This window comes from Rhincodon typus, chromosome 20, assembly GCF_021869965.1.
Source record: "Rhincodon typus isolate 14 chromosome 20, sRhiTyp1.1, whole genome shotgun sequence".
NCBI lineage: Eukaryota > Metazoa > Chordata > Chondrichthyes > Orectolobiformes > Rhincodontidae > Rhincodon > Rhincodon typus.
The window spans coordinates 27,717,619-27,861,797 of record NC_063351.1 but is presented as its reverse complement, the minus strand read 5'-3'; positions in this window follow the sequence as shown (position 1 = coordinate 27,861,797).

Sequence of the window (144,179 nt, the reverse complement as noted above, 5' to 3'; positions counted from 1 at the left end):
TCCCCACACAGAGAATTCACGTTTTTTTCAGCCCATAAGGAAGCCAATGTATTCTGAAGGCTGATAAACCAAGTCAGATCGGGTATATCAGCCTCTGAAGGGTGGATATGGGTCTAACAATAGAAGGGAGGGGAGAGGAGGGGTGTAAAGGCCTATAAAATTTGTTAAAGGACTATTAGCCCTTTATACAGAGGTCTGAGTGAGGGACAGAGCCAAGTGATGGGATTTCCAGTAGTATAGGGCAAAAGGGTGCCTGATTTTGCCAGTGGTGCCGAAGTCACCTGCCAGCCCCATGAAGCTGACCTGTTCTCCTCTTAATCCTGCCAACTCATTTGTACATTTCCAAGACCATCGAGTTCCTTTGTGCTTTACATTGCTCAGTATCCATTTTGAATCACCAATAATTGCAAAACTTCTTCTTGCTACAGTAAGCTTTTAAACATTTGTGTACATATGTTAAAAATAGTGATGCAAACATTATGTAAAATCTATTAGTCCTTCTACAACTAGTCTTTTCTTATGTCTTCCAATTTTTGTGATCTCTTTCAGGAGGCTCGAGGAAGTAGTGATAAATGCTTACGTTCTTTTCCAATACAAAATTGTTGCACCAAATCTAAAGCAATAAACGGAAGCTAAAAATTGAGATATTGTATAATGCCTTCAATTATGTTTATGCAGAGTATTTTCATCCCTCCAGAAAACATTCTCTACTGGTTTTCTTTGGAATTGGCATTTGCACATTATAAATATTGAAGGATTACAGTGAACTGAAACTGGGAATGGAATGATTACATTAATAACAGTGTTAAACTGATGCATTAATTGATATAGAAAAGGTAATGCCAAATACCTGCAATTAATTCATAGTGCAAAATGCATTTCAGCATTTGCACGAGAACAGCTGAATTACATTTTAAATCGATAAGACAATTTTCTGCTGAGTGCTAATAACAGAAGACAGTGGCATGATTGTGAAAAGGATCATTTCATTTGCATTATTAAGACTGCGAAGGAAAACCTTTAAGAAACAGTGACTAAGTATCTTGTTCACCTAAAATAATGTTCCCTCTAAAATACATAAGCTGATGGATCGTTCTAATTCATTTTCTACTTTCTCTGGATCTTTCAATCATCAACAGTTTAATATGCCTGGTGTTTTTAATTACCAAAAAACACCCTTCCTGTACAATTTACTTATCCAGAAAATTCTGCAATTGCTGTTAACTTAGAAGTAGTGTTGGCAAAAACACCTTATAAGTATAATAACAATAATTAATAAATTACAGTTAGGGGTATTGTGTTTCTGTAGTGTTTCCAGATTTGCATACATTGATCTATGGTTGACTCCATTTCCTTTAGATAGAACACAGGCAGTAGACAAAACTTCTTTGCAGATTTTCAGATTCTGTGACAAACTTTCCTCTTTTCAAGAAATCTAGGAAACATGATTGAGAAATAGCACAAGTGTTTAGAAATTTTATAAAGGTGCATAACAAATCCAAATATGTACAGGTTTGTGTATAACAGCTACTGGTATTGAGGTAATAGCCATAAATTAGTATCTGATTCATTTGATATTTATTAAGCAATCATCTACATTTCTAAGCTTTATGGTGAAAATGAATCCCTTAAATAGCTTTTACTATTGAAATTCTCCAACCAAATATTATTCAATATTTAATATAGGTATTCTACTGTAATATTAACAATTGAATCTTTGAGTAGTTCAACAGATCAAGCTGAATCCTGCCATATTTGTGCACGTGAATTGTGTGCTGTGTCCCTTTTTCTGCTGGTTATTTAAGTGAATTTTCATTTTGGGAATTAAGTTTTAAGATATTGCAATCTGACAAAAGCAAGCCACATGATGCACGATTCTACTTGGATAAATATAGGGTGTAACTGGGAAAATCATGCTTTTTTTCAGCACCTTGCATGCACCATTTTGGTGTTTCTGTTACTTCTACCTCTTCAATCTTAGAACAGTATCAGTACTCTGTTAATCATTGCCTAAACAATAAGAACTATTGTAACTGTCAGTGCGAAAAATATTTTAATTTAGGTTCAGCAAAATTTAAAAATGTGCAAAGCCATCAATTGATGTTTTAGTTGAAAAATTTCCATTAAAATAGTAAGACGAATATAAATAAAAATAAAATTTCATCAAAATAAATACACTAATTATGCTAATCGATAGTATCTCTTTCAACAGAAAGAAAAAGTATGTTATTAAATAACCTACCATTTCAGGATTGACAATTCTGAGTTCTTTTTAATTATTAGCATTTGAATGAATTACACACACCTTAAACTATTTGGACTCATAATTCTATATGGGATAATCAATGAGAACAGTAGAGGCAAATACATTTTGCTGCTTAATAATGAACCTCACTTTATGTGAATAAAGAACTCAGTTAAACAAAAATTGCATGCATTAATTATTTACCAAGTGATACAAAAATAATTGCAAAATTAGGGACAAGTGGCACACACTTCCTTACACAATACATTAGTGAAAGTGCACTTAACATGACGTCATTTGCATGATATCCTATGTACCAAAATAGGCTCCTTATTCTAAAAATCTATAAAATGCAAGTACTTGAAGAATACATTACAAAAGAACAATGAGTGATAATGGCCTGTTAATGACTGCTGACCATGAAATCTACTATTTCAAAATCAATGACTAGCAACTAATGAAAAACCTATGTCTTTCACATTCATTCACATTCTGTCAATTCATAGAGGTGGATCAAAGAATTTTTGATTTAATCAGTATGCTAGTCTAATAATGCAATGTTATATAAGTGGTGGATAGCACACAGCCAGTGGTATGTTTTTCGTATGAGAAGATCTGATAATATAGGTTAAGAGTAAAGAAAAGTCGAATAAAATATGCCTCATGAGGAGTAAGAACCATCTCAAACCTTTCAGCGTAGTAAGTATATTTTGTGAACTGGAGGCTAATGATACCCTGTTCAATAATTGCATGATGATAAACAAAATAGTCGAGTGAGCAAAGTGGTGAGTCTTATTCTTTTGTTTCGAAAGCCGAAACAATCATATTTAAACAGTGTATAATACAAATTACAGGATGAATTTTCCAAAAGCCATAATTAATACTGCTGCTAGATTTCATGCTTGACAGAATTTAAAAAAAAATGTGTAACAAGTAGTTCTCTTTGTATGTACTTCTGCTGAGGTAGTATGTGTTTGTCCTTTTGAGTTTGAGCTTATAAAGTGTACAAGCAGCATACTAATGAACATCTTTTAAATCTAATATTTCTGAATACCTGCTGGTGCCAAGGATCCTTTCCTATTGCTGGTCATATCAAAAATTCAGGAACTTACTGAACTTTGGTGTATTGAAAACCTAGCATCAGCCTGTCTCATTTGGTAACACATTCATCGACAAGTTGAGGATTTTTGGTTCAAGTTCTGCACCAGGATTTGAGCACAAAATGTGATTGACAATTTAAGCACTGAGTCAAGGGTGCATTTTGTATGGTGCAGTCTTTTGGATGCAAATTTCAGGTGACATTCACCTGCCAGTTGAGGTATAAGTTCCCATTCCACTTCCTGACAAAAAGGCAATGATTTTTTTCAGCATCCTAGATAATATTCCTCTCTGAACTAACACCATCAAATCATTCATTGCGTTCCCTGTTTGTGGGATCATGTTGGCTCCAATTTGCCTCGTGATATAACATTAAGTATACCTTGGGAGATGCTAAGGATTTACAGACTTGAAGTTGTAATGCAGCACAATGTAAATGTATACTTGTTCCACAGCGGACCCAGCTATTTTTGGTTACCTTTATTACGCTGAAAGAATTGCTTGAAGTCACAATTTAAAAGATCGAAAGAACAGTACTTTTCAAGACTTTGGAAATTTATGATTTGCGATCTTGGTTTTCTACAAAACGTCTGATTCTCATGTTTTTTTGTATCAATAAGGAATAAATAGTTATGTAAAAAGTCATGTAGAAAAATAAACATTTTGTTATCAACATCACAGAGAAACAATAGACTGAAATTTTCTAGCCACTGAACAACATGGACATTGGCGAGTTAGTTAAGAAAATATGGTGAGATTTTAAAAATTAGATTCTCAACATCAAGATGAAAAGTTCTGATTTTCCATCAAAATTTTGAATGATGTGATGAGAATCCTGTTTGTGAGTAGGTACAGGCCTATTTGCATGCATTTATCTCTCATTAGTACCTTACTTATATGTAATTTCCTAGTCTTCCTTGCAGTGGAAAGAAACAAACCAACGATAATTCTGGGCATGCACATCAGAGTGCGTATCCAGCCATTTCAGCTCATGACTTCCTTCTCTGGACCTCCACCTTAGATATCTCAGAATATCTCCGACATCTCAGAATGTGCTTGATGTGCAGTGACTGCTTGCAGCCCCTGTCCATGGAGATTGGCATGGGACATGCACGATCTCAACATATCAGCACAACACATCCCCGATTCACTTAGAACATAGTTCTCCACTTTAATGTGGCATACTGGAGTGCACCAATACCTTTCATTTTTTTCTACTGCCAGGCCGCTCAGGAACAGGCACCTAATTCATGCATTGGAGCAGTTACTCCATCTTATTCAGAACCTACAAGCTCTCGGTACTTCCGTCTTGCCTTGCCTTACTGTTTAGCACAGACACAAAGCCAAACAACTCATTATGATGGTCAGTAGTGATCAGCTGAGGGGTTGGACATGTTGCTGTATGGCAACATCCTATGTCAATGCCACACCTGAATATGTGCCAGCAGCTTACATACCAAACATGGCATGTGCTTCAGCCCAATGGCTATGTTTCATTTGACATACTCTAAGAAAACTGCTGAGATGACACTCAGCATTTTCTATGTATTTGGGCCCAGTATGCTTGCCATAAAGAGTTGTATGCCAAATCCTTCATGATTTACTGCTGGTATTTGCAAAGCCTTGAAACAAATTTACCACTAGTCAAGTAGCTCCATACTGTGACAGGGGACATATTCATGCTGCAACTTACATTTTCTATCCTAAGCACTTTTTAAAAAGCCTTCAAGATGTCTGTCTTTGTTCAATAGTAATTGTTGTGACAGTGCTAAATATGGACCATAACATTTTAACTTTCATTGAGTCATAGAGTCCTACAGCTGTACTAAATGGAAACAGATCCTTTGGTTCAACTAGTCCATGCCAACAGATATCCTCAATTAATCTAGATCCATTTGCCAGCATTTGGCCCATATCCCTCTAAACCCTTCTTATTCACATACCCATCCAATTAGATGTTGTAATTGTACCAGCCTCCACCACTTCCTCTGGCAGCTCATTCACAACATGCACCACCCTCTGCATAAAAAAGATCCCCCTTAGATCCCTTTTAAATCTTTCCCCTCTCACCTTAAACCTACGCCCTCTAGTTTTGAACTCTCCCACCCCGGAGAAAAGACCTTGTCTATTCACCCTATCCAGCTCCTCATGATGTTATAAACCTCAATAAGGTCACCCCTCAGCCTCCAACGCTCCAAGGAAAATAGCTCCACCCTATTCAGTCTCTCCATTTAGCTCAAACCCTCCAACAATGGAAACATCCTTGTAAATCTTTTCTGAATCCTTTCAAAATTCACAACATCTTTCCTGGTGCACAGTATTCCAAAAGTGGCCTAACTAATGTCTTGTATAGCTGCAACATGACCTCCCAACTCCTATACTCAACGCACTGACCAATAAAGGCAGGCATACCAAATAGATTCTTCACTATCCTATCTATCTTCGAGTCCACTTTCAAGGAACTATGAACCTGCATTCCAAGGTCTCTTTGTTCAGCAAACTCCCCAGGACCTTACCATTAAGTGTATAAGTCCTGCCCTGATTTGCCTTTCCAAAATGCAGCACCTCATATTTATCTAAATTAAACTCCATCTGCCACTCCTTGGCCCATTGGCCCATCTGATCAAGACCCTATTGTACTCTGAGGTAACCTTCTTTGCTGTCCACCACACCACCAATATTGCAAATTTACTAACCATACCTGTTATGTTCTTATCCAAATCATTTATATAGATGAAAAGCAGTGGACCCAGCACTGATTCTTGTGGTACACTGCTGGCCACAGGCCTCCAGTCTGAAAAGCAACCCTCCACCACCACCCTCTGTCCTTCTACCTTCAAGCCAATTATGTATCCAAATGCAGCAGGTCAAGCAGCATCATAGGAGCAGAAAGGCTGATGTTTCAGGCCTAGACCCTTCATCAGAAATGGGGGAGGGGAAGGGGGTTCTGAAATAAATAGGGAGAGAGGGGGAGGCGGATAGAAGATGGATAGAGGAGAAGATAGGTGGAGAGGAAACAGACAGGTCGAAGAGGCGGGGATGGAGCCAGTAAAGTTGAGTGTAGGTGGGGAGTTAGGGAGGGGATAGGTCAGTCCAGGGAGGATGGACAGGTCAAGGGGGCGGGATGAGGTTAGTAGGTAGGAGATGGGGGTGCGGCTTGAGGTGGGAGTGGGGATAGGTGGGAGGAAGAACAGGTTAGGGAGGTGGGGACGAGCTGGGCTGGTTTTGGGATGCGGTAGGGGGAGGGGAGATTTTGAAGCTTGTGAAATCCACCGCCAACGCAACTCCACCCACCACTGACGCAACTCCGCCCACAGCCTCAACAGTCAGCAGCTCCAGGGGGAACAATAGCACCCAGCCCTGCTGAATCTTCACCATTCCCCCAGACCTCCCCCTTACTGAGTATGAACGGTCAGTCCTCAGTAAAGGGCTCACCTTTGTCCCCCTCCACCCACACATCTACGAATACCGATCACGTTTGGACATAGAGCAGTTTTTCTGCCGCCTCCGCCTCCACGCTTACTTCTTCAACCGTGAACCTAACCCTCCCTCGACTGACCCCTTCTCCCGCCTCCAACACACCCCATCCTCCTGGACACCACCCCAAGGCCTCCTACCCTCCCTTGACCTCTTCATCTCCAACTGCCGTCGAGACATCAATCGCCTCAATCTCTCCACCCCTCTCACTCACTCCAACCTCTCCCCCGCAGAACGTGCAGCCCTCCACTCCCTCCGCTCCAACCCCAACCTCACCATAAAACCCGTGGACAAGGGAGGCGCAGTTGTAGTATGGCACACTGACCTCTACATCACCGAGGCCAGACGCCAACTCTCCGACACCTTCTCCTACCGCCCTCTTGATCATGACCCCACCCCAGAGCACCAAACCATCATCTCCCAAACCATCCACAACCTCATCACCTCAGGTGACCTCCCACCCATGGCCTCCAACCTCATCGTTCCCCAACCCCGCACCGTTCGCTTCTATCTCCTTCCCAAAATCCACAAACCTGAATGCCCTGGTGGACCCATTGTCTCTGCCTGCTCCTGCCCCACTGAACTTATCTCCAACTATCTGGACTCCATATTCTCCCCCTTGGTCCAGGAACTCCCTACCTACGTCCGTGACATCACCCACGCCATCCACCTCCTCCAGAACTTCCAATTCCCCGGTCCCCAACACCTCATCTTTACCATGGATGTCCAGTCCCTATATACCTGCATTCCCCATACAGATGGCCTAAAGGCCCTCCGCTTCTTCCTGTCCCGCAGGCCCGACCAGTCCCCCTCCACTGACACCCTCATCCGCTTAGCCGAACTTGTCCTCACCCTCAACAACTTCTCTTTCAATTCCTCCCAATTCCTACAGACAAAGGGGGTGGCCATGGGTACCCGCATGGGCCCAAGCTACGCCTGCCTCTTTGTAGGTTATGTGGAACAATCCCTCTTCCGTACCTACACTGACCCTAAACCCCACCTCTTCCTCCGTTACATTGATGACTGTATCAGCGCCGCCTCGTGCTCCCACGAGGAGCTCGAACAGTTCATCCACTTCACCAACACCTTCCACCCCAACCTTAAGTTCACCTGGACCATCTCTAATACCTCTCTCCCCTTCCTGGACCTCTCTGTCTCCATCTCGGGCAACCACCTAGAAACCGATATCCATTTCAAGCCCACCGACTCCCACAGCTACCTAGAATACTCCTCCTCCCACCCACCTTCCTGCAAAAATGCCATCCCCTATTCCCAATTCCTTCGCCTCCGCCACATCTGCTCCCAGGATGAGGCATTCCGCTCCCGTACATCTCAGATGTCCTCGTTTTTCGAGGACCGCAACTTCCCCCACTCAGTGGTCGAGAACGCCCTCAACTGTGTCTCCCACATTTCCCGCAAGTCATCCCTCACACCCCGTCCCCGTCACACTTCCGCCATCTGCAATCCGACCCCACCACCAAAGACTTCTTTCCCTCCCCACCCTTGTCTGCTTTCCAGAGGGACCACTCTCTCCGTGACTCCCTTGTTGGCTCTACACTCCCCTCCAGCCCCACCACACCCGGCACTTTTCCCTGCAACTGCAGGAAGTGCTACACCTGCCCCCATACCTCCTCCCTCACCCCCATCCCAGGCCCCAAGAAGACTTTCCACATCAAGCAGATGTTCACCTGCACTTCTGCCAATGTGGTATACTGCATCCGCTGTACCCGTTGTGGCCTCCTCTACATCGGGGAAACAAAGCTGAGGCTCGGGGACCGCTTTGCAGAACATCTACGCTCGGTTCGCAATAAACAACTGCACCTCCCAGTCGCGAACCATTTCAACTCCCCCTCCCATTCCTCAGATGACATGTCCATCCTGGGCCTCCTGCAGTGCCACAACGACGCCACCCAAAGGTTGCAGGAACAGCAACTCATATTCCGCTTGGGAACCCTGCAGCCCAATGATATCAATGTGGATTTCACAAGCTTCAAAATCTCCCCGCCCCCTACTGCATCCCAAAACCAGCCCAGCTCGTCCCCGCCTCCCTAACCTGTTCTTCCTCCCACCTATTCCCTCCTCCCACTTCAAGCCGCACCCCCATCTCCTACCTACTAACCTCATCCCGCCCCCTTGACCTGTCCGTCCTCCCTGGACTGACCTATCCCCTCCCTAACTCCCCACCTACACTCACCTTTACTGGCTCCATCCCTGCCTCTTCGACCTGTCTGTTTCCTCTCCACCTATCTTCTCCTCTATCCATCATCTATCCGCCTCTCCCTCTCTCCCTATTTATTTCAGAACCCCCTTCCCCTCCCCCATTTCTGATGAAGGGTCCCGGCCCAAAACGTCAGCCTTTCTGCTCCTATGATGCTGCTTGGCCTGCTGTGTTCATCCAGCCCTGCACCTTGTTGTCTCGGATTCTCCAGCATCTGCAGTTCCTGCTATCTATGTATCCAAATGGCAAGTTCTCCCTGTATTCCATGTGATCTAACCTTGCTAACCAGTCTACCATGATGAACCTTGTTGAACACCATATAAATCATGCCCTCATCAATCCTCTTCGCTACTTCTTCAAAAAACTCAATCCAGTTAATAAGACAAGATTTCCCACGCACAAAGCCATGTTGACTATCCCTAATCATTCCTTGCCCTTCCAAATACATGCAAATCCTGTCCCTCAGGATTCCTTCCAACAACTTGCTCAGCACTGACATCAGGTTCACTGGTCTTTAGTTACTTGGCTTTTCCTCACCACCGTTCTTGAATAACGTTAGCCAATCTCCAGGCTTCTGGCAACTCATCTGTGGTTATTGTTGATACAAATATCTCAGCAAATGGCCCAGCAATCACTTCCCTAGCTTCCCACAGAGTTCTAGGGAACATCCGATAAAGTCCTGGGGATTTATCCACCATTATGCATTTTAAGACATCCAGCGCCTCCTCCTCTGTAGTGTAGACATCATTCGATTGTTATACTGAAGACATTTTATGGCTTAAGATAATTTTAAAATTGGGACAAATGGTGACCTAAAATGTATAATGAATCATCTGACCACAGGTTGAGGCAAATCCAGCAGAGCAATATAGAATAAATGAAACTTTCTGCAATGAAATTACCATTTTATCTAAAAAAATTGAAATCAGGTAACTGAATCAATATGAATTTGCATATCTTGTTTCAATTCACTTTTGGATATAATCATTTCACATATTGGGAAATAAAAGGTTTACCTGCAGTTAATCAGCTTGGTGAAATAATGAAACCATACTTTGAACATACAAACAAGCCATATTTCACTACCTGTTTGGCAGAGCAGAGCAGAGAGTAGGAAATATGAATTTCTCATACAAGACCTGAAAGTCTCTCTCCCTCGCCCTATTTCTTTCATTATTTCTGAAGATCATTCACTGAGAACTCAAAGATATCTACAAACTTGGTCACTGTTGAGAATATGAGTCAACAGTTAAACAGGGCTGCACGGTGGCTGTGTGGTTGGCACTGCTGCCTCACAATGCCAGGGACCCAGGTTTGATCCCACCCTTAGGTGACTGTGTTGAGTTTGCAGATTCTCCCTGTGTCTACGCGAGTTTCTGCCAGGTGCTCTGGTTTTCTCCCACAGGCCAAAGATGTGCAGGTTAGGTGGATTGGTCACGTTAAATTGCCCATAGTGTTCAGGGATGTGTACGTTAGGTGCATTAGCCATGGGATATGCAGGGTTACAGGGATAGGGTAAAGAGATGGGTCTGAATGGGATGGTCTTCAAAGGGTTAGTGTGGGCTTGTTGGTCTTTTGGAATTCACTGCCACAGAAGGCTGTGGAGGCCAGGTCATTGAGTACATTTAAGACGGAGATAGATGGGTTCTTGATTGTAAAGGGGATCAAGGGTTACAGGGAGATTGGGGTTGAGAAACTTATCAGTCATGATTGAATGGCAGAGCAGACTCGATGGGCTGAATGGCCTAATTTCTGCTCCAATTTCTTATGGTCTTATGGTGTTATGGGCCAAATGGCCTGTTTCCATTCTGTAGGGACTCTAAGGAAACTGTAGTTTCAGGTTAACAATGAACATCTTAAGGTTTCCAGGAGTTTTAAACTATGTAATCTTTATTGTTATTGTCTAAACCAGACTCACTGTGCTTTTAAACTTATTACCTGTGATTGCGTGTTTGTGTTTAATGTTGTATTTTATAAGTTTTCTTAAGGTAGTTGGTAATAAAATTTGTCTTTCTTGAATTCAAAAAGACCTTGTAATTGCCATTAATGTTGACTGGTAATACCTTTCGATTGAAGTGTGAAAGCTGCATACTAAACACAAATAAAAACAAAATTTCTGATGAAGGGTCTAGGCCCGAAACGTCAGCCTTCCTGCTCCTCTGATGCTGCTTGGACTGCTGTGTTCATCCAGCTCTGCACCTTGTTGTCTGTAAAAACAAAATTTGTTGCATCTCATTAAGTGATAGTTAAATGTCTGAGAGTCAAATCACCCTCTCTCAACTAGTCGTGAGAGTAATACCTTACCTCTGAATCAATCCAGGATTACACTGCAGTGCGACACTAAAATAGTTTTCCCTTAATGAAAATTATGGGGTGTGAGGTTGGAGAGGAGGCACATGATTGCTAGAATGATGTGTACTTTGAAAAATGCAACACGGCAGTGATATGGCTCAACCATGTTATGTTTCTATTGCTGCTCAAATGGAAAGAACATTTCTGGTAATGGTAATCTATACATGATGCTATGCTATGAGTAGACAGCATAATGGCTTATACCACTGACTGTCTCTAGGAGGAAGCAGCAAAGGAACTAAAGAAAGAGATGACTCTGAATTCTAAAGATACTTCCATTTCAATGGTGTGGATTGCCTGCTGGGTCTGTGCAGCTGACTTCACAGATTGTCAGATGGCTCAGTACTGATCCAGAGCAAGTTCTCTGGGAGAGATTTTCCAGGAGTTGAACATTTAAATTAACAGAATAGCAGTGTAGTGCGAAATGATGATGAGATTGGAAAATGTTGATGTACGAAGGGACAAGGGTGTCTTTATATGAAGGTCACTGAAATTGAATATGTAGCTGTTAGGAAGATAGATGAAGCTAATTCAGTTCAATTCAATTCAATGGTATGTTGGCCTGCATTGCAGGACAGCTTGATTACAGGATCAAGGAAATATTGCAGTCGTATAGAGCCTTGGTGAGACCACAGCAAGACTATTGTTTACAGTTTTGGTCTCCTTACCTAGGAAATGATAGACTTCTCATTGAAGAGTACAGTGAAGATTCACTAGACTGATTCCTGGGTCAACTGGACCTGTATTCACTTGAGTTTATTACAAATCTCATTGAAACATTTTTGAAAGGACCGGGCAGACTGGATGCAGGTATATTGCCTCTTGTCAGGGTTGGTCCAGAACAAGAGATCACAGACTCAAGATATATGGTAGGCCATTTTGGAATCAGATGAGGAAACATTTCTTCACTGAAGAGAGTGGTGAACCTGTGGTGTTTCTTACCACAGAAGGCTTTGGAGGCCAACTCACTGAATATATTTAAGAAAGAAACAGTGAATTTCTCGAGGCTGAAGGTGTCAAATGCTATTAGAAGAAACTGTTGCATATTGGTAAAGAATCAGACTTCATTACGTTGAATGGCAGAGTTGGGGGGGATGGGCTGAATGGCCCACTCCAAATCCTATTTTCTATGTTTTTCTAGAGCTAATCATATAGTGCAAGTGCAGTCTGAATTCAGTGTCAGAATTTAATCTAATGTTGAAGCAAAGTGGAATGATATTCCCCGAAAGATGGAGTTTTACACTGCTTCGCTTTAGAAGCGGTTCAGGCCTCCACATTTGACATACAATAAGCAAGTTTGTTGTTTGTACAAAGTGATTGTAATGTGAATGTATCATAAATGAAGCCATGATTTACTTATGGTAGAGTACATCAGGCTATAATTAATAGATTGCTCTTTGTGTTAACATGTCAGAGGTTTGATGATATTATAGTTTGAGGAAGAGTCAGAGATCTGAAGTGTTAATTCCAATTTCCTTCTTCATAGACATTAGCAGATCTGTTGAATATATCCAGAGCATTTCTGTCTTTGTCTCTTAGTTTTGACTCTGAATTCTGATGTTACATGCTGTACCTTATGTAATTCCAATAGTGATGTCTTCAAACAGCTGGCCTTGTGTGATAATGCAAGATTGACTTTTATTAAATTTGTTGTCAGTATAGACAGGCCTTTCCTGGTGCGTTGGAATTGGGACAAACATACAAGGAGATACCAGCAGCCACTGATGGGCCTGCCTGCTGGTCATTCTGCACCCAAAAGGTTCTTACTGGGTGATGCCCCTCCTCAGCAGAACACCAAACACTGGAAACAGATGCCTCATCTCTATTTGGTTTGTTATATAAGAGAAAACAGACCATTTTCAGCCAACAGAAGTGTGCAAAGACATAATAGTTGTAAGAACAGTTCAAAGGAAAATTTTAAAAATATCTACTATTTACAGTATACTCTGGGACCAAACACTTCATGATGTTAGCAAGATTTAAGTTTCTGGGGGGAAAAGACAAATGGGGTCTTCAATCATTTTATAAAAGCAGACAATTCCTTTTATGCATTAATTCTCTGATTTATAACTCTATTGTATATTATTTGCAATCTTGACCTTTCCACGCTCTGCCTGAATAGATACTGTAATGCAACCAAGAAATGTATCTTTAACTAACCACCCGTATAATAAGAGCCAGGTCCATCACTTCAATCATTCACACAACACTCTTTAAGCTGTCTGAATGAATTGTGTTCCTGGGCATTGCAAAGCAAATGAGTTACTTTAAATGCATTCAAAAACATTCACTATCTTCAAACATTTTACGGAGACAATTTTTTTTTCATGTTGTTTTAACCTTGCATACTATTTTAATGATATTGCTCACTTTTTATTTTCCTGTTTTGTTGGGCCACAGTTGTATTATTCTTGTTCTGATTTATGATTTCTCATTTGGTAATAAAGTACATGTAGCCCTAGTCCTGTGTACTTGTTAGTGGTGCCTCACGTTGGAGAGAATTTAATACTTCATAAATACACCAGCAACTGTTAATGCCAAAAGAAGGAAGGAATGCCTTGCCGCACATTCCCCATGACCCACACAGACAATTTTCAGTAAAATGTCATTTTTAAGTTGTCACTTCCGTCAAGGAGAATCCCACACCACCAATTGTTTTGGCTGGCTATATGCTACTAATTGGCAACTTTCACAATCAGCTCCAAAATTTACACAATACTCAATATTAATGCTAAATTGACATTGAACCTGTGTAGAAGCAAATTCTTATGGACTGATTGTAACTAGTAGAGGTAGCAGTAAGTACAGCTTAGGCTAATGGATGCAGATGTCTTAGGTATGTTTGTCACTGGAAGCTTTGAGGAAGCCACTATGTCACCAGAAAGTGGAATAAGCAGAACGTAGGAATGGGAGTAGGTCATTTAGCTCTTCAATCCAGTTCTGTAATAACTAAGAGATGCACCAGATGCACTATCCCCATTGAGGCTTCTGAGATGATTGTTTGCAAGGATAATATAATGGGAATGTGAAGTGGCCGCATAACAGATTTTCATAATTGAAGCTGACCCAAATGGGGATGTTTTACACAAGATAAGTTGTTAATTTGTCAAAGCAAAGAAATATCAACTAACTTTATTATAACATTTAAAAAACATTTGGACAGGTGCATGGATAGGAAGAATTTTAAAGGGATATAGGCCAAATGCAGGCAAATGGGACTAGCTTAATTTAGGAAACCTGGTCGCCATGAACAAAGGCTGAAAGGCCTGGTTCCGTGCTGTGTGATACGATGACCTGCTTTGTGTAGGACAGTTTACAACAGCTGAGTTCTACAAGAATAACAGCATTTGGTGGGAGTTGAGGTAACCAATGTACCGAGAATAGACTCAGTAACAGCCAACCATTGTAGAACAAATTGTTGCAATTGTTTAATGGCTGAAGCTTCTTCCAGTTTATTTAATTCAGTCTTCAAGAAACAGGGAGAAAAATAATTTAATTAGTTAGTCTAGTTTAGGAAAATTTAGGAGGTATGGTAAATTTGCAGATGATACCAAGATTGGTGGTACAGTGGACAGTGAAAAAGGTTATCTGGGAATGTAGCAAGATCTTGATCAACCGGGTCGGTGGGCTAAGGAATGGCAGATGGAGTTTAATTTAGATAAATGGAAGGTGTTGCACTTTAGTGAGGCAAAGTAAGGCAGGACTTACACAGTCAATGGTAGGATCCCGGGGAGTGTGATAGAACAAAGATATCCAGGGTACAGGTTCATAGCTCCTTGAAAACAGTGTCACAGGTAGACAGGGCAGGGAAGAAGGCTTTCAGCATGCTAGCTTTCATCAGTTAGAGCATTGAGTATAGCAGATGGAACATCTTGTTGCAGCTGTACAAGATGTTAATGAGGCCTCATTGGAGCCCTGCATGCAGTTCTGATGACCCTACTATAGAAAAGATATTATTAAACTAGAAAGAGTGCAGAAAAGATTTATTAGGATGCTATCTGGACTAGAAGGTTTGAGTTATGAGGAGAGGTTGGATAAACTGGGACCTTTTTTCCCTGGAGCATAGGAGACTGAGGGGTGACCTTATAGAAGTCTATAAAAAACATGAGAGGCAGGGATAAGGTAGATAGCTGAAAGCTTTCCCCCATGGTAGGGGAATCTAAAACTAGAGAGCATAGGTTTATGGTGAGAGGGAAGAGATACAAAAGGGTCCAGAGGGGCAATTGTTTCATAATTAGAGTGGTGAGTGTCTGAAATGGGCTGCCAGAGGTATTGGTGGAGGAGAGTACAATTTTGTCATTCAAGAAATATTTAGACAGGTACATGGATGGGATAGGTATGTAGGCAAATGGGACTAGTTTAAATTGTGAAAACTGGGCAAGTTGGGCCAGGGGCCTGTTTCCATGTTGTAGACTTCTTTGTCTCTATGACTCTATTTCCTCAAAGTGCAAGCCATTTTTGACTACCACATTCTGTCACTCACATAGCTTTTCATAATCCAAAGCTACAGATTTCTACTCCAAGTGCAGACAGTTTGGAAAGAGCAATTCAGAATCATGTATGCCACTTTACTGTCTCATTCATTCAAAAACTATCACAGCTAATCTTGAAAGTACATAGCAGGTCATCTGCAAAATGTTTAGAGTAAAGCTCTTCCTCAGAATTTGCACATTTTGTTCATTGTGAGGCCATCCAAACTGATTGAGCTATTTGAAGGCAAGAGACACAAAGCAGATTGGCAATGGAATAGAATAGCATGCTGATGATCTCCCTGATGGATCTGTACTCTTATCCATGACCAACATCTACGATGTGCCACCCAGAATAAGCATGTTCATAAGTCAAGTGCTTAATAACTTGTATATGTCAAATACTTGTATAGATCTTATACTGTGATAGCCTCGGAAACAAATCAATGGAATTGTTTTGTGATTTACTCCCTTCATTTCCATTAGTATACAGATTTAATCAAGGATGATCAAAGTAACATGAGATGTACATATCACAGTTGGAATGTTATGAGCTGTGCAGGACTGAACAGGGATATAAATGTTGGAAAATGGGGAGTGATGGAGGATGAGGTGGGTGCCATCAAAGCCTGTTCCAACCACTGATAAAATTTTAAAAGCGGCTAATGGCACAGCTGGAGACTGAAGCTCCACCAGCCCTCCAATTAGTTAGCAGCATTTGAAGGCAGGATCCCATACCTTAAAGAGATCGAGGCCAAAGGCAACACGTTAACTGCTCAATTAGCTGGAGCTCACTCAAATGGCCAACGCAAGGTTACCTCCATAGTGCCTCCCAATCCCCACAGCCTTTCTTGCCTTTCATTGGATCTGGGTCGCCCCACCAAAGGCCTGGCCATCAATTCCATTGATGGTCATAATCTGACTTTCATGATTATATGGCTTGTACAGTACAATTTCTTGGGGGTTATCCCTAAATTGTGTTTCTTCTGCTTCATGTTATATCACTTCTTCTGGGTTCTGAGCCATTGCTCCTGTACTCACAAGTTCATATCCTAACAGCCTGGGCTCAAACTTAGTCTGTGATTTATCTCTAGATCTAACACGTTTCTCTTGCTTGTCCTTCTCACTGTGAAGAAAGATAGTGTGCTTTTAGTCAAGTATAAATTTGTCAGCTCCAATTCTCTATGCATTGTGATTTCCTCATTGCACAGCTGTATTTACAGCCTGTTTAAAAGTGCTGGTGATTAATCAGCTTGTTAACTGCTTGATGAATGAGAAACTATCAATACAAGTAAGCTACAATTGGCTGATTTGCAAGAAGACATGGTCAAAAGTACAGGTACTCTCCTCTCTGAGTTCAAAGGTAGCATGTTCAGGACACAAATAAGCAAACTACATTGACGCTCTTGTGAAAAAACAAGGAGTGCTGTATTGTGGCAGGTGCTATGGATGATATACTAAACTGATGTCTTATTTTATTAGTCTTATAGTTCAGCACAAATGAAAGATTTCATAGGCATTGTTGTGCCCTGCCATCAGTCATGCTTGAACCAACATCAAGGTGTTTGTGGGATCTTGCTGTGTCAGTGACAGTGATGTTGGCCAATGCAATACATTATTCAAAGTAATTTACTGTACTGAAAGATGTTTCGGGGAGGTGCGATGTAAATACAAGTTCTTTTTTTTCTTTTCAGGAAAATCAATAAAAGTGCTGGCATGCATCTATGCAAAATATAAGACACAAATTAAACAAACATTTGGATGCACATGAACAGGCTGTGAACGTGCACAAGGTTTTTTAATGCAATAAAAAATTGTAAGTTAAAATACCAGATACATTACAGAAATTTAAACTAAATTGGGAATCAATATAAAATAATATAAATGCATAATGAATTAATAAATCTTGCAGCATCAGATTTTACCTGTTGAATTCAAAGAAAATCATTTTTACTTTGCAAATAAGAAGCTAACAGCTTGCAAGATATTTCAAACCAGTCATAAAATTAATAAAGGAAGCTGTGTATATTACAAATGAATATTTGCCAAGAGGCTTATTACTAGGAATTAAGGTCAGATGAGATTCACTGATAGGCTTTCTTAGAAACAAATTAATAAAGATTCATGATAAAAAGCGTCGATAAAGGATACTGATATCCTAGAATAAATCACAACGAAGGAATTCAGAGAGAAGGAGATTTAGCTAACTAGGTATTTGGAAGGAAGAGGCAATAGTGAAAGAAATGAGAAATATCATTCTAAAACTGGAGCAACTGATTCTAACATTGGGGTGCTGACCAGCAAATTGTACTGGTTTCCTAATCAGTAGGTCCTGCTGCACTTATTGCCAGGATCTCATTTGACTTTTATATTTCACTCCGTTTCTCAGTGGTTAGCTGACCAGTGAGCAGGGAGCTTGCAGTCATTGAAGAGAGAGTAGAGAAGGAGCAATTGGAGCTGGGCAGAGGGGATGATGGTGCCATGGATGTAGATGGTAGATGGAGTTGGGTAAGGATCATTCTGATCACAGGGGGTCTCAAAGGTCACAGAAAGGTAATGGTGGGAAGCACAGCTTCAGATTGATGGGATCATCGTCACTTTCTTGGATCAGCTTATTTATGGTTAGTTGTTTGTTTGGAATCAATCTTACTCCTCTGGCCCACAAACATGCTGGAAAAATACTTGCCTGCTAGATCCGATACTTCTTGCCAGTTGTTGAGTTTTCTGAGTCCAATGGAACTTAGCATACAGAACTATTAATGTAGCTAAGTTACTAACCTCCTGCTCTGCATCCCACAAACCCCTGTAGTGCAGTTTACCCATGTTGCTTGCAAGCTGTTTCAATTAAAATGCAAGTGGCCTGTTAATTTTTGTTGTGGTCAGTTCAGATCTTTCAGAATTTAACGCACCCCCTCGCATGGCTCTCTTCTGCCTATTAAAATGATTAAATAATTCTCCAGAATTTGTTACCAGTGGAACCTATATTGAATAAAAAGTTATATTTGGACTGTGGACTGTCCAGTAGACCAATGACGGGCAGATATAGAACAGGTGTTACATAAAACTTGTAACATGAAGGTGTTAAAAGCTGAATTTAGGCTGGTCTCTCCAATTGAGTTTTAAAACTCCAGTTCCAAAAATGATGGTGTATATGAATGTCTTTTACAATTTTAGTAATGAGGCCACAACAGTAGTGATCAGCTAGAATACTGTCTTCAAACTGTAGTTTATCATGCAAATTACCTAATTGCCACAATAAACTAAGAATGGGAATTAAAAGGCTGATGGTGTTTCTCTAGTGTTGGGGACGTGATGTAACGGTAGTGGAACACACTAAAAATCGTTAGCAATGCATTGTGAAATTTTATTTCTCATAAATGGATGAACCAATACAGGTGAGTAAAAGTGCTTTTTTCTTTTTTTTGTTCTTGAATGATGAACTCATAGAACATAGGTTCTGCAACTGAAGAGAGAATATTTCTAGCCTGTGCCTAAAGGATTGGAAATATTACTGCAGAAGTTAAAAATAGTATGGAAAAGCGTTTTTGCAAGAAACTATAGCTGTGATGCCAATGAATCACGAATTATAGTGGAACAAAGGGGGAATGGACAGGTTGGGCCATAAAAGAAACAAGATATGTAGCTGGTATGAATTGCTGAAAGAAAGTCAACAAACGGACTTGACAAAGAAGCAGCGCATAATGAACATGGGCTTGTCGGGTTAGTTGTATGATTGCGAGGAGTTGCAAGGAGAGTCAAGCATCTACAATGCACCACTCGTGATGGAGAAAGCTCCACTGACCTTAACCATTTTATCTCACGGTGCTTCCAGCTACTCAGAATGACATCTGAGATACCAGGTAGCTGAATTTATGGAAGTCTTGTCTGCATTTTTAATGAAAGGAGCAGGATGTGTCTCACACAAGCATAAAATATACACTTGTTGGGCTTTTGGAAATAGTGCTGAGGTTAGTAAGTCCCAATGTTTGCCTTTCCAAAGAACTTAACCTGAAGTTTGGGAGTTATAAATTTATTAAAGAGACTTAAATGCTCTTAAATGGAGAATAAGGTTTGTATAAATGTCATAATTTGAAAATATTTCAATCCTAAGACCTTTCCAAATTAAATAAAACTAGGCTGTAGTCATACACTGCTCAAGTCCACTCATTGTTAGGCCATTTAGTGTAGCTTTGGAAAAAAAAACATCTAATCCTACAGTTAAAATAGATTTCATTGTTGACATGTCTGAAGGGATGTTGCTAAAGCTAAATCTATTATGAAACAAAAACAGAAAACCTGGAAAATATCAGCAGGTCTAGCAGCACCTATGGAGAGAAATCAGAGTTAATGTTTTGGGTCCAGTGACCCTTCTTCAGATAAGTCTTATGAATGCTTGGCTGAGTTTCAAAAGATTCAAGACTACTTATCTCAACACAGGGCTGAATTCAAATTATGATTGACAGTTTCAAAAGTCTATTAAATAATTAGCTGTCTTCAATGTTAATAGTGGATGTACAATTGTTTTAATAATAGATTGAATATTTGAGGCGATTTAAATCTTTAAATGGGTTTCCTGACAGAGATCATTTTTCTGTGGCAAGTGTGCACAACTAAAAGCAGTATTAGATTCTTAAAAGTTTCATTTATTTTTCACCTCTTCCCACGTGGCTCCTGAGGCCTGCCTATTGTGGATACTGGGTGAGTGGCTTTGGAGATAGTAGGGTGATGTGAAGTTGCCTTGAGGGAGCATTGGTGTAGGTGTAGGGTGAGAGCAAGACAGCCTAGCAGCATTTAATAAAACTGTAATGATGTCTCAGAGAATCAAGCAAGTGAAGTTTGACGCTGGAACAGAAACTAAATTGCATATCTGGAGTGATACCTCACTTCAAGTAACACTTACAGACAGGAGAATTCGTCACTGCTGAAGTGAAATACTGTAGACTGGACTGCAAAAAATAATCTATCTGGTAACAGCTTTTAACAACTGAAAGGAGCCTGTAAAAATGCTTTATTCACTGTTTCACTTTGCCGTTGAAGCAGTCACTTCCATTTTGCACTTTAAAAAAAAAATCACTTTTATGGATAGATCTTCAGAGTTGAAACCAGGACAAAGAAGAAAGAACTCAACTGTGTCACAGTTGCTGTCAAATAGCAGCTGTTTAGACCAGCTAAGGCCACAGCCACTAAAGGTAATGCAGCGCAAAGTCAATTTAACTCAAGAACAATTGGAAGAAGCATGAGTAAATGTTGAAAAACTTTTGTGTACCATTAAAAATCCTGAAAATAGTTGCAAAAAGACCACAAAATTTCCAACATTCAAATGGAAGGCATCGAATCTCCACCTTAATTTACTTTGTTCTGAAAACCTGTTGCATTTTGCTTTCTAGACCTTGACATTCCAACTGAGGCAAACCAGCCATCAAAAAAATTGTTATAGGGAATAAAGATCTCCATAGGCTGAACCTATCAGGTTTGTCTGATGATCGTCTGAAACATCCAGATAAAAGATGGTTAATACTCAAAAATCAATTATGAGCTAAGCTTCCGAATACAGAATTCTGGAACTCTGGTCCACCTTACAACAACAGTCAGAGACCATTCATCAACTCATAGGTAGAAGCACAGACGAACATCATGATGGCAACTTCATAGTGGCAAAGCTAGCTAACAGAATAATTGAGCACATGGCTGCTTTTACTCTAATGCAAGCGCTTCAAAAAGACCTCTCGGACTAATCCAAAGCTTACACTACTACAAGTACAGAGCTGTACTGAGCCTCCAGACTTTCTGTAATTTGTTGACCATTGGCATGCTAATCAATGCAAGAAACCCTAAGCATTGCAGCTTCATACATGCACCAAGAAAATGTTTAACTTTTTAATGCCATATGCAAGGTATGAGACACCAAACAACATTGGAAGTGCCAATGCAGAAAGCAAAGGCTGAAAGATGGAGTTAGATGTTACGAGAAGACACAACCTGGGATCAGACAGGTTCGACATCCAATCCACCAAGACCATATACAAAACATTGTAGAGTCATAATCTTTTAAAAAACTAGCTTTATGGCCAAATGATGAGAATGACTAGACCACAGCCATTCTAAAAGAGCTAACATTTGGTGTGACGAACATCAAAGAATGTACTGCCATAGCAGTATAACCAGGTGCCTTTGCTACTATTCAGATTACATGCTCACAAATTAAGGACCAGCGTGATATACATGCAAAGCTGAGTAAAGGTGCAGATACAAATGTCCTTCCAGTTTGCACGCTGAAATATATGTACTCACAGAAGTGGCAAACAATGATTCAACAAATCAGTGTGAAATTCATCACATACGAAGACTTGGAGATGTCATCCTGGGATGTATTACATTCAAGTGTTGTTACAAAATCTCACCCAAGTAAACCCAGACATTTTGTTCTGGACGTCAGAGTGGTTACTAATCCATCAGGGTGTAGGGACCTGACATTGGTCATTATTGATGGCATCATCTATTAATGGCTGGTTAATTTGTTTTAATGTCCTTTTTTAAGGTCAGGAAGAAACAGGTGGGCTGTTAATTGTTTGAGTACATATAGGGAGCACCAGTAACACTGGGTGTGGATGAGATGAGTAAGATTGAGGAAGTCAATAAATTATCACTGCAAAAGGCAAGCTATATATGCCTTTGTTTGAGCCACACCACCCCTTAACTAGTTATTAATGGTAGTAAAGGATATTGCTTAATGGTGGACTCTAAGATTTCTTTCTGATGAAGGTTTGAATTGGAATTCCTTTGGAGAAGAATAACCGAAACTAAGTGTAAAAAGTGACAGGATATCATATTCCACCAATGTTCTGTGAATGCAATGAGACCATGAAATATTGTATTACAAGAATATGGATAACAATTATTTTGTTTAAGATCTTTGTAGTTATCTCTGTGATTTTTAAATCCATGTGTAGTGTGGGATCTGTAATAATTGCTTGTATTATAGTGCGCAATATTGAAGGAAAAATGTATTTTTTTTCTTCAATTAGTTTTGGGAAGTTTGTTATCATAAGTTTGGATTTAAAGAAACATGGGTGATCTATTAATCATGTTGTTAAGTTTGTCACTGCCTTTATTTAAAGTTAATAAGAAGCAGGTGGTGGCTATTAAATGTCTGTGCACATATATATAGGGAGCTTTTGCATATGTGGTGAAAGTGGTAAGATTGAAGAAGATAGTAAATGCTGTCTTATGAAAAGAAAAGATAAGATGTATGTCTTGCTGTCAGCGTTGGATTCTATTGACATTGTTAAGACAACGGCAAGGACCACAGACCACAAGGAGTACCATTGGATACCCTTTGGTCACACCCAGAGGAAAATATATAACTCTACAATGCAGATCTTTGCCACCAGGCTGCACAGCAGCATTTGGGCATCATTTGTCACTATTCCCAGAATATGTGATGCATTGATCAATGAACAGGTTAAGAAGCAAGATTCCCATGGCTAGCACACAGGCTTGAATTACCCCAACTTAATATTGGATAGAAAATTGGAGTACAACATGCAACTGATGGCACCTGGAATTGAGCATAAATTAGCACCAAATATCCAGAACCATGGTTGTATCAAGAATGAACACCAAATGGGATGACATGCGATGATATAGATGGTAAATTGCCCCAATGCCACAACCTGAAACACTAAAAAAATGTATTGAGCATAGAACATAGCCTAACATGCAACAATAACAAAGCAAACATAACCAGCATTCTGAAAATGTACAGCCACAATGATTAATGTTGTGTAGTTGTTCGATTTGTTCAAGGTAAACTCTTAATTTAGGAAAAGAAGGGACTGCTGTAAAATGAACATATACTTTTAAGAAGGCATATCATAAACTACAGTCAGTCACCACATTCTTTGTCAGGATATGATGTATTTGTCCCATAACTTGTTAGGCAGCTTGAAGTAGCAGAGATAGGAGTCAAATGCATTGCACACAGCTCCCAATGATCTTTACCTGTAAATAGCCTTATTTTAAAAAAACAACACATATTATTTTATCACTCATCCTTGTGTGTGATTGGAATTTTTATGTTGAAAAGAAGAATGTATGACCCATTCCTAATTGCTCTTGAGAAGGTGGTGAGCTGTCTTCTTGAACCAATGTAGTCCATTATTTCATTAATTGACTTTAAGTCTACAATATGATTATGGAGTTTTGAACTCAGGAAATTTTGAAGCAGTTCAGTTGACCAGGGTCTTTCTTGGGCTGGCAAGGTGCCTACCTGAATCTAGCAGAAACCTCACTGATCAATGCAAACTAGAGTAGTATGAAATACATAAGATCCAAGTGCCCACTGTGAAGAGTAAACCAACAAATGTGGTAGTATAGCACAGGTGTCAGAAAAGGCCAGGGTTTGCATTACCAGTGAGAAACGTATGTCCCAGTAATAACCTAGGTTGTTTCTCAAAATGTTTCTGTGGTCTTGGCACTAACTTGATTAAAACTGCAGTATATTATCTCCTTTACAGTTATCGCTGTGGTTTGCTGTTGCACTTGTCAAAGAAGACTGTAAGCACTGATATCACGTGGAAGTCTCCATGGCATAACATTCTAACTCGGTAGGGTATCAAAACAGGGGCATAAACAGAAATTGCTTGAAAATCTCAGCAGGTTTGGAAGCATCTGTGGAGAGAAATCAGAGGTAACCTTTTGCGTCCAGTGACCTTTCTTCAGAATACGATCAAAACAGGAAGGTAGTGGTTCAACTCATAGCTTTATGCTGTGCCACAAGCTGAATCTTATAGGACTCCTGTACTTTTTTAAATTGGCAACAAATATTATTGTCCACACTGACATCCAGGAAGTACCCTGCAGCTGATGGATAACATAGCTTTTACTTAAAGATAGATTTGTGATGCAACTTAATCTAAGATTTTTAAATTGTACTTTGATAGCTTATGAGAAAGTATTGTGGTAGAATTATTTTCCGATGCTAAAGCCAAATTATAAAAGTTTTATTAGCTTAATATATATCTTTATGTGTACATCTATATAAAATGATTTGATGATGTGCTTACTGACCAATGAATGCATTCTAGTTTAAATTAATTCTGAGTCTACATAACTCGTACTTCTAATTATATTGCTGGTAGTGATTTTAAAATTAAATATACTTATTTTAATTGAATTTTTTTTATGCATGTGATGACAGTTGAGCCAATATTATTGTAAATGTGTTGAAAAGTGACAGTGTTACACATACACACAGGCCAATTGGGTTCTAAGTGAAGAAAGATACATTGTATTTACTGGAACATAAGATCTACTTTTTTATGAATAAAGATCACCCAAAATTGTAATGTCTGTTATGGTCAGAATATCTTGCCGTGGCACAAATCATGTGTGGCAGTTGTCTTGGAATTACGTACGTGTATCGCATCCAAAGGAAATACAATAAAAAAGATCTTCTTACACTGTAGGATTTAAACTGAAAGTGGCAAATTATGCCCAAACACAGAGAAATAGATTGGCTGAAAGACATCTCAGTCCTCCTCCAACTCAGAAAATGGAAGAAACAAGAGGAAGAACCAGTGAAAGTTGAAAAGTTCCCTCAACTTTTGATGCACCTGAGAACAAGTCTGTGGATATTAAAATGTGCTAAAATAATACCAATAAAAACACCTGACCACCAGAAGACCCGTTACAGTCATTTTAACAGGTTGTTCAGATGGTTAAAAACTGCCACCATTAACGACAGTTATGAGAAAATAGGTTAAAATTCCACATAGAGGACACTACTTTTCATTTTCAGAGTAAGTGTGGGGTGGACATATTAGATGTTGTCTCTAATTAGTAGAGACATTGCCATAGAACATGCAGCAGTTAGATGATAACTGACAGTTAACTGTCAAGCTTTGCTCAGATCTTGAAGCAGGCCAGTAAATTCCGATTGGTCAAGGCATTGCTGTGAGAAATGAGCCAGAGAAAGCATTCACTTTTTAAAAAAAATTGAAACAAGTATTATGTGTGTACATGTTCTTTTTATCTGCAAAGAACTGGGCCATCTGAATTAATATATGTAGCTTCTAGAACATGCAAATTACATATATATTACAAGCCCAATTGATCATCCTAAATTGGTTGTTAGTGCAATGCTTTTCATGCTGAAGATTATTTTGCAATACTATCCAGTCACAGAATCACATCTAATGCTGAACACTGTATTTTGAGTTTTGGAAACAGAGGCTGATTGGTACAGTAACAGCCATTTTCTGGTTCATTTCTCCGGAGAATACTTTGACCAATAAGAGTCAACTTGTCTGGTTTAAGTTATAAACAGACCTTGGCCATTAATTGTCAGTCATCATCAAACTGGTTGATTCTCTATAGCAATGTCTCTGATATCTGAGCCCACTAGCCAATCAATCAGCCTCATACAATATAAATGTTGTTTCCCTTACAATAATACTTCTTACAGATTGTCGCGATGACAGCAAGATGAAAAGCTTCAAGAAAATGCGACTTTTTTTCAGCGATTGTTGGTTTTGTTCTGTAGTGGTAAATGTTAATTGTTACAATTCATACCCTATTACTGTTTTGTTTTGTGATAGTATATGCTAACATTACATTCTAAATGCAATGAAACATTTTACTCCGGCTTTTGTTTTTAAAATCCCAGTATGTCATATGGTTCAGTGTATTTTAATGTCCAGAAAATATGGCATTAACATTTTGGATACCAAGAAATTCAAAAAAAAGGGTTACCTTCAGGAATGATCAATCTGCTGTGCATTTCACCTTTTTTTTTGCATTGACTTTATGTATTCCCAATGCCCATAATATCTAAGTACCTTTGTGGAATTCAAAACTATATCATCAACTCATTCTTTTTATTAATCATACAGATTTTAAAAATCTTTTTATTTTTCTGTATTTTTGAATGTGGACTGAAATGGAAACAAAAAAGACTGTTTTAAAAAACAAAGACCATGAAAAGGATCAAAATGCAAGTTATCTGATACTCATTGTAAATACTGTTTACACTGCTGCTTGCTCAAGCAGCGGGGAAGTCTAGTCCAATTGATCTGGAATCAAGGGTTGTGTACAAATGGAGATTCAGCCAACGACAAGTAGCTGATTGATCTGAGGAATGGTGACCATTATTGATGGCAGACATAAGGCCCTTGCCAACAACTATAGCAACAAGCAGGTTGCTGAACAGCTTGAGAGTGTGAACTATGTAGTCAGAAGGCATCAAACCTCCAGAAAAGAAGGGGCTATCTTTCTTTCTTCAGTAAAAACAACTCAAACCTGAAGAAAGTTAGGTCATTTCCCCTCATCAGTATCTATAATCTGTGGCTTTTAACCAATGTATCAGAAAAATTATGAGTGAACCAGTTATAGTGTGCATCCTGCAAGCAAGTGAAAGTACCTGAAGAAGGAAGATCGAGGTGTAGCAAGTCTTGACAAGTAAAAAGAATGATCCCATCAAACCCTTTGGACACAGACCATTGAACTGCCTTCCTAGCCTTTTCCTCCATCTGTACACCCATAAATTTCTTTTCTCTGTTTGCATGTGCTGGTCGGGGTGTTTTATAGAGGATTAGAGTTTTAACTAGTGTTGGTATATATTGGTAGTCCCTAACTATTTACCTGTAGCTAGAATCTATTTCTATTTAATAAATTGTTGTCATGGTTAAGTGCAGAAATCTTGTCCGTATATTCTGTCAATCTTGTCTAAAAGACAGGTAAGTTGGGGTTAAAGCTTAAAGTCTATTTGCAAAACTTGCATTCTTTTGTAACATAGATGTCTGTTTCCATTTGCGAAATGATTTAATGATTTCACTGTTCCTAGGTGATTCTATTTATAATGACAGATTAGAGAACTAAAATAAAATATTCACTGCATTTAAATGGCTGATGACAGTCCTGGCTATTTTTGACTGAGCTTGTCACATTATTAATTTTATATTTGAGTGAGTATCTTGCTGGGTAGATCCAATTGTGTGGCATATTTGCAGAATCACAATATGGTACAATTTCTTGAGTACAGCTGACCCTGAACTACATTTGCACAGGATAATGTAAAATTGTGAAGAATTCCCAGTGGCTCAGTGGACCAATACACAATGAAGTGTTGCAGTAGTTACACAGATCAACAAAATTCCAAATTCAATTAATCTGTGTAGAGTCTATAAAATCATCCTGGGTAGACTCCCAATTGTGTCACATAGGTTCAATGAAGATGTTATCAATATCAAATGTCACATGACAAGTAGAAAGGATTTTAATTGGGAATTTTTTTCTGTAATTGTACATCAGGTCTCAATGATATTTAAAAGATGTCTTGTTCTTTCTTAATTTCTGGAAATTGAACCTTCTTCATCAGACTAAAGAGTATTTAATTATGGTGCTTTTACACCAATTTCCATTCATCTTGATTTGATGATGGTTCACAATAATCATGAATGAATATCTAATAAATTTATCAGGCTGGTAGAGCAACAACCCATACCAATATCAGAATTTGCACAGCTTTGAATGCCTGAACATCTTTACTACAAGAAATCACGCAAAAATGCAGATACTTCTTTAGTTATCATGAAGTTCCTCCCAGTGATGGCCTAAATATGGAAGAAGCCATCATCCCTAAGCAAGTTAGAGCAAAATCACAAATGCATTTGCAGGAAGTACAGTTTAAGATTTTACTATATGTGGTACAGAAAGTTCTTCTCTCAGTATTTCCAGATCACAATGCTCAAATTGTTTCACATCTTCTACATTGGAAATGATTTTGCCATTGTGACATTACGCATCCATTGTTATGGCGTGTTAGTTATTTCAGTGAAACAAAAGGGATATTTCCTCCTGTCGTTTATTTTTTGGGAATTCATTAATGCAAACATATTCCTTTAAAATCATCCATGCTCTGACTGAGTGTTTTCCAGCAGGTTGGATTTAAATGTTAATGAGTACATGTCATAAGTGTTATTCACAAGAGTCAAGTAAAACATAAAGTTGCTATAGTCCATCTGGATCATAGGGCTACTCTCACATCAGAGCTAGATGACTGGTGGTGGTTTAACCTGAAAATCAACACATCTCAGGTATGGGGAGCAATTGAGAAGGAGAGTCCTTTAATCTACCCTTAGCCTGTGCAAAAATTGAACCCATGCTGATGGTATTACTCTACTTTACATGACAGACATCCAAGCCATCTGAGCTAACTGACCCCCAGAGTCAAGTACAATACAGTCTTCCAATGAAGGCATGTGAGTGGGAGATCCAATAATAATTTGCATTTATACTGTGTAGTAAAACATAGTAGGGTTCTTCATAGCAATGTTATCAAACAAAATTTGCCAAAAGGCAAATAAAGAAATGCAAAGAGAGAACCAAAAGCTTGGATGCAGAGAAAGATTAAGCTAGAAAGAGACAGAGAGATGGAGAGATTTAAGGAGGGAGTCCTGCAGCTTAGCTCTAAGGCATTTTTGTGCTGTATGAAATGCACATTCTGCCCAGAATTTTGGCTTTTCGCTCAGGAGTTGGGTTTGAAATGTATTTTGTGAGCCGTAACAGAGCTCTTGAGGAGCGTGCGTGCAGAGGATGGCTCGTTAGAAGGCCTGGCCTGATTCTCCAAAATGGCAGCCCAGTTCACAAAGTCATTTAATGTTTTACAAAATGTCACTTACCACTCCCATCCCCGAGTCACCCAAGATTCCTTGGTTGACACATAACAGCCCTATACATCCTCAGATTATTAATGCCACCTAGATGGCTGATGCCATGGCCATAACTTGTTGAATACCCATACTACTCATCCCCAAGTGCATTATGTTCAGTCTTTTGTCATTCAGTTTTTGGACAACACCTAAGAATTTGGGTTCAAGATAGCCTGGTTGAGGAACAGGCAAAGTCAAGAACAGTCTTCCAGCTCAGGCTTCTTGTAGAACTCTATGGTGTATTAACACTATATACAATCATACATGTAACCTGAGAGATAGCAGGTTTACAGATTTATGTTACATTTTTAAGAGTGTTTTCTGCATGTGCTTGCTTCTCTGTTCACTCTATTCTAGCTGCTATTTATGCTCTGTGGAAAGCAGGTCCATGACATCATGAAGGTTACTCCAGAATCCTAAAGAACGATTACAACAGTCCTCCCCAAGCTTTTCTCCCCCAGTCATAGATTATCCTTTTTGCACATCTCAAAGGAATTACTTAGGTTACTTCTTGCAACATTTACTGTCCATTTTATCCTTCTCTCCCACCTCTCTCTAAGTATTGGTTGAAATATGTTACATTGATGTAGCTGCATGAATATACGAGGAAGTTGGATTGTATCTCCTTCTCCAGTAATAGCATCTAGATCAGGTGATGGTGTTTTTTTTTCTCATATATTCGATGTTTGAGTGTCAGTATTGTATGCAACATCCCTTTACCTGTTGGTATGGTATCTCAGGCTGCACAGAATTTGAATTAGGTGCTAACATGTGAGCCTTGTCTAATCATGGTGTATTATCTGACATATCCACAGAATCCAGCTTATATTTGGTTGGGTAATTTTTTTATGTAGATTGCTTCTAACAAATCTACATCATATGTCTGTTTAACTTCTCTTAGGGAATGTTATATTGGTTTTGGTTGTTGCAGATATGAACAAACCTATCCGATTGTTCTTTATATTTCATGTCCAAAGCATAAACACCACATCAGCTTGGAAATGATTTGGTTTGAATCTTGGAATGTTCTTTAGAGATCTTGGAGAAGTCGCCCTTTTTCCTACAATGAACACATCATTGGAGTAATGCTGAACAATTTTGTTTTTGCTGATGTGAAGTTTTGCCACCAAACCTGTGACAAGATTGAATTGTTTAGGATTTTGCACTGATGTTCTCATTTATGATATGTTTTCAAAGGAGAGGTCTGTTTCCTCTGATTGAATGCTATATTGTGCTTTATGCGTCAAAAAATTCTATAGAATGTTCTGTATTCAATGAAAATTTTTCTGTGTAATGCTTCTTGAGTAATTTTCCAGACTTTGCATTCACTGTTCAGATTGTCCATGCAGGTTACAAATGAAGCTACCTGCACACTGTCCTGGAAGATCGTAACTGCCATGATATCAGCAGTGTTTTAATTGTTTTTGAAGTGAAATATTGATCAAAACCTGTTTTGAGGCTATTGAATGCAATTTGTTTCTCATTCATCTGCTGTTGATCTAAGACATAATCTGATGTTCTTCCAATTTAGCAAAGAAGTGGGCTAAACTGTGCTGCATTTGATTTGGTATCACATCCTGATGATGTTCAAAATGTTCAAATTAGGGGCATTGTATATTCTATATTTACCAATTTGCTGATCAATGAATTGGATCTGAAAGCATTATTGCATTAACTGATTGTTGGTAGATACTTGAACTTGTCGCTCAAATTCTTCATTTGGATGATGGTTGTTAGGATTTTGATCTTCTTGTACTATATTCATGTTATTACCTTGTTGTATTCTTTGTTGATTTAAAGTTGTAAATTTTTGTTGTTGTAAAAATTGTTGTTTAGCATTAAAACAAATCTATTGAAACTTTTGTTATTTTAAATGCTGTTTTCAATATAAAGTTTGGTTCTCCTTTAGCAATATGGAGTTTTCATAGAGACAAATGAAAATATTGATTTTCCAAGATGGCTGAAGGATTTCCAAAAAGATGTGTGGGTAAAAACGTTCTCAAAATGGCTTTAATCAATAAAATTTAAAGGCTTTTTGATAATCTGAAAGATGGCTGTTGTGATGTAATCTGTGCTGATTTTCTTGCGTCAGAGGTATTTTCACGCTGCATTCAACACCACATGGTCAGATTCATGCTCCTTGTCTTTGTCTCTGATGGTGTGTTTTAATATCTAAACTTGATAAAATTTCATAGTTACTAGATTAAAAACTACACTTCTTGCTCAATGTTTCAAAATATTAAAGTTTTAGCTAGCTTCACCATTAGAGAACTGAAACTTAAAATTGCAAAAAGTTTTTATTTCTGATTTTCTTTACAGTCAATGTACCTTAAGCCTGTTATTTCAAGAATTTCTTAACTAGTTTGTTGATAAATTTTCCTTTGAGTGCATAGTTTATAGCTGCTAAATGATGACCACAAATCTTGCTCTGAAAGAACTCAGCTACCCAGCTTAGCATTTCAGTTTTCCTCTGAGGGTTTGACTCTGCTCTGGGTGTTCAGTAATCTACCTCTTTTTGGGAGAGCTTAATCTGGATTTATCACCTTGGCTGCTAATGGGATTTTATTGCTCTTGCTGCTTTTTATTTTCCCTTAAAAGTTTGTTTCCCTTATTACTGCGTGTAAAAATCTTACATTGATTTACATTTATCCTGGTGATTTCCCTGCAGGAGTTTTCTGTCCAGAGATTCTGCATTCACAGCAGGAGTTCACCTCTGTGACCCGTCTGGCTGCTCGCTGGTCCAAAATGTATATTGACAATTGTTTGGAAAAGTGATTTTTCGAGTTCTCTTCAGATAATTTCATGTCTGTTTCTTGATCTTCACCACTGCCACAATTTTATAGACAGTTTATTCCATTCCTGCCCCCATCTTTTATCATATGATTTTAGGGCCACATATGGGAGTTTGGATTCAAGACAGACTGATCAAGGAGAAGGCAAGGTCAAGAACTGTCTTCAAGCTTAGGTATTTCTGTAGAACTATATTTATTTCATGTTAACACTGTAAACAAGTATAAATGGTGATCTGAAAGATACCAGGTTGACACTTTATTGTTGATTTGTTAACAGACTGTTGTCTACATGTGCTTCTATTTTTATTTTAATAACTTTGCCCATACGGTGCTATTTATGCCCTGTAAGAGACAACACCGTGACATCATTGCAAGGTTGCTCCAGAGTGCTAAAGCCATTATATAATATTCCAGAGCCATGCAAAATAATTGGGAAAAAAAGCAACCGTTTAACAATTATAAGGACCACGTCATTAATTTTGTGTTTTAAAAACCATGAACCTAAATGAGAAAGAGCTGTTTTAAAAAGCAGTGTCTGAAAGAGTGGCTACAGTTTGAAAAGCAGGTATCCTGACACTCATGGCAAGCATCGTAAACAACTATTTGAACAAGCAGTAATTGAAGCTTAAGTTCCAGATGACAAAGTGACTTTGGGATTGTTCTTAGCTCTTCAACGCTGAAGTCTATATCTGACACAGAAACAAAGAATCACTAATTTACACTGATCATAAATCTCTAGCCTTCATTGAAAAGTTTAATTGGAATGCAAGACTATTCAGTTGGAGCCTTCTTTTCCAACCATTTCATGAAAAAAAGATTTAAATTAATGGAAAGGATAATGTAATTGTGGAAGCATTGTTCTAAACGTAAAATGTTGGAATAAGTAAAAGGCTTAAGAAGGTTGTATAAGGGGAAAGGGGAGGAAGAATGAATGGGTGTAAGCCCTATTTTATTGTGTATCACAGGTTTTGTAATAGACTTTTGAAATGAGGTTTCATTTTCTTAAGGATGGAGGCATATATGGTGAGCCTGACATTGTTGGTGGGCAAGTTGTTAGAGGGATTCCTGAGGGACGGGACTTACATGTATTTGGCAAGGCAGAACTGATCAAGCATAGTCAACATGGCTTTGTGCATGGGAAATTGTGTCTCACTAACTTGCTTGAGTTTTTTGAAGAACTAACGAAGAGGATTGATAAGGGCAGAGCATTGGACATGATCAATATGAACTTCAGTAAGGTGTTTGACAAGATTCCTCATGGTAGTTCACATGGAATACAGGGAGAACTAGCCATTTGGATACAGAAATGCAGCTTTCGTTGGAAACAAGAAGTTGATGGTCTATGGATTAGTGACAAGTTGCCAATGACAGAGACCTTTTTTGCCTGCCAGCAACAGTGTGATTAAGAGCTCAGGTAACTGAACAGCTTGGAAACAGGTTACAGAGAGAGGGATGTCTTTAGTTCTGCCCCTGTTTGGGACCTAAAGTCATCTTTTCTTTGAGACATAACCATGTTATCTGTAGGAAACAGCAATGATTATTTGCTTTTATATAATGTTTCAAAACATTCTCAAGTCCTTCACAGAGACATAAGACAATAATAGATCCAACTAAGATGTTTGGAAAGATTACCAAATGTTTGGCTGAAGAAATCTGTTTTAAGGAGTGTGTTAAAGGAGAAGGAGATAGAGGAATTTAATAAAGAATATTAAACTGTGGGCCAGATTGAATGAATGGAAGGCCGACTTTGTTGGAGCACAGAGAAGAGGCTTGCACAAAAGGCCAGAGATACAGGAATGGACAGTTCGGGATGAGTGTTTAAAAAGCTGGTGTGGATTACAGAAACAGGGATAGGTTATGAAATGGATGTAATCATTGTGATGGAACCAGTATATAGTCAGGAGCTCAGCTGGTAACTAGTTGGTAACAGAGAAAAAACAAACTTATTCCTGCTCTGCAAGAGAGTCCTAAATAAAACATCTGTTTTGTTGGAGGAGAGTAGGCTAAATAGCACTACCATTTGTGTACCAGATACATGTCTGTGTCCCATAGGACATAGTGCTGTGGCTGAGAGATTAACAAGGATGGCAGCGAGTAAGGGATGCATTGATTACAATGGCAATAAATGCATTAATTGAAGGGTCGAATATCCCCAAAAATGGAAAGATTGGACTCAAAACTCTGCACAGAAGCAATTATCTTAAATTAAATGGTATTTTGGATACCAATGTTTTAACATACAAGCTTAATGCCTCAATAGGATTGTCACAAGCAAGTTGCTGCTGAAATCTGAAGTTAATATTCACCAATACACATAAACCTTGATTAAGGTAGAAAACTTACAAATGCTGCCAATATCAAAACCCTTTATTTTTAAGTTTATCTGCTGGAGTAGCCTATTCTAAACCTTTTATCTTTCATCCTGTATAAAACACATGCATTTCCAAATGCCTGCAAAACCTTACTAAGATAATTCTTTTTCTCTAGCTTCACCTGCACTATATCCCAGAAACTCACTATCTAGTAAGGTCACTGATGCTTGGGTTTCATACCCTAGTGCAGTCTGGACCTTTGGAAGAGGTTCGTACTTGTACTCGTGTAGTAACCAGCAGTACAGCATTAGGGCTGGGAGACCTGCAGTGAGGGGCTATGCTTGTGGCCACTAGACTGATTTAGTGTATTAAAAACTGTGGACTGAAATGAGAAACATCTGTTTTGAAAGCTAATGTTTGAAAGAGTGGCCAACTTTTGAAAATCAGGTTACCTGACTCCCATGGCAAGTGTTGTAAACAACTATTTGAACAAGCAGTAAATGAAGTTTGAGTTGCAGACAATTTGGAGCTGGGGCGGTGTACAGATGCAGCTTTCACTGGCAACAAGAAGTATATGGTCAATGGAGTAGTGACTAGTTACTAAGGATAGAGATCTTTTTTGCCTGCCACAACCTTGTGTCTTATGGGACACAGACATGTATCTAACACACAAGTGTTAATGCTATTTGGCCGACTCTCCTCCAACAAAACAGCTGTTTAATTAATGAGAGATAGTAGGAACTGCAGATGCTGGAGAATCTGACACAACAAGGTGCAGAGCTGGATGAACACAGCATCATAGGAGCAGAAAGGCTGACGTTTCGGGCCTAGACCCTTCATCAGAAATGGGGGAGGGGAAGGGGGTTCTGAAATAAATAGGGAGAGAGCGGGAGGCGGATAGAAGATAGATAGAGGAGAGGATAGGTGGAGAGGAAACAAACAGGTCGAAGAGGCGGGGATGGGGCCAGTAAAGGTGAGTGTAGGTGGGGAGTTAGGGAGGGGATAGGTCAGTCCAGTCCTCACGTACCACCCCACCAACCACCGGATCAATCATCCTCCGACACTTCCGCCATCTGCAATCCGACCCCACCACCAAAGACTTCTTTCCCTCTCTATCCTTATCTGCTTTCCAGAGGGACCACTCTCTCCGTGACTCCCTTGTCCGCTCCACACTTCCCTCCAGCCCCACCACACCCGGCACTTTTCCCTGCAACCGCAGGAAGTGCTACACCTGCCCCCATACCTCCTCCCTCACCCCCATCCCAGGCCCCAAGAAGACTTTCCACATCAAGCAGATGTTCACCTGCACATCTGCCAATGTGGTATATTGCATGCGCTGTACCCGTTGTGGCCTCCTCTACATCGGGGAAACCAAGCGGAGGCTCGGGGACCGCACTGCAGAACACCTACGCTCGGTTCGCAATAAACAACTGCACCTCCCAGTCGCGAGCCATTTCAACTCCCCCTCCCATTCCTCAGATGACATGTCCATCCTGGGCCTCCTGCAGTGCCACAACGATGCCACCCGAAGGTTGCAGGAACAGCAACTCATATTCCGCTTGGGAACCCTGCAGCCCAATGGTATCAATGTGGATTTCACAAGCTTCAAAATCTCCCCTCCCCCTACCGCATCCCAAAACAGTCCAGCTCGTCCCCGCCTCCCTAACCTGTTCTTCCTCCCACCTATCCCCTCCTCCCACCTCAAGCCGCACCCCCATCTCCTACCTACTAACCTCATCCCGCCCCTTGACCTGTCCGTCCTCCCTGGACTGACCTATCCCCTCCCTAACTCCCCACCTACACTCACCTTTACTGGCTCCATCCCCGCCTCTTCGACCTGTTTGTTTCCTCTCCACCTATCCTCTCCTCTATCCATCTTCTATCCGCCTCCCCCTCTCTCCCTATTTATTTCAGAACCCCCTTCCCCTCCCCCATTTCTGATGAAGGGTCTAGGCCCGAAACGTCAGCCTTTCTGCTCCTATGATGCTGCTTAGCCTGCTGTGTTCATCCAGCTCTGCACCTTGTTGTCTCTGTTTAATTAATGACTCTTCTGGGCTGCTGTTCTCAAACAGCAATCAGAATATCCTGAGGCACCAAAATTTTCCACAAGAACAAGATAATCTTGCTTGCTGCTAATTTCTTCTTACACTTTCTTTGTCCTTTTATGTGATGCTGGTGTCAAAGGCAAGGTTTTCTTTTGTTACCAAGCCATAATTGCCCTTGAATAGACTGACTTGCTAGACGAGACGAATAACCATAATGCAGCGGAGACATGTGTAAGCCAATCAAGGTCAGGAACATAGATATCCTTCCCAAAAGGGCATTAGTGAAACAGATTTTTTTCAATGATAATTGATGATAGTTTCACGGTCATCATTCTGAAACTGGCGTTCAATTGCAGATGTATTAATTTAAATTAACTTAAATTCACCAGCTGGTATGATAGAACATGACAGCATGTCCCCACAGCACTAGATTCTGCTTCTGGATTATTAGTCCAATGAGGCTACTACTACACAATTGTCTCACCAAAGTGAGGATGTACCTGATCTACACTTAACACTGCAACTATTCTTAGGCTACAGGCCCTAAGTCCCATTGCTAACTCCTTAGGTGACCTAAAGAGAAGTAAGTCTGCAGCCAGACTTCCAGAAAAGTGTCATGGGAGGGTCAATTATGTCATCCCTACTATATTTCAATACCAATAGTCTGTTGTTTATCCATGTCCCAGTCATCCATTTAGAAAACCCATGGAAATCCTCCCTGTTCCTCTTTCATACACTTCAGATTTGAACTTGTGTTACATTGAAGAAAATCAGGCCTATTCAGTTCTAAAATGAAAGTACCAAATGGAACAATTTGATTTCAAATGCACTAATAGAAAGAATTATGGTTACGTTTTACATTTTGAAAGGATAAGATTCATTAACTCTTAAAAAAACATTATATTCAACACATAGTACACTTCTCATATTTAATAAGGATCAATGGTATGTTGCCTCCAGAGTAAGCAGAAACAAATAAACAGAGCAGAAATGATTTCTTGTGGCACTATAACTAACTTCAGTGCTAATTAAAGCTTCTTAAATTTAAGTACCTGACATGCAGATCTATTTATAAATCAGAGCATCAACTTGCATCTCTTTTGCATGACCTTCCTAGTACTAACAATGAAAACTTGTCCTCTAGTTATTATCAGAGCGTTTGTACACTCAAGTTGGAACACACAGTACACTCTTCCATACCTAAATGTTTTGCATTGTTTCAGCCAGCTAGTCTATCAATGTGAATTTTCTATTTTTTTTTCATGCCCACTGACCTATGGCTAATGAGATTTGCGTTTTGATTACTTGAAGAACACAAATTAACTGATCAATGAAAAATTGTTGTATATTATTGCAATAACATGGCACAGCTGCCACAGCCTGTTTAAAAGTGAAATCAATTTCATATGCTCAGGATGATTCTGTCGATGTTGTTGGCTGGGATCTTTGCATCTGTATCCTCTCCACAGACCCTGAATGCGATGTGGGTGTTATATGGAATAACCACTGTGCTAGAGACAGGCCTCCATAACCAGCCACGACCTCCTCGCTTGTACATCTTGACAGTCACCTTCAGAAGAGAGCACAAAACTCATGGTTACTTAGTTTAGGCAACAGCTTGGGGGCAGGGGGCAGCTAGGGATTGACCATGGACATCATTAGACTTTTCTCTAGCCTCCCCTTTCACCTGAAAGGGCAATGGGCCAAAGCAGAGGTCGGCAAGCTGTGAAAGTGATGCTTGTTATGCATGTGAAAACTTAGCAAATATCAATGTCCCTGGGTCAAAGAGCTTAGGGGCCAAGTTTGAAAGGGAAACTTTATCTTTGTGTGGCTGAATTTTTTGCAGCTGTAGGTACAGTCAGCACCATATAGAGGAGAAATAGACATTTCTATGGCATGGCACTCTCGGCAGCTGGGCCTTTGTGTGATGAGTTATGTTATTGACAAACCAGCAGAAAATTAAATGTTCCCCAAAGAACTTCCAGATGTGTTTTTTACTAATGACTTCATTACAAGGAACATTAAAAAGACAGAGTAAATGGAACACTAAAATTCAAATTACAGCAAAACCTCATCCCATAGCTTTGAGGGTTCTTTTAAGGGACTGCAATTACAATAAATTTTAATCATTTATTTGTGATATGATGATGAGGAAATGAATAGTACAGTAGACTGGCTGCTCAAAATGTTATCGAAACTATTCAAACTGTCACCGGGGAACAAACCAGACCTGCATTTTTTCAAAGGCTTAATATACCACAGATCACAGTACACAGCAACAGAATTGTGTTTCTTTTTGTTATTTTGTAAATTACAAAATTTGCAGCATTGATCATTTTTAGTTGCTCTTTAAATAATTTTCTCAGAAAAAAGGTTAAAATAAATTAATGTCATACAAGTTGACATTTAAAGATATGAAAGTAGATTTGGTGGTACAGCAGGCTGTTTATAACAATACACTATACCACAGAATTGCAGCATAGGGATTTACTCTATTTCCTCCAAATGGTAACCTCCTGATTTTGGATTGTACTATCATAATGACATAGATTTTGTGCAGGCTGCTTGTTCTTTACAGATAGGAGAAAATAACAAGGCATGTTATCGACAGTCACTCCTATTGCGGGGTCAGAGAACAAAACTTGGATGAACCTCAAACCAATTTACTTTCTATTATATTTTATGAAATTATCAAGTAAATATATAGAACAGTGAACAAAAGTCAACTTACTTACATAGTTTTACAATGGTGCAACCATGAATGCCAAGGCTGGAATGAAGGTTGCAATTGACTATGAAAGGCTGTCTGTTCATTGCCCTTGTAGTTTTCTAATTAACGTGGAAATGAAGTACAGAGAAGAGAGGCAATTGTTGATTACTTGGAGAAGATAAGAGTTTTGTAAAGGCTAGTGTCTCCTTTAGCATTCATTTCAACTCAGTGCTGTATAACCGGCAGCTGCTCAATTACTACCGACATCATGAGGGTTACCACTGATCAGAAACTTAACTGCAACAGTCATATAAGGCTATGGTTTCTAAGATTTTAGAGTAGGGTTTTCCATTTTCAGTCAATGTTATTTTAAGGGAGTTTCATGGTGGATGTCCCGTCTTGACTCACAGGGACTTTTCTCATGTTATTTTCCACTCCTCACCTTATTAATTCTGCAGCTGGCCTCTTTGGTATCCTACTCATGCAATCTTATGGAAGGAGAGGTGGAATTCCTGCCACGGCTGGCACCTTCTGATGTACAAACTACTGGCACCATATTTAAAGCCCAGCTGCACACTCCTCCAAATGCTGCAAGCCAGGAGTTACCTCGCACATTATCCTCTTAGAAAACTGAAATTTCCAGCTAGGAACCTGGAGGTCCTGGTGGATGGGGTGGTTGAAAGGAGGACCATTATCTACCCAGCTTTGTGCCAATTGTTCCTAATCATTATGGAAGCTGTATCAATGTTAGCAGCTTCTCAGCAGCACTATGGCTCTGAGCTAGTATGATTCATCGAGTCCACTTTCTTTATGCCCACAACACATGCACCAACAACTGAGAAAAGTGTCAGGAAAAAAAATGGAAGCATTAACCCTGATAATGGAATTGAAGCAGATATGTTGCATTATTCATGATTTGAGGATATAAATTAAGTTAGCACTCTTGTGCATTATGAAGAAAGCCTTCATTGTCAAAAGTTCCTGCTTTTAAATTCAGTTCCCATTTGGTACCAATTCCTTTGGTACAACTCAAAGATGAGTGAGGAGTTCATTGTCAATATTTCTCTCTGAGTAGATACCAATAAGAAACAGATGCACCAGAAGAACATGTCATTGCTGTTTGTGTTATAGCAGCATTGCATAACACCTGTGGTGTTTAAAACACTTAGGCAGAGCAAAAGTTATTTGCTTTGCAAAGTACCTTCAGAGAGTTCAATAACATGATAAAGCATTTTATAAATGCAAAATTTTGAAAAGTCCCTCATCATTTACAAAGAACTTCTATTCTCCACAGGTCCATTGCCACCAGTCTGCACTTTTAAAACAAGAAGCAAACAAAAGGAAAGCAGATAAAGAAGTTTTGGAAATTTCATCCCTGACAGCAAGCACAGAATTAATCATTGTCCTGGAGCATACTGCATTACACCCACAAGCATAGATTGGAGTAACAAAGTTAAGCTCACTCTTTTAATATCTATTTTTGCTGTAAGACTTTACACTTCAACTATTATATGTGTTTCTGTTACCATGTCACTTTGTCGTTCATATATGGTGTACTGCTAGGACCTAGCTGACAGAAGGTTTATCCAAGAATCAAACAAGCTTTTATCTCTATGCTCTTCCAACCCCAAAAAATGTGTATATTTTCAGGAACTGAAATTTGTTCTCGATAGATAAAGAAAAGTCACACCATGATCTCACAGTCTGACCACTTATTAATAGGAGATTTCTTTCAACATTGGTAAAGCCATAATCAGGTGTAGAGACAGAAAAACTGCAGATGCTGGAATCCAAAGTAGACGAACAGGAGGCTGGAAGAACACAGCAGGCCAGGCAGCATCTGGAGGAAAGGAGCAGTCAATGTTTCGGGTATTACCCTTCTTGAGGACTCCTGAAGGACAGTTCAGGACTTCTTCAGGAGTCCTAAAGAGGGGCAATACTCGAAACATTAACTGCTCCTTTCCTCCAGATGCTGCCTGGCTTGCTGCGTTCTTCCAGCCTCCTGTTTGTCAACATAATCAGGTGTAATGGATTAAATAGATGTATACATTATGTGCTAATGTTACTTAAGTAACAGCTTTCTCTCCAATTAATTGGCATTCATTGCTAATTTAGCGTATATACACATGACTGCAAACCAATGTTTCTCTTCTAAGATGTTTCTTGTTGCATTTTAACAGTAAAATATAATGTAATCTGGTTTTAGATTTTCAACATTTCCCTTTGACGCTTCACATGTCATCTGAGAAGGTTGTCGTTCGAAGAACTAGAGCAGAACCTTCTGCAAAGTAGGCGAATAGTAGACTTGTGCTTTTTTCAAAACCAAAAGAACTGCGGATGCTGTAAATCAGGAACAAAAACAGAAGTTGCTGGAAAAGCTCAGCAGGTCTGGCAGCATCTGTGAAGAAAAATCAGAGTTAACATTTCGGGTTCGATGACCATTCTGTACTGTTCTTGTACTTTTTTCAGTCTACTGTATTGTATTCACTGTTCACTGTGGTGGTCTCCTTTGCATTGGTAAACCAGAGTCTGGGCAACTCCTCTACAGAACACCTCTGCTTTGTGCATAGGAATGATACTCACCTTGCCATTTCAATAAACCACCTTGCTCTTGTGCTAACATTTCCATCCTTGGCCTGCTACAGTGTTCCAACATAACTCAGTGCAGGGAATAACAGCTCAAGTTCCACTTAGGCACTTTAAAGCCTCAATATTGAGTTCCATAACTTCAGAGTATGACCTCAGTCCTCCATTTTTCTTACATTCCCCATCCTCCCTGGCCATGTCTTGTTTGTGTCTTGTTGGCTTTGTTCTCAGCAAAGCTGACCCAGATTTCCTTTCACAGTGGAGACTTACACCTATTTTACATATCTATCTCTCCTCTACTACCATTATAACTGCATTTGTCTTTTGCTCTGGCTAAACTCATCAGCTGTTCCATTTGCCTCCCCTGTCAGTAGCATAAAAAAACTATAAATTTCCAGCTCCTTTCACTCCCAAAGGCGTTAACTCTATTTCTCCATCTACAGATGCTGCCAGACCTGCAAGTTTCCCCAGCACTTCCTGTTTTTATTGTAGACTAACAGTGGAGGTTGATAGCTACAGAGCCAGACAGCAGCAGGGTAAGGCTGCCTTATAAAATTACAAGTATTTGCGTTACTCCCCACACAAATGTGGCACCATATGTAATCTGGCAGACTTTCCAAATCAGCCTCTGGTACATCAGTTCTCTCACTTTTCTCTCTCAATAGATTTGGCCTTTGAGTCACCAGCAGCAAGAGCTCCACTCCCTCTGAGTTCACTGGAGATAGTCATCATCCAAACAGCACATTCCTGCAGAGATAGTAGGACCTGCCAATGCTGGAGTCTGTGATAACAAGGTGTAGAGCTGGATGAACACAGCAGGCCAGGCAGCATTTCTGGAGAAGGGTCCAGACCCGAAACGTCAGCTTTCCTGCTCCTCTGATGCTGCCTGGCCTGCTGTGTCCATCCAGCTCTACACTCCTGCAGAGCCTACTTAGCTACCCTTATAACAATCTTGATGGCATTGATTCACCAGAGACCTGCTTAGATGACTCTTCTAATAAATCTCATCATACTTTATGATCAACTCTAGCAAAACTGAAGCTTTGCATTAGAATTGTACAATTCATAATCCCGGCCTTAAACCTGTTTTTGGCTTTCTGTCTCTTTAAATTGTATTATGCACACAGTTTCTTGTAAATGTGCCCTCTCTGTTCTTTACCTGCTGCAGCTTCTTTGCCTTTGGCCACATGGCATTTATATTTTAATGCCTTTCCTATTGTTACTATTTTCAGATCAAGAGGCATAGTGTCATAGGGACCAATATTTCTTATTAGCCTCAAAATACAATTGATCCCTTTACAAGTGTTCAAACACTCTCAAGTACTTTTCAAACTTTCTTAAAACAGTTAAAGATTCCACAGACTTTGTAAAGAAATTAAAAATGTTTCTTCTGGGTCAAAGGTTGTCACAAAATAAAGCAAGGATAGCCCATTAAAAAAGATTCATCAGCCAAAGAAACAGACTCGTGGCAACTCTGTTCTAAGTAGAATCCTTTACTTTGACATTTGCATTTTGAGTTCCCAAATTACACATTCTTGCAACTTCAATTACACCTGCTTTGCTTTTGGATATGAGTTGAGAAACAGATCAAATACAATTGACTTACAATCCTTATAGTCTTCAGATTTAAATGTTTAAACATCTGTCTGGGCTAAATTGGAACCAACATTTTAGAAACACCTTCATCCAGTGTCAGTCAGCCTACTGTATTGATATTCCTTTAAATAAATCTTCTTGGAAATTCCTTATACTATTTTTGTTTCCATTTAGTAATGAAACAAGTGTTTATTATCTGAATTAATTTAGATGATAAACTACAATGGCATACATTCAAGTGCAACATATTTTGAATCGCACATGCAAATAAGCATGTGGAAGAAAAATCATCCAGTATTCACTCTACATGCTGTATTCTTGCTGTCTGAGGGTCGTTGATCATAGCTCATAGCTAGAATTTAGAATTAACCTGTGCTGCTGGTGATACTCTGTACCATTGTTTAGCCAAGAAGACAGCTAATGAACTCTCAGCCCTCAAGAATTACTAACTTTTGCCACTGATGAGTATTGAGAAATTTAAGTTAACAACCTACTGTGAAAGTAACTGCTTCATTGATGACAGGAGGGTGTCACTCCCGCCCCATCCCAAAGTGGAAGTTTCTTTTGATAGTGTCATTTTGAACTTTCTGCAACGGTGCTGGATATAAAGAGAACATTATATTAACCAGTCTCGCAACTTAGCATTTGCACAAAATGTACAAAATTTAGCTACAATATTGAAAAATATTTATCACTATATAAATGCAAGTTGTTGCATTCCTTTTGGTTTCTACAAATAATGTGAACTGCCTAACATATGCATATACCAACAAATGCCTAAGCAGTCTACGAAAGGTCCATGAATCATTAACTGAGTAACCCCTACCTTCTGTTCACTCAACCGTATTAATATTATTTGAAGTTGAAATAATTTGTAAGGAATTTAAATGACAAGTTTCACCCTGCCAAAATATACTCAAATAAAGAATTAACTTGTTTCTATCCCAAAGAATATCTTGAAAGGGGTTGAATTTTTGGCAATATTCAGGTCCAGCTGATGATATTTGAGTGACACATTACTTTTGGGGATACACAGATATAAAATTGCACACAATACATGAATCCATCTGCAAGACTGGGTCAATATTGATAACTTGGGCCTGTGGTAATTGCAAAGTAGATGTAACTTGCACAGAAAGGCCTCTCCAGAGACAAAGGAACAACATATGTTGGCAAGCACACATATTGATGTTAGTAAACTCTGAAGAAGGCTTTTTGTGTTTTGTTGGAATACACAGTATGGCAGCCATGGTGTATAGAAACTGAATAAATAAAACAATGCATTTATTAATGTTACAAAGTTACAGCACATTGCATCACCAAGCAAACAGCCTGCACAAGCTAATAAGACATTATTATAGCTTCACTGCGTTGCTGCAATAGACTCAGTTAAGTATTTCAATAATTGGAGTAGAAGGCAGAAGCGGTTTCTTCAAAGGATTTTCTCCACTTATAATTCCAAATAAGAATCTTAACTCATAGTGAACCTGCCCACTTGACAATCCTTTCCCCACTATTTAGCAAGGACATTAATCCATTTAAACAATGCTAACATTAGTGAATGGAAGAATGCTGTTTTTAACATTCATCTGCTAAATCTGTCAACAGCACTTCTGGGCTACAATAAGATAACATACCTTAGATCATGGAGTATATAAATTGACCTGGTGCATATGACAAAATGTATGTTTAAGCCTATGCTCAGTGTAAAAGACAACTCCCTCCAAATTTTCAACTAATAAATGCATGTTTAGGGCTATATTTGTTTTAGGAGTTGGCCTCAATTTTTCAGTTCAGAAATACACAGTCATGGTTGCCTTACAAGCTGATGTATGGAATCAAATGGATGATACAGGCCATGTTATGAAGAAGATGCACAGGAAATTTAAGACACGCCCACAATGAGCAGACCATGCTAGACAATGGATGGATAGAAATTACATCTCTTGCAAAAAGACTGAAGTATGTAACTGGTTTCATGGCCAGAGTTGTAATATTTACAAGTTTGTTAAATAACTGCACTGCAACAAATAAATTCATCGTTGGTAAAAAAACTGGACCAAGAATGGAAGAAGGAATTTGCCTTGAAGAAGATACCGAATCCCCAACTGCCTTCAGAATAATCACTAGCTGCAGGCCTGATCTTAAGAAGTATGTTTCAGCATAAGGACTCATAAATCATCAAAATGGTTGCATAGGGTAGAATCTTAGGCTTAGAGTGATGTGAGCCATGGCGAGATTTGTGACACAATTGTGTGAGAAGTCTGGTGAGGCTTATTTTGATGTTTATAGCAAATCATTGCAACTTGATGCATTTACTGAGCAGTGAGGTGTGTTTCTTCCTAGACAGCGACGGGTTGGCAATTAAGAAGGATTATAGCTGTTTAAATTCAGCCCGCCACTTGCTCCAAAGAATCTCCCTGTTGGTCACCAGGTTCCACGCCTCAGGGCAAACTCCATGGCCATGAGCCATAAGTACCCCATGTCCACTGACATTGGCATCTGACATGAGCCAGCTTCTAAGAACCTCCATTGTACATGTCCTATCCACTTACAGTATGTTTGTGCACTTTAATGCTGCACCTCAGGTTGCACTGGCAACTGTTATTGCAATGGTGCTGCCAGGGAAATGTGCACTCAGGGGCATTCATCCAGCTCCTGAAGTGGACCACAGTGCATCTCCAGCATGTTCATTTGCTATCATGGTGCTCACTCACTCTGACCATACCTGGATGCTCACAGCATCCCTGGGTTATTTTGCTTTGCTTTGCCTTTTTGCACTTTGCCCCTGCAGTCAGAGATACCAGGCTCTTATCGGGAGATAGTAAAGACAGCAGGTGCTGGAAGTCAGAGTTGATAAAATGTGGAGCTGGAGAAGCAAAGCAGGTCAGTCAGCATCGGAGCAGCAGGAAAGCCAACGTTTGGGGTCTGGACCCTCCATCAGGACTGGGGAGGGGGAAGGGAGCTCAGAAATAAATAGAGGGAGGGGGGTGGAGCTGGGGGAAAGGCAGTTGGGATGGTGATAGGTGGATGAAGGTAGGGGGTTGTAAAGATTGGTTAGTGGGAAGGGTGGGGCAAATAGGTGAGAAGGAAGATGGACAGCTGTGTCAGGTCAAGGAGGTGGGGATAACAGGGAGGGCTGGACATGGGATGGGGATGGGGGTGAGGAGACTTTGAAGCCGGTGAACTCTATGTTGAGGCCATTGGGTTGTAAGCTCCCGAGGTGGAATATAAGGTGTTGTTCCTCCAATTTATGTATAGCCTCATTTTGACAGTGGAAGAGGCCCAGGATGGACATGTTGCCAAGGGAGTGGGACGGGGAGTTGAAATGGCTGGCAACCAGAAGGTGGTGTTGATTGGTGCATACAGAGCACAAATGCTCCACGAATCGGTCACTGAGTCTGTGCTTGGTCTGTACAATGTAGAGGAGCCCACATCGGGTGCAACGGATGCAATAGACCAGGTTAGAAGATGTACAGGTGAATCTCTGCCGAATTTGGAATGATTGTTTGGGGCCTTGGACGGAAGTAAGAGGGGAGGTGTAGTGGCACTTCCTGCAGTTGTAGGGAAAGGTGTCGGGTGCGGTGGAAAGTTTGATGTGGAGTGTGGAGCGGATGAGGGAGTTGCTGAGTTGCTGGTCCCTATGGAAAGCAGATAGGGGTGAGGAAGGAAATATCTTTTTGGTGCTGGGGTCTGATTGCAAGTGGCGAAAATGGCAGAGAATGATGTGTTGGATTTGGAGATTGGTGGGGTGGTATGTGAGGACCAGGGGAATTCTATCCTTATTGTTGTTGCAGGGAGGGGGTTTGAGGGCAGAAGTGTGGGAAATGCAGGAGATGTTGTTGAGGGCATTATGAATCACGGGAGAGGGGAAATTATAGTCTTTGATGTAGGAAGACATCTGAGATGTCTGGGAATGGAACGCTCTGTCCTGGGAGCAGATGTGGCAGAGGTGGAGGAATTGGGAGTATAGGATCACACTTTTGCAGGAGGGTGTGTTAGAGGAGATGTAATTGAGGTAGCTGTGGGAGTCAGTAGATTTGAAATGGATGTCGGTGCTAAGTCGGTTGCCGGAGATGGAGACGGAGAGGCCTAGGTAGGGAAGGGAGGTGTCAGAGGTGGTCCAGGTGAATTTGAGGTTGGGGTGAAAGGTGTTGGTGAAGGGTATGAACTATTCGACCCCCTCATGGGAATACAAGGCAGCACCAATATAGTCATTAATGTAGCTGAGGCAGAGGTGAGGGATGGTGCTGGTGTAGCTGCGGAAGAGGGAATGTTTCACATACCTTAAAAAGAGGCAGACATAGCTTGGACTAATGCTGGTACCCATAGCCATCCCTTTGGTTTGTAGGAAGTGGGAGTAATCAAAGGAAAAATTGTTGGGGGTGAGGACTAGTTCTGCCAAGCAAATGAGAAACGTTGACTTTCCTGCTTCTCCAATGATGTCTGACCTGCTATGCTTCTCCAGCTCCACATTTTATCAACCCAGGCTCATATTACTTCTGTCTGGTCTTGTTGTTTAGCACAGAACCATAAGCAGGAAGCTTGTCATAATTGACAGCAGGCTCAGTCAAGCATTCGTTCAGGGGATTCTGGCACAGTAAGTCAAGGGCAGCGTCTGTTACCAGTCAAGGGCTTGGATGTGGTCAGAGTCTAGATCCTGTCCTCATAAGGGGTGAGCAGCTGAATGTTTGTCAATCCATCACCTGTCTTGACTCTTTCTATCTGATTTTCCTCCTAGAATGACAGAGAGAGGTAGACATTATGAGAGATGAAAATGGGTAGCTGTTACTTTTGGTGCAAGTGGAGAGGTGTTCCAAGTGACAGAGTAGGCAGCACAGAGTTAGTGCTGTCAAGGGTTGGGGTGGGTGAGAGCGAGTGAGGGAAGATGTTGCTGGCACTAGTGCAGTGTACGGCAAAAGCCATGGTGGGTACAACAGCAGAGACAGAGTATAAGGTATCGGAGAGAAGATGGGTGTCCCTTTCAATGGCAGAATGGAGAAGGTCATTGACCTTCTTCCTACATTGCTATGCATCCCTCCAGTTGACGGAGACATTGCTAACAGATCACACTGGCATGGTCACGTCTCATGACCATCACTGGTCCTGATGGAAGACAATGCCCACCTGTGCACTTTCATGTCCAGCAGGACCTCTAGGTCCGTGCCTGCAAAGAAAGGTGCCAATTTCCCCTTGTCAGTCACGTCCAGGGTAAATGTCAGGAACCGTGCAGGACAGCTCCAGACTGACAGTGCTTGTCTGGTTGCACAATAGACTTTTAAAGATATTGCCAGATGCCCATCAATTCTGGGATATCCACTCAATGGTGTGTTCCTGGAACATTGAGTGGTAAAATGGGTCTACAATTGAATGAGAGGGATGCCATGGCAGGGAGAGGGGTAGTAGGAAGTTAATGAGGCGGGTTTTGTAAATATGGCTAGAGACCACACTAGGTCTTGTGGTGAAAATCCCTCCAAAATATCCAATGCAATTCATACTTAAGCAAAAAAAAAGTACAATTCAGCCTTATATCATCAGAAATGTAATGTGAATAAATTTAAGTGGGCTAGACAAAACTGCAAGTTCAGCAAAGATTTTAAAGTAACTGCAGCCTCTTTTGGAACAAAAGTTTGCAGAAGACCAAAATTTCAGATTACCATCGTCAGGCAGAGGCTAAAACATGAGTACCTACTAAGTCACATTAGCAACATGGATGAAATAACAATGAGTTTTGGTACGCCCAGCAATCAAATGTTCAGTTCATTTAAAATTACAGAAGCAACTCAATGGACGGAATGGAAGGTGATTTGTTGTGAAGTGATAATTATAAAACTGAAAGCACCATATGTGATGCACAGTGGGATCCTTATGGTCACACCATAGACAAAGTGACTCGTGATAAACAAAATTAAGTCACTGCACCAGATGCTGAGGATTTGATGAATGTGAGAACCTTTAAAATTTGATTGCGGCTCAATAAATATGTAGAATTGCTTAATTAGATAAAATGTCACATATTTACTTAATTTGAATTACTGCTGGTATATTTTTATCCACATTACAAAATGATAACCACTCACGTTAACACCCACTCTCCTTTGCAAACTTTCTTCCAACATTTACTCATAGGAAGTGGGCATCCACAAGCTGGGCCAACATTAAAATTAAAACTTTCACCAAGCTTCAATGATTTTGAAATAAACAATTTATTATAATACAAAACCCACTCTTAAAGACAAGTGGAAAACACTTGTTAACATCTAAACTATAATCTTAGAATTATGTCCCCCTTCCCTAAAACAAACAGCTTCACCTAACACAAAGGTAAACAAGTGGCTGCAGAGACGATGCTTTAAAACAAAAGGGGAAAGAAAATAAAACTTCTGTGCTTAAGGGTTTGAAAGGAAGGGATAGAATTTGATGAATCCTCACAGTCCACTGGGTTTCTTGTTGAAGAAAATCGAATGACAGCTATAGAATGATGGACGATCTTCAGTTTCGACTGAAACCAAGCTGGACCCGGTTCTTTTAAAAGTGGTCACGGTTTGGGTTTTAAGGGTTTATAAGGTAGTAAGAAGTATTAAAATTTAGAAATTATCAGATTTTTCAAAAGCTTCTCCTGATAGATGAAGAGAAACACGCAACTTCTGGGGAATCTTCATTATGACTACTTAAGTCTGTGAAATCGACCATCAGCACTGAAGCCCTTATGGTCTTTCCAATGGCAGGTTTTCCAGCAATTGACTGTTATTGACCCCATCTCTTATCTCCATAAAAGTTTTGTTTGTCTTTTACTCCAAAGTCATATGAATTTCTGTAAACAGCCGGTAAATCACAACACATATTAAACTATTGACCTTATTTTCCAAGAAACTACTTAATAAAAACCCATATCAATCCAGAAAGTATCAAAACAATTCCAATTCTTGAACATTCTGTAATTATCGATGAACATCCCCACTTCAGGCCTTAGGGTGGAAGGAAGGACATCAATAAAGCAGCTGAAAATTGTTGGGCCTAGACACTACTATCAGGTACACCTACAGTGATGTCCTTGACAGAGATGATTGGCCTCCAAAACTTGCAACCTTCTTTGTGCTAGGTATGACTCCAACCACTGGTGGATATTCTGCCTGATTCCCACTGACTTCAGCTTTGCTAGTGTTCCTTGAAGTCATACTTGGTTAAATGCTGCCTCAAGGTTGAGGGTAGTCAGTCTCACTTCACCTCTGGAGTTCAGCTCTTTTGTCTAAGTTTGGACTAAAGTTGTAGTGAGGTCAGGAACTGAGTGGCCCTGGTAGAACCAGATCAAGCATCAATGAACACGTTATTATGGATCAAGTGCTGCTTGGTAGTACTGTTGATGAAAATTACTATCATTTTGTTCATACTCTAGAGAAGACTGATTGGGCAGTAATTAGTTGAGTTAAGTCTGAGCTGCTTTTTGTGAAGAGAACTTACATCGGTAATTTTCTATGTTGCTGGTTCGAGGCCAATGTTGTGGCTGTACTGGAACACCTTGGCTAGCGGTACAGCTGATGGCCAGAATGTTGTCAAGGCCCAATGGCTTTGCAGCTTCCTGTGCCTTCAACTATTTCTTCATCATGTTATGAGATGCTTCATGTTTAATATTTCTTGTTTTGAGATTTTTGATGGATTCTAGAAAAATTGATTTGTTCAAGTTTTGTGAAAATGTGTAGAATGATTTCTTCAATCATTCTAGTTGATTGATCTTTCTAATAAAAACTTGATATCCATAAGGTACTTAATTGGCCATCTCTGTAACTGGAAAACCTATTTTTCTTTTATGTTGTGATTTGTGCAACAGTCGGACTAGAGTGATAGTGCCTTGGTCATAAAATATAACAGGAAGTCGACCAAATTAGTTGAAAACTGGGAACAATAACAGCGGGAACCTCTGAATGAGGATAAGATGGATCCTCCACCTATCACCTTTGGTGAAAGATAATTGTAAGTGCTTCAGCCATGTCTTTTGCACAGATCCCCATGATGAGGATGCAAATATTTGTGTGGACCCCTCCTCCTGTTTGTGGTTTAATCCATCGCCATTCACAGCTGAAAATGACAGAATTGTGTCGTATAAGGCAGTTGGTATCTGGAAGGGTTAAGTGTCATCATGAGAGAGTCTTTGCCCATCAAAATATAAAGGACTGTTCCTGGCAGTAGCTAACCAGAATTCCTAAGAACTCACCAGTGCTATACTTGGCAGTTCTGTATTTGTTACCGATGCTATGTGAGACTGTTTCAGTGGTATAATGTAAACTTAGTCCTAAATTGAGACTAATATCTCACAAGAGAGCCATATTTTTTCAGATGAAATGTAACTAGCTATTAAGTAATATGTTATAAACCTAGTTGCTGTTCATCAAGATTGAACCTATTTTCTGTGAAAGACTTCTAGTGGGCATCCTATCCCATATGGTATCAGTAGCTCAGCTGAATAACAGCAAGGAGAATTAGTGAGTCTACCAAAAATATCCTGGATAGTGCAGAAGGCTGATAACAACAAATGTAGGAGACTACAGAGTTTTGAACTGATCTATTGGTTGTGGATGTGCTGAGGTCTGCCTATTACATGCTCCATACACAATTTGTTATGCAAGTAGTCCTGGATTACAGCTTCACCCCCAGTTTGACATCTCATTTTTAGCATGTTCCTAGCGTGTTCCCCTGCACTTTACATTGAACCAAATTTAATCCACTAATTTAATACTAATGGTAGAATTAGGGGATAAAAATAATCTTGAGGGGGGATATGCTGGGCCATCAAGTTACAAATTGTGTTGAATGTAATTCTGCTGTTTCTGATGGCCCACAGCATCTCATTGATGCCCAGTTTTAAGTTGCTAGATCTGTTCATTTAGCCACACAACACAAAGGAGGATATATTCATATGGAGATGGGACTTGGTCTCAATGTGAGATGATCATTCCTACTGATATGGCAATAGCCAGATGCATCTACACAGGAAGTCTGGTGAGGACAAGGTCAAGTAGGTTTTTCCCTCTTGTTGGTTCTCTCAGCACCTGCTGCATACTTAGTTCAGCAGCTATCTATTTTATGGCTTGACAAGCTTGGTGTTCAGTGGAGCTGCGCAGTCACTTTTGTTGATGGACGTTGAATTCTCTGCACTCAGAGTACATTCTGTGTCTTTGCCACCCGCAGTGCTTTCTCCAATGGCTGTTCAAAATAGAGAAGTACTCATTCATCAGGTGGCAATCAGCAGGAAATTTCCTTGTTCATGTTTGAACTGATGCCATGAGATGTCTTAAAATCAGTTGTTGTTGAGGACTCCTGGGTAAACTCCTTCCCAACTGTGCCACCACCACTAGTGGGTCTGTCCTGCTAAAAGGACATTGGCTGTACTGGATATATGCAGATTTGGAGTTACTGATGTCAACGACATCATACAGTATGATTCAGTGTGTATAACGATGTTAGGCTGGTGCTTGCTAATCTGTAGGTCAGTTCTCCTAATATTAGCATAAATCCCCATATGTTACAGGGTCAACAAGGCTTATGGGCTGTTGACATTTTTGGTACCCAGGTAAGTACTAGGTGCTCTGTGATTTTTGCTTTCTTTCCTTACAACTTATAACCGTTTGCTAAGACATTTCAGAAGGCTTTTAAGAGTCATTGCTCTGGGTCTGCAGTCACGTATAGACGAAATTGGTTAAGGGAAGCAGGTTTCCTTCCCTAAAGAACATTAATGAACCAGATAGATTTTTAAGACAATCAATGATGGATTCATGGTCAACATTAGAGCAGCTTTCAATTCCAGACTTATTAAATGAATTTAAATTCTATCAGCTGCTAGATGCATGACAGCTGAATAATCCCAGCTTGTTGAAGAGGACATTTTATTGCAAAATATAGTTACTGCAATGCATTTAAAAGCAGACTTTTTTCATTGACATCAGTATCTTCTTTTGATATCTAACACAATTTTTAATTCTTTAACGTTGAATTACTGTCTCTAAATCTCTGATTCTTTCGCAACTTGTTCTATCTAACCAGTGCTACATGAAAAGTTTTAGTTATATCAATGACAATGATGAAAATAATTAAAAAGTTATGATCAACAACATTTCTTTCTATTGAAGTCTTATTCTTAAAATCTATTATGATTTTTCATCCCTCATGAGTCAATTGTTAGACTTGAAAGGATGACATAACATTTGAGAACATAGATTTGCACCCTTAATTCCTTCTTCCTTTAGAGCCTTCTTCATCTACTTTTACAAATCTTCTTTAACAATTTGTGGCAGGCTGCTGTCTCCTTTCTCAGTCTTTTTTAGCGGGTGGGCAAGGTTGAAGGAATATAGGGGAAAGGATATATTTTAAAAATGAGAAAAAGTTTGAAGGTCAGCTCAATTCCCCTCACTCAGTTCATCAGTCAAGGCGTGACATGGTTATGAGGCATTGAGATCTGGCTGGCCCAAGGCCCTGATTTGTACTGAGAAAACCACTCTTAAGTAGAACTTTAACAGAGTTCAAGTGGCTTTGGCATGGCTTAGCTGTAACATGTTGCTCTTGATGACTATCCAAAATCTCCTCCTCCAAACTGTGTATAGAATACATGAGCTAAGAGCAGAACTGGGCTCAGTTATGGTCGCTCATCTAATGGTCCTACAACACATTAACAAAAGGCTGACATACCAGCAGCTGACCACTACCATGGAAAAAAAAACTCAGTTTCATTCACGGTCTTCAGAAGGAGAGCAGAGGGACAATGCTGGAAGGAATATAATTATTAAAGTCATTGGTTGTCCAATATTCTTATTTGCAGTATATTCAAGCTATCAAAGTTACAGTTCAAAGTTTCTGCAGACACATTTTAATATATGAACAGCTAAGACAGAATTTTTTAACGGCCATTTTTAAGAGGGGTTTCCTGGATCTTAAGAAGGATTCAGAGTCAAGTGCTTAACCACTGAAACTACCAGGCTGCCTGCCCTTTAAATGTTGTCGTGTTCTTTTCAATTTCTTGCAGAAGAAAAATCAATATTTCATTACTTCAAAATGTTTCATTGCTATTAGTAGAGTCTGCCAGCTCAATGACGTATCTGCAACACAAGGCACAACAAACACCTAACATGCATATAAACTGGATGAAGGAAATACGACTTCTATCTCTAGAGGACTGAACTATGTATCAGAACTGTGAGAAAAATATAACATTCACTGTAAGGATGCAGCACATTTACACATTTTAAATAGATCATTTTCTGGAATGAAATATGAAACTCCAATGATACAAACCTCAATGATTATATGAATAAAGAAAAGCCTTAGATGTACTTGAGTTTCATTAAATAGGTTTTCCGGTTTGATTTTCCCTTCATATTACTTCCATGATGTAATCTCAATGAAGATATTCCTCTCTTCGTCCTTGCCTAAATTTGTGCACTTTCAGTAAAGAATTATAAACTTGTTGACCACGTGAAGCAGATTACATTCATCTTTCTGCTTCCAGTTTTATCAATCTGAATCTATTATTTACATGAATTTAACGTTTGTCCATGTTTTCTCATCTCAAATGAGACTACTTATGCATTTTTTTCCTTTGGTTCTTTTGTTTATTTTCCCCAAAAATGATTAGTTAACTAGATTATAGCTTTTAGTCATGCGACTAGATCAATTTCAAAGGAAGATTTAACAGCATTTCATGGTTGTTTTTGTGCATTTAATAAGATTTAGGTATTACAATACCCTTTACTGCTCTATTTTATTCATTTTTGAACAGTCAATTTTTGTATTATATTCTCCTGCTTTCATCTCATCTTCAATAAATTGTTTAGTGGTTTCTATTGATAGTTTTTACAGATTGCGTTCCATATTGTAACTCTAATGCATTGTTTTGGGCATTTTTAGTAGAGGTAATGGTGATGTTCAAGACAAAACATCAAAACAGCATGTAAGAGGTGGGAAAGAATTGCTCAGTGTGGATTCTTTTCCTCTTTCAAATTCACCAGTGATCATTGTAATAGCAAATATACATCCAATGTGGTACACTGAACAAAGACGTCAATTGGTATTTTCAGACATGACATTACTGAAATTGTCTTGCTGTTAGTCACTTTCAAGTCAATGGATATTTAAAATTCAAAAGCAACTGACAATTACTTCAAACAATGTAACCAAGCAGACTAACAACTTCCATGTTTTACAGTTGTTCTGCTGACGATCAGGTTTATTTACAGGTGTCCTATGTGTCCAGTCCTAATCTCATGGGTATCATGACATATACTTCTGCTTTAAGGAAAGTTACTAACACTTCATCTACATCTGATTAAATAGAGGAAACTAATTGGGTCTTTGAAAGGCTCAGATAGAATGCAGTATTAAACAACTGATAAATCATGGATAACCTCAACAATTCTTATATTATTATCTTGGAAAGTGAACATTCATTTTCTGCAGAATGTAGAGGAAATTTTAAGGAAATTAGTGATTTCAGGTATTGAACTGATGGAATAGGTTAAAAACACTGAAACTGAATATGATTCTGTGGTCAGATGACCTATACATATCAGCACATTAGAAAATAGCCAAACAAAATTGACATAGTCTTATAGGAATATGTAGGGAATCATTACAATTAGGATTTGCTTCGATGCATTATAAAGAAGAAAATGGAACATCTATACTTTTACAAACGGCAATGTAGTGTCCTAGAAGTTAAAGGCTGACCTTTTAGGTACAAAGAATTGGCGGTCACCCTTAAAGTTGCTTCTCATCTTTATATTGGCTCTTGGCAATATTGTCCAAAAATGCAACAGGTTCCGTATGCACACAGAAGGCACTCAATTCTTCCTCACCGTCATCTCTTCAACCCCTTCACTGTCTCTAAATTGTCAGCCTGCTGAACAAAATGTTCATCAAACTATGAGCCATTGTCTTTAGCCCGCAAGACAATCTCTATTCCCTAATGAACACAGTGTGGAGCTGGAGGAACACAGCAGGTCAGGCAGCATCAGAGGAGCAGGAAAGTCGATGTTTTGGGTCGGGACACTTCATCAGAACCCCTGAAGGGGACGAAGGGACCCGAAACATCGACTTTCCTGTTCCTCTGATGCTGCCTGACCTGTTGAGTTCCTCCAGCTCCACACTGTGTTGACTCTGACTCCAGAATCTGCAGTTCTTGCTATCTCTGAATCCCTATTCCCTAGCAACCAACTGCATTCCTCGCCCTGGCAATACCTTAGGCTGAACTAGACCATTTGCAACTTGGTGACATATCTGACCTTGACGTGAGCTTCCGATCACATATTTGTGCCATTATTAAAACTGCCTACTTTTACATCAGTGGCATCGCATGACATTATTCTGTCTACCTCAGCTGACTTTATTGCTCTTAAACATATGACCATCTTCCAGCCTCTATAAACTTAAACTCATTCAAAAACTGCATTGTCTGAATCCTAACTGGTACCAAATTTGTTGAACTCCCTCGACACCTGGTTGAGCAACATCTTGTTTTTAAAATTCTTATCACTGCTTTCAATCTTTTTTCTTTCATTGGGTGTGGGCATTATTGGCAAGGCCATTAAGTGCAAATCCCAAGTGCTCTTGAACTGCATGTTTTGCCAGGTTACTTCAAAGGGCAGTTAAGAGTTAATCATATTGTTGTGGATCTGCATTCACAAATAGAACAAAGATTTCCTTCTTTAAAGGACACTAATGAATCATATTTTTGTTTACTACAATTGATTATAGTCTCATGGCCACCATTATTGAGGCTTTTTATTCTAGTGGTAGGATTTCAAAACATGTTCCCATGGTTCGCAGTCCACAACCCTCTAAGATATCTCAGTGTCTCCAATTTTAATCTCTTGGGTATCCTCATTTGTACTAAATTCATCATTCAGCCCTAATCTCAGGAATATTTTCCTTAAATGTTACCAAATCTCTACCACTCTTTTCTCTCAAAGCCTATCTTTTTGCTGAGATTTTAATCATCTACTCTCATATGCTCTAATGTGGTTCAGTGAAAAAGTTTGTCTGACAACTCCTTGTGAAGCTTCTATGGATATTTGACTACATTAAAGGAGATGCATAAATATAAGTTGTCATTGTTCAGAAAGGTATTCTAAGACATTTGGAGAAATCATTGCACAAGTCAGCATGGCTTTCAAGCAGAAAAGTCATTTGACTCATCTTGCAGAAAGACATTCAATGAAATTACTTATCTAAATTTTAACAAGGCTTTTGGCACATAGAGAAGAAAAACATGAAATAGGCCAACAGTTATTTAAGTGGATTAACTACTGGTTGCATTAAAGAAGACAGACTGTGGTTGTGTATGGAGCATTAGTGAATTGACAGGAAATCGCTAGTAGCAAGTATGAAGAGTTTATTCAGTCTTTTGGTATTTACTTTGTGTATTAGTGGTTTGGAAGGTAGGAGCAAAATTCTCAAAATCTGCTGATGACACCAAGGTTGGGTAGATTGGAGGGGTCATATACAGTCAAGAGTAGATTATTCAAGTGCTGAGATTAAATAGACTGAAATGTTTGGCTGAGAATGCCAAATGATATTTAATGTCAATGGGCACAAAATGATGAAAGGTTGGAAGAATTATAAACACAACATGGTGTTCATTTACAGGATACTGCACAGGCAAAGAAGTTGAGAGTGTTGGTGGTCAGATTGTTAAAATTATCTACATAGAAATAGTGGTAAATAAGGCAAGTAGAATCGCGGGCTGTCTGTTACAAGGAGTACAGCCCAAATTTCAGAACAATGCTGAGCCGATGCAGGACATTAGTTTGTTTCCACCCTTAGGTCCAACTAGTCTGCACCGACCAGACATCCCAATTTGACCTAGCCCCATTTGCCAGCATTTGGCCTATATCCCTCTTAACCCTTCCTATTCAAGTACCCATCCAGATGCCTTTTCAATGTTGCAATTGTACCCGCCTCCACCACTTCGTCTGGCAGCTCGTCCCATAATCAAATATTTTTCCAGTGCAGCTGTGTGATTTTTAATGTAGGGGACTGGGGAAAAGGGGAGATATTAAAGAATTATTCCTCTGCCTTCTATCCATGCACCATAATTCTACAAAAATATTGAAACTGAAAAGTTAAATGTTAGACAGCAATGGTAAGCAAAAGTGGTTTGGAAATGACAGGTAATAAGCAATTACATGATGGGTAATATATTCTAATAGCTTAGTCAAAAGCACTTTTGTTGACAGGGAAAAACTACATTAAAAAGGTAATTTCACACGTTACTCAAGTTTTAAGAAGGTTTCATTGCTAGATCTTTTCATTCTACAAACTATTACCTGATTGCCAACATTCTATTTTAATTCAGAAGTAGCTTATTTAAAAGTTGTTGCCAAAAACAGGACACAATTTTCATTTTGTAAAATGTCTGTATTGCCTCGTGAAGTTCAATAAATCAAAACATCAAGGTTCCATTTTTAATAAAAACCAAAAGAACTGCGGATGCTGTAAATCAGGAACAAAAACATAGTTGCTGGAAAAGCTCAGCAGGTCTGGCAGCATCTGTAGAGGAGAAAACAGAGTCTTTCGGGTCCGGTGACTGAGGAAGGGTCACCGGACCCTAAATGTTAACTCTGTTTTCTGTTCCACAGATGCTGCCAGACCAGCTGAGCTTTTCCAGCAACTTTGTTTTTGTTCAATTTTTAATGCTTCTGTCCTCAAACCCTCTCCCCCCAACAACAATAAGAGTCCCCTTAGTCCTCACGTATCACCCCCACCAACCTCTGAATACAATGCATCATCCTCCAACATTTCCGCCACTTACAACCAGATCCCACCACCAAAAAGATATTTCCTTCTTCACCCCTGTCTGCTTTCTGCAGGGACTGCTCACTCCGCGACTCCCTCATCAGCTCTACACTCCCCACCAACCTCTCCACCACACCCGGTACCTTCCCCTACAACCGTAGGAAGTGCTACACCTGCCCCTACACCTTCCCTCTCACCTCCATCCCAGGCCCAAAACAATCCTTCTAGATCCGGCAGAGATTCACCTGTACTTCATCTAACCTCATCTACTGTATCTGTTTCTCCCGATGTGGTCTCCTCTATATCGGGGAGACCACACACAGACTTGGGGACTGGTTTGCGAAGCACCTGTACTCTGCACGCACCAACCAACCTGATCTTCCAGTTGCCATCCAGTTTAACTCCCCCTCCCACTCCCCTCGTGACATTTCCATCCTTGGCCTCCTCCACTGCCAGAGTGAGGCCAAACGTAAACTGGAGGAACAGCGCCTGATATTTTGCCTTGGGAGCTTACAGCCTAACGTCCTGAATATTGACTTCACCAACTTCAAAATCTCTTCACCCCCAACCTGCCCATCTTCTGACTCACCTATCTGCTCCACTCTTCCCACTGACCAACCACACTACTTGCATCCACCTAGCTCCACCCCACCTACTCCCACCCTCCAGCACTCTCCCATTTATTTCTGAGCTCCCTGCCCCCTCCCCCGTCTCGATGAAGGGTTTTGGCCCGAAACGGTGACTTGCCTGCTCCTCGGATGCTATCTGACCTGCTGTGCTTTTCCAGCTCCACATTTATTGACATAAGTTTGCTTCCATCTGGAGAAGCAACTGTTAATTCACCACACTATAGGAAATACATTATGCTGCCCGTCATAACTTTTGTAATGTCCTTCTCAAATATATATTGTATACAGGAAAATGTGCATGTAATAGTATGAACGAGAGCTTGCATTATACGGTACATGTTTTATGTGCTGAGTGGTCTAATAAGGAATACAGTGGAGTGTATACTCATTTTGTTCCAGGCATGTGTTGGATGTAATATTGACATTAGTTCAGGCTGTATACTTGAAACAAGTTTTGGAACTACTGCCTAGTGTTGTAGTCAGTTTTATTACCCAGGTAGCCAAACCAATGGTTCTTAAAGGGACCAGGCTGCTGCACAAATAACTACAGGCAAAGATCTATTTATCTACTAGAATATGGAACTAGGCAGAGCAATAAGAAAAAAAGAAAATTGGACAGGTATAAAATTAGGACTGTTACTGCCAATTTTGTATTATTGCCAAAGTCGATTTATAGTTCCAATCACTTGAAAATGTTTCTATGCTGAGGATAGATATATATGGGTAAGATGATGAGTGAAGCAATTGGGTTTCTGGTACTAGCCACAAATGATCAGAATTACTAAATTGATTTCACAACTTATTAATAACTTACTACTAGATAAGCTGAATGGGAACTGACTTATCTCCATTTTTGTTGAAGAATTATATTGGCTGGAATCTTTTCAGCTCCTGTATGATGTGGGAAATGGTGAGTCAGTTGGTAAAGCATTGCAAGAATGGAAAAATGAGATTCCCAATTCGAAGAAAGAAAATGGATTTTCCACTTAAGGTTTTAGTGGTTAGATGAGAATCTTGCTAATAAGCAGTGAGAGGCCTATTTGCATGCACTAACTCCTCATTTTAATCTAATCTCTCTTTATTTAGATATTAGTGTGCTATTTTCTCAGGTAGTGGAGAATCTAGATAGCAAGAATTCCCAACATGAATGTCTGAGTGGGTACCTGTTGATTGCAGGTCGCCAACATTTTCTCTGGGTCTCCAGATCATTGAGAATTCCCAGCATCTCAGGGGACCTTCTATGGCAATGACAATCCGCATCCTTTGGCCAGAGACACTGGCATCAGATAAGTACTAGTCTCACCATATGATCATAGCGCATCTTTGACTCACTTAGAACAGTGAACTTGTTCGATACTGAAATTTGGGGCTCTTAACACCATACATTGCAATGCAGCTGCCAGGTTACTTCCTGCATAGGGAGAGAAACCTATCTCCTGATTGGATCAGGGCGCATCTCCCGTCTCTTAGTTTGCTCTCTTAGCAGTCACCCCACTTTATGTCTTCTTGGATGCTCACAGCATCTGTGCCTTGCATTGCACTTTTTAGCAATTGCACCTTATTTAGATGTACATCTTCACAGTACTTCTATTTCATTTTACCTTTCCACGTAGATATAAAACCAGGCAGCTTCTCACGTTTGTCAGCAATGATTAATCAAGGGGGTGGACACGTTGCTGTACAGCATTGTGTTATGTCAATGTCACACCTGTAGCATGATCCAGCAACTTACATGGCAGTCACTCTGCATTTGGTTCAACCAAATAACATGCCTCAGAGTTATCCTCAAGGAGGGAATAATCTTCAGCCCAGTCCAGGGGTTGTCTGTCAGAAGCTACTGGCATAGTCAGTCAGGGGGATTGTCTGATGTCAGTCCAAGAACTTTGAGACAGTCAGTTGGGCACTTGAGTCAGCGAGGCCAGGGTTTTTTTTATCCTCACCAGGCATGGAATGGGCCATGGTCAGTCCTAGGGTTCAATGCAACCAGTCAAGGGAATGGCAGTAAGTCCATGGGGAGCTGTACAGATATCAGTCAGGGATCTGGTCACTCATCAATCAGGTTGAGTGCAAGAGAACACAAACATGAAGCCATAGAGACATGGTGCATTCGTAATAAGGTGAACAGTGGGGAGTAGTGTGAGATAACATACTAGAGTTCATGGAGATGAACCCTCCATGAAATTCTCCAGAATTGGCACCTGCCTGATTTTTGGTAAAATCCAGCCCATTGTGACCATACCATAGGTACAATAGATTTCTTCCATTCCAATAAAATAAAACCACAATATTTATGATGAATGGTCCAATTTAAATTGCTAATCCGAGCAGTAAAGCCTTTTGTCTTAATGGTGTATTTTTGTTAGATAAATCACTCTATAATATCAATAATGATAGTTATGACCAGATGTTGTGGGATGAATAGGCTCTCGTCTTCTTAACCTCATCTCAATCAATTGCAACAAATATTTTTATTCCTTTTTAGCATCAAGCTTCAATTAAAACAGAGTACTAGTCAAAATTAAAGAAACCAATTACAGCATTTTCTTAAGAAACAGGAATTTCACATATGGTTTCTCTCCATGAGCTTTAACAAGCTTTCTCACACAACACTCTGCAGCTCATCACATTATCTATCCTCCCTGCCTCTACGGCAGCCCACTTGTACTATCGGGTTAAAATTGTTTCAGAGATAGTAGCAACTGAAGATGCTGGAGAATCTGAAATAACAAGGCTGAAGTACTCACCACTGCTCAGTCCTTGAGGGATTCCAGGCACCAATGCCACATTTAAATCCCAGCAATGCCTCAGTTCAAGTGCAGCCAGCCCAGAGGTGCCCTTCACTGAGCACATAGTGGGAGGAGGGCAAAAACGAAAACTGACTGATTGCAAATAGGTGACATTTTGGTGACACTGCAAATAGAATCTCACATTTGTAGATGTATCAGTCTTTTTGCATCATCACTTGTCTGATCTGCTGTTATTGTAACTGCAGCTACTAGAAGCAAGCTACACAGATTAACTGTCGTTAGTGCCATACCATGTTTGCAGTTGGATCTGGAAGGACTGTGTCGGGTCTTGGATGAAGGTGAGAAGGGAGGTGTGGGGTCAGGTGTTGCACCTCCTGCGGCTGCAGGGAAAGGTACCAGATGTGGTGCATCTCATCACAGCAATGGCCCTGATAACCCCCATTGACTTGCATTGAGCAGACTCCCCAAGATTAACCATGGTCCACCTCCGAACCAACTTCTATGGATAGCGTCAAGTGATGAGTGATTGACACCTGACTGATCTCCCTACAGCTTCCAGGATGACTTACTGTGATTCCGCAGACTGGTTACACTGGAGCTGCAAGACTGACTGTAACCCATTCCCAGACTGCAGTGATATGGAACCTCTGGCCTTGGCTGGTCCAAGAAGCTGATTGAACATGTCCAAGTCCCTAGACTGAGTTTGGATTATGTCTTTCACTAACTGTGGCAGGATTCCTGATTGACAAGAGTCCCTCTTTACTTGACTGACGATGACTCCCCTTAGACAAAGAGACAAACCATTTGGTTGAAGCACATTCAGTATGCTGTCACGTAAGCAGCTGACACATGTTGTAGATGTGACACTGACGTAGTAAAGTGCTATACAACAAAATGCTCACCCCGTTGACTTATCACTGTAGACAATTATGACAAGGCTTTGTCTGGCTTTGTATCTGTGTTAAACAACGAGGGAAGGCAGAAGTACTGTAAAGCTTTTTGAATGAGGTGGCAAGGCACAAGATGGCAAGACAGGACAGATGCTGTGAGCATCCAAGCAGGTCTCTAAGGTTTTGGAGTAGATTTGTAGCTGGGGTTGTGGATGTTGTGATCGGTTGGTTCACTGAGCCAAAGTGAGTGAGTGCTAAGAAAGCAAGTAAACAGCCCTGAGGTGCAACCTGGTCCAATCCATGAGGTGTCAGCAACATTATAATAAAAGGTGCCAGCACAGTCCAAAATGCAGCATTGAAGTGGAGAACTGTATTCTAAGTGAGTCTGTGATGTACCATCATGATATGGTGAGGCTGCTGCATGTCTGGTGTTTACAGATGAGGGATCTAGCTTGCTGCTGCCCAAGGAGCACGTCCTGAGATTCTGTGATTGCTATCCAAGATTGAGGCCCAGAGGAGCAAGAGTAAGCTGGAGACATGAGGTACCCTATTTGACTTCCAAGTCGGAATAGTCACCATCTATTTTCTGTCTAGTCAATGGGAGAGCAGGAAACTGCATATCAATAAAGCAAGATTAGTTACTAACGACATGAAAATGCATGCAACAAAGGCTCTCGCTGCTCACAGCAAGATTTTTGTCTTGGTATTCAAAACATAGTTGAAGAATTAGACATTTTTTCTTGAAGTTAGGAATCTCCTTTCTCTGCTTACATAATACTTTCCCAATTGACTCTCCATTGCCCATGTCATTCAGGGGCTGGGATATTTCTACTCATTATTGTGGAAAACAAGTTTCTGTTGCAAGTCATCAATGAAATTCTTGATGAAATGATTTGCTTCCATGGATTTGATCATGGTTTGAAGTAATCAAAATTTGCTGGCGATCCTCTCCACTTCGTCTGCACTAATATGATTCAGACATTTGTTGTTATCTAAATTTTTATTAACTTATTTAACTGCTTGTCATTGTCAACTTCAAAGGACATAAGAAATAGAGTGGGAATAGATCATACATAAAGTTCCAAAGAGTCATGGTTCTCTGGAATGGTTATCAGATCTAACACAATTACTTCTATTGTTGCACCAATTCATTTATCTTGTTACAATGCTGTGTGCATACAGATAAAGATCCTTTTGTTTTTTCCCATTTTCCCCCATCTGATCCTACTTGCATTCTCATGTTGATATGCTCTGTCTATTTCTGTCATATTCTGCCTATCAGTAGTGATATTGATACCTGGTACTGTTGCCTTGGCCTTTTTATTACTTATTTAAATTTTCCTTCACCTCTATTCTACCCCTCCATAGCTATTTAGTTTAAAAACGTATGCACAGCCCTAGTTCTCTGATTCACCATCACACTAGTCCCAGCATGGATCGAGCAAAGAAAGCCTGTCCCAAAGGAGCAGGTTTCTCTTCCCCAGTGCTGGTCCTATGTCATTTAAATGGAGACCTATTTTCCCCAATCCTTGAGCCAAGCATTCAACTCTCTAATCTTATTGATCCTATATCAATTAGCTCTTGGCTCAGGTAATAATTCAAAGATTATATTATTGTGCTTCTTTTCTTAATTTATCCCTTATCAAGCAAAACCACTTATCTGCATCTCACTGAATTCTCACACTCCGCAAAATCCTTTGTACTCAGGTGAAGCTATTTCTGCTAATAATTATAATATTAATTAACTGATGTTTTTACATGCCTTGATTGAAATTTCTAATTTTCTGGCTCTTGGAGAAAAAAAATGGGAAACATTTATTTTTATTAATTCATGGGAAGTGGGCATAGCTGGTGGGGAAAGTATTTATCCATTCCTAGTTGTCCTTGACGTAAGTAGACCCACAATACCATTACAGATGGTGTTCAGATTTTGATCCACCAACACTGAAGAAATGGTGATATAATTCTAAGTCAAGATGATGAATGGATTAGAGAGGAACTTGCAGGTGGTGAGGTTCCCAGGTAGCTTTTGCTCATGTCCCTCAAAACGGGAGTAGTTGTGGGTTTGGAAGGTCTAAGGAATCTTGGTCATTTCTGCAGTGCAGCTTGTAGATAGTATAAACTGCTGTTACTGTCAATGGTGGATAGCTTGAATCCTCGGCTGCTGAACTTTATACCTAACTTCTCTGATCTCACTCGGCTGCTACATTTCCTCTGCCTATATTTTTGCAACACATCTCCTAAGTGAATATTTTAGCAACAATCTCTTGAAAATCAATGCATGTGCCTACTGCATACTTTTCTTTATATAATCAGTCATTTCTTAAAAATAAATTGTCAAAACTGACTTGCCTTTAACATATCTGTGTTAATTTTCCTTGAAAACCTACTGTGTCTAAATGTCTACGAATTTTATCTTCAATTATGAGGATCACAAAGCTTGCCCACAGCTGGTGTCAGATAACTGGTGGACTATTATTGAGGAAGTTTGAAATATTGTGATCAGGTTTCATTGCCATTTGTAAAACCTGATTAGAATGTTTAGATACTTCTCCAGGAAGATTTTTCCTTTCTGTTCCTCAGGTTCCCTCATCTCTCTTTAAATATCCTCATATCAGGATTAAAACAATATCCTTACATGTGTTTCCTTTCACATTATTTATATTTTGTATTACCTTTTTGGCTCCTCTAATCTCCATTTTTACCTACCCACTATGTCTCTCAACTCCTTGGAATTTTCTTTTTAATGCAGTTAGTCTCATATTGATCCATGCAAGTCACTTCTTTACTTATATTCATCTTACATTCTACCAATATGATTTACTATGGTTCACCAATTTTGAGTCATTATCAGATCACATGCGGCCTTTAGCATCTCTCTTGTTTACTACCTTCACATGCTTTACGTTTGTACCAATATTAGGGATACTTTAATTCTAATTTAAATGGCTTTTGATGAAGAAGCAATCAATAATGACAAGTCAAAAGAAAACATTTTTCTTCCAATTTATTTCCACCATTCACTTAACCTGTTTTTGTTTCCCTGAACAGAATCACATTCATGCAAATTATGTCTTCCTCCTGCAGGCGTCACAAGCAGACTTCAACAGACTATGGTCACTACGTTGTTCAAAACAGACACAGGTTCGAGCTTAAAAAAGTCCAGGAGTTCTCATAGTCCACGAATGCAAACACTTTTTTGTACTGAAGAGAGTACTCTACATGAGGCATGGTGATTTTTCATATTTTAAATTGGATTCATTTTGGAATCCTATAACATTCACTTAGAAGTCTAACATTTTTTTCTTCACAGCCTCAAGTACTATATTCCAAGAGCTTTTAATTCCCTTTAGGAGCATACAAAAAAGGTAAACATTTATTAGTAAAAGGCAGACCAGCCTGAGGGGTCTGTCAATACAGCCTAAAATATAAAACTGTTTGTTGGATATATATGTATTTTTTCGTTCTCTGCTTTTCATGTAATAAGTATATAACATTTATGATTTATGACTGAGAAAACTCCAGACCTTATCAGCATTGATTTTTTAAAAATTTGATTGTCAGCAAGAGAAATATAAATAAATAGTAGGTTATAAATACTATAAAACTTTAAATAATTCAAGAAAATCACAAAGATACAATGGCTCAATGGTTAGCACTGCTGCCTCGCAGTGCCAGAGACTCAGGTTTGATTCCACCCTTGACAATTTTCTGTGTGGAATTTGTACATTCACCCCGTGTCCTTGTGGGTTTCCTCTGGGTGCCCTGGTTTCCTTCCATAGTTCAAGACGTGCAGGTTAGGTGGATAGGCCGTACTAAATTGCCCATTATTTGTCCAGGGATTTGTAGGCTAGGTAGATTAGTGATGGGGAAATGCAGAGTTACAGGAATAGGTTTGCTCTGGGTAGAATGCTCTTTGCAGTGTTGATGTGGACTCAATGGGCTGAATGGCTTGCTTTCACACTGTGAAGACTGATTTCCCAGTTTACAAGGAACCAACAGCAGCAGGTCTTTGTGCTTACCATCTTTTCTCTTACGGAATTGTTCAAGTCCACTCTAGGCAGAGGGGTTGAACATTACTCACTCTGCAGATGTATGGATCATAACTGCAACTAACCTATTATATTACACTCATGTCAATTTCTGAGGGAAATAGAACAGGCAATAAAAATGATTCTGGTTATTGGGCATTTCCCAAGCAGTGAAGAAAAGTTAAGGAACTAATGCATGTTTCTTTGATAAAGAAGACTTTGAAATGAACTCACCAAGGCTTTCAAGATTATAAAGGCAATTTGCAATTAATCTAGTACAATTATTGACTATGGTAAAGTCTTTAAGTACCCAGTCGAAGAAGTAAACATATTAATTTAGGAGATACTATTCTGTCCATAAGCTGATAATAGATTTGCTGAATCAGGAAGGAGAACCATTGAAATAGGCAGAAAAATAAGTTTTGACATAAGTGAATGCGTTTCTGAAGAAAGAATGAATTGATCCTTATGACGAGAAGATTGTAGAGGCAACTTCCGATGTAAAAAATAAGCATAATCATCACCATCAGTGCACAAAACTCTTACTTTAACCTCTGCCTTCCACACAGCATGTTTATTCTGCTGTGGTAATATCCTGCAAAATATCTTCCCACTCTTCATAAGGTATCACTAGAGAATATCTGGAATACTATACATCTCAGATTGTCTCTGCTTCATTTCTGTGGTGGCTCACAAAACATAACTTTCCATTGTGTTTGGTTTAAATGAACTGCATAGACTTACAATCCCAAATCATTCAGCCCATTTTTTAAAAAAAATGTTAAAGGTATACTTGTACCTAACTTGGGAGCCTGATGAAATGCAATTTGGAATAAAACAAAAATAGTAGAACCAGGTGAGAGGGGCCCAGGTTTTCCTCAGGCCAAATCCTGCTTTGCCAATGAAACTTTGCTGAAAGATTGGAGAGACTGCTCCACTTTCCAAAATATTACAACAGTGGAACAAGAAAGGATGTGAAGAAGTTTCAAGAAATTTCTACAAGTTTAATTATGGAACATCATTGATGGTTGAGAACAGAAGCTGGTCAAAATAGAGTGACTTGAGTTAGCTGAAGTACAAAACCAAGTCTGATTCGCTGGGAAAAGATGCAGGAAGTCTTAAATTTCCAATGCTCACTTTAATTCTTTAAGAAAGGTAATTGGATACTGAAAGATACTTATCCTATCCAAGGATTTATGATCCAAGTTACAACACAGGAGGGATTATGTATTTCTTCTAAATTTAACATATAGGTAAGGCACTTGATGTTTCTCTTGGAGAAAATTAGAGGTGCGGGTGGGGAGGTGGGGAAGTGGTAGGATCCCTGAAGGAAAGCCTGCACCAAAGTTATAACATGCTGCCATCTAAAATCTTGTAAGAAAAAATGGGCTGCCCACTCCTGGCTGCCTGCCCATGCCAATGATGTTATGGCATGGACTGAGTAATATTAGTCTCAATTGAGCTTTTGACAAATTCAGTTGACCCTTAATCAATAATTTGAATATGGTTGTTTGACTATTGATTTTGGCACTGCCCAGCCTCTGCATTATGGGGGTGAAATCAGGATTGAGTGGGTAAGTGGTGGTCTGAGCACCCTCCCTATTTTATGTGCTAGCTATCTCTCCACTGAAAATGTACCCAGCAAGGGCATGTAATATCCAGTGCTTGGACTTTTTTTTTTATCTGAGCGCTAATGTTCAGTAAAGGATGTGTTTTAAAGTCAAGATAAAAACTGCAAATAATAAAGTCAGTAATTAACTGAATAGCATCAAAGATGATTCATTTGTGCAGATAGTTTTGAAATGGTAGGAACAAGTAGTAACAAGTGTAGTTTACAAACTATTTCAGATCATTTAAGTGTTAGAAAAACATTGGATATAAAGTGTCACATGGGCGTCTACATATACACGATATAAATTTAATGGACTTCTCCCTAGCAGGTACATTTCTTCCTCTTTTACACCCATTTGTGCCAATGCACTGAACCAGAAACAACGAAGTCAAGAAACATAAACACCATCAACACAATTATGCAAACATTTCCACAGATGATGATGAATTTCTTTCTGAAGGGGGAGACATTTCTTATATGAAAAGGCCTTTGGGGCATTCAGTTTCATTTCCTGATTCCATCCCAAGTTTTACATCCACATTAGAATTATTTTCTGCCCTAAAGCTAAAGCAAATCATATTGGATGGTCATTTATCATATGTTTGTGCCCAGTACTGGGTACCAAAATAAATAAAATTACTGCTATAACCTAAGAGGATTCAATTCTATTTAAAATGATATCAAAAAAGTTTTTAAAAATGATATTATGGATTGCTTCTCTGTCACCTCTTCACATCTTCTAGGTTCAGCCAGTACAAAAACAGGATAACTTATCACCTTTTGCCTCAGCTAACTACATTGCTCTTGCTACTTACTACACTTCCTTCTTAGTCACTGTCACAGGTAGAACCTTGGTGTTTCAAACTATCCTTTAAGCATCACATGCAATGTCAAGCCATCTTGTTTCCACCTCTGTAACATTGCCCGGTCTATTACTTTTCTTTCATTACTGCCTATTGCACCTATAAAATGGCTATGTGACATAATTTCTGTGGTTCAACACCCCATGGATTGATTGCCAGTTTAGTTGGCATCAAATTCAAATCTTCAAAATACATTCCTGAAAGTCAGGAATGTCATTATCAACAAAATCACAATCTAAGAGTATATATTTGGAAATAATTCATAACCAGAGCGGTTTGTCCTGGATCCAATCTCATTTTGATACAAATGGTAAAACTATTGGAGAAAAGGACACCTTTGCTCAGCCATTTTAAAAATCCTCAATTGAAAATCTTTCAAAGTATTGCGGTTTAACATCACTGAGCAGCTGATGTGGATAAAAAGCTGGTCATCATAGGTCTTAGTCCCTGTGAGGATATTGGAGATGAATCATCATAATTGGGAATCAGAAATAAGAAGACGGTTAGCAACATTCTAATCTCAGGGTCATTTTCAGATTTGCCGGAACAATGGAAGCAATGAACCTAATCTTGTGTTGTGCAGTTTTACGTCCACATCGATGAGCTGGCATTCGAGGCAGGCTGGTCAAGGAGAAGGACGGCCAAGAACAGACCTCAGACATGAGTTCTCTTAAAATACCTTTGGTTACATATTAAAACTAAATACTACAATACATGGTGTTCAGAGATACACGAGGCATTTGATCATACTGTAAGATTATTGAGATTCATGAGCTCTACAGTCTAATGCTAATTGACCTATTTCACAACCTTTCTGTACATTTTTATCTTTTCTTTCTATATATCTTTGCCTATATTGTACTACTAATGGACAGTAAACATGAGCTCCGTGACATCACAAGGTTGCTCCCAGGTCTGAAAGCCCTTGTACAACTGCTAACATGCAAACTAAATATATGGTTACATTAAGCAGCTGGTCTTATTATGGTCTTAATTTCCCCAAAACTTGCTTTGAATTGAAAGGCTGGAAGCTACAGATTAAGTTCAGCTGTCAGTTAACTAAACAGGATAACCAATGTAAAAACCGAAAGAACTGAGGATGCTGTGAATCAGGAACAAACACAGGAGTTGCTGGAAAAGCTGAGCAGGTCTGGCAGCACCTGTGAAGGAAAAAACAGAGTTAATGTTTCGGGTCCAGTGACCCTTCCTCAGAACTGATGGTGGCTGGGAAAACGTCAGTTTATATGCAGAAAATAGGAAGGGGGTGGGGTAGGAAGTAAACGATAGGATCGAGAAACGAGTTTTAGTAAGTACTTGGTCAAATACCAGGAGTGACAGTGAAATTAACATCAGTGGGCAAGAAGAAAGATTGGAACGGAAATCCCGTCGGAGAGAGGAGCAGAACTTCTTCAAGGTGGGCATGCCTACACTGATGCTGCCAGACCCGCTGAGCTTTTCCAGCAACTTTGTTTTTGTTCCTGATTCACAGCATCCGCAGTTCTTTCGGTTTTTATTTAGTATTTAACTCACTGCCACATCTCTTTTAGGCATGCCCACCTTGAAAAAGTTCTGCTCCTCTCTCCGACGGGATTTCCGTTCCAATCTTTCTTCTTGCCCACTGACTTTAATTTCACTGTCACTCCTGGTGTTTGATCAAGTATTTGCTAAAACCCGTTTCTCTATTATATTGTTTACTCCCTACCCCATCTCCCTCTCTTTCTTCTGCATATAAACTGACGTTTTCCCAGCCACCATCAGTTCTGAGGAAGGGTCACTGGACCCGAAACCTTAACTCTGTTTTTTTCTTCACAGATGCTGCCAGATGTGCTGAGCTTTTCCAGCAGCTTTGTTTTTGTTGTTGAGGATGACCAATGTTTTTGCTGAACAGAGATCCCAACTACAACTGTGATTGTTTAGAAGATGTAATAGATACAAGTGAATCTCCAGGGTACAAGAATGCAATCTGCACAATCCTGTTCCTCTTGGTTTAAAAATACAGTAAATATTCCTTTAACATTATAGGGTCAAAATTTGAAGCTGATGGAATGTGGAGTCCAGGCAAGAAAGGAAGGTGTAATGTGGCAAGCACCTAGCTAGTAGGACATCATAACTTAGCCTGGAATAGGAGTGGATATTGTCAAATTTTGCCCTATTCAGTTAACTACCAATAACTTTCCATTTTCATTGTTGATACTTACCAGTATAAATGTTTTCGGTATCAGTCTCAAACAATCCAGCCTTCATTTCGCAAACTAAGAAAGCTTAAAGTATAGTGACAGATTAAAATACTTACCAAAATCTCAACAAATATTGTCAAAATGATCCACTCAAAATTTTCAAAATTTGTACAAATTCCAATTTATTGATCACAATCTACTTTTCAAGCTAAAGTGACATAATGGCTCAGTGGTTGGCACTGCTGCCTCACGGTGCCAAGGACCCGGGTTCGATTCCACCCTCAGGCAACTGTCTGTGTGGAGTTTGCATGTTCTCCCTGTGTCTGCGTGGATTTCCTCCATATGCTCCGATTTCCTCCTACAGTCCAAAGAGGTGCATGTTAGCAGGACTGGCCATGCTAAATTGCCCAAAGGTTCCAGGCTAGGTGGATTAACCATGGTAATGCAGGGTTACAGGGATAGAGTCGGGGGTCAGTCTGAATGGGATAGTCTCCGGAGGGTCAGTGTGGACTCAATAGGCCAAATGGCCTGCTTCCACACTGTAGGAATTCTATGATTCTAAAATATAATCTCAAATTTAACTTTAAAATTCAAATTATGGATATTGGGGTAGCTTGACCCAAATTGGTACTTATGGCACTCACAGGAGTAGCCTCAGTGATAGGTAGAATGTAATGTCTCTTCCATTTCTGTAAATACTAATTATCAACCCAAACACAAACCAAAGTTTTTCTTGTGTGGTAATACAGAAGTGAATAAGTAAGCACATAGGGCTCATACCACTGAGTAAAAGTGGGCTTTTCTTCTTTTATGCACTTCTGCCTGACAAATACAGCATTTTAAACAAGTAAACACAGGGCAAGCGTTGTGGCGCATCTATAATTTTTCCACTTTAAGGTAAGTGTACAGTCTTCTAATTTTTGATGAATTTGCTTAAATCTCAATATTCCACGAGCTTGTTAGGGGCTGCAGGCAATTACAGTTAATTTATTTAAAACTGATTAATCTAGCTCCCACTGGAGCTAAATAAGTCAACAGCACCAAAGTATGCCCATAATTTGTTACTGATATGGAGGACAGCATATCGTGAAAATAAACCTTCCACCTATCCACATAATTTATTCCTCCTTCAGTGTGTGGATAGTAAAAATCAATTAAGCAACGTAATTACGATTTCTAACACTCAAATGATAGAAAAAGCAATTCCAGATAAAGGCCAACTTTTCTTCCAAACACAGTGTACAGAGATACATTTCAGATGCGCTTGTTCACACTTTTTGTCAGCATATTTCATACTTTGGTTCCAGTGTAATAATATGCCACACAGAGACAAAGAAAATTCATGAATTTTACATTATGATAGAAAACTGAAGTAAAAAAAATATACGGCATACATAACATCCTCAAAGTGGATATATTTATTTATGTCTCAATGGTGCAGTGTGTAAATGCATCAACTGATATTGCACTGATCTGTGCAGATCAAATGGGTCACCAGTTAGGTTCCTGATTTAGCTGAAATCAGTCAATGGGAGGAGAAAAATCAAATTCCTACTCTTGTTTGCCATCAATAGCACCTGCTGAAAAGTTTGATTTTGTCAATATTGTGTGCACAGAGGAACAGGGCTAGTTCTCACATCTCACTTGATCAAATAGTCTGTAATACTTGGGATAAATTGATATATTGGCACAAACCAGCTTCATTGGAGAGCGTCCAGAGGAGGTTTACAAGAATGATCCCAGGGATTAAGGGTTTGTCATATGAGGAGCAGTTGAGGACTCTAGGTCTATATTCAATGGAGTTTAGCAGAATAAGGGGGAATCTGATTGAAATCTATAGGATACTGAGAGGCCTGGATAGAGTGAACATGGAGATGTTTCCATCGGTAGGAGAGACTAGGACTCAGGGCACAGCCTCAGAGTGAAGGGACAACAGTTTAGAATTGAGATGGAAAGGAATTTCTTCAGCCAGTTTCAGAAGAAAAGGGAAGAAAAATATTTTGGAAGATATTAGAAATGAGCAGATTTAGAGATGAAACATGTTCATCGCTAAGGTTTTTCAGCTGAAATGTAACTCTGTTCTTCTCTCCACACTGCTGCCTAACTTGCTGAGTATTTTCAGCATCTGGAAGAGGAAAAAGGAGCAAGCACACCATCAGAAGCTGAGAATAGCTTGAACTGGTTCCTACACTGGCTCACTTAAGGGACAGTACAAAGGATAACTGTGGGAGGGTTCACTTGTTGAAAGTTAAATAGGGATACTTTTCTATAGGTTAATGTGTAACTTGCCTACTGAAATAGTGTATGGTCAATGTCATTTTTAACTTGTTACAGTTAAAACTTGAAATATTGTCATGTGATTTCTTCAATTGATCACTGAAATTCAATTACCATTGTAAATTATCAGTCTCTATGGATATCACAACAATCAGTATCCTTTGGTTCTAGAAGCTTCTTCCAATGGGAACAGTGTTGCCCTATCTACTGTTCCTAGAATCCTCTGCACCCTGTCAGAAGTGTTCACATCACTCTTAGGAGCAATGCATAAAGTTGAGCACAATACTCTAGATGATGCTGAACCAGTGTTTAATGAAGAGTCATTGTAACTTCCTTGCTTTTGTACTCGTTGCTTGTATTTGTAAAGCTTGGGATCCCATACGCATTTGTAATCACTTTCTCAAACAGTCTTGCCATTTGTAATGTATTATGAACATATATTCCCAGTTTTCTCTGTTCTTGTACTTCCTTTAGGATTGCAGAATTCATTTTGTATTGTGTGTCCTCATTCTTGCCCCCAAAATGCAGCAACTCACACCTACAGTCATATAGCACGGAAACAGACCCTTCAGTCCAAGCAGTCCATGCCAAACATAATTCCAACCTAAACTAGTCCCACCTGTCTGCTCCTGTCCCATATCCCTCCAAATCTTTCCTATTCATGTATTTATCCAAATTTCTTTTCAACATTATAATTGTCCTCACGTCCACTACTTCCTCAGGAAGTTAATTCCACATGCGAACCACTCTCTGTGTAAAAAAAAAATACCCCTCATGTCTTTTTAAAATCTTTATCCTTTCTCTCTTCCCCCATCTTAGGGAAAAGATAACTACCATTAACTCTATCTATAGCGCTTATTATTTTATAACCTTCTATAAGATCTCTTCTCAACATCCTACACACCAGTGAAAAAATCTCTTCATTAAATTTTATCTGTCATACGTCCACCCATATCACCAGCCATGTCCTTGAAGCCTGTTGTGCCACCATCGTCCTCACAATACACAATACTTTTAAGTTTTGTGTCATCTGAATATTTTGGAAAGATGCACCCAAGTTTAGATCATTAAGATTTATCAAGAAAAACAGTGGTTCTAGTACCAACACCGGTGGAATCCACCAAATATCTTTCTCCGGTTGAAAGATAACTGTTTACCACATCTGTTTGTCTACTGTAACTCAGCCAGCTTTGTATCTATGTGTCCACCATCCCTTATCTTCCTTGGGCTTCACTTTGCTGCCGTACCTGTGAGGGGCATTTTATTAAATGTCCTTTAGAAATCCATGAACATCATATCAAGCACATTACCTCCTTGACCTTCTCTATTATATTAAAAATTCAGAAAAGGTAGTGAAACATGTTTTCCCCTTAACGAATCTGTGCTGGCTATCCTTCATTAATACAGAGGACCATCTAGGTCTGCAATCTGAACAAACTTTCAGTTTCTGCTGAGTCTTGTTAGGGTTGCTTCACTTCAGCCATTAAAGGTCACGTACTGAAGGAATAGTTAACTTGTAAACAGATCTCCTGGACTTCTGCTGCCTTTCTTCCCCCTTTCAGATAAATGCCTAAGATGTCTTGCTAGTATGCAATATGCCTGAAATGGCTTGCTGACTTGACAGTTGCAGGCATGTTCAGGAGTAGAGACACATGGTAGGCAGATTTTGACACTTCACCTGGAACCAGCAATTTGTAGGAACTCAGGGCCAGTGCTGCCACACTGCACCTTGGCATTCTGTATGGAGAAAGAACAACGGCGATAATAGACAATTATAAACATTGAGAACATATAGTTGTACTTTCTCGACATAGTCCAGTGTAACTTGAGTACCACCAGCCGATCAGTACCACCAGTATCATCAGTGACAAATAGTGTCTAAAATGGGTGCATCTTTACAGTTTCTTTTTCTTAAGCCTGCAATCTTGGAACAAGAAGTAAAAGTAATCAGCAGAGAAAGTCCAGTTAAAACTCACTAGGGGGACACTTGTAATATAGAGATGGAGTTGAGAGAGTGGACAAACATATATTATATTCCATGGAAATTGGAGAATAAACATAAGAACTTGTTGTATTTACATTTCTTTTCATGGGTATTGATGAGGACAGATGGGAAATTATTTTTCTTAAGGGGAAAATGCTGTAATAAGAAGACAAAACCTATGAGTTTGATTGGTTGAAACTGAATTCAAATATTTCTAAATTACTGTACTACTATAAAAGCTGAATTGTTGACATTGAGCTGAAGAAGATTCTTCTAAATAATCTTATGGGTATGCAGAACAGCCTGCACAAATATTTGAATGTACGCTACCATTTCATATTCAGCTAGCCAGTTTTTTTTTATTTCACCTCCTGGAGTAGCAATATATAGGGATGGCTTTTCATTATTCTACTCAAAAGGATTAGGCTGACACATTCATCAATCACCTTGGCCCTTCCATTACTCCAGCCATGTTTCCTGGATTGGTGATTAAGTTGGTGGATTCTGAACAAACAGTTCATTATAATATTGGAGCCAGGCAGTTAACAACACCAAAGAAAAACTTGGCATAATGTTTGATCAGAAAGTGAAATCACTTGGCAGTACGTTCAAATAGTAACCACTCACGGCACAAAAAAGCTTTTCCTGACATCAGCTCTGTTTCGTTTGTTAATTACCTGAAATCTGTACCCTCTGGTTACTGACCTACAGCTACTGGAAGCGACTGTTTACCTCAATGATCCAGCTCTAAACTGAATCTATAAATTATGTTTTCTTTTCGTGCTTGGAAGCAATAAGTAGCACTGAACTTGAGTGTGCTGTTTACTCTTACTTCCTGTTCCAAGATTGCAGGCTTGAGATCAAAACCTTTAAAGACGCATCCATTTTAGACGCTATTTGTCACTGAGTACCGCTGGTGGTACTCAAGTTACACTGGATTATGTGTAGAAAGTACAACTATATGTTCTTGATGTTTGCATTTGTCTATTATTGCTGTTCTTCCTTCTCCAACATATCAAGCATAGATCTGAGGCATCATGTGTTGTGTAGAATTCATTGGAAGTCTGACACATCAATGTTAGTCTTATCAGAAAGAAATTATCGCAATGCAAAGTTAAATAAATCTTTCGTAAATTTGTATGTTTCATGTTAACTGCTACTTAATGAATGATTAACAAGAAATAAAATAATTAAATAAAATCCGTTTAAAAATTGTCCTTGAAAGCAGATATCAGTGCAGGGCAAAATGCACTTAATGCACCAATTTGTTATTTTTGCATAAATTACCATACAAAGAGCACATGGAATCCCCAGTAAATGAAGAATAAAATCCCAAGTTTACAAATCCACCAAAAGCTCCTTATGGGATGATTGTTAGTCAGTAAATACAATAAAGTCTGTATTGCTTGCGATGCTTATAAAGGTAAATGTAAAGTTCCCTTAGTTTTATCAGATTATCGAGTTTTACCAGATTATTGAGCTGCTGTTTCATAAGAGAGATGGAAGAGATGACTGATGGCGGTTTAACCTGAGGGTTACCATGCCTCAGACATGAAGAGGTTGAGAAAGTGAGTCCTTCCTGGTAACCTCAGCCAGTGTGGGTATTGAAACCACACCATTGGCTTCTCTCTGCATCGCAAACCAGTTCTCCAGCCAATCGAGCCAACCAAACCCCATTTTGCCATGTTTATGGTAGGTTTGGAAGCACTGACTAAATAAATTAAAAATGGTGGAGCAAATTTACTGTCTTACTGACCAATTGAATCTCTGAAAAGACTTGGATTCTTCGGTCATTCAAAGATTCCAGTTACATGATAAGCTTATATCAGCAAGAAGGAGAAAACACAGGGTGGAACATTCCCAGCTCCTGAATGCTGTGAGCAATGACATGAAAGTTGGGAAAATACTACAAGATCAACAGTAATGGAATTCTAGATGACAAGAACTAAATATCCGATTCTCCAACCAGTGTTGAACTGTAAGAAGTGAATCTCGCTAGTCAGCAGAAAGTGGCTTATTTGCAACCATTTGCATGGATTAGCATCTCAGTACTCACACCTCTTTTATATACAATTTCCCACGTTTCTGCCCAGCAGATAGAAACTAGATGACACCAATTCCCAACATGAAAGTCAGAGTGTTACTTTGGTAACTCCAGCTTGCCACTTGCTCCTCCAGTCCTCCATCTTGGACAGCAGTCACCAAAAATTCAGATCATGCTCCATGGGCAATAACTGCATGCAACTCCCATTTATGGATGTTGTCATGCATTAACCAGCCTCACTGAACATTCATGGCACATCTGTGATCCATTTACAATACAGTTCTGCACCTCAATGCTCCACCATGGAATGTACCAGCACCTTTCATTGGAATGCTCCTGCCAGAACAGTTTGCACACAAGGACAAAACCCGATTTATGGACTGGACCAGGCTGTGCCTCAGGGATCCTTGCTTGCTCTCTTACTGCTCACTCACTTTGTGCTTGCTTGAATGCTAAGAGAATCTCTGTCTTTCTTGTCTTGCCTTTTTTTGCGTTTTCTCCCCTTCAGCCAAAGTTTAATGGCTCCCGGTACTTCTATCATGACTTGCCTTTTAGCATAGGCACACAATGTCTGGCAGCTTGTCATGTTTGTCAACAGTGATGAGTCAGGGGAGTGGACATTTTACTGTATGTCACTGTGCTATATTAATCTCACACTCCCCCTATATGCTAGCAGCAAATGCGCTTCAAGTGCTTCAACTGAATGACCATGACTCAAAGTCTAAAGGACTAACTCAAGGTCCTCAGCTATGGGAGACAGCATTCAGATATGGAGTTCTGGCAAAGTGAGTCAAGGGCAGCATTGGTCTCAGTCCAGGGGTTAGATTCAGTCAGTTAGCTACTTGGGACAGTCAGGGTCAGGAGGTCAGTACCTTTCATGTCTGGGGAGTGCACCACAGTTAGCCCTGTAGGTCCAGTGCAAACTGTCTGGGAGTTGTGAGAAGTCAGTCAGGGAATGCTGCACAGAAATCAATCATGGCTGTCCATTCAATTTGGTCAATGAATGGAGCCATAGCCTGTCGTGAGGAGTTTGTCCACTAAAAGACAAAGAGAATTATCTGGGGTCAGTGCTGTGGGAGGCAAGCTGGGAACTTCCTTATGGGGATTGGTGGTAGTGCACTGGGTTACAGAAGCAATAACAACTTTGAAGCATGGCAACACAATGTAAGTTTGGGGGGTGGTGAGGAGAGATGATAGAGCATGGGTGAGAAAGGGTAACACGGGAGGGGGTGTTAATGACAGTCAGTACCATCCTGGATTTGATGAAGAGGACAATGCACTCCTAGGTTTGGCATGATGACATGATGTACTCATGTCAAGGGCTCAAGGGGTAAGGTTTGGAGATGAACTGTTAAATAAATGGTTTGGTGCAAACGTGGGGAAAATCAAGGCTGATGGGAAGGCAAGAAGCGAATCTGTAGATTTGGGTGGGGAGCGTAGGGATCACCTCAACCTTCGGCCATAAAACACCATGTAGTGCTAAGGATGGCTAGACTCTGTATCTTCAATCTTGTAGTTGCAGCTATAATGACAGTTGCTCGCATAGCTGATCATGAAAAGTGAACAAATATTTATAGGGATGATAATGTATTGACAATGAAATTTCACCTGTGCTATGCATGTGCCTTCAGAGAGTCTTCATCTTCCCTTCCCTCTCACTATGTTTTACTGCAGTCTTGGGCTCCACAGCTCGGGTGATGGGAATCTGACCAACAATGGAACCTTTTGGCCTTTGAGTTTTGGTTGGGCAACCCCAGGGGCATTTGTGGTGAAAGGTTTCAGACATGCTCAGTCTGTGCTGCCCAGAGGCAGGTGCACTCTCCTCAGCCTGAACTTCCCCAGGGCTGATGGTGGCAGGCAGGGTGGAGGTGGAAGGCCCAGGCACCTCTGGAGTGTCCTGAGAGGAAAAGATTTCTGGGCACCTGTATGTGGTTTCTTCTCCAGGTAGGTGCCTACTGACACTGCCCTGTTTCCTTGTGAGGAAGGGGACCTGAAGTGACATCAAGAATGACCAACGAACTTTTACCTTGCCATCGGTGCTGAGCTTCAGTGGCTGGAGTGAAGGAGTGCAGATCTGTAAGTAGCAGACATGGATTTCCATGGCAACCACCATGGAGTCAACCAGATGTTCACATGCCACAGCAACCTGGCACAAACAATGTTGGCAGAGTCCTCCAACCTTCGAAAACCAGGTCAGTGCCTCTGAAAAAACCTGCTGCAGCTCCTATATCTGCTTGTGCATTTCTATTGAGTTGATAGTTGCTGACAGCATGGGATTCTTTCATGCCTGCAACTGAGCAGGTGCCTGGTCTTCATCAGTTCTCCAACTGCCAACAACTTGGAATGTTGTTTCTTTGGCCAGCTACAAAGACCTGGCAGTGATGTGCTTACCACTATATGCTCACGACTTTAATCTGATTCAAATATGCTTGAGCTGTCAGTATATGAGCTAGTTGAGGGTGCAGGAGGCAGTCTTGTCTTTTGCAGCTTCTGACGGATCTATGACCTATTCCTCAGAGATGGAAAAGGTGATATCTTACAGGGACACTTACTTGATGGCATAGACCACGCAGATTCTACTGGTGCCTATAGGAAACAAAAGATAGAACATGCATTGTGAGAGAGAGGTAGATTTTTGGCCATGTTGAGAGCATTTTCACAGTGGCAGTAATGGGAGAGCAGCACAGCAGTGGGCAATGATTCTTACTTTGTTGCTTATTTTGGCATCATCATTGTTGTGGTCCTCACTGGCCAGGGTCAGAATCCTCTCTTTGTAGGGGGTGACAAGATGACAACACACCTGTGTTGGCTCTTTCCACCTTGTTGTGGACCATTTCTTCTTGGAATGAGATAGATGGAGGGATTGAGTGAGCTGAAAGTGGTCGTTAGTGTGGATGCAGATGGGAGAGAGTGGGGAGGTGTTCCCAACTGCGTGAATAGGTGGTGCAGGGGGCAGGCAAGGTTAGTAATTTTGGGAGACTGGGTGGGTATGAGTGAGTGAGGGAAGCTGCTGCATGCAATAGTGAGAGTGTTAGAGCATGAACCTTAAATGAGGCGGATTCAGTTTGAGTGAGTGTGTGGTCGCAGGGAAGAGATGGTGGTACTTAGCCCTTGTGGAATACAGAAGATCATTTCATCTTCATGCAGAATTATGTGCACTCCTCCAGATCATGGAAGCAGCATTGACCTGGGTGAGAACCTCAAACCAAGCTTGTAGATCCCATGGCATGGCCTCCTCTGCTGGTCCTGAGGTAAGAGGACAGTCTTCCTCTGCACCAAAGGACTTTCCAGATCCTGTTGGCAAAGTGGAGTGCCATGTCCAGGGCAGGGCAACTTGGGACAGATAGCGCCTGACCTTGTGTTTTAAATAGGGCACTCACAATCCAGGGAGATCCCAGTAGTGGCAAGTCTTCCATTCAACATGATGAGTAGGGTACCATTTAGGTATGGTGCATAGTAATGAAGTGTGTTTTGGAAAGTAGTGTGAGAAATTTTGCTAGGGCTCATGGAGGGAAAATCGCCGAGAAACCTGCGAAAATTGACACTTGGCTATTTTCTGGCAAAATTCAGCTCACAGTGTATAATTGTAGAGCATGGTATTGAAAATCTGAACATTTCTGCATAACTGAAATGAGAATCGGCTGGAAATGGCTTGTCTCAGCCTTAGTGGGATTGCATTTTGGTGAGTGGGCTTCCACACAATCCAATAATAATAGCAACGTCCGTGTTGTCTTATGGGTAAGAAGCTTCAATCATAGAGTAATTTCTGAATTAGGCTGGATATGACAGCTGACTAGGAAATAAGCTGAAGTCTGAACACCACAAGAAAATTTGTTTTCAATACAATCCCTTGCAAAATGGCCAGACATGTTTGTGCCTGGGTGGGAGACCCTGGCACTTAATTCCCAGTCAGGAATTCCCAGCTGCCCTGGATACATTTGTAGTGATACGAGTGTCTGTCATCAACAGACTCATTACAGAAATAGCCCAGCCGTTGTGCCAGGTTGCGCACAATTGCAGATTTCCAGGGCCTTTTTGAGGAAGCAATACTGCATTAACAAGCGCTTGAGCTCTGCAGCAATAATCAATGTTAACAGAGAAATCATCTGAACAAAAAAATTGAAAAAAAGTGAACAAAGAAAAAGCACTTTCACCTCACCAATTTAGATTCCAACTGAATCTACAGCTGAGAGATTAATGCTAATGTGTGAGCCGACTACACTGTTCACTCACCTGTTATTTTCCACTTTATGACAATTTCTACATTTCAAGTTTTCCTTAATTTTAGCACATGCTACTTTGTTTTAAAATGGTGACATACCAATTCCATTATAGACGACATCATGTAGAATGCTAAATAAAAATCGAAAGAACTGTGGAAGCTGTAAATCAGGAACAACAATAAAGTTGCTGGAAAAGCTCAGCAGGTCTGGCAGCATCTGTGATGACAAAATCAGAGTTAACATTTCGGGTCTGGTAACCCTGCCTCAGAAGTTCTGAGGCAGGGTTACCACACCCGAAACGTTAACTCTGATTTTTTCTTGTGTACCTTTCCTTTAAGAATGTTCACCTTTAAGCATTCCAAGTGCTGTATACATAGGATGTCATGACTCTTTCTGGTAGTTAGTTTTCCTGTGGGTCTGCAAGTTGCACAAATAGAAATCCACTGGTCTGCTGTAAGTTCATAATTTATAGTGTGCTTTACTGTTTTGAATAAACAAACCCACAGTTAAAGAATCTCCAATGAGCAATTGATTATTAGATAATTACCAACTACAATATAATTGGCAACCTCAAAATTTTTGATTTGTACATCCTTTGCTTACTATGATCTGCCTGCACTGTGCATAAACAAAGCTTTTCACTATATTCTGGTACACATGACAATCAATCAATCAATCAATCAATCTTTGTCCTGTGACTTCACTGGAGATAGGGACCCAGAGTTTGATAACTTCCATCTTTCGTGTATCAGTTCCTCATCATGCCAAAAAAGCCTCTTCCACTTAGGCCCGAAACGTCAGCTTTCCTGCTCCTCTGATGCTGCTTGGCCTGCTGTATTCATCCAGCTCTACACCTTGTTATCTCTTCCACTTATTCCTGGATCACTTAAAGATGCTCAGATTGTGAAAAAGATCCCATTAAAATTAATTTTTGAATATTTGCTGCCTGAGGAATGCAATCTATATTAATAAAAGCAAATTATATTGCATGATATAACTTCTAAGATATGTTCAGTACAAATATCAAATGAATAATTAGCTCCACAAAACTAAAGATTGTTTCAGATTATTACATTTATTGTAAAGCTTTGTGCCAGTGACTAGAATGGCACGTGAGCTTGCACAAGTACTTTACAATCAAGGAAATGTGTTCATATAAATACATCACAATGACTCAAGGTAACTGGTGAAGTCGACTGATGTTAGCCAATAATATTAAAAAAGCCTTCGTCTTAGAGTTTAAGGAAAAAAATGCCATAACTTTTGTGAATCATAGACATTTCCTTATGATCTTCTGTACAAGTATAGTGGCAATTAATGCAGAATTCTGAACTTACACTTTTATTTATCGTCAAAACTTAAAAAATGCAGATGTTGTAACTCAGAAACAAAAACAGAAATTGCTGGAAAAAATCAGCAGGCCTGGCAGCATCTGTGGAGAGAAATCAGAGTTAACGTTTTGGGTTGAATGACCCTTCCTCAGAAGTTCTGATTTCTCTCCACAGATGCTGCCTTGATTTGTGGTCAAATGAGTTCTGTCAATGAGAGGGAGTTATTTTCATTTTCTTGATTTACTGTTTGAAGTTGGGCCAAAAGCTTCCCTGTTTACGCTTGGACAGCAGGCTTTTTATCAGCCTCCAAGAAAAACATTTTTTTCTTGACTGTTCTCTACTAGAAGACTGTAACAACAATAGACCCTGTCAGTGGAACATCTAAAATTAGCCAAATGAATTTTCAGCACAACAGTTTGTCAGTCAGCATCAGAGATGAGGTAGCAGTGCAACGCAGGTGCCGGAAGTTGACAAATTTATGACATGAAAATGGAGCAAACGTATGACCCTTTTTTTTAGTAGTTCCTCTGCTCTGAGAAGAATCCGACTCTGGCTCAGTAGAAATCTCCTCTCAATTATGTCCTCCTGTTCTATAATTACCACTAATTGCCACATTAACAGAAGTCACATTGTGTAGGCTTTACTACACTCAATAGCCTTGAGCTCAGTATGTCAAACTTTTTATGGCTTCCATGACCACTGGTGTCAGTTTGATGACTGCTCCACCCCAATTTGCATAATGCACTTGGTAAGCACAGGCTCTGGCTTGTTTTAATGCAACGGACTGGATCGGTGACAGAGAGAAAACTACACAAACTAATTTTGATTCCTTGCTCTTCTGACACTAACAAGTCACCTTTATTATTGTAGTGGCATTTTATAAAGTGGTCATGCCCAAGAAGAAAATTGAAGACAGGATCTATTTTCAATCTATTGCCACCTTTCTGCACTTACATAAACTCCAGGTGTTTCCACTGCTTTGCAATCTGTCTCAGATATTTAGCTGCAAGCTAGTCTCAATCTGAAAGCTTTTACTTAGCCATACAAATGGTTTCAGTGATTAAAAGCTCCCACTGAAATCAGTCTAACTCACAGCTCATTGACTTGATGGTCACACCCACTCAGATAACTTTGTTGTGCCTGTTGGGAGTTATAGTAAGATAAATGGAAGGTGAAGGTTTAAGGTGGTCAGCAGTCAAGATATTTAAACACTGATATCCTTGAATTGGTATAACATTTATTTTCCTTTCACTTTTGTAGGAGATAAAGTTCTAATCCGTGATAAATAAGAGCTCATCAAATAAATGCTAATATATTCTTCTTCTTTCCTTAACCAACTCAAAAAAATTTCTGAATTTATGCTGTGAACACAAGTCTTTCGCATCCACCATTTAGAAACACTGGATACCTAATCAGACTGTTCCAAAACTTCCATAAAAATACCATCATGTCAATGACATAACCTACTGATACATATGTACCATTCAGTTTTTTCAGGCTCTAGATATTTAATGCGTCAAGGATGTTCCACTCTCCATTCCTTAGCTTCTGCATCATACTATAAACTCTTTGAAAGGTGTCAGCCCATGCTGCAATATATTTATACAGGTTTTACCAACTTATCAACACCTCAGCCAAGCAACTACCTTCAAATTTTAACACAGATATTGGTACTGGATGGTTATTCATAAAATGTTTGTCATCAAGTGGTACTGGATAATGAAAAGGAGTGGGAAAATGGCTGATTTATGTCCATCATGGCCAGAAGGATTAAGATTAATTCATTTTCTGGGTTGACTGAAAACTGATGAAACTTGTCAAAACTTCACTCAGTGAAACCTTGCATCAGGTAGCCCCCGACTCCCCTCATAACTGATACATTATTTGTACGGCTTATAGCTGCTTCTAATTAGAGTTTTATAAAATTTCAGTTCAGTATAGCACAGCTACGGAAAATTAATTCCATGCTTCCTGCAACAGAATGAACTTTTTCATTTTACTAAGCCACTAAAATTTACTGCAACATCTCATGAATGGTTTCATACTCTGTTAACAGCATTACTATATGTACTACGGATAAGTACACAACTAGGGGGAGTGAATTTGGGAATGGACGGTACGTATGTGCACCGTGCTTTTTCCATGGCAAACCTCAGAGCGAATTAACACTATTAAATGCATATTGTAGCTCTTTTTCATTAGGGATGGGTAATAAATGCCGGCCTAGCCAACAATGTGCTCATCTTGTGAATGAATAAAAAAGTCCATTGTTTTTCTTTGATACACTGATTAAATTAACAATGATATGGAGCTTGCACCTGTAATTCAAAGCATACAACTCTAGTTGTACTGAATAAATTTTATAAATGCGAGTATAAGTTATATTACATTGATCAAACATTCTGAATATTGATATTGTGTTGATGGCAACTTCTAGATTATTAGTCAACTCAAATGTTCGTCACAGAAAGGAATTAAAAAACAGTAAAGACATGAGGAGATAATGAAGAAGTGTTTTGTTGCATCATATTACTTTTGACAGCAGGTTGCAGAAAAACAAGTCACTTAGTTTGGAGAGTGAAAATTGATCTGTACAACATTAACTTTCTCGTGCCCAGAACTATCTTGATGTTTCAGCTAAAAATGTAAAGTGAACAATATAAACTATGACAAAGGGAAATATATAAAGATTGAAACAGTACTGGTGAGAGTAAAATCTAAACTTGTTAATTAATCAAAACTAGTGCAGTTATTGTAAAGACATTAGTGTTCGTAGCAAGCAAAAAAAAATTCTGACATTGATTCTGATATTCTGACAGCCTGTCAAGATGGGAAGCAAGGTGGCCAGGCCCATTTCAGTCATCCAGTGACAAGAAATCTTCCTACTGTTAGGTTGGAGGCAGGGAGCTGTCAAAATGCACAACTCATCCAGGATATCGATTAGACGTATATAGTTTACTCTATATAAGACCTTCATAATTTTATACACCTCAATTGGCCTTCTCTGTTTTATGGAAAACAACCCCATCCTTTTCAAGCTTTCCTTATAGTTAAAATTTCCCTATCCTGGCAACATCCTCGCATTATCACCTCTGTACTCTCTCCAGGGCAACCACATCTTTACAATATTGTGGTGATGACAACTGTAAGCAGTACTGTCTAACTAGTGTTTTGTACAGTTTGAGCACAACCTCCCTGCTCTTATATACTATGCTGCAACTAATAAAAGAAAGCATTTCATATGCTTCTTAACCACTTTATTGACCTGTGCTACTACCTTTACAGAATGGTAGACATGCACTCTAAGGTCACTCTGCTTCTTCACGATTTAATTCCTCCCATTTTTTGTGCATTGCCTTTGCATGTTGCACTTCCCAAATTAAAACACCTCCAGAATTCCCCAGAATTCATTTTCCACTTTTCTGCTCAACTTACCAAACTATTTTTATGATCATGTAGTCTCAGCATTTCCTCCTCTCTGTAGACCACACAATAAACTTTTGTATCATCTGTAAACTTCTTCATCATGTCTTCTAATTATGTGTTGAAACTATTAACAAAACTATAAAAAATAAGGGAGTGAGTACTGAGCCCTTCAAAATCTTACCAGTTACAGCTATATAAACAGGCAAAATCCCATTGATCATTATAATTTGCTTCTTGCCACTAAGCCAATGCTGGATTACATTTTCCACACTCTTTTAGATGTAAATATATTTTACTTTTTTAACTAGACTGGCAAATAGGACCTTGTCAAAAGTCTTGCTGAAATTCTTGTAGATCACAATCACGAAGCTGCCCTTATTATTGTATTCATCATTTCCTCAAAAGAAGATTTGTGTTGTTCAAGTTTCTTTCTTGAATTAATTTTGATTTGATTTGAATTTATTTATTTTTTGTCATGTGTACCTAAGTACAGTGAAAAGCTTTATTTACAAGCAGTATGGGCAGATCATAGTAAGCAAGGACATACAGATCATAGGATGAAAAAAAATCTTAGACAGAGGCATACAGGTCACGTTGCACAGGGTGTGCGCTAGGCAAGATCAACATTAGCAAGATCAGTATTGTTTGAAATTAGAAGGTCCATTCATCAGTCTAATAACAGCCGGGAAGAAGCTGTTCCTGAATCTGCTGGTGCATGTGTTCAAGCTTCTGTATCTTTTGCCTGATGGAAGTAGTTGTAGGAGAGCATTACTGGAGTGCAATAGGTCTTTGATGATGTTGGCAGCCTTTCCGCAGCAACAAGCCATGTAAATAGAGTCCGTGGATGGAAGGTTGGCTTCCATGATGGTCTGGCTGTAGTTTCTTATGGTCCTGGGCACAACAGTTGGCATACCAGGACGTTATGCACCCGGACAACATGTTTTCAATGGTACATCTGTAAAAGTCGATGCCTTTCTAAAATTTATGCCTTTCCAAATGATGGTTCATATTGTCCCTCAGAAGTGATTCCAATAATTCACTGTGCTGGAAGATGGTGCTCTTTTTATACCTTTCCTTACCTGATGCCTGTTCAAAAGCATTCATTAGGTGAACAGGATGGTGATTCACTGGTCAGTTTGAACATTTTATCTCTCTAATTGGGACTTGTAGTTAAATTCATCCTGGGGGGCTACAAGAATTGCATTAAATTTATAGCTTAATGAGTTAAACTACTTAATATAACTCAGATAACTGAATTATATATTTGAACTAAAACTTAATTGGTTGAATACAACACAAAAATGGTGGCAAGATGAGGCTGTAGCATGTACAAGCTAGTGGGAACAGTATGATCCACAACAACTGTATCTGTAGTAAGTGTCTGCAACTTGTAGAACAGTGGCTCAATGCTGATGAGCTGGAGTCTGAACTGCAGACACTGCAATACATCAGGGAGGCAGTTAGGTTACCATGACACTTTATTTCAGGAGGCAGTTACACCCCTTAAGCTGGATACCTTTGATTTGGTCTGGGTTCGGGTACAGGAGTGTATTACTGCAATTGGGTCAGTTTGTGGACCAAAAAAGTATGAATGCAGGAGCTCAGCTGCTGCAGTTGTCCAAGAAATTTGAGGCTTTTGGAGCTTGTGTGGACTAGAGCAACACCTGAAGGATGAATGAGCAAACTGACCATGGCACTGCAGTGCAGGGAACCATTCAATTGGAGGGAGTAAAAAGGAATTTAGTTCTATTAGGGATAGCATAGTTAGTTGGATAGATATAGTTCTCTGCAACCATGGGAATTGGTTCCGAATGTTGAGTTGTCTGCCTAATGCCAGGGGTCTGGACATCTCTGGTGTGGAAATAAAAAATGAAAGTAAACTAACCAGGAATATAAAAACAGGTTTCAAGAGCTTTTGAGAGTACGATATCTATAAAAAAAGGAAAAAAATAATTAAAGCAAAGGAAAATATTGCGGGAAAGGCGGAGATATTGAACATTGGGAAACAGCGATGCTGATAAATGGAAAATGCCAATGTGTGAGGAGTTTAATTTTCCAAAGGAATGACATGCTTATTGGAGCTTAAATCTCAAAATATCTTCGTACTGAGCTAATCAATAGGCTCAAGGTTTCCCTAGTGGTTAGAGCAAGGACTCCTACAGATTAGGAAGATCATAGATTCAATTAGCAGTCAACAAAAAAGGAAGTAACAAAGATGGGAATATAATAAGCAAATAGCTTCCACTGGGCATGTAAAACTTTCGAACCTTACTCATAGTGGGATTTTATAGCCAGGTTATCTCAGTATAATATTATTTAACCACAACTGTGACCCTGAATTTATCCAATTTGGGCTTCTTTTCAACATTTTTCTTTCAAACAATTTTTTTTAAGTATTAATGGAGGGATTAGAAACAAATTAATCAAGTAGAAAATGTATTTAATTGGATTTAGAAAGTATTGAAGGAACACGATTTTGCATAAACTACAGTACTTCCAATGATTACTACACTTTTATTGGGGGAGAACAGAGATTCCTGTTGATGGCACATTCCAGTTGTTACAGCACTGGTTAGCACAAGTTTACCGGCGATTTATCTACTTTTGAAGACATCAAACTCTTTACAATTTCCTCTCTTGTATCATGTTTATTCCATCTAATATTCTGTATTTTACTTCCTTAACGATGGCGTTATTATCTGACATCTTTATTTTGTCAAGACAGTTTCAAGTATCAAGCATGCCTTAATGCCTTTATTCTTCCCTTCTTTTACAATCTGACCTCAGATTTGAACCGTACTCAGAGACGGGGTCAAGTTTAAGTCCTTATTATGGAGGGAATTGGAGTCTCAGTGTACTTATAAAACTCTGTCAGCATTTTTCCAACAATGTGAAATGATGGACAGGCAGCAAATAAAATCCATTATGTTTAAACAAAGATCTGCAGCTCGGGTTGCGGTGGAGTTGTTGGTTGGTTCGTTGAGCTGACTGGTTTTCATGAAAACATTTTGTCTCCCTTTTAGGTGACATCATCAGTGCTATGTAGCCTCTGTTAAAGCGCTGTTGTTCTGTCCCATTTCTGAATTTATATGGTCCAGTCTATTATGGTGGGCAATCTTGTTTCCGGTTTTGTACCGTAGTGGTATGTAGATGGGGCCTATTTCAACTGTTTGCTAATTGCATCGGTAGTTGAAAACCAGGCCTCCAGGAATTCTTGTGCTTGTCTTTATCTTGCTTGTCCTAGTACTGTTACGTTGTCCCAGTCAAATTGATGTCCTTCTATGTAGGAATGTATTGAAATAAGGGAGACTTGGTCGTGCTGTTTTGCTGCGAGTTAGTGTTCGTGTTATCCTGGTGGCGAGTTTCCTGCCCATTTGTCCGATGTAGTGTTTCTCACAGTTGCTGCATTTTATATATTTATGTATTTTATATATCACTTTTGTCCTGCTCATTGTGGGTATGGGGTCTTTTGTCTTTGATATTCCCAAAAATGAAAGACCCCATACCCACAATGAGCAGAACAAATGTTTTCAACCACCGATGCAATTAACAAACATGTTGAAATAGACCCCATCTACATACCACTATAGTACAAAACCTGAAACAAGACTGCCCAACATGACAGACCAGACCATATAAATTCAGAGCGGGACAGAACAACAGCGCTTCAACGGAGGCTACACAGCACTGACGATGTCACCTTAAAGGAAGACAAAACGTTTGCATGAAAACCAGTCAGCTCCGCAAACCAACCAACAACTCCAAAATCTATTACGGATGGCTAACTCTGTATCATACACTTCTGTTGATGGCTGAATTGACCAATTCATGAGAGGCAGGTTTTGTCGCAAATGTCGCATTTAAAAAAATTATCAGCGATTGTGTGGGTTGTTGATGCCCAGCTGTGTAGTCAATGATTGTTATGTTGGTGAATGATGTCAATACCCCTGTTGTTAGCTAGTGTTTTGCTACTGTAAATATCAATGTTTAGAGCCCTCCTGTCATGCTTGCAAGCATTAATGAAGAGAGCTTTGGGCATTCTACTGGTCTTATAACTTCAGCTATCTCCCCATACAAAAATGCCTTGGCTTTATGACCCTCTTCCAACCTGTGGATGTGCCCAAGCCAATGAGCCTTGGCTTGATGAGTGCCATCATCCTTGGGAAATTTACTTTTGAGAGGACAGCTGCATTTCTGATATTGTCTTTCCATAAAATGCACAAAATGCACTGCAAACAGCAAAGATGAAAGTTGTTAATCTTGCTTTCTTCATTACTGTGAGTGGCACCCTGCTGGAAACAGTTTGCAAATTCTGTAACTCTGGATCTACAGTAACAATCTGTCTCTTGATGCAGTACTCAATACACACATAAGAAAAGCAGCTATCACCTTTGGTCATCTCACGAAACATGTCTGGAATAACATCAAGCTATGAGGATCAAATTACTGGTTTATGTTGCCTGTGTTCTCAGCACCTTGTTATTCGACTGTGAATCATGGACAACAAAACTGTGAAGTCCCTTCAGTGTTGTAAGATGTCCCAAAAGCAAATGAGACATTAGAACAGGTTACTAAATGCTTGATTAAAGAGATATGTTTTAAGTAGCATCTTAAAGATTGGAAGGGGAGAGAAAGGGGAAGGCAAAGAAGTTTGTGGAGGAATTTCAGACCTTTGACCTGAGCAGATTGAAGGCCTTGCTCCCAGTGAAAGGACAAAGGAAGCATGGTAGCCACAAAGGATGAGAGTTGGAATGCAGAGTTCTCATAGGGTGGTATGCAATGTTCCCTCCAAGCTTTGTAATAAATAGCAATCTGAAGGTTCATGCAAGCTTTACAGAAAGATTAAAGGAGTTATGCAGTTAAAAAAAATCACCTCTGCAACAGAGATGGAAAAAAAGGTAACGTTGGTTTATGGCTGGACAAAGTTACAGAAATAGGTGAGTCACGGGAATGATTTTAATATAAAGATAAAAATTTTAAATTTGAGGCATTAGTAGATTGCGAGTCTATATGAGGCAATGGGGAAAAGGGTCAATGTGACTTGCTGCACATTAAGATATAAACGGCAGAGTTCTGAATGAAGCAGAGTTTCCTGAGGGTGGAAGATGGGAGTCCAGCCAAGATAGCATTGGAATTGGTTAAGTTTCAGTATTAAAAAAAAGGTCAAGGAATTCAGCAGCAAATGGACTGAGGTAGGGGTAGAGACAAATGATGACATCAAGGTGAAGGAAGACCTTATAGATCAAGGGCTCAGTACCAAGACAAAAAGGACACCAAGGTAATAAACAGTATGATATACCAATATACTGAGCAACAAACAGGATTGCTATGCTAATGTGTCCTAAACAAAAACTGTTTGACTATTTTGAATAGAAAGTTCAATTTAATCACTCAGTGAACAATAATTTGTCAGTGCAGTGACCTTGATCACAGGTGGGAGTGAAGTCACTGTGTGACGTGAACAGGAAATCAGCAGGGCACCAATAATTGCCATTTATATTCGTCGACATGGTCCCTATTTTATTTTAATCTGTTTAAGTGCATTTTCGGCAAGAGGTTAAAAATATTAAGCCCCTCTCATAAATGAGGCTGTTTTTTTGCCTGACTTGAGAGCACAATTTATGACTGATTTAATTTGTTCCTCACAAACATTCCTAATTACATTACCCTGGTGCATTTACTGACTGCCTTCTCTTATTCCATTAACTCCCAAATCAGATTTAAAGACCTTATTGATGCTGGATGTTATTATCAGTGATTATCAAAACAACAGACAACATAGCAAAGTGTTTACTAACTGGTTTAACTGCAATTTCACATAACTACAACAGATGGTAATGCCACAAATTATAAAACAACAATTTCAATACCGGATTATTCAGTATCTGCTGATTTCAACATAGCAATGTGGCTACTGTTTTCAAAAATTTTATGTGCTGGGAGGTCTACTATACTAGTGAAATGAAAATCTGTTATTCTAAATGAAAATATCATAAAGTACATAGATTGTACTTATCGATCATTTTTATCAGCTTATTTTTGTTGGTCAAAACTGTATTGATAATATATTTTAACAGCTTGAATTGCATCTACCAAAAGAACTACGGTTGCTGTAAATCAGGAACAAAAACAAAGTTGCTGGAAAAGCTCAGCAGGTCTGGCAGCATCTGTGAAGGAAAAAAACAGAGTTAAAGTTTTGGGTCGGGTGATCCTTTCTCATAACTGTTTCGCCAACCCTTTCCATTTTTTCTGAAGAAAGGTCCTGACCTGAAACGTCAACTTTCCTGCTCCTCTGATGCTGCCTGGCCTGCTGTGCTCCTCCAGCTCCACACTGTGTTATCTCTGACTCCAGCATCTGCAGATCTTACTATCTCTGAGGGAGGTAACACAAGGTTGTTGTTGGCAATGGGAATTTGCATATAGCTGTATCCTTGTAGGTTTTAGGATGCAGCTTAGAGGCTGCCACTATTTTAAAATTAATTTCCACTATTTTAAAATTAATTAGTTAATTGATAGGGTTCATAACAAAAATAGATGTTATGATCTGAATATGCAGAAACACTGGGCTGAATTTTCACTTTTGGTGCAGACAAGAAACAGGAGCCAGGACTGTTTCCTACTCTTGAAACCTGGAGGTGGAATGAAGAATCATTTGTAGGAATTTTTACTGGCTACTGCCAAAATTGACATGGAGGTGGAATTCTTGTCTATTTACAGGTGGCAGGTTAAGTTCTCAAAGCTGGAGGGCCAATCAGAGGACATCTGACTTACAGGAACTACCAGCTGCTGTAAAGAGTAAGTAACTAAGAGACATTTCAACAAGGAAGTATCCCTGCAATCAATATTTTGAAAAATTTAAATAGAAAATAGAAAAAGCAGTCAGACCGCCTCTGTTTAGGGAAGGTGGGAGAGTAAAAGATTGACACTACAATGCAGTTTTCGTCTGCACCATCATCCAGGCAGGCAGAGAAGGCCAGTAGATTTGCCTGGAGTATCACCCCAATCTGTTACTGGGTGTTTGCCAACTAATGCCCCTCACTTACCTCACGCACCTATATTCCGAATGAAACTCTCTATTGAGGAAGCATTCACTCTTGGTTTTTGAGAGAGGCTACCATGTTAGTATTAAAAATGTGGCTGAGAAGGGAGTACATGGTGATGAATAAGAAAAACTGAGGAAGGAACGCTGCGCTCGTGGAGATGGTGAGACTGGAGTTGCGTTGGTGGTGTACCCGATCCCCACTGCCTCCCCTGCATTTCTCACAAGTCCTGGATACGAAGGTCCATGGTGTTCCTTCCTGCCCCACTACCCTTAATAATAGAATCACTGCAATGTGAAAAGAGGCCATTTGGCCCATCGAGTCCACACTGACCATCCAAAGAGCATTCCATCCAGACAAAACTAACCCCCCCACACCCAACCCCACATTTGCCTTGGCTAATCCACCAAGCTTGCACATCCCTGAACATTATAGGTAATTTAGCATGGCCAATCCACCTAACCTGTACATCTTTGGACTGTGGGAAGAAACCAGAGCACCTGGAAGAAATCCATGTAGACACGGGGAGAATGTGCAAACTCCACACAGACAGTCACCTAAGGCTGGAATCAAATCCTGATCCCTGGCACTGTGAGGCAGCAGTGCTAACCACTGAGCCACTGTGCTGCCCTTAAGTGTCAAGTGAACACCGCTTAAAGACTTCTTCCTGCTGGTGTTGGAATTAATACTGCTGTAAGTGGTCAGGGGGACAATATAAAATTTGGGCTTCTTGAAAGGTTGGGTGGGGCCTCATTCCCAGGCAAACAACACCTGATCAGGCAAAGCGGGCTTACTCTTGGAACTAATAACTCCCCTCCTTGTCTCCCATCTCAATGTGCCTGGGATCCTGGTCCTATGAAGGCCCCACTCCTCCAAACATCATTTACTTTGCCCCTCAGTTCAGGGCTTGGAGGTTACTTGTCTGGCAACAGCCACTACTTCTGACTGGCTGGCATCTGTTAGTGGGACCTCTGCTCCAGGACATAATTCCCCAGGATTACCCAGTTGCATCCTTAGAATTGCCTGATTGGCAGAAAATACAGTGGGCTTTCCTTGCATCTCTTGCTAGCTCGTTCGGCTGGCATCCGAGACCTCCACTACCACCAAGTATATTCTGCATTGACAGTTGTGCTGAATGCCAGGGATGCAAAAAAAAAATGACTGATAGCATAAAGATAATGGTGGGCAAGGGGTACTCGAGAAAGGTGGAGAGCTGCAAAGATCATTGGAGCACTGGGGGATACAGGAATGTATAGGAGGATATTCAAACAAACATGACATTTTAAAAGAATGATGAAATCATGTAAACAGAAAACAAATTTAGGTCAAAAACAAAACAGGAGATAATCCTGCAAGGACCTGCTACTAATATTGCAAAGACTAAAGTGGCAGTGCTACAGTGTTAACTATTAAAATGAAAAGAAACATACGTTAGCATTACATTCTACACATTACATTTATGTATTAGCAAGTTCAATACTGGACGTGTGGATGTATGACTGTTCTTTATTGTCATTTACTTTCTTGCATATAAGCGGAAGACAAATTAAAGGTTATTTTAAATAATTAGCATAATTGAAAAGGGTTATTGCAACAATAACAGAATGCCCAAAACGTCCCTTCAATTGCGGCACTATAATATCATAACTTTAGTCAAAATCATCCTTAGAAAAATCCAGTAGAAAGTGACAAAAATAAAATATTGGATAGTCTATTAGACTTTTACTCAAATGGTTTAAAGTGGATCTTAGTCAGACTATTGCAAATTTCTTTGCTGCAGTTTGAGCCTTTTTCAGGGGCCTTTAGTTTCTCAGTGCAAGCTCTGCATTAAAGCCATGGTAAGAAGTGACAACAGTGATAGATATGTTAATTTTTTCATTCACTCCACTTCAGTCTCTTTATTCTTTCCAATTAAGGCAAATGCTACTGAAATTGTAATTAAGCTTGTGTTCTAGTCCTGACTGCCTGCTGCCGTAATGAAACCTCATTGACTTTTCTTTTATTTCTTTCTGCTGTGCACAATATTACGTGGACGAAACAGATTGATGATATACTACACAGGACTCAATTACATCAAGAAAGTGAAACAACATACCAACCTTAAATTCAGAATACAAAAAAACCCCGCAGTTTGTGAACTAGGGCAAGAACAAAAGCCAAATTCATCCTTCCAAATTTAATAGTATGTCTTGAACTCTCCATAAGTGATATCCAATTTTCCATTAAAATATTAGACTACTGAAAAAGGGATAAATTAAAATTATATTAAAATATAAATCTGTCATATGGCAATACTTTAGGTAGACAACACTGTAAGATCAAACATAGTGTGATAAAGGTTAATATTAACTGATCCATTGGATGTTTGAATGGTTCTACAGAGTAACAGAAAAAGTGATTGATATGGATCATATTTTTCACCAAAATGTGTAGGATGGCATTTTATGGCTCATTCTCATTTAACAAGCAAATGGAATCAATCTGCCATCAGGCAGCATGAGTAACTTTTTAGTGTTACACTTATTTTTGCCATTTTTCGATGTGTTATCTTCAAGCTCTGCTGTTATTGTGATTTACAGATAATCTGGTAAACAATATAACGCTATAGAATATGCTCTATTGCTAGAATATGAGAACATAATAATTTGGAGCTGAGGTAGTGCATACAGCTCAGCGATTCTGCTCTGGCATTCAGTAAAATCAGGGATGATTTTATCATGGCCTCAACTTTCTGCTTGTTCTTCACAATCCTTGACTCACTGTTAGCTCAAGAATCTGTTCACCTCAAATATTATCAATGACTCAGCCTCCCTAGTTCTTTGGGATAGAGAATTCCAAAGATTCTCAAACTTGAGGAAAAAAAATTCTTCAAATCTCTAATATGTGTGACTCCTTACCTTGAAACGATGCCTCTAGTTCTAGATTCCCTATGAGGAGGTACATGCTATCAGTATCTACTCTATCAAGCCTGTTCAACTTTTCTACATACCATAACCCCTGCATCCCAATAATCTATCAAGTGAATTTTCTTTGAACTACCCTCAGTACAAATAATCCATCCACTGCAGTTGCAGCAAAGCTTGCCTACTTTTATACACCATTAACCTTACAAATTGAAATAACTCCACAGAGGCCAGCATTACCAAGTCACCCTTTATCTCATGAGGAGAGTGCTTGACACTGATCCAGCTCCCTCAGAGCCAGCTTTCAGAATCACTGACATTCCTGTTTATATCTGTCAGCCAGGGTTCCCTGACTGAACCAGATTAACAGCCCCAATCAGGGAACTCATATTCTATGAGGTCCACCTGGCTGACTTTGTTGCAATCACCACATCAGGGGAGGTGATGGTCTAGTGGTATTATCACTGGACTGTTAATCCAGGGACCCAGATAACATTCTGGGGACCTGCGTTCAAATCCCACCATGGCAGATGGTGGAATTTGAATTCAATTTAAAAAAAAATTTGGAATTAAGAATCTAATGATGACCATGAATCCATTGTCAATTGTTGGAAAAACCCATCTGGTTCACTAATGTCCTTTAGGGAAGGAAACTGCCATCCTTACCTGGTCTGGCCTATATGTGACTCCAGACCCACAGCAATATAGTTGACTCTTAACTGCCCTCTGGGAAATTAGGGATGGGCAATAAATGCTGCCTAGCCAGCAACACCCTCATCCCGTGAATGAATAAATTAAAAAAACACAATAAAGGCCAATATTCCTTTTACCTTCCTAATCACACGTTGGGTCTTTAAGCTAACCTTTTGTGCTTCATGTATGGGGACATCCAGGTCCCTCTGTGCCACAGCATTCTGCAGTCTTTCTTCACTTAAAATAACATTTTGATTTTCCATTCTCCCTGTAAAGTGGATAATCTTAGATTTTTCCAAATCATATTGAATTTACCAAACTTTTGCCCAGTCACTCACACTATCTCTACAGCTTTACAGATGCTTTGGCCTTGATCTTACCAACCCTCTGGAGATGGGCGAGGAGGTGTGACGTTTTGTTAAATTTTCTGGAATGCATTGGGATGGGACCTGATATATTCCCACCACTAAAGGATATTGGCAATGCCAGGAATCAATGAGATGACCAACATTATCAAATAGAGGCTCGTAGCCAATGAATACAATTAATGACCAAATAAACAGTCAAACCGCACTTCACTGACATTTTGTCAGCATTGCAACAGGCTGCAAGGAGATATTTTATGGAAACATAGCAAAGCTGGAACAGCAACATACATAAAAATGGCAAAATTGCAAAAGTAAGTGCAATACTAAAAAACATTCTCACACTGTACCTGGCAGACTGATTCCATTTGCTTGATAAACAAAACTAAGACAGAAAATGTCTCTGCATGAGGAGACTGTCAAGTGTATTCAGGTATCCTTCTAGAAGGTTCTAGGGAGGAGGTCGGGGGGCAGGGGAATTCTTTTATGGCTGCTCCATTTCTTATGGAGGCAGTTCCTGCAGCATCAGCCATCCTTGATGTTCTGGTTCTGCTGTTGTCTGCCATATTCCAATCAGCTGAAAATTTTCAGGAATCTATGGAATGTTGAGTATCATAATTAACGCATCCACTATCTCTGTAGCTAATTCCTTTAACAGCCCGGGAGACAGGCTATTAGGCCCAAGTTAATTGCTAGCTTTTCATTCCATTGGTTTCCCTAATACATTTTCTCTGGAGATTATTTCAAACGCTTTCCTTCATTTGCCTCCTGGTTTTCTGCAATTATTGGGATGCTCTATAATGAACACAGATGTAAAACATTCAAATTTTCTGCCATTTTCTTGATTTCCATTAATTCCCCAGAGCCTAAACGAGACCAATGTTATTTTTGCCATTCTCTTTTTTTCACAGTTGTAGAAGATGTTACTGCCTTGATAATTTGCTCTCAGAATCTATTTTCTTCATTTTTTTCTCAGTCATCCTTTGTAGATTTTTTTAAAAATCCTGATCTTTTGGCTTTCCACTCATGTTTTGAACATTGAATGCCCTTTCGTTCTATTTGATCCCATCCTTAATCTCTTTATTTAACACTTGGCTGGCAGTTTTTTGGTCTTGGGAGCACTGTTGACATGAAGTAACAGGAAAATCTCTTCAGTTGTAGCAATGCTGCAAAGAGTGTGAATATAAGAAATAACGTATACAGAGCATGGGACTAGTGGGAGGTGGAAAATAGGTTTTTGATGAGACATAATTGAGTTAACTGAAAAGTAAAAATTTGAAATTTGGACTTTGACTACCCTCTGCATTGGGATTTCTATTAGAAGTATGTCATGTAGAGCCTCTGTCTTCTAATGTCTCTGAATGATGACGGTGGACTTCAGGTGATATTTTTGGAGTCACTGGTCAAGAAGTTTGGCTCGGTCACAGTGAAATGCCAGCTGATGAAAACTAATTAGCAGTGCTTTGTTGGTATGCTTGCCATTATGCACGGAAGGGCGTAAAGTTGTATTACCTGTTCTCCAGTAATCTACTAAACACAGCAGAAAAAAATTAGAATCTTTTCAGGTGTAAATGCATGTTTTAATGGTGTGCCCAGTCTTCCAAACAACTTTTGGCTCTGGAAATCATATATTCTTTGAATTTAATTATTGTTGAAGATTTTAAAAAAGTATACATTTTACTTTATCTGTCTCTCTTTTAGACTTTTTCACTTTCTCAACCCTATAGTGGTGCAAAGAAGATGGTCACAGCTGCAGCAGCTGACCACCTGTGGATATTTCCCTCTATAATTGTCTATGGACTTGGTTTATTTTTAAGCAGATCAATCATTAGCCATATGTCCTCCGTTACCTTTATTGGCAGCAGCCCTATCCCTGCAGTGTCATTTCTAGAGGGCTTCCCACTGGCCCTGCAGTCTTTGTGGGAGCTCACCAGATAGTGATAGCAAACACCTCGCCCACCAGAATGCACTCAACAGCAGAGTTCCAACTCAAACAAAAATTTAGACAATTCTTCAACCTGTTTGAACAGCCTTGTTGTTGCTTGTTCTGTTCATGCATGCCTGTAAGAGTATCGGAGCAGACACCTGATAAAATCAGAGCAGGGATTGAATTTTGCCAGTTTGCCAAGCTTTCTGAATTAGGAATAGAAAGCAAAATTGGGCAAATAAAGTCAGGCTGGGCCAACTGGAGGAATGTTGATAGTGCTGTGATCTTCCTGACATTAGACAAGCCCATGTTGACAGAGGATCTCAGCAGGAAACTGGAAGTGGCCTCCCAATGGCAAGAGAAGGGCCTTTGATGCTTCTCCCAAACACTCTGTTGTATAACGTAACAGTTGTGAAAGGGTCAATGTTGAAGTTGCATTAGCTCCAACCAGTCTGATGTCAGACACAGTATTTGGGTAGGGACAATGAATTTTATGCTGGCTTTTCAGTGAGCAAATGTATTCAATGAAGCTTCTGAGATTCCTCAGTAATTATACCTGATTAGTAACATAATTTGTATTTATTGCTTTCATGTAGTAATCCATCTTGTAAACTAAGACATGTGTCTCTTTTGTTTATACTCATTAGTAATCCATCCTCTACCACTGATAATAGATAGGCCTTGATGCAGTATAGACATAGATGGATTGGTGGCAGTGAACCACCTCAAACAACCCTTACCCCATGCCAGAGATGCCAGATACCATAATGTGCCAGTAGCATCAATCCGGGCTAATATCACATGCTCCTGCACAATTCCGCTGGGATGTGACAGCCACAGCCATGACACAAACCATGCTAAACAGCTGTGGCCTCACGGCTGATATTCTGCTGGCCGGAGAGTTGGAGCAAGATAAATTGGAGTTGTGCGTCAGGACGATGTGGAATCCCCGGTGCAGCAGACTCCAAGGGAATTGACTGGGAAATTATATTTTATGATGGGCAATTCCCCTGCATCTGGAACACTCCAAGCATCTGTTAAAGTTGGAGAACTTGGAGTATTCTGACTCACTTAAGCTGCATAGTTATCTCCCTAACATGTGACACATTGTGGACCCCTGAAAACCACCACCTGATCAGGCATTCATTCTTCCCACCATTGAATTGGCTCAATTACAAATGACCCTGCTGGACACCCATCACATTTGTCCCGACAGACTCATCCCAGTTAGCCTGACAACACCAAGATCCCCACTATCCCCCAAACTTAACAACTCGCAAACCTGATACCCACAGTCCCAAAACTGTTGAGACTGTTGAGACATATCCTCTATACTGAAGTCCGATGGAAAATATCTACTCAATTTAACTGTCATCTCTTTATTTTTCATTATTAATTCCCCAGACTCACTTTCTACAGGACTAACGCTCACTTTGTTCACTCTTTACTTTTAAAAAGATCTGTAGAAACTCTTAGTCTGCTTTCATATTTCCCATTAGCTTTCTCTCATATTTCCTCCTCATTAATATTTTTGTTATTCTTTGCTTTATTAATATTCTTTCCAGTTTTCTAAACTGCTACTCATCTTTCTGTAATTAAGTTCAATAATATCTACAACTTTTTTAGGTAATCATGGATGATGGGTCATCCTCTAGGGAATTATTTTTCTAACTAGAATGTATCTGTTTTGTGTGTTCTGAAATATCCCCTGAATTGTCTGCCATTGCATCTCTATTGACTTATTCCTTAACCTAATTTGCCAGCTCATATTAGCTAGTTGCTTTGATGCTCACATAATTGCCCCTTTTAAGTTTAAAATACTAATGCTGAACTCAATTTTCTCCCCCTCAAAATGAACATAAGCTTCAATCATATGGTCTCGGCTGTCTAACAGTGCCTTCAGTACACAGTCATTAATTAACCCTATGTTGCTTTACAATACAAGGTGTAGTATAGCCTGCTTTATGGTTGACTCCATAACATGCTGTTCTAAGAGACTATCCCAAAAACATTCAATGAACTCTTTAATGAAGCTACGTTTGCCCATTTGATTTTTCAAGTCTAAAGTCCCTATGATTATTGCCATGCCTTTCTGACAAGCCCTATTACTTCCTTTATGGTTCATCCTACCAAGTTTACTATTAGTAGGCCTGTACATGATTCCCACAAGTGGCTTTTTGTCTTTCTCATTTCTCGTCTCTACCCAAACCACTTCAATGTCCTGGATTCCTGAAATTTGGTCATCTGCTCCATTGTGCTAATACCAACATTAATTAAAAGAACCGCCTTCACTTTTTCCTATGCTTCCTAAATGTTGATTACTCTTCAATATTTAGGTCCTAATCTATGTTAGTCCTGAATGTTGTCTCTGTATTGACTTTCAGATCTTACTTTTTTATTTCTGCTCATTTTCGCTTAATCTGTTTTGTTTCAAATGCTAGTATTAAAGCAAAATACTGCAGATGCTGAAAATTGGAAATAAAAACAGCACGTGGGGGAGAAACTTAGCCAGTCTGGCACTGTCTGTGAAGATGAACCTGAAGAAGAGTCATATTGGGCTTGAAATGTTAACTCTGTTTCTCTCTCCATCGATGTTGTCAGACCTGTTGAGTTTCTCCAGTAGTTTCTTCTTTCTGTTTCAAATACTGGTACATTCAGATACAGAGGACTAAACCTTACATTTGTTTTTGACTACATCTGAATAGCATCAAGTTCTTTGAAATGATTCCTGCCTGGAGGCCTTTCGACTTTTCTTGCTGAGTCTTACCAAACCTTCCTCCTTAACTACCTATCTGACGCCCATGGCTGATTCCAGCTCCATCTTACCAAGAGCCATTTCCAGAATAATTCATGTTTCATCAATTCACCAGCAACCCTTGTGCCTGTGTCATCTTTAAAAGGCCATGATGCACTTCGATAAGAGCTGTTAGTCTGGAGCTGCCCTGAATAATCCCTAGCATTTGTCCTGGACATTGCAGATGGGGAAATCAGTGCTCCTCCATTCTGTGATGGCTGGCACCTCCATACTTTACATGCAACACCATCCTTGGACATTGGCATCCAACACATAGCAGTCCCTCCGCATTAGCATGGCACATGCCGATCCACTTACTAAAAGCTTCTGCATTGCAATGCTGCCTATTGGGATGCACTGACACCTTTCATTGCAATGCTGCTGCCCAGACTCTTTATGTGTAGATTGGATCAGGGTGCTCCTCAGAGTTGCTCGATTGATCTCTATACAATCATTCACTTCATGCCTATCTGGATGCTCGTAGGGTCTCTGCCTTGTCTTGACTTTTAGCACTTTGCCCCCTCAGCCAGAGTTTAAAGGCTCACAGACCTACTGTATCAATTTGACTTTTAGCACAGATACAATACCAAGCAACTTTTTGTGTTTGACAGCAGTCATCAGTCATGGGGCAGATGTGTACAGCTCACTGCTACATTAATCCCATGTTTGCACCATGTGCCAACATCTTATGCAGAAAACACACTACACATTGTGCAAGCAAACAATCATGTCTGAAAGGTTTAAGGGCAGTAATCCACACTGAAGGCAAGTAGACACCCATCAGTCAGCAAATCCTGGCACAGTAGGTCAAGTGCAGCCTCTGAATTCAGTCCATGGGCTTGGCACAGATGCCCATTGGGGGTAATGGGGAAATAGAACAATCATGGGTATTGCTTCTTACTTGGTTGTCATGACATGGATACTTCAGCATCTTTATAGGACTGATCCCAGACCTCACCTTGTATTGGGGAAGGAGTCAAATGTCAGACACCCCATCACTTGTTCTAGTCTTTTGGCCATTATGAGCCGTTTTTTCCTGGAATGAGAGAAGCAGGCGAAGGAGGGAGATGAATGTGGGTGGCAAAGCTGTTAGTGCTGGTGCAGTTGAGGGAAATGGTGGTGAGGTGTCCCGAGTTAGTCAGGAGGCAGTGCACAAGGCATGCAGGATTAGTGGTGTAGTGTGCAAAGGAATGAGTGAGGGCAAATGCTGCATGCAAGTGTGAGAACAATAGACCATGAGCCTTGACAGGAGGTGGGTGCAGTAACATAAAGTGTGAGGTAGTATACTCACCTCCTGACTCCTACAGCCTGCCAACTACATACAAGGCACAATTAGGGGTGTAACGGAATAACGAGACTGAGATGAGATCAGCCATGATTGTATTGAATGGCAGAGCAAGCTTGAGGCACTGAATTGAATATTCCTGCTCGAGTTCTTATGTTCTTAATCTCCATGTGATTGGATGAATGCAGTAATCAAGAAGTTTGGCACTATCCAGGGGAATGCAGCTCAGATGATCAGCACTCCAACCATCACATTTAAGCATTTATCCCCTCCACCAAAAATACACAGTGGCAGCAGCATGTACACATTATTGTGGATCTGGAGTTATATGTAGGCCAGAACAGATAAGGATAATAGATTTCCTTCCCTAAATGACATTACTGAACCAGACAGTTCTTTACAACAATCAATAGGTTTAATGGTCAGTATTACTAAGTCAGCTTTTAAGTTTAGTTTTATCAATTGAAATTAAATTCCAACAGCTGCAATGGTGCTATTTGAATCCATGCCCCCAGGGCATTAGCTTTGGAGTACTAGTCCAGTCACATTACTATAATGCCCGCATCATGGTGAATTGTATTGCAGTAATTAACCAAGGCTTAATCAACACTGCCTTCTAACCTATGAACACTATCACCCAGGAAGTCAAGGTTGACAAATTTATAGGTACATCACCATCAGCTGGTTCCCCTCCTAGATACTCACCATCCTAACTTGGAGCTGATTAATCTTGCAAAGTTCATGCTGCTTGTTAATTTAAATGTAGTGTATGACCCAGCATTAAATTGGCTACTAGCTGAATGTCTCAATAGGGAGTTCAAGTTTTAGTGAGACTTCCATTGAATGAAGCTAGCCTACAATGCTTAAAGCTAGATTGCATCCCTTAATGCATAATGGCTGCACCAAGTTCTAAAACTGATTACTGAAGACATTCTGGGCAGGAAGGGTGCAGGACAGAGTGTGTGTTCCAAGCTGTTCTAACCCTGCACTTCAGTACAGAGGTGAACAGGCTTCAGGCTGGAAAGATCCCATCGTGAAAAATTTCACTGTGGTCACCTTGACAGCTACTGCCAGTGCTGTCTTGCCTTGCAAACTGCAGGTCTATCTGCAATTGATGACAGATTTCACTTCTATTGTAAAACAGAGACAAAATACACATTTTTCACGGGTTAGATTAAAGCAAGAAAATGCTCCCTGAAAAAAAAAGGACTGCTGCTGGAAGTTCTTCTGCTTTTCTATCCTGAGAAGCATGTTCTCCTCTGTATTACCTTTGCACAAATGCAGTAGGCCGTTCATCAATGAGATGGCACAGCACCCATATCTAAAAGTAAGCAGCCTGACGCAGACAGTGTGTATTCCATACAGAGCATCATTCCCTATTGGCTTCACCAATTTTAGACAGCAGTCGAAAATCCATTTCCACAAACTCACCAGGAGAAATCAATCAACAACTAGCCTGCAAGTAGTTGATCACTTCAAATAGTGCTGGTATGACGATCCTTCCTGATGCTGAATGAATACTGAGCTGTGTATGTTTAAGAGAAGGCATTATGAGTGGTGTGATAGGGGCCCTCTTGTAGTGCAGTGGTAGTGTCCTACCACTGAGTTGAAAGACCTTTGAACAGGTTGATTAGGAAAATAGGTTAAAAAAAAATGGTGTGGTAAGGGTGGAAATGCATGCAGGCACTTGGTAAAAAAAATTAATAATGTGTTATATACTAAAATTATATGCTGATTGACACCAGGACCTGTCTGTCCTGTATATTTCTGGCACATGCACTTAAGACCACACTAATGAGCTCACCAAAATTCTGCGTGGCAAAGACCACAATGCAAGTGAGCCGCAGCCAAAGTGAATACCACTTTAAAACCAAATAGGCATCATTTGCAGAAACTATGGCAAGGAAACAAATTTTACTATCAGAATGTCTGACTATTGGTGCCAAATCCCAAATAGGAAAATACATTTATGAATTCAGCTATTGTGAATGCAATTACAAATGCCGCATGTAAAAAGTGTATTCCCACTTGTTCATTGTCTGGTTTAAGCAAAGCGTGATGAATTTACAAGTATCATGCAGTCATTTGGTCAAGGGAAGGAAGTGTTACTATTGGAGCATCCAGGCTACCTAACATGGACATTAACATAACCTTAAATTGAAGATGGTGGGAAGATGAGGTGCATATGTAAGACTGTTCAAAAGCTGGTGTCAGTTACCAAATAGGAGAACTTAATTTGAGAATTCAGTAGCTAATGTTGTGCGCAAAAATTGTACTCCAATGACTTGTTCATTACTTACCCTAACCAAATCCTGATGAATTAAAGGATTTATGTTATCTGATTAGCTGATTGAGGAAAGGAAGTATTGCTATTGGAACATCCAGGCTACATTCAATGATGATGAATGACTTCATGAGACGAACAGAAATCTAAGACAAGGAGATGTGTAAAATATCATGGTTCCTTAACAATATCCATTTTAATCCAAGAACAAATGCAAGTGTCATTGGGACATTCATGGTGAATTCTTTTTATATTGGCAGAATATATATTTCATATACATTTTAAATTTATATTTTAGCACTAGTGTTAAATTATTCAAATATATGGAGTAATCCAATATCTAATGTGAAAAACTATCAAATTTTAACCGAATTGCTATCTAACCCACTCACAATAAATGTTCCAGCTAATGGTTTTGTAACAAAAATTGCGAGAAGTCTGTTATGAAGGCAAAACATTTTCCAAGTACCAACTTTTATAAAAAAGCTGCTCTACTTTTGTCCATTAATGCCTTCCTCTTTCTGATAGGTAATTTAAACAAGTACAGTGTGTCCTTATTGAAAATGTTTCATCTTGCTAGCTCCTGCAAATGGCTTTAACCTTTTCATTGAACAAAAGCACTGAATTGTAGAACAAAACCCACAAAGCACTGGCCTTGGCATCACTGTTGGAAAAGCAGCTACATGCAGTCTACAAATAGTCTTTTTCTTTTGCCCTAGTAATTAGATGAATTAAAAGGACAAAGTAGTTAATGTAACTGATGTCCAGGACCTCACTCTTTTCATTTTGCATATTTCAGAAAGGAGTGTATGCCTCTTTCTTTAGCGATGAAGTGAAGAATGTTGGCAGTAAGTAAAATTAACAAGCTTAATCTGTGAGGAATCTGCTGTGAATCATAGATGAAATGAATCTCCAGCAACAAGAGGGTAATAATTTGTGGTCTCCCCTTTTTACACAGTTACTAGAACATACAATAAATTAACTCTATTTTAGTTTGCAGGCTCCATTAATCACCACAAAGAGACATGTGGTCAAGTTACACAAGAAGGAACTGAACTGGTGCATTTCAGATATGCAATTATAAACCATTAGGCTGACTCTAATTAGGCTGGGATGTTGATATTTCAACTGCTGTTTTATTATAGTGTTTTGTTCCTCCTATCTCGGCAAAAAGGGCTGGGAAGGCAGCAACGCAAACACCAAGAAAATTAACTATGGGTTTTATGTTAGTTGAGAATGCACAGTTCCATGATGCTGTACTCAAAAATCCTTAACTCAAATTGATCAGCTTGAGGTGCCACATTTAATTGTTAGCTAACAGACTGACATGTCATCTTACCTCTCTTGTTGCTCCCCACAATGCTGACTATCCTGGCACATTAGTCCACCGCACTGATTTGAAATTACAGACTGGAGGCAGACTGTCTACCACCACTGCCTACATTAACAGCTAGTGATTCTCCCAAAACAGCATTGCTAGCTTTACTGACTCATCAGTGTCCTTGTTTTCCGAGTGAAAGGCAAATAAAAGGTCAAGCAGAAATTGTACAAGCCTTTAATTTTTGTATAAGAATATTTGCTTCACATGATTGGCTAAAGTAACGTTCCATTTAAAAATTAAGAAGTGCTCCATACATCAAATATGACAATATTCTATCATGACAAGGAGATTATTGCAAACAATTGAATTCATTAAAGCTAATTAAAGCATGATTCATCTGACCACATTACATGTTCTATTTAGAAGTACAAACAGCTGTCTTAATAGAATTAAGCAGCAGGTTAACCCCCTTAAGGGCTCCAGTGCATTTCTGAATACAGTAGTAAACTACAACCACATCTGTGAATTGATTTGAGATATATAGGTTTGGTCAATTTCAGTCAATGCTACTATCTTGCCAAGTTGTTACTTGTTGGCATTGGAATCGATAATAAAGCAATCAAATTTACTGCTATGAACTTCAAATGAAGCTATTGTGTATATTTTACAATTTCTGATGCTCAGAAGCTTTTATTTAGAGCACATACTAAGAATTTGCACATTGAACTTGGTATACTTTGTCCAGAATTAGATGCAGAATTAGATGGGAAAGTCAAGAATTCCTAATTTGCAACATGTTGGATGAAAACATCAAGAGTTCCTCAATCATAAATGCAACCCAAAAGTGTCTGTAAGTAGATTTAAAATGTATTTTCCTCATTTTATTATTACCATTATTTACATCATGACCATCTGCCAATTTTACTTTCCTTCATCGGTTAAGTGTTTAGGTCTCTGGCCTTAATGTTGGTGTTTCTACGACTCATTTTTCAGCAGAAACAGGGTAGAAGTAAGGCCAAAATGACAAAGCTTTACTGTCAACCTCCCTCAAACTACTCATTTTAAGCAGTCCTCTATTCAGGCAGCCAATGCTTTTGTTGGAAACAGGAAGGTTTGAAGTGCAATATTAAGTGCAAATTGGGATTCTATGGTGTAATTAGCCAATTTTCATGCAAGCACGGTTAAGCACATTGCTCACTAACTGATGCAGCTACCCATTACATCTCTGTCTCAGACTTGCTGCAGTGCTTCAGCGAAGTTCGGCACAACCTGGAACAACTGCGCTTCTTTTCCTGCTTGGGAATGGAGACAGCCTTCTGGACTCAATATTGAGTTCAACAATTTTAGGGCTTGAGGCACCTTCTCCCATGTCCATATCCCAAACCCCACACATCAGGCCTTGTTATCACATGGTCTGCTATTTCACACAGCCCATTGTTAGCCACTAATTGTACCCATTAACAGCCATTTATTTTCCTAGGCTGACTTTTATCTGCCCCTTTATCTGTCCAACCGTTCTTCTGTCTCTTTGGGCTTTATCTTCACCTATCGTTTACTTCCTATCTCCCTCCCCCATGTGATTTTCTGCATAAAAAACAACAATTTCCTAGTTACCATCAGTTCTGAGGAAGGGCCACTGGACCCAAAACGTTAAATCTGATTTCTCTCCACAGATGCTGCCAGATCTGCTGATCTTTTCCAACAATTTCTGTTTTTGTAAAGTAGGATGGTGTTTGTGGCAAAATATACCAGAAAGCTAAGGCACTCATTTACTAATTTACCAAAAATGAGAGAGAGAATTTACTTTCACTCAACAAATGGTCTATGGAATGATACTCACCACCTCTCTTCAGTCTAAGACTACATTTCTTGAAGTACATTCACTTTTTATCTTTTGATAACTAACTTCTTATTCAATACATGTTCTACTCTAGATTCAGTGACTTTAATTTAGATAAAGGTTTTTCATGCAGAACTTTGTCAAAAGTGTCCTGAAGGCTAAAATACAAGTTTCACCAACTACTTATGGATAACATCCTTGTGTAAGTAAGCTAAACTGTTGACGACACAAATTTTATTTTCCCCAAGAATACTGCCAGCTCTTGATATTCATGAAATTGGCTCTTATTTGAAATATATCAGAAAGTTAGTCTCATGTAAAATATTTGAAGGAGTAAGTTTTGTTCTCAACTAAATACAATGACCCAAGCTTCGCTAAAAAAATACATCTGCATAACATATGCTGTTAAAAATGTTACACCCATGATTTTTTTGTAAGTATGGCCTTTGTACATTAAATGCTCATTAACTTGCCAGAGAAAATTAAGTCTATTAATTACTAGGGTTTTTGAACAACAATAAAACTCAAGCTTGCAAAAAAGAAAGATAAAGTGACTCATTCTATCCATTTTCCTATATGCCTTAGAAATCTGGACAATAAATTAAAGTCTCTGGAATATGAATGCTAAGACACATGCTTAAAAATTCTATATATAGACCACAGGAAAATGAAGAGGTGCTTGAAATTGCAAGAGCAAAAATAACTCTAAAAAGAGATAGTGAGAAAATGTCAGTGTTTTGGCCATTTAATCGGAGCTGAAAAATGACAGGAACTTCTTCTAAAGGCCAAAGTAGAAAGTAACAAAAGGAGAGGTTGACCTAAGCCTAATTGGATAATGGACATCACAGAGAAGTCACAGTTGAATAATACCGAATGTGTGAGGAATGCAAAAGACCAACAGGCATGACATATATGACTTCTAGTAGGAACAGCAGCAGAGCAGACAGAACATTATTACAGCAACAGAACATTATTACAGACTGTACTCATTTAACAATGTGAAAATTATCTAATTACTAACTATTCTTTCATGCCCAGACAGTGAACAATTTGAAGTGCAGCAATTTACAACTTCAGATGGTAAACTGATTTAGAATTAAATATTATCAAATTCTAAACTTTTACTTTTTTTCTTTTCCTTTCTGTATCTTTTCTTTCTGAATCAAATCTTTCATCCCATCTCTTTCATACTTAATACTGAATTTTCCCACTTTGATTCATTCTTCTTCTCATGTCATCCTTATTTCTCAGTTCTTTAACCTCATTTATTAAGAAGATATACATTTAGTTGTTCAACAAAGGTTCAAATATCATAGGGGCCTCATTGTGCCATGCTCAACTCACAATTCCAAAAACTGTATAGGCAAGAAAAAATACAAATATAACTAACAGGCCATGTCCGTGATGCCCATTCCAGCAAAGCCTGGCCCACCATATTTATTTCTGGGCTGTTTAAGGAGCAAAATCCTTCAGGTTCAGTTTAGAAGTGCCCTTCTTGTTATTTAGTTATAGACAGCATTGACCAGTAGTTATAGACAGCATTGACCAATATTGCTGTAATATTCACATGCCAGTGGATAATGCACACTTATTTATTCAACATTATTGGGAATATAATAGAAATGGGTCACCTGGACACTCGTTTGAGTTTTACATTGATTTAAATTCCAGACACTTGTTAAAATTTTGAAAAAGTTGATGTAAAGGCAGTCTTCTGATTGAAACTCCATGGAATCCTTGAAAAAAAAAGCACAGATGGCTGTGTATCTAGTCTGAACTTCAAAGGATCATTGCAGATATTTTTTAATGAACCTATTCAGAGATGTTGTTACACATCTCTACAGGAGATGGGACTTGAACCCCCAGGCCTCCGGGCTCAGAGGTAGGGACACTACAACTGCATGCAAGAGCCCTTCAAAGGATTATTATATTGAGTTCAAGGGCTTGTTTATTCAGCTGGGTAATTTAAATCCATTATAAATGCATTGCTGAGTTCCAAACCTCACTAATCAATTTAGCTCAGTAGCGATTTTGATGCTGTATGATAGCAGAGTATGTGCTTTGTTTGATAGACAGTTTTATGAGCAGGTAATAACAGTAAATGTTTTGAAGAGCTTTTTAATGGAAGTTTGTTTATTTTGACAAATTAAAGTGCATATTACAAAACAATCTTTTTTGAGAGGTGTTTACATAGAAGTGTTATGAGTTTTATGAGTTTCTAAGGAATATAGTTTTCTTCAAATATACCTTTGAAAGGATGATTCTTTTTTCAATATTTCACAGATTTTATAGTGTTATTTTATGTCTCAGGTGCTCTACCCAAAGTGGATATTGTATAAATGGGAATGAAAAATGCATCAGGAGACCTGAAAGGAGCATGGAGATGTCATGGGAGCATGTAGGAGTCATGGGAAGCATGGAGGATGTAGAGAGGCATGGATTGGGCATGGAGGATTAAAAGGGTGAGGGCTATGGCATCTATCAACCATAAAAAGAATGGCTGACATTCCAGCAAATGGAGATGAGACATCTGACTTGTCAACATTTGCATCTGTCCAGATCTGTTCCCACTTTGTGATTGCTTCAGGAAGTGCTAGCCCAGTCTCCAATTTTTCACAACACTGGAAGATGACCATTCTAGATGGATGGGTTGACTTTCAGAATTGAGAATGTGATGTTGGAAAATGATGCAAACTGTGTTTTCCAACTTGAAAATGGAAATCTGGCCCTATATGCCCATCACAGCAATGCTCTCAGTACTGCACTGAAGTGTCAACCTCTATTATGTGCATGAGTCTTTGCATTGTAGTCTGAACATCCAATCATTTGACACAAGAAATAAGCATGTTATCACTGACACAAGGAGTTGGTCATTGACTTCAGGAAGCAGAGTGGAGGGCATGGACCTGTTTGCATCAGTGTTGCTGAGGTGAAGATGGTTGAGACAGTCAATTCCTGGAAACGATGATCACCAACAATCTGTCCTGGTCCATCCACGTTGATGCTATGGTCAAAAAAACACAACTATGCCTCTACTTCCCCAGGAGGCTACAGAAATTCATCTGTACACAAAGACTCTTACCAATTTTTATAGATGCACCATAGAAAACATGTTATCTGGATGCATCACAGCGTGGTATGGCAGCTTTGCTCTTCCCAAGATCACAAGAAGCTACAGAGTCATGAACACAGCCCAGTCCATCACACAAACCAGCCTTCCATCCACTGACTCCATCTATACTTCCTGCTGCCTCGGTAAAGCAACCAACATAATCAAAGACCCCTCCCACCCCAGCTATACTCTCCTCCACCCTCTTCCGTCAGGCAAAGGTATAAAAGCTTGAATACACATATGAACAGATTCAAGAACAGTTTCTTCCCTGCTGTTATCAGACTTTTGAATGGTCTTCTGAAATGTTAATGTTGAACTCCGCACCTTCTCTGCGGCTGTAACACTGTATTCTGCATTCTGTTCTGCTACCTGATATACTTTGTACGGTATGATCTGCCTCTACAGCACACAAAATAACACCTTTCACTGTATTTCAGTACCTGTGACAGCAATAAATCATATTATTATATTTGAACTTTATTCTTGCTCTACCTCCAGGTTGGTAAAATCTCCCCCCCACCTCCATGCACCAATCTCAGGCACAGACTATCTAGCTCTCTTGCTTAGTCTCCTTCCTCAACCTGTTGCTGGATGGCCTGCTAATGCTACACATGTCACTGTTCGAGACTTGCTGTCCTGGCAACTACACATGTACACAGTGACCATTTACTAAGCAAATTGTGCAAAGATGGCTAGAATGTTTGGACCTACATTAGTGGCAGCATTCTCTTCATGCATCACTTATCTGAAAACATGGTAAAGCTTGAGATGATATCTAGCATTTGCTTGAGAAGACCTCTTGACCTCTTACCTACACTGCTACTTTCCATCTGATCCAGACTCTGTGCCAGATCACTTACTTTGGATTCTAAGTCGGTCAAGACCCGGGGATCATTTGAAACTTCAGTTTTTTTAAAAAAACTGTTCACGGGATGTGGGCCAGTATTTTATAGAATGATAGAATCCCTACAATGTGGAAACAGGCCATTCGGTCCATCGAGTCCACACCAACTCTCCAAAGAGCATCCCGCCCAGATCCACCCCACGCCTGTAATTCTGCATTTCCCATGGCTAATCCACCTAGCCTGCAAAGCTTTGGACTGTGGGAGTCCATTTATTGTCCATCCTGAATTGCCATGGAGAAGATGGTGGTGAGCTGCCTTTTTAAGTCACTGGAGTATTTGGGGTGTAGGGACACTGGTAGTGTTGTTAGAGATGCAGTTCCAGGATTTTTACCTAGCAGCAGTGGTGGAACAGCAATATAGCTCCAAGTTAGGATTGTGGCTTGGAAGGGAACTTGCAGGTGCTGGCGACCTCAAGCACTTGCTGTCCTTGTCCTTCTAGGTGGTACAGGGTGCAGGATTGGATGGTGCTGTCAGAAATCTTTGCAGTACTTCTTGTGGATAGTAAATATGGTTGCCACTCTGTGTTAGTGGTGAAGGGAGTGAATTTTGGTGTGGATGAGTGTGGATTAAGTGGACTGCTTTGTCCTGGATATTGTCAAGTTTCTTGAGTGTTGATAGAATTGCAAGTGGAGAGTATGCCATCAGGCTTTTGACTTGTGCCATGTAGTTGGTAGACAGGTACCAGGGAGACAGGAGGTGAGGCACTTGCCTCACAATTCTTAACTTTTGGCCTGCCCTTGTAGCCACAGTTGCATTTGAGTTGGCATGAGCATAACATCAGCGTTGGCTCGTCCAACCAGAATTGGGTTCATTGTTGGTCAGTCTTCTGATTAATGGTAACTGCATTTGCATTAATTTTGCCTGACCTGTACCAGATCTGGAACAGAAACTGAGTGAGTTCAGCAGCCTAGTAGTTCTCCATTGTTGTAAGCTTGGTGGATGCTTGAAAGTAGCTGAGTAGGTTGTTATCTCTTAGCATTGATCAGATTGTTTCTGAATTTCTGGAAAATAGCTCACATCAAAGCCAGCAGTTCAAGCTTCATGCGGGGGTAATTCTGCATCATCCTCTCCTTTGGCTTGAGTCTCCAACTGGCATAAGCAATGATCACTCTTCTATTTCTTTTAAGCTGTTACAGCACCACTCACTGGCAAAGAAAACTGGTGCTGATTTCCAATAAAACAGGGAGTTGGTAATCTGAGTGGCCAAGGATAGGCCATGAAATGGATTTCTGCTCAAAGGTGCAAAAGAAAGTCTTCACACACACTGATCCAACACTCTGCGATGCTCTGTGAAGTACCATGCATCATACCTGTTTGCATGATTAATTTATTCAGCTAATGGTTTGGGCCTGTTCAGTGTTGTTAACAGAGAGACCTAAGGGTTCAGAAACATTGTTTTTTAAAAGTTGCATTGCAGGTAGACAGGGTGGTTAAGAAGGCATTTAACATGCTTGCCTTCATTGCTCAGATCACTGAGCATAGGAGTTGGGATGACATGTTGAGGTTATACAGGATTGTGCTGAAGCCACATTTGGAGTACTGAGTACAGTTCTGGTCGTCCTGCTGCAGGAAGTATAATGTTAAATTGGAGAGGGTTCAGAAAAGATTTACCGGGATGTTTTCAGGACTGGAGGGTTTGAGCTCCAAGCAGCGGCTGAATTGGCTGGGACTTTTTTTCACTGGAGCGTAGGAGATTGAGGGGTGACCATATAGAGGTTTATAAAATCATGAGGACATACATAAAATTAAAAGCAAAAGTCTTTTCCCTAAAGTGGGGGATTTCAACACTAGCGAGTATATTTTTAAGGTTAGAGGAGAAAGATTAAAACGGATCTGAGGGGCAATGTTTTCACATCGATGGGTTTGGTTCATATGTGGAATAAACTGCAGAGGAAATGGCAGATGCATGTACAATTACAACATCTAAAAGACATTTGGATAGGTACACGAATAAGAAAGTTTACATGGATATGGGCCAAATGGAGGCAAGTGGGACTAGTTTAGTTTGGGAAAATTGGTTAGCGTGAACTAGTTGGACCGAAAGGTCTATTTCTATGTTTTATGACTCCATACGTCCTTTTCCACTAATTTCTTCAGCATTCTTTGATTTCCTCAGAAAGTCATAGAGTGGGCAGCCAACTGTGCATAGTATTGTACAAACCTTCTATTTTAATTGGGCAGACTGAGGAAGCATGCAGTTCTCTACTTCTGCACCACTCAGATTTTCTCATTGCCAGGAGTAATGACCTTCCTTGGTAACCAAGTGCCTAAGATACTGCACTTCTGTCAAAAAAGAGTCAGTACTTCTTTGGTTTGGCTTTCAAATTAAATTTTGACAAGCAATCTAAGATGACGTCTAGAGTTTTCACATTCATGGAGCCAAATATGAGGACATCATCCAGATACTAAGGAGGGACTGGACATTAAGGTCAGCAAAAGCTGTATCTATCATAAGCATGAAGGTTGCAGGGGCATTCTTATAAATGCCTGCAAATTGACACAGATCCTCAGTTTCCCATTTTTTGTCACCATGATGACCATGGAGTTGACTTTCACATACAACACCTTGTTCCAAACACTTCCACAGGTGGTCCCACACTTCCTCCTAGAGATGTGGTGGGATATGGCTGTAAGGAATTTTCCCTAGATGGTCATCTTTAGTAACAATGCAGTGACATACCAGGTCACATACTCGATGTCATCATCCTGATTGAAAGTTGTTCCTTTCTTAATGAGAATACAAACTAGTTGACTCCTCTGGCTCTCCTCCAACTCACCAACCTACATTTTTGAAATGAAATTAGAGATGCTTCCCCAATCAATCCATTTTCCATGACAGTGGCAAGTTTAAGGACACTTCTGGGCATTCTTGTTCGGAGATAAACATCTTTGTTGTTGGAATTGGCAACATACATGAGTACACTTTTCTCCTTAGTTGTGAGGGGTGACTTCCAAAGTTACACCATAGAGCTTTGCTACGTGATACGTGACATTTAGTAAGGCTCAATGTCAACTAGTTGGAGATGGCTGGCATGAGACTTCAAGAACAGTGATGGTGCAAGTGGCTAAAAGAAGCCCTATTCCCTACTACTCAAATAGTTCTAAGATGTACAAGCTGATACAACTTAAGTCATGGAGCAAAGTCAAACAACTCTTGACCCTACCTGCTGACCTTGTAATGAGCAATTCATACTGGTCACCATAAATGCATTCCACAGACACCTACATGTCTCTTAACACATTAAATACTAATACCATATGTATTCTCAACGTTCTTACTTCCAACAGAGTATCAGGCCACAAACTACCAGAAATCCCAGGTTATGAAAAGGCACTGAGACAGATAAGGGGAGCATGATGTAGCCATGATAGGGGGTGTACAACGCAGATATGCAGAGGCTCAGATAAAGGAAGGTGTTGATCAGCTCATACCCTTTAGTCATATACTCTGAGAAAAAATGGTAACAGGTCACATCTTCTCTTCTATGTCAATAAGGGATGATGTTTCTATGTTGCCATATCTTACCTTCATTGTAGCACAAATTCCTATTACTTCACATGAAGCAGAGCCTCTCCAGCAGGACCCACCCCCACCAACCCCAGCTCTCATTGGGAGGCTCAACTAGTTTAAAGACTGGTGAGAAGGTAAAGGGTATTGGTCTGGATGTGGTCTCTGTGCCTTAAGCAAGTGATGGCTGTGGCTTTTGAAGGCAGTCTCCAAAGAAATGTCTAACTCTGTCACCATTCCAACTTTTCTTTGGAACATCCCTTGGGTGTGATTGACCACGAGACTTACTCTGGAGATAGAATAGCTAGGTCTGGATACACACTTGTTGTGCATCAATCTGCTCTGCCTGCTTCATCGGTCTGGGGTCTACATTCCCATTTGAGGTAACAGTCACCACCCTGATGGTAGCCTTTCTCCCCACCTTAGAAGCACAATCTCTATTATTAATCCAAATGGTGTGATCCTGCATTTCACACAAGGACATATGAGGTTTGTCAGCTTTAAATCCCCTCTACACCAGTCAGACATTCCCATCCCTCACTGCTTCAATTAGATGGTCTTTTAGCTGCCTGGCCCTGCTCAATGGGAAGGAGGGATTCAGGAAGATGAAGCTGTTGAATAACTTCACCAGCTCCAGGGATATAGAAACCAGGCCCTTTCCTTTGGTTTGTTTGCAACCCGAATGGTAGAGGTTAATCTAAAACCTCCACTGTGGCTATGACAGGCTTTTGCTGTTCCCAAAAACTCTTGTTTTTACCTCAACAATCCACTGCGGATTTCATTGGTGGTTGGATCTTCAGTGCCACAGGCATAGTGCTTCCTTCGAAGCCACATGATACAGGTTTACCTCCAGGCGGTGGCAGATATGGGTGACAGGCTGACAGCTTCCTCATCATACTTTTCACTAATCTGCAGATATCTGCAACACCTTTGGTACATTGTTTCTTGGTAGATTACTTGATGATGCTGAATGCTGTGATTTTCCTTTTTATGAGCCACTTGTTCATCGACAGCAGCAGTCCTGTGAGCCTCGTGTTTCTGTTTCTGTTGGCATTGATCTTCCCTTCTCCTCCTCCTCCTCAATCTTCCTCTCCTTAGTCTTAATAAAGCTAATGCAGCTGCTAGGTTAATTATAGCTCAGGTTTTGGTCCCATCTACTCTAGAAGTATGTTATCTCTGAGCAGACTGATTAGGCAATATCTGTAAGTATTGAATAAAAACCGGAAGAACTGCGGATGCTGTAAATCAGGAACAAAGACAAAGTTGCTGGAAATGCTCAGCAGGTCTGGCAGCATCTGTGAAGGAAAAAACAGTTAACGTTTTGGGTCCAGTGACCCTTCCTCAGAACTGTAATATTGATCTGTGAAGAAATATCAGAAATGAGATATACATTTTCCATTTCAGATCTTGACATGGTCAATCTAACCTTGGGCACTTATCAGGCTGCTGTGTCTTGGTTGAAAGCCTGGCCTACAGCAACCTCTCTCTTCCTTTCCACCCAGCCCACTTTTGTGTGAACCGTTTCTACCGAGTCTTCTTTTCTATTGAGCTTCCTTTTCATTACATTCCCCCTTTCAGTACAACTAATCTGGTCATGTCATTCTTGCTATAGAGTCTCTTGTTAATCTCAGCCTGTTTTTCCTATAAGACTTCTTTTCAATTGAATCCTGCTTGTCTACCCCAGGCAGGTTTGCTGACCAGTTGCTGTTTTGCTTGGGCAGGCTGGTGGGCCTGATCAGTTTTCATGCTGAAAACATTTAACAACAACAATAAGGACCACACATGACTGATCTCATGAACTGGTTGCCCATCAGGCTTCACCCCTTACTCTGTAAACAATTGTTTAAAGAAATGGGTTAGTTAAGAAGGCGTAATGTGAGAAATTTGTACTGACTAGAGTGTGGGGGAAGAAGACTACCTGGTAGATATACACTTCATACATGTAGTTGGGTTTGTGATGTTATGACCCATTTAGGAAACTAGATTGATTCTCAAGACCCACTACTCCCCGGGTCACCACAACAGTTAATGATCTAATCAAAGCATGCAAAGTCCCTGATTTACCTGTCTGTTGGAATTAAGTTAAGAGAAAACTTTGACGAGGTTCCTGTACTTAATCAAAACTGCTGCTTATTATAAATAAGTGATTCCTAATCTTAAGTAAATAGCTATTAATTATCAACATATGGCTCTACCAGTTAGACCTCTTAATGTCTTTTACAACCCCTCCACAGACATATGGACAGACACAAATAAATAAAAACATTGTTTTATCAGTGGAGGGAAAAACTGGGAACCTCAGTTCGACAACACCAAGACTCACTTTTGCCTTGCCAGAATTTTCTGTTCATCAGTCCCTTTTCTCCAGGTTCCAGGAGGCTCAGGGCAATTGATACACTAATGGCTAAGTCTTTTAGTTACAGGTTAAAGGCAACAGCTTACTGCAACTGATGGGAGAAAATAACTGGTTTTCTTTAGACTTCAGAGACACATGTCACTTGCCCTTCCAGCAGTCTGAAGGCTTTCTCCCTGTACCATTCACAAGCTACTCTAGGAACCAATTACAGAGTTGTCTTCAAGCTGATGGCCTTTGCTTCCCAAGACTGGTCACAGTTGCACAAAACAATCAGCGACTTTTTGCTGGCCAAGTTTTACTCTGCATACATCCTCTGGTGCCAGGTCATCTACAAACAGTTTGCCCACTGCTTGAGCATGGCAACAGTATAAACACTACATGTAATGAGTTTCCATAACTTCTTTTAGCAGCAATTCCTTCCCCAATCCTTTGTTCTAAAACGGATCTTTTCGCATTTCAGTCCGCAAGCAAATCTAGAGAAAATAAAATGATACAATCTTTATAGTGAACAAGTGTTCCCTGGTTTTTGGATATCGAGATTGTGCCCATGATGTAATTCCAGTCGTCTGGGTGTCAATGGGTATTCATGCATGCTAATAAATGCAAAAGAGATTCTCAAAGCCGATCCACTTGAAGATGTCTGAGAACTGAATGGCAAAACTTTAACCTGCCATTAGGACACTGATTTTTTTTTCCCTCCTGTCCAATTATGTTCCCCTGTTAGCTCTTCTAAAAGCTTCGGTCAGGCCCGGAGGATTCCATGCTTTGTGTTTCTGATGTTGTCATGTGTCACAATTCATGTATATTTATATGGCTCTTTCTTATACATGTGCTGTTATAGACTCAAGGGTTACTACGTTTGAATGTCACTGTGTATGATGATTCATGTCGGCTGTACAGCTGTCCTTAGGGGTTTTGTTCTGTCTGTTTACAAGGACCAAATCAAAGATGCATCTTTTTTCTGGGGTTGAAAAGCGAGTCTGGGGAGCTATCGGATAACCTTGGTACATTCTAGACTCCCAGAGCAGCTGCTGCTTACAGCCTCTTAGCCATGTAATCACAAAACGAACACCATAAACATGTTGCATAATTAAATGGCCTTAGGACTCTGAGTAAAACTCAGAAACTCTGCACTTGTACATACGTCATTTAGAAATACAACTTAAATCACAAAAATATGTATGGAACATCATTTTTAACTTGAAATATTTCTTGACCAGTACATTAAGAATGCATTAAAGCTAACACGTTAAAGTTCAAGTAAAAAATACATCTGAGAATAATTATTTTAATTTTACAGACGATAGTTCGTATCTAATTAGCTGAAAATAATAAATAACATTCAAAATTGCTATTAAAATGTAAATGAAAATTACATTTGACAAAAATTATTTAGCATTAAGCTGTTAGAGATAACTAAGACCAAAAGATGATAAGAAGTAGGGTTAGAAGTAGACTTTCCAACCATTGAGTCTGCTCCACGTTTCTGACTTTGCCTTAATACTTTTACCGATTAAATATCTATTTCAGCCTTGAATATACCTAATGACCCAGCCTCTGCAGTCCTCTGTGGTAAAGAATTCCATAGATTCATTACCCTGAGAAAGAAGAAATTCCTCCTTATCTCTGTTTTAAATATGTGACTCGATGCTCTGAGATTACACCGTAGCGCTACAAAGGGAAACAGCCTTTCCACATCTCTTCTGTCAAGCTCCCTAAGAATACTGTACGTTTCAATAAGACAGATTCTCATTCTTTCAAATTCCAAGGAGTACAAACCGAACCTGCTCAACCTCTTTTCATAAGACAGTTCCTTCATACTTAGGTTTAACCTACTGAACCTTCTCTTGACTGCTTTCATACCAGTTTATCCTCCTTCAATAGGGGGAACAAAACTGTTCACAGTATTCCAGCTGTGGTCTAACTAGAGCTTTGCATAGTTTTAGCATGATTTCCCTATTTTCACACTCCAGTCCGCTTGAAGTAAAGGCCAACATTCCATTTGGCTTCCATATTACCTGAACTTATCTGGGAGATTTTTTGTGATTTATACACATAGGCTCTCAAATTCCCGCCCCGTAGCTTTCTGAAGTCTTTCTCCAATTAAGTAATATCCAGCTCCTTTATTCTTCTTGCCAAAGTGTATAACCTCACATTTTTCCACATTATATTCCCTCTGCCAAGTTTTGTAACTAAGTAGTGTAGAAACTATGATTGGGTTACAATGCTCCACAATATCTATAATTATCTAGTACTGTTAATTATTATTTCTACTACGAAGCCACAACCACAATTAAATATTTAAGAAATCGTTTAATATGCATAACCCGTACAAAAACCTTGCGTTATGGCATAATTTGCAATTAGATTCAATTACAATGCATTAATGTATGATGTCTCTGGAAATTGTGAGTGTGTTAAGATGGTCAAGAATTGCTACTTTAAAAAGATGGGCAAAATTTAGTATACGTAAAATAGGTATCGGAAAAAATGTGCAATCATATTGTTTCCCTCAATTTGAAGACTCAAATTGCTTTTTAAAAAATCTATTTGAATAAGATGGAATGGTGAGTTATGCGTAGAAACCAAATGGAGGAAAATGTAGTATAAAACACTCAATTTAACAGAAAGGGTTATGGTCATGTGAAGGCCTGGGATAGACCAGCAGTAAATATTGATAGACAGCACTTTGCAGCAAGGGATCTCCTTTAGGCTTGTCTTGTCAAATTACTTAAAATCTTCCTGTATAGCAGTTTTTTCTCAAATGCTAAAAATAGTATATACAGCATTATACTTGGTTCTAGGATTGATGAATTGCTGTGCTCTGGGGAGGGTGTGTTGACGTGCACGTCCATTTTTCCATTCATCAGAAAGGGAGCTGGAAACAGTGCATCCTATAAGAGGTTTCCCTAGTAACCCTATGACTTCAATATCAACAAAGATGGAACAAACAAAAGTTTTACCATGTACAGTGGCAGAGAACAATGAAACATGCCAGCACTGTTTCTCTTAACCTTTGGGGAGCTTTTAGATACAATCTTAGGTTAAGGAAAAGCATAACTTAGTAGATCACCAGGGAATGTATGGATGTACAGTAGGCTTGTCCAACAGGCAGCTTGCAGGCCAGACTGTGGCCCACCAAGAGTTCCTATCCAGCCCACAACCAATGTCTAAATACAAACAAGTAAGTGGGGAAGATTCTGAAAGGTTATACTCCTCCCATCAGAGACTCTCTCTTTTCTGCATTAGCAGCAAACATAGAAAAGAAATGGCATCTGACTGGAAGAACAGAAAGGTTTGCAAAGGTCTGTACCTTTATTCAGCTGAGGCCCGTACACTGGGAGTGACAGTGAGTTTTCGGAAACGGAAAGTGTTTGCACGTGACAGGATAGCTGATGGACAAGGTAGGAGACAAATCAGTGAGGGTGTGGGTGGGGACAAGTTTCCAAGTGGGTTGGAGTCAACATACTGATAGGGTCGGGGCAAAACAGTGAACAGGTGGCAGGCAAAGTAACAAGCCAGAGTAAAATGAGACTCTGAACTTCATGCTCAAGTACCTGAAAAACTGCAGTTAAGTTGGTGGAGCAGTCTCACGTGAGGGATTGACAGTGATTGTATGCGGGAGAGGGTGTGAAACAATATGAGGGGGAGAAAGTGTGTGTGAGGGACAGAGTTTGGGGCTGAGAGTGTGCAGGGGAGGGAAGGATGGGGGTTGAGAATATATGAGAGAGGAAGGAATGTAAGAGTATGCAAAGGAAGGGTAAAAGTATGGGGAGTGGAGTGTGTATGAGAAGGAAGGAGGGATAAGGGACGGCATCTGTGGGGGAGGTGAAGAGCTTATGGGCTGAGAAAGTGTGTGTGTGTGTGAGACAGAGAGGATGCAACAGCCTATCCACAAAAACAGGGTGAAGGAGGAGGAAAACCCATGCTTAATGGCAACTCATTTCTGATGCTCATTTTCATTCCACTGAAGTCAGCCTATAGTGCGTGCCATCAGAGGTGAACACATGATCAACATTATTAATCCCAACCGGGCCTGGCCATGATTCCCATCCCTTTCCCTGGTGATCAGGACTTGAGGCCTAGTCTATTTCTCTATTGCTCTGCTTCTAAACTGAGACACCAAAAAATCTTCGATTAGCTAGCTCTGCTGCTCGGCATGTTATAATGGTAACTTTTACTAATTATTCATTGATTTAAATTATCAACTTATTGATTTGGACTTTTTAAAAAAAAAAGACATTGTTAATGTTTTGCTAAACCTTATCTTGCTGAAATTTGTTCTTGCACCAACACCCACCCTACCAAACTCCAAGATCCTCTCATCCCTGCCTCAGAGAAAAGCTGAAATGTTAACCCCGATGTAAAAGAATTGGACAATCCTGTTATTGAGGACGTAGACCAAATCTCTTATGTATGGAGAATTACATTTTGTTTTTCCTTAATGTAGAAATTGTTAGTTGGTCATAGTACATAGAAAGAAGTTCAGGACTAAGAGGAGGTATAATACATGGCACATGAAACTCAGTAGTGTGAATGCACAGTGCATTGCTGGGGTATACTGCATATGATTGAAAAGTCAGAAACAATTGCTCACTTGCAGGATAAGTCAATCAATTGAGATTTGTTTTCATCTCCTTGCCTGGATATCAAAACCTAAAATGACAGTCTTCTCCACTTCCTTGCTTTCTTCCAGCCTGCTTGTAACCCTAATTGAGAAAACAAAGAACGAAGGATGCTAGAAATCTGTAACAAAAACAGAAACTGCTGGAGAGAAACTCAACAGGTCTGGCAGCATCTGAGGAAAGAAAGCAGAGTAAACATTTCAAGTCCAATGACAAGGTACAATCAGCTCTGAAGAAGGGTCACTGTACCTGAATCCTGCCAGACCTGCTGAGTTTCTCCAGAAATTTCTGTTTTTCTTTCTGCTTGCAACCCTTTGGGCCTCCTCATCACCTTGTTACATGTTACCGTCTCTTTGGAGAATGAAACTGTGGAATTTAAGCATCCAGTGAAGATGTTAAAGATTGTTTACAGCAACAACCTGCCTATGTTGTCCAAACCACACAATCATTGTTCCAGCAGCCTTGGGTAGGCTGAACCATAACTCGGTGGTTGATCCAGTCACCAAGCATTTGCAGTTTGCTGCTGTGTGGGGTTATTAATTGGGGTCAACAACATATGCTTAAAGGGTACGTCTGGCCCCCGAATAGCCATGCATTAATTATCTCAGGAAATACAAGCAACGCAGTCATTGTGGAGTATGCATAATGAAACCGTCATGGGTGCTCCCCAGATAACAGGCATTAACATTCAGGATCACATTTCTGCAGTCTGAAGCCACCTGCACCTTTATGGATTGGTATTTCTTCTTGTTTATGTATGCATTTGGGTTGATGTGTGGGCCATATGGGTTCCATCCATAATGCCCTGGGCCCTTGGGAAGTCTGCCAGCATTTCAGGTTCTGCGCCCTTTCCAATGGTGTCTCATTTCTCTAAGAAGAGTATTTTCCCTGTCTGTTACTTGCTTCATACAGAAGGTCTATTTTGACAGACACCCCTATAGTGACCTGTTGTATAGAAGCCTAATGTCACCAAGATCTTCACAATTTTAGGAAGATGTTTTGAAATTGCTGTATGTTGGTTCATAAAATATGGTACAGCTCAATCACTTCTGCTGTACGGTGAAAGCAACAAAGTTACAATTCTTCTGATAGATCAGCAATGACAATAAGAGTGAAACAATCTGCAATAATTAACCAACACTCTTGACCATTCTAATAAAATAATGGATGCATTGAAGTATCAACATTTATTTTTATTGAAGACTTTACTAGATTACCTTGTTAACAATCGACACTTACATTGAACTTGTAGGTCAGCTGGGTGAAACGCATTTCCAGTTTCACTTAATGTCACAATGCTATTGATTTCCTCCTTAATAATTAAAGACATTTCCTAACAAAAAAGAACAACTTTCTAAATGAAAACACACTTTCTTAAATCCAATGGTAAATATTTTTGTTGAAGCCTTGAAAACTTTGGACAGAAGTTCAGAAATAGAATGGTTGAGATTTCTATGAATGATTATTCATTTATCGGTCTATGAAGATATCACTCAACCTTGTGACTTAAATAGTCCATCAATTGAAAGCTAAGCAAAAACACATTGGTAGTAACATATTCAAGGAGATTTCAGTTACATTTGCACATCTGTAAGTGGTCCCTTTCTGGTGCCTGTTAAGGGATTCCACTGGAGTATATTTATGCCAATCAGCTTAGCCACTGAAGATATTTCAATAAATGACCTAACAACCCAACTCTTTATACTCTAATTCCATCTAATTCCTTTGTAGTCAATAATCAGACCTTTGAAAACAGCTGTTCCTTTTCCTGAACATTCATTTGCATATGCAGATACACAAAAACTATAGTTTTCTTTTAAAGATGATGTATAATCAAACTTTATGTTTCCTTATATTTGGATGCTCCTGTCCCGAATTACCTAGAATAGTGTTACAAACAAGGTTGGAGCTGTGCATTGATTCCTTTTTAGTCCCACTCGTCCACTGGTCATAACAAATTTTAAATTTATCCAGACTGGCAATATGGCTGATAATATAAGTTTTTGACTATATCTGGTTTAGTATTAGAAACAGTTCAGCCAAGTTTGTTAAGTCAAAGAATAATGAGCTTGTTACAAATTAAATTTACTCAAAAATGCAAAAATCACTTTTAAGAAAGTGCAGAGATAGATGTCACATTTATTCTAACATCTCGAACGTCAGATGAGGCAAATGCGAGTAACAGATAAACCATGCCTGAATACCCTACAGAACGCATTAAACAGCAAATGTAATCAAGACATGGTCCACGGTTTTCTCAGTCTGAAGAAGTTATACTGGACTCGAAGCATTAACTCTGTTGGTCTCTCCACAGATGCTGCCAGATCTATGTTTCTCTAGAATTTCCTATTTTTATATAATATCAATTATGCATTTATTGATTCTTAGAATCTCTTCCTGACTGCTGACTTCAGAGGTAGCCAGCCACTCTTGACTTTTCTGAGCCCAGCTATACTATTAATTATACATCTACTGACTCCCAGAACTTGTACTTGAACTTTAACGGCACAGCCAGAGGTTCCATGTTGTTTCCCTCGCAGCACAGAATACTAGTTATTTTCTGCATGGAACTTGACTCTGTCTGTTAGTCTTCTCCAACTAACTGCAGAACTGCTCTTTTGTGACTTCTGAACTGGTTTGATTGACCTATTAAAAACCTTGCAACAAGCTCACCTTTGTTCCTAGGAAAATTGAATGTATCTAATATTGTTAAACATTCAAATGCAGCAATTCCCTGCAACTCCTTGTCTTTGAATGTTACAATGCTGTTACTAAATGCTGTCTGTTACAGCACAAAAATGCATACAAAAACAAAGGAATTCATCACATTATTTAGCATCCTTATAAAAGGGACACACACTTTTCCCTCCCACCTATCAACCTGTTTGACTTTTTTATATAGTCCCACATCTTGCCTCTCTTTATGTGTTCTGCACAAACAGTCTGATAAAATTATGCTCATTAACCTTATTGAAGTATACTTTAGAAAGAAAACTGGTTAAAAATTGCAGGACGGATTTTTGAATGTGGGCTCCAGGTGCCTTAATTGAAATGGATTGAATAGCTTGGGGAACGTGCCTGTAATTTCCCAATAAGCACACCTGATGGGTGAGCATGCATTTGGAAAATTGCACCTTTTTTTGTAATGAATTAGGTGAAATTGCACTATGTGGTCAGTACTTGTGTTTGAACATGATGAAATCTTCTTTGTCCACAATTTTACGAGGTTTTAACCCACTTGAAACAAACCTAGTAATACTATAAAATTAGTGAACAGTTGAGGTTCACAAGTGTTTTCCACATTTGCATGCTAATATCAAACAACATAATTTAATTTTGTTGTTTCTTTCCACAACACATTAACCCTTCATACATCATATCTCTTCATTCTGAGTTGCTATTAATATTTATCTTGTACATTTAAAACCTTAAAAGTTTGAATACCTATTTGTAAAAGTCTGAATTTTAAGGATAAGAGAAACAACCACAATTAATGGAGATTTTAATTTATTTTTGTTGTGTAAATTCAGTTAATTTATTAATATTGTAATCTGTGACAAGCAATGGAAAACTATATACTTTCTTTAATCATTCTGCAGTTAAGGAACTGAAAATAAACGCAGCTTTAAAAGGAATTTATTGAAATATTTTGAAATTTAAATAAAAGCTAAAGGTTCCAATTTTGATAGGTCAGGAATTGCGACAGATAATGCCGCACAGCTGAATCTGGGGAAATTTCATAAATCAGTTAATGTCCATTGGAAGATCCATTGATGTAGATCCTCCATAAAACAGAAGTATTTTTGGGGGGAAGTTGAGTGCATATCTTTAAAGAGTCAGTCCTGCCTGAGGATTCTAGCAGTAGAAGGAGGGCAGCACCTAAGGTTCAAAGTGGATCACTTAGTTCACTGTCAGGTCATTTCACTGGATAGTTCATGTACTGCAGGAAGTTCCTTATTCTGACTTGGACAAATGCACTAGTCCACTTGCTAAGGCAGCAGTCTGAAAAATGAGAATAGGGGTCATTGTGCCCAATCATAAAAGTTAGAAGTGCCATAAATTGGGTACATCAATCTTTATATCCAACTTGTCCTCCTGTAGAATAAGCTTTCACAATGCAAAATGCTAACTTGTAGAATTTATGTTAAGATTTCTGTCCATTTAAAACTTCAGTATGTTTAAACCAAATTTGGAACCTGGACGCCACCGCCCCCACCCACCCCACCCCGCCACCCTCCCCCCCCCACCCCCACTCCACCACCACCACCACCACCAAATGTTGTTGTTATTGTCTTAGTATTCATAATACTTCACTCAAGTTTAGGGCTAATGTCAATATAAGGAATTTAGTGCATATTGCCTGTGCTTCATCACACATAATGACATTATAAACTATAGTGTTTGGGGTATTTCTGCATGATTGCATAGTTGTGGCTCATGGTTTTGCCATTAGATACATTGAATGCTCATTAATGACTAAAATTGCTGGTGCTTAGGTAGCATGCAACTTCCATCAAGTGTCCATCTCAGAACTCAGCAGCTGATGGTAGGCAACATGCTCATGTGTTCTCTGCTTCACCTGTTGATCCCAGTTCAAGCTGAATACCTAAATCCTGTGGGGTGAATATGTCTGTGCTGGTACTTGCCACACATTGAACTAATAACACTGAGTACATCAAGTTACCTGCTTTCAGACTTCCACTTAGACCTGTGACATCTTCTTTGAGGATATATAGAAACAAAATATACTACAAAGCTGACTGAAATGCACAGTCGCTTATTATTATTATTATTTTGTACTGTTGTCATGGGTTATGAAGGGAGTCATGTTAAATTAGCTTTCATAAAAGCAAGTGCGAGAAAGTCAGTGGAGGAAAAATAATATGAAAAAAATGGGCAATATCTCAAAATATTTTGGCTAAGGGCAAGTCACATCAATTTAGTGGAGTGATTCTCACCATGAGAACAAAGCAGGCTTTCTCACCATAGCTTACCAAATTAATTGCTGATTAATTGCTGTTTGTAACCTCATGACGAGAATCATGTTCTATTTGTTGCCCCATCTAATCAAATGCCATGTCGATTTTTCCCAATAGCCAATTTTTATGGTGAGTTTGGTAAGATTGCAACATGGAGAGTGGGAACATTCACAAACTGCTTAACAAGCAATAAGAAGTTCATTGTACCCTGCTCAGAATCTTGTCACGTCACATGAGCAAAAGGGAGATGTTTTGGTGAAATGATCATGTGTTAAGACAACCACCTTGCCCCATTCTACCACTCATCTTACCATAGCCTATGTCATTCAGAGCCTGGTGTAATTTTGCCCAATGGAGAGAGCTCTTTAATTGTGAGATCTCTAACTTTATCCTCAAGCACTGCCCTCATTGCTCTTCAGCATAATGATGGCGAGCATTGGTTGGTCATGTAGAGACAGCTTTGTAAACCTTTTCCTTGCTGGCATAATTTCATCTATGGTCAGTAAAAGTTAGTTTGTTTTTTTTAATTACATCTGCAGCCTTTTAAGAGCTGCAGCTGCATACTATTTCTCCAATTATCAATGTTCATAAATTTCTCCGACAGGCAATCCAGGCTGGAAGTACACTACAAAAGTGCAATTGATGTGGCCATGGAAATGTCATGGGTTCCAAAAAATGTTCTGTATTCTTGTGCCAGCTATGGTTTAGTGGTATCGCTCCAATTTGTAAGGCAAAAGGTTGAGGTCAAGTCTCAACATCTGAGTACACACATCTAAGAAAACACTTCAATGCAGTATTGAGAGAAGACTGCATTATTCCAACTACTGTCATTTTGATAAGATGTTAAACTGAGGCCTTACTTCCTCTCAGACATAAGAGAAAGATCCCATTGCATTATATTGACAAAGGGCAGCCAAATTTTCCTTTGTGTCCTGGACAATATTTATCCCTTAATCACATCCCTAATAATGGAACACATTCAAAACACTCAGCAAGCCAGGCAGCATCTGTGAAAAAAAGAGATAAGTTAATGTTTTCGGATGATGATCTTTTGTTTGAACTGGAAAAAGTTAGAGATGAAACATATCTTAAGCAAGTACAGAGATAGGTAAAGGGAAGAACAAAATGGAATGTATGATAGTATTGAATAGAGAGAAGATTAAATGCCAAAAGGGATGATGGTACAAGAGAAAAGGAGATATATTGGGACACCCAAAGAAACAAAAGATTGGTTGACAGCAGTTGTAAATGGGAATAGAAGAATCACATTCATTTCCAATTTGCTCTTGGACCTCCTCCTCCTTTTCACTGCTCAGTATTAATTTAAAATCACTAACTTTTTCAAGTTGGAAAAAGGTCATTAACCTAAAACGTTAACTCTTTTTGTTCTTCCACAGACACCATCTGACTGCACATCAGTTGTGGCTTAACTGATAGTACTTTCATCTCCAAGTCAGACGATTTGAGTTCAGAGCCCCAGTTCAGGACTTCAGCACAAAATTCAAGGTTAACACTCTACTACAGTACTGAAGAAGTTGCACAACTGGAGGTGCTGCGTTTCAGTTGACAAATAAGCTGAGGTCCCCTCTGCCCTCTCAGGTGCACGTAAAAGATTTCACTATGTAATTTTGAAGAGGGTTAGAAGAATTATTCCTGGTGTCTTGCCCAATATTTATTCTCACAATTAACATACCAAAAACAGATTATTTGGTCATTGACGCATTGTTGTTTGTTGTATCTTACTATTTGAAATTGGATATCATGTTTCCTACATTACAACAGTGTTTACACTTTTAAAGTACTTCATTGGCTGTTAACCACTTTGGGATGTCCTGACATCATAAAACATGCAACATAAATGCAATTCTTACATTTTTTTCTTTAGATTTGCTAAGTAGTTTCTATTTTAACTGCTTCTGTTTTAATTTCATATTACAAGCGACTGCAGTATTTTGCATCATTGAGTGAATTCAGATCTCATTGCTGTTTGTAGGACTTGATATATTCAAACTTGTTGCTGCCTTTCGGGCATTAAACTTCAAAAATACTTCATTTGTCACTACACTAAAATACTTCATTGGCTGTAAAGCAATTTATGGTGTTCTGATGTCATTAAAGGCACAATATTAATGTTACATTTTCCTTTTTTTAATGCTGACACCAGAAAAGTCTCCTTTAATACCAGCACTGCATTGCATTTGATACTCTATTAAAACATTCAAAATATTTGTTCTCTATACCCTCAATGTCATGATGTTAAAAACCTTCTGCTGCTACCAACAGGAATGGAACAGAGGTAATTTTTCTAACGTTTTTCACGAAGTGCCTTTAGTAGACTGTAAAGGCATGGATTCCTGGACTGTGATTGCCCCACGCATCAAATTGACCGTGACCAACTCCCTGGAATGAGACTGGACCTTGCCTTTGACTGAGTATTTTAGTGTTCACCATCTTAACGGACCACAGTCCCCTTTACTGGACTAAGGACTATTTCCCTTAGATTTTCAAACATGGCCATTTCCTTGAAGCACATACAGTGTGTTTGCCATGGAAGCTGCTGGCACATGACATTCATGTAGCAGCATGCTGTAAAACATCAGTTCTGTCCCCTTGACTGTTCAATGCTGGCAAGCATATTAAGTTGCCTGGCTTTGTATCTGCATTAAAAGGCAAGACAAGGCAGTGATGTTGTGAGCATATAAGTTTTGAGTGAAATGGCAAAGTCCAAAAAGGCAAGGTAGAAATGTCGTGGGCTTTCAAAAAAGTGCAAAGTGAGTGCTAAGAAAGAAGCTGAGAGCCATGAAATGCATTCTGCTCTGACACGAGATAGGTGCCTGTTCTCGTGCGCAAATGTATGGCAATGTAAGATGTCAGTGAGTTCCAAGGTACAGTGCTGGAGTGCTGAACTGTATTACAAGTTAGACTGGCATGAATCGTAAAGTATTGAGATTGCTGCTTTGTCTCTGCCAACCTCTGTAGATGATGGGTACAGATGGCCCTCACTGCCCATGGAGTGTGCCATGAGATGTTGGGACTGCTGGCCTACATGGAGAATCAGAGAAGATGTTGATGAGCTGTAGTTGCCAGGTAATCACTCAACTTAATTTGGGAAGGGGCACCATCTAGTTTCTCACCAGTATCCGGAAGAATAGCAACCTGCATATAACAAGGCAAGATTCGTCAATTATGACATGTTAACACATGCAAATACAGCCCTTGCCATTACTAGTGAGATTTTTAGCTAGCTGTTGAAACCTTAAGAGGATATTCAGACTTTCTTCTGCTCAATGCAGGAATCTTATTATTTCATTCTCACTGTATACTACCAAGTTTCCCAAGTTGCCGCTTCATTCAGATGCAGGGAAGATTGTGTTAATTGTCCATGAATAAAATGGAACTCACAGAAAACTGTTCAGTTTGAATCAAGGAAGAATGATGGTGGAGTAAAATCTATAGATTTCAATGGATATTTTGAGTTTGAAACAATGGCACAAAAAGAAAAAGTCTTTCATTATAACTGGTTTAAAAAAAAATCCAAATTTTACGTCTGAAACAGTTATTCCACTGCTTTTGCTCCCAAACATGATTTTGAACTTTGAATTGATTGGCAAGATGGATAATACATATGCGTGGGAGTTATTTAACTAAGACTTTAATTGTTGAGGTTTCAACGCAACTGGCTGTTGTATATCTCTAAATCTGGACCTATTTTAAACTCATTCCAGATCTATGTTTAGGGAGAATCAATATCTCCTTAAGAACAGGTTCACTGCACAAAACATTTCTATAATTCACCACTAATTTGCACTAAATTGAACATTTCATATTGAGAGGAAAATCTTAAGTCAGACATCCAGACCATAGGGAGTTCTTCTGGCATAGTGGTAGCATTCCTACCTCTGCTCCCAAAGCTCTGGGTTTAAGTTGCTACCAGGACTTGCCACAGAAGACTGTTCATGATGTGGTTCTATTATGGATAATCAAACAAGGAATAATTTCCCCATTCTCCCAGATAAATTGTGTGAAGATACACTTTTAAAAAATGGAGAATGCAATCTATCGTAGAAAAGAAATGTCACACTGACATTTTCTTGAAGTGCAATGACCATGAGGTGCTCTTTTTCTGTTTGGTTTGGGTTATATAGGTTGGGCATAATTTGTTTTGCAACTTTAACACTGATTTAACTGCCTTGGCAAATTCTTGTTGCATAACTGCATGGCAGAATGGAAATACTTCCAAAGTTCAGCACTAAGGAATGCAAAATCACCTAAAAAGGCTAAAAAGACAACTGAAACTTTATGAAAATTCATGAATTAAAATAATTAAATATCAGTACTACTTAAAATATTAGGATTATACTCAGCAGTTAGAAAAAAGTGTGCAGCATGCTCACTCAGAGCGTGTAATGCTTCATTTGATTGGAAAGCTATTCTGATAGATGCCATATTGCTTGGAAGGAATTACACTGCATTTTCATGTAATTCAATGAATCAATTAATTGCTTCACTTTAGCGCAAACAAACCAGAAATTCTAACTGCACTGCTGTTAAACAGGGAACAGGCTGCATAGCCGCTTTTAGATCCAACATTTACATGTAATTATCTTCTTATATAATTAACTGCACTCAGTTAATAAGCATCTTGCAAATGACAGCCTTGCTTTATAAATTAATGCTCAATAGCTCAGAACACTGAGTGAATAATTGCCATTCAGTATATCTCCATTATTGGCAGTGATCTAAAATCATGAGTATTGAGAGGGGAAACAATAAGACTGTTTGGAAACATTGCGGTACAGTTGTATGCTTAAATCAAATAAAATGAATGAAGAGAATTTATCCCTTAAACATATGTTACTTTGATGAAAGGTTATTTAGAAACCTAATACAAAAACATTATTATGCCAGTAATTTATCTCAGGCAATTCTTAACTGAGACACCTGCTTATTCTGAAGCAATTTCTACTAATAAAATAATTTTGCATCTTCAAAGATAGTACAACTGAGCACATTTCTTAAATTTAAAAGTGAATGGCAACTCAATTCAAAAACTAAGATCTAAATACAAAACAAACCTATCTTTTGGCTTTATTCCTTTTCCTAGAGCTTTTGTCACAAAGTCAGAAGGTTTTATTTCATCATGCAGATTGTTGCTATGGAGATGACACATATTTGAGTAACATGTGAACAGTTATAATAGCTGTCCTGAATCATCTATTCTTATTACATACTGATCAAGATAAAATAATTCAAAGAAACTTTCATAGTAACAGTTTGTCAATGAACTGCCGGTTACTTTTGTTGATTGGTTACAGAACATTTAATGAGAAAGCTAGATCTTGGAAGTGGTACATTGTCAAGTAATGTGCTATTGTTCTTTGGGTTTCTAGGCATGGCAAAAAAAATCACAGGGTAGAATTTTCCTAGCCCATGAATGGTGTGGGCAATGGTATGTAATGAGAGAAAATATACCAAGATTGAAAAAAATCTGAATCTCGACATCGATTAAAAGTTGCAATTTTCTCCTTAAATATTTCAACATTGATTTCTGAATGTTGCTGACTAGGGGAAATTAGATTATCTCCATGCATTTGCATTTCATTATTAGTAAATCTCGCCTAATTTCTATGCATCTCCCCTCCTCTTGAGAAACTAGACAGTGATAATTTCTGACTTGAATGTCAAGGCAGTTACCTAGCGGATGTAGCTCGCTGCTTGCTTCTCCATGCCCTCCATTTTAATGTACTTTCACTAACACAGCCTTGAATGCTCCAAGGACAGTGTCCTCCCTCCACCCTTCATCTACTTCAGCAATGGTATGCTGTCAGCCTTATCGCATTATCATGGCTGATCTTGGATTCACAGAATCCACTTACAGGACTTCACTTTAGAGTGCAAAAATACTTTTAATTTGCATGCTGTTGCCTAGTCACTTTGTACAGAGCGAACACATGCATCAAAAGGATGCTTCATTTCTTAGCAATTGATCACTTTGTACTTACTTGGATCTCAGGATTGCATAGTTTTTTAGGTGAGTGGCAGGATAGGTTCGTAGCTGCAGAGGATGAGGTGGGTGAGAGCCCTTCGATGGAAATGCTGCATGAGATAGTGTGATTGGCAGTCCATGATCCTTGGTGAGGTTTGTGTGCATTGGTTAAAGTTAGAGTTCGTGTGACATAACAGAGAGAAAAAGAGGGTGGCATTTACCCTTGCAGGCAGTAGCCGATCCCTGATCTTTTTCCTGCACTGCTGGGCATTCCATCTAACCCTGGAGGCTGATCCAGGCTGCCATCTGGGTTTAGTGCCTCTGGTGGTCCGCCAGGTAAAGGAATGACCCACCCTCAACCACCTTGTTCATGAAGACCACCTATCTGTATCTGGAAAGCAGGGTGCCAGCTTCCCTTTGAGGCATTTGTGTTTCCGAGGAGGTTACTGTGTAAAGTAAATCTTGGCTTATAGCACCTGAAGTGGTGTGCAGCTGGGCTTTAAATGTGGCACCTATGGTTTGTACCTGGACAGTCCCAGCAGTGGCACGAACTTTGTATCTCCTGTCACATGATTGCAGGAGAAGGACGTCCACAATGAAAGTGCATAAAATTAGTTAGTATTGCTTTTTTCATGCAGCCTACACTGTCCCTCTCAGGTGGCTGAATTTCACTAGCACTTTGGCAATGGGTTATTCAGTGGCAATACTGAGAAAATGGAACAAGGATGTGTTAGGGCCATGCCCAATGTCTTCCACTGTCATGCTAATTTGGCAATATGAGGAAAGGTGTCAGATTGACCACCCGCTCAGCCACTTGAGCCACTTAAATGAACAATAAGGCATTTGGTTTCAATAGGAATGGTCGCCGCTGCATGGCATGGCAGGTCAGAGAAAGCTGATGGCCTTTCAACTGGGTCTAGGCACTGCCAGTTCTTCACAAACCCACTTCTGCCCTCTCTTTGCAGCTGCAGACTCAGCAATGGTTACCATTAATGTGGCACTGCTGAGGCTGCTGAACTGCTGGCTTTTTGAGCAATTCTTGCAGGTGGGCTGACATCAGTAATAAGGATGGCAACACTGGTGGTGGTTCTGTTAATTGAATGCCACTGGTAGCATGCTCCCTCGAGACCCACTGCTAATTTAAGTAGGGTTGCCTACAAGACTTCATTGTTGTGATAAAATTTCAGCCATAGTAGGCAAACGCCAATAGAACATAGAACATGGAACATTACAGTGCAGTACAGGCCCTTCGGCCCTCGATGTTGCGCCGACTTGTGAAACCAATCTGAAGTCCATCTAACCTACACTATTCCATTATCATCCATATGTTTATCCAATGACCATTTAAATGCCCTTAAAGTTGGCGAGTCTACTACTGTTGCAGGCAGGGCATTCCACGCCCTTACTACTCTCTGAGTAAAGAACCTACCTCTGACATCTGTCCCATATCTATCACCCCTCAATTTAAAGCTATGTCTCCTCGTGCTAGCCATCACCATTCGAGGAAAAAGGCTCTCACTGTCCACCCTATCTAATCCTCTGATCATCTTGTATGTCTCTATTAAGTCACCTCTTAACCTTCTTCTCTCTAACGAAAATAGAAACATAATATGCAATTCGTCAGCTGAACATTTTCATGAAGAATAAATTAGGTCAGGCATCTTCCAAAAACACAGCAAAAGTTTTCAGGAGTATGCTGACGATAGTTCAGCATCCACTTTCCCAATAGTTTTTGACCTCGTTAATGCCTCTAAATTGATGTCCAGCACTGCTGAGAAAGGAATTTCTCCAATTAAATATTGGGAAGATTGAAGCCATTATTTTCAGTTGCCATCATAAACTCTGACCCCTTGTTAATGATGTACTCATCATTCTCCCTGACAGTTCACAACTTTATTTTGTATTTAATCCTGAGATAAGCCTCTGGTCATATCTGTGTCATAATTAAAAGCACCGATTTCCACCTCTGTGTGGTTGTCAACTTAGCTCTTGCATGAGCTCAACCATGTGATGCTGTAATTCTCATCACATATCTCTGTCACCTTCAGACTTGACTACTTTAAGGCACACTTGGTTGGCCTTTCACATCCAAACCTCTGTAAATTTGAGGTGATTCAAATTGTTTTAATGTAATCAGGTCCTAATCTGCACCAGGTCCAGTTTATCCATTACTGTATTCTTTTACTCCCAGCTCTATTTTATAGTTCTCATCCACATTCTAACCTCCAAATTTGAGGACTCTACTTCTCATTTTCTTATTCTCATAAGTCCTGTGCATCTACGACTCCTACATTCATTGACCAACTTAACTCCTGTTTATGCAATGCTTCAATTTAAATCCCATCCTGTCCTCGTAATCTCCTCCAAACACACAGCTCTAAGTATCTGCATTCTGCTAATTCTGTCTTGACCATTGCTCCACCACTGGTGACCATATCTTCAGCTGACAAGGGCATAACTTCTGGAATTCCTTCCCTAACTAAACGTTTCTGCTTCTCTTTTCTGTCACCAAGAACCCCTTAAAACTAACTACTTTAACCAAGCTTTTATTCATCTTCTCTAATATTATTTTATATCCTCAGTATCAAGTTATGTTTTATATAAAGCACCTGTGAAATATCTTAGGCCTATGGCAGTTGAAGGTACGCCTACCACTGATGGAGTGATTAAAATCCTGGATGCTCAAGAGGCCAAAATTTGAGGAAAACAGATATCTCGGAAAATTGCAAGAGGGAGAGGCAAGGCCATGGTGAGATCCGTAGAGATTTAAAGAACCTTGGGATATTTTATTTTGTTAAAAGCTTTAATAAATACATCAAATTGTATGTTTTTCCTCTTTAAAGATACTATACAAATGCAAATTATTGTTAATAGTATTTGTTAGGTACATTTAAAAATCTTAAAGATTACAAAAAGGCAGACGCACATTTGAAACAACTAGAAAACTTATGTTTAAATCACATAGTTGTTCCTTTCGAAATATGTATTCTAAAAGCTTTCATTTGCTCAAGTGACCCTGGACATCGCTGGTTAGGCTAGTCAAAGATACCAAGAACTGCAGATGCTGGAGTCAAACTCAACACGGTGTGGAGCTAGAGGAACACAATAGGTCAGGCAGCGGCAGAGGAGTAGGAGAGTCAACATTTCAGGTTGGGACCCTTCTTCAGAAACATCGACTTTCCTACTCCTCTGACGCTGCCTGACCTGCTATGTTCCTCCATCTCCACACTGCGTTGACGCTGGTTAGGCTAGCATTTATTTCCCATCCCTAATTGTCCTGGAGAAGGCCCTAGAGAAGGCAATGGTGAACTATCTTCTTGAACTGCTTCACTTCTTAGGTGTAGAAGCTTCCGCAGTGCTGTTACGAAGAAAGAATCGGGATTTTTGATTCAGCAACAGTCAAGGAACATTGGTTCCAAGTTCTAAGTCAGGATGAAATATGGCATGTGGCTTCGTAGGAAACTTGCAAGGGGCAGTGTTGTCATCTGCTGCCCTTGTTCTTACAAGTGGTAGAGTTGTGAGTTTGGCAGGTGCTGTCAAAGGAGTGTTGTTGAGTTGCTGCAGTGTATCTTGTAGATGGTACACACTGCTACCACTTTGTGCTAGTGTGTTAATAAGGGCAAACTACTATGATTACCAATTATTTGTTTTGCATTGGAGAACTTGGGGTGGCACAGTGGCTCAGAGGTTAACACTGCTGCTTCACAGTGCAGCCTTGGGCAAGTGGAGCTTGCACGCCCTCCCCAAGTCTGCGTGGGTTTCTGCTGGGTACTCCGGTTTCCTCCCACAGTGCAAAGATGTGCAGGTTTGGTGGATTGGCTATGCTACATTGCCCATAGTGTTCAGGGATGTGTAGATTAGGTGCATTAGCCACAGGAAATGCAGGGTTACAGGGGTAGGGTGGGGTGATGGGTCTGGGTGGGATGCTCTTTGGAGGGTCAGCGTAGATTTATTGGGCCGAATGACCTGTTTCCTGGGGATTCTATGATATCTAACTTGCAGGAAGGGGAAATTTCATTTAGTTTGCAATACAATTTCAATAAATTTGGTATTTGAATTCAAATCTAGCCAGAGGGAGAATGTCTCTTCTCTGGCAGCTCAGTAATGGCTTTTGAGTGAAAAAGGTTTGATAGTCCCAATTTAGATCACCACCGACAAAAGCATAAAATGCCACACATGATTCATTTTCATTTATTTAGATCTAAATGAATGAGAACGTGAAAAGGGTTGAGTTTTTGGATGTCTTTCTAGTTTCAGGCATAGTGGATGTTAATTTCCTCTTGGGAATAACTGGATGCAGGGCTGATGCTGCCACAATGTTGTCCTTCCAACCCATTTTCAACATTGATGGATTTGCTCTATTTGAAATTTTTAGTCAACTTTTGGGGTCAGAAAATCCACTGGCCTGAATTTTCATTCTGATACGGGGACAAGTACAGAGGTGGACAGGTGCATAATATCGCAGTGCCGACTGGGATGCTGGCACTATTTTCCTGGAGGTGAGATTAGGAGTAGAATTTTGAGCTTTTGAGATACTTTACCTTTCCAGGGCAATCAGGAAAATAGACTGGTTGCTTGTCAGGACCAAGTCTTAGGCTTGCTCGTGAATTTGTGAAAAATGTAAAGAAATAACCAGATCAGGATAGCCATTATCCTACAGAATTGCTTTGATAGATTCTGTTTCAGCATTAAGCTTTCACAGCAAACAACAGATGAAGTGAGCTGTTTTCATGCTGCCACTATGCAGTAGCAACTCAAATGGCATTCACCACTGAGAGGATACGGCCCTCAAGCCAAAAAGCTATTCTGCCTATCACACAAATAAGTTATATAGTGTATGAATTTGAGTGTTGGTATGATGCCAGGTGTGAAGGCTCTATGTTATAAAGACTAGAGAATCGTATCAAACAATATAATCATTCAGCCATTTGCAATAAGAAAGATATTGACTGTGCTAATTTCCAACAGTCCATGGCTCCAAAACTTACAACATCATGTCTAACATTAAATGAGACTTTCTAATTGGACAACATATGCTGGATAGTCCTGACTGTGTGAAGAATTACAGTGACGGCCAATTTAGGATTGTCAGTCAGGCGTGGTGCATTCATGTATACTGAAAACTACAGATATTAATTTACAGGGTCTTGTTCTTTACAGATAGAAACAATACATAAGCACATGGCACCTATTTTCAACAACAAAATAGTTCACAGCCACTTCCTCGTTTATTTTTCAGAGCAATGCATTTACCAATCAGATTCAACCTGTTTGGATTAAAATTTAAGTAAAGCTTAGCAGTCAATTGTCAGTCATCAAAACTGGGATATTCTACATGGAAACTCCTCTACCAGAGTCTATTGCCAACCAATCAGCACTTTTTTCTCAAACAGTATAAAAGATTGTTTTCACTTTATCTTGGTATTTCTTGCAAACTGTCCTGATGAGTGGAAGATATAAATATTGAACAAATTGCACTTTTGTCAACAGTACCCAAGTTCTGTGCTGCTAAGCAACTACAAATATATGTTCTTGAGGTAATAGATCAGATATTGTCAATGTCCAAATTAAATAAACTAAATTAAAAGTTTTAGTAAATTTCTAGAGTATTCCATAAAATGTTACTTCTTCATATGAGCTGTGCAAAATGTTCACCACACAATGGGTTTGAAATCAAAATAGTTAAACATTTGGGCTAGGTGTAATAGCTATGTGGAATAAACTCAGAGGGGGAATTAAAATTGGATCCAACCATCATATTGACTGCCACTGGCAAAGAGTGGTGAGTTAGCACAAAAGGTATAGATTCTCCTACAGGAGCTTGCACACCCCCTTTACTTTTTGCCCTAAAAATATGAGCATTTATGCATTGTTCATCAGTGAGTTCCTAAAATCAGTCCTTGATATGTAAGCTCTGCATGAATGGCAGAAGCACTGATTCTGAAATTAATTCTGCATGCACATCATTTAGGTTAACAAATAAAAATGCTTCATTAGAACTCAGTTCAGCATAAGACATAAAAAAAGTTGCTACAGACACTTATAAAAATTCTAACAGGACTGGACAGGGTAGATGCAGGGAGGATGTTCCCAATGGTGGCTGTGTCCAGAACCAGGGGTCACAGTCTGAGGATTCGGGGTAGACGATTCAGGACAGAGATGAGGAGACATTTCTTCACCCAAAGAGTGGTGAGCCAGTGGAATTCATTACCACAGGAAGTAGTTGATGCCATAACATTGAATGTATTCAACAGGAGACTAGATATGGCACTTGGGGCGAATGGAATCAAAGGTTACGGGGAGAAAGCAGGATTAGGCTATTGAGTTGGATGATCAGCCATGATCATGATGAATGGTGGAGCAGGGTCAAAGGGCCGAATGGCCTCATCCTGCTCCTATGCTCTATGTTTCTATATACCCATGATAATGCTCTTGTTCTGATTTGATATTCCCTGACAAGACATTCTTTGATTCATATTCTTGTTTCCATAAACAGTTTACCATTTTTTACACAGAGAGAGCTCAATTTGAATAAACAGAGTCTTTCATTTGCAAGGAAGGTTTTAGGATCTGTAAAGACACAGCATACAGCATTAATAACGGGTTAAATAAAATTGATAGTTCTCTTACAGCAGTTATTTTTGATATAAATTAGAATATAGTTACAATGCCGTTTCTGTTTTACTAAACACTGTTAGTTTAATACTGTAGGGCAAACTCCAAATCTTATAGGATAAATTTTAATCTTGCATTTGGTAAAACAAAGGATTGAAAGCTTTAAAATTTGATCGCAGCACCACCTACTGGTGCTACAATATTTTCAAAGGGAACCAAACGATTTTCCTTACAATTGTACAGGACTTATAAAGTAATTGAGTCATACACCACAGAAACAGACCCTTCTGGACTTCACAACAGAAACTGGTTCACATCTTACTATAAAGTTGCAGTTTCAAACAATGATATCTTTGAAATCATAGCTGCTTATATAGCAGCTAGTAAGTCAGTTTGCAATCTTTGAGAGAAATACAATGTGATGAGAGGTGTCCTAGAAGCAAAGATAGGAACGTGCTAACAACTCTAAGGACTGGATTGAACTTGGATTGATAAAAGGGATTTGGATGTGGTAGTCCCGTCCTCATGGCTGACGGTCAACTTTTACCAGTAGGACTAAGTGGGCGGCATCTCATTGGTACAGAAGGGAAATCTGGACTCTGCAGGGCCATTGAACTCAGCAGTGAATTCAAACAGCAAAAATGGAAAGAACTGTGGATGCTGAAATTCTGAAACAAGAACAGAAATTGCTGGGGAAACATAGCAGGTCTTGCAGCATCTGTGAGAGAAAGCTGTATTAGCATTTCAAGTCAAGTGACCCCTTCTTTTTAATGAATTCAAACAGACTCATTTTGAATGTTGCAGCAACCATACATGGTGTCATGAATTGATAGAGTAGAGATTAATGCTGTTGAAGGGCAGAGAAGGTCCGAATAATTGTGATAATTTTAAGTTTTTAAAAATCACCCACACTTTAAACTTAAAGAAAAATGCTGAAGCTGTCAGAGAAAGTTTAAAATAAGCTCACTGCTAGTCTGATTTAATCGATAGGCATCTAGTCCTGCAATTTCAATAGAGTTCTTTGGCACATTTCTTTAAGGTCTACAATTAAGTCATTAAGAATCTTTGGTTGAATTTCAAAAGTGAGAATTCTCAGTAAGGGCATCTGAGTTCACAGTTTAAATGAAGTTTAAAGACGCCAGTAAATGGCTGTCTTTGATGTAGACATCTGAAAGACGCTTGTCAGTTTCATAAAAAAGTAACCAACTGAAGAGGTTTAAAAGATTGGAATGTATTTTATGAATGTGGATTTCTCTACTATTAAGTCCGTATGTGCAAGAACTGTATAGAATGTTGCAAGTTTACTTATTTTCATTTCAACATGACTTCTGATGTCTGCTCATAACGTATCCTAGGAAAGTGATGACTGAGTTGGCATGGGGGGGCGCTTAGAAAGAATAGGGGAGATGGGTTATGGGTTTATCATGGCAGACAAAAGAATTTATGTGGTCGTCCTCTCAAAGACAGAGCTTCCAAATGATTGCATACCCAAGGACTTCAAGTCATGGTGATGCAGCTAGAGCCAAAGAGGCAGTAAGATATACAAACCTCTGCTTGAAGCATGCTTGAAAGCAAGATAATGAAAGCCTGAACGTTGATTATCACATTTGGCAGTCACTAACTGAGGGCAAAGAACAATGATGACATCACGGGAGGGTTTAAGCTAATCTGGCAGGGGGCTGGGATCCACAGCAGTAGGGAGACAAAAGAGAAAGTTGAGGACAGTAGAGAGGTTAATGACAGCAAAGGTTAAATAGTGGAGGCAGTGTTCGTAATCCAGTACTAGATAGGGCAGGCAACAGCACGGTAGGAAGTAAGAGAAAAAGTCTGGGTTAAATTGCATTTATTTCAACGCAAGAGGTCTGACAGTTAAGACATATAAACTCTAGGCATGGATAGATATGTGGGACTGGGATATTATTGTTATTTCAGAAACATGACTGAGGGAGGGACATAACTGATAGCTCAATGTTGCAGGGTACAGATGCTATAGGAGGGATAGAAAGGGAGGCAAGACA